At 36.9% G+C, this 144179-nt stretch overlaps 1 protein-coding gene across 1 annotated transcript; it reads left to right on the top strand.

The window, feature by feature from the left end:
- The first annotated feature begins 37322 nt into the window (after window positions 1-37322).
- On the top strand, window positions 37323-103067 carry MTX2 (metaxin 2). The gene is made up of 10 exons (XM_047084995.1): window positions 37323-37531; window positions 60203-60250; window positions 61239-61285; window positions 83699-83771; window positions 88080-88156; window positions 89406-89498; window positions 90005-90043; window positions 90429-90554; window positions 91639-91715; window positions 102623-103067. Exons 1-10 carry the CDS (start codon window positions 37492-37494, stop codon window positions 102804-102806), a joined length of 804 nt encoding a protein of 267 aa, XP_046940951.1. The 5' UTR covers window positions 37323-37491; the 3' UTR covers window positions 102807-103067.
- Window positions 103068-144179: the final 41112 nt, after the last annotated feature.

Here is a 144179-nt window from a genome sequence, read left to right as displayed (position 1 = left end):
TGATTGCAATAGCAGGCTTAAACTGCTTTCACAGGACTCCTACAAGCCAGACCCCAAAGAATCCTTATATCTCTGTGCGACCCCTTCTAGTAAAATAGCCATTCAATCTAACTGAGACTGGATAAGCTACACTTCTGTGATTTGTTTGGCGTGTGGCTTGTATGAGTTTTCTATTACTGCCTTAGCAAATTATCACAAACCAGTGGTTTAAAACAACCCAAATTTATCATCTTGCAGTTCTGGAGGCAGAAGGCGGATGCAGGTTTCACTGGCTTAAAACCGCGGAATTGGCAGAGGAACATTCCTTTCTAGAGGCCTTAGGGGAGGACATGGTTGCTGGTATTTCCAGTGTCTAGAAGCTCTTGTGCTAAAAGACGTTGCTGAATCCTGTTCCCTGAAAGTAATGGGTCATGGGCTGGATGATAAAAAGAAAAGAAGAGCTCTACTTCATGAGTCTTTTATTTTAACGACCACTGTGGTAGACAGCCTTTAAGATGACTCCAGTGATTCCAATTTCTCGAGTGTGAGCTGGACCTAATGACTTGCTTCCAGCAGACAGAATATGGCAAGGATAATGAAATTTTGGTTCTGAGGTGAGGCCACAAAAAGGCTCTGGGTTCCATTGCGCTTGCCTGCATGCATTTGCTCTGATGAAAATCAGCTGCCATGTTTGGAGCTGCTTTATGGACAGGCCACGTGGCAAGGAACTGATGTAGGCTCCCGGGTAAGAGCCAGAGAATGGAAACCCAGGCCCTCAATGCAACAACCTCAGAAGAACCTAGTCCTGTCAACAACCACTTGAGTGCCCTTGGAAGGGGATCTTTTCTGGGTCATGCCTTGAGCCAGCTGTCATCCTTGAGACTGAGGCATCTGGAAAAGCTGTGCCTGGATTTCTGATTCACAAAAACTGTGGGAAAATCAATGCTTATTGGGATAATTTGTGTCATAACAATAGATAACTATTACAACAGTGAAATGGCATTACAGAAAGTTTGGAAAAGGGAGGCGTGGAAAGTCGTCCATAATTCTACCACTCAATCACAACTGTGGCTTAATTTTTGCATGTTTTATTTCAGTCTGCATACATTTATATTGCTGGGGAGCATAATGTGAATAAAATTTTGCATAATTTAGTTAACCTCCTCATTCTCTTTAGGCATCTCCATTACTTCCTATTTAATTTGCAATTAAAAATAATGTAACAACCATCATCTTTGTGGATGTGGTTCTTTTTTTCCCCCCTCTCTTACTTAACTTTAATTTTTCCAATGTCTTTCTCTTCCTTGGTACATTCCTCAATTTGCTATAGTAACTCCTCAGATAATCCTCAGTGGTTGCTGGATGGCAAAATTTCTGAGTCACTTCATGCTAAAGCTGTCTTTGTTTTTCTGTTCATTAAATATTAATTTAGATGGCTATTGATTTCTGGTTGAAAATTGCCATGCCCAAATATATGGCAATATCAAACCTAAGAAAAATTCTACCTCCCCAGTAAGAATACAGTTTCAAAGTTTTTAGCCAGCTTGAGTAGACAATTTTATACATAGAAACAAAATAGGTAATGTATATTTATAATTAATTTTGTCACACAAGCATTTAAATCACCATATTACAAAAATCATTTTTTTTATTTTGAAATATTGCCTTCTTTTTTCTTGTTGAATTCTTTTTTTTAAAATGTTTATTTATTTTGAGAGAGAGAGAGAGACAGAGTGAGAGCGAGATAGGGGCAGAGAGAGAGAGAGAGGGAGACACAGAATTCGAAGTAGGTTCCAGGCTCTGAGCTGGTTCCAGGCACAGAGCCCGCCGCGGGGCTTGAACCCATGAATCTTGAGATCATGACCAAAGTCGGATGCTTAACTGCCTAAGCTACCCAGGTGCCCCTTTTCTTGTTGAATTCTTAAATATTTTTTATTGTGGTAGAATATACCTAACATAAAATTTGCCATTTTGCTCATTTTTAAGTGTACAATTTAGTGGCATTAAGAACATTTATGTTGTGCAACTGTCACCATTATCCACTTCCAGAATGGAATTGCCTTTATTTTGGAGTAGGAAAAATTCTTGTAAGTGGGATTACCGGGTTAGAGAGTTTGAATTATGTGCCCTTTTTGAAATTCAATTATATTGTAGCATGTAAGAACATGGGCTGTAGAGTTAGATTCAAACCGGATTTGAGTCCTTAATCTGAGTAATACCCGACAACCTTTGGGAAGTAATCTAATTTTTCTCAGTCTCATATTCCTCTTCTACAAAGTGGGGGTGATGAAGACATCTAGTAATACCTAATGATAATTGGTATGAAATTATATGTCAAAATAGATAGTATGGTGCCTGACACGTAAACACCCGTTATTTCTTTAATAATATGTAAACATACGTAAAGGTAAACTCCTATTGTTTATCGTCATCATCATCATCGTTATTATCACCATATTCACAATCCTATAGAATCAGTTGTTCTTTGAATAATGTGGCTTCTGGCATTTTACTGCTTCTGTAAGGAGATTTTCAACAATATCTGTGGACAGTATTTGTGTTTTGAACAAGTTGCGATAGTATCAGGATTGCAAAATATGCTATTGGTGTGGGGTTCACCTTAAACTTGAAGGATCTGCTTTTTACAGAGCTTAACAACAGATGCACCGAACATGGAATTAAACCACAACAGTATTCATAGGACATCACCGCAAAGCAGGGTTCAATATCAGATGAAACGCAGTGGGAAAGAATATAAAACAATGATGGAGAGAGAGACTGAGATTTTGAAGAAATGAGTAGAAAGAACCAGGGAAGTTCCTGGTTATCAAGCTATTAAGGAAAATGATTGTGGTCAACTTATAGTCAAGTGCTGCAAATATCCTCAAAGTACTTTCATGAGACAGCGAAGAGTGGACTGACTAGGAAGCCTAAATACAGAAAATTTACTTTCTCAGTGTCGCACAGCCAATTATTGGCAGCACTGGGATTGTAATTTAGGCTTTTGATTCCATGATTTGATTTGTTTGTGGTTCACTGCATTAGTCTGATTAAGGACTAATTCTAGAAGGAGGGTTTTTTTTTTTTTCTATTTGAAATGAATGAGTCTTTACCCAGACGCAGACTTATGAAGAATGGATAAAGCACAGCTGTGCTGGAGCCCCCTGAGATCCATGCCTAGCCTCCTCCCTCTTGCTGTCTGCATCTGAATTGACCTGTAGAGATTGCATCAAAGGGCTCCCCTTGCCCCTCGGCTTCCTGTTGGTATTGGTAAAGGGGATTAGAGGGAAGAGAGTATTTATGGTTTCCTCCCTGAGGGGTTTCATTAGGCTGGCTGTGTCCTCGCTCCTGTCTGGCGTCCCTCTGTGTACAACCTTCAGGTTCCAGTAATTTCTCTATACCCTTGTTATTGCAGGGTGGTAACAGCCCCTGGGGCACTACAGTACTATGCCTTATGGATTGCCTTATGAATGGAGTTATTTCAATATCTATGAATCCTCAAGAAAACTGGATCCTTCCTCTACCAGTTACAGGTGAGATGATCTTTCCATCAGTGGTCTCTTCACCAGGTCTAGTGACCAAAGAACATCTCATTACTAAGTGTCATTTGTTTGAAGGTCTCTAGACTTTAGAGAAGCGATTGTTCTTGGAACCTCTACCAAGATACTACCATTGTCCCATATGGGACAGACACCTTTGATATTGAAGTTGTGATACTCGCTGTTTTATGTCCTCTCTTGAGAATGCCTTATACAGGGGCGCCTGGGTGGCTCAGTAGGTTAAGCGGCCGACTTTGGCTCAGGTCATGATCTCGCGGTCCGTGAGTTCGAGCCCCGCGTTGGGCTCTGTGGTGACAGCTCAGAGCCTGGAGCCTGCTTCAGATTCTGTGTCTCCCTCTCTCTGACCCTCCTCCATTCATGCTCGCTCTCTGTCTCAAAAATAAATAAACGTTAAAAAAAATTAAAAAAAAAAAAAAAGAGAATGCCTTATACATTTGATAGGACAGAGTCCCAAAGCTGCCAGGCTCTGGCAAGCTGGGAGAGCATCTTTTATCCTGCACATAGTCAGAAGGTTCAACTCTAACCTTAACCTCCAAACCCATTGACTGTCCACTTAGCTACCTTTGCTTTTCTTAAATTTTTTTTTAACGTTTATTTTTGAGACAGAGAGACACAGAGCATGAACGGGGGAGGGGCAGAGAGAGAGGGAGACACAGAATCGGAAGCAGGCTCCAGGCTCTGAGCCGTCAGCCCAGAGCCCGACACGGGGCTCGAACTCACGGACCGCGAGATGTGACCTGAGTTGAAGTCGGACGCTTAACCGACTGAGCCACCCAGGCGCCCCCTACCTTTGCTTTTCTAACTGCTTTATTCTTCATGTACCCTGCACTTTGGTACATGATTATGTAGAGGCTGCCTTTTGTTGTTGCTTCAATAGTGTATGTTCATTCATTTGTTCAAGTACTTATTGGGTGGGCAGGGACTGGGCATCAATGGGCAACTGTGAATACGATGAATATAGTTTCTACTATAAGTCATGGAACTTAAAATCTAGTGGAAGATACACACAAAAAGGTAATGACCCCTGGTTGTTTCTTGTTTCACCAACTTTATCATAAGTAAAAGGCAGAATTCATATCTACTGTTTTATATCCATTGGCATTCAGTAGGTACTTTGTTTTATACATTTTCTGCTAATAGTTCAGAGTTTCTTACTCTGCCTGCCTTGGTGTCAAAGGCACCAGATATGGCCTTGAGGCAAAGAGGGAAATCAGATCAGAAACTGATGCTTGTTTCACTCTTTCTGTACACTCTGGGACAGCTGTCAAATTGGCCTAGAGAGCTCCAGATCCAATAGATTGGGCTAGTTCCCCCATCCTCGTCCTTCTAGGAGGCATAGCTGTACCCCTCACAGATGAGGCTCCCTGGCCCACTGCTAAGAACCATTTTCCAGTAAAGAAAACAAAAAAGAGGAAAGAACAGCTCTCAGGGATAAGAGACCATTCTCCAAATCACTTCATTATTTTTTAAAAAATTTGTTTTTAACATTTATTTATTTTTTTATTAAAAAAATTTTTTTTAACGTTTATTCATTTTTGAGACACAGAGACAGAGCATGAGTGGGGAAGGGGCAGAGAGAGAGGGAGACACAGAATCTGAAGCAGGCTCCAGGCTCGGAGCTGTCACCACAGAGCCCGACGCGGGGCTCGAACTCACGAACCGTGAGATCACGACCTGAGCCGAAGTCAGACGCTCAACCGACTGAGCCACCCAGGCGCCCCAAACATTTATTTATTTTTGAGAGACAGAGCACAAGTGGGGGAGGGGCGGAGACAGAGGGAGACACAGAATTCAAAGCAGGCTCCAGGCTGTCAGCACAGAACCTGATGTGGGGCTCAAGCCCACAAGCTGTGAGATCATGACCTGAGCCAAAGTCAGACACTTAACCAACTGAGCCACCCAGGCACCCCTGCAAATCACTTCATTAAAGGGAACAGGAAAGGAAAGACCCTACCTGAATCAGTGGAGTGTAGTCATAATCGATTCCTTTAGTTTTCTTGCTAAATCCTGGATATTTATTGCCACTGGCTGATATATTTGACTCTTGCTTTTTGTAGGGATTAACGTGCCCAGTTTTTCAAACCAGTATATTCTGAGATTTTTTTGGGAATGGCTTGTTTCAATTATTAATTTAATTTCCAACTTTCTTGGTATTTTTTCACTTTCAGTTAAAATTTCATTTGTTGAATGCATCAGGATTTGCATGATGTTTGACACGATTCCTTGTAAAGGAAATTGAGTAGCTTAAAATGGATAGTAGCCCTTAATAGTGATTATCATTTGGTATTAATAGCACTCCTTCCATCTAGACCCCCCAAAAGTCAAATTAAAGAGTTAAACCAATTACAGAATCATAATTACCTTCATAGATTTCTTCAAATTTTTCACTGTTATGCAGTTATCTCTTTATGTACCTTAACTTTCGTTCATCTTAACCACACTTAGGACTTTTCCTTACGATTATCACCTTAACCTGTCATCATGTCCAGCTCATATTTGTAGTAATTTCCTTATGATCCTAGGCTCTATTTTTCATTTTAAGGCCATTGGAACATCTCTCACTTGTGTCTGCAGGGAATTAGGTAAAGGGATCCCCTGCTGCTTACGCTGCCTCAGGACTAAATCTTACACTGCTCTTTCAGACCCAGTCGGGTACTCGTCCATCCTGCTGAGACTTTCTCCTCTAGTGACTCTACAGCTCGTTTGTCCATCTAGTTTATTAGCCATCTAGTCCTCACCTTGTCCTTTGGGTTGGAAGCACACCACTTGTCTTCCGGCTCACAACTGTGGCATCTTGTGACTCTCCCATGCCAGCAAAAGCTTCAGTGGCTGCCACAGGAAACACTCTCCAGACCTCCACTTAGAAAGCTTCTATCAGACTTGGTCCAGGCTTGAGGTGGAATCCACATGCCCTGTTTCTTAAAAAAAGTTTTAAAAAATGTTTATTTATTTATTTTGAGAGAGAGACAAGAGAGAGAAAGTGAGTGCAAGCAGGGGAGGGGCAGAGAGAGAGGGAGAGAGAATCCCAGGCAGGTTCTACTCTGTCAGCACAGAGCCTGACATGGGGCTCGATCCCACAAACCTGTGAGATCATGACCTGAGCTGAAATCAAGAGTCAGATGCTTAACGGACTAAGCCCATCCAGGTGCCCCTTAAAAATTTTTTTTTTTTTTTTTTGCTAATTAAATGTCAAATTGTGGAAGCAGGTGGGATGGATAGGATCAGAAAGCAGACGAGAGGTGGGCTTAGAGCTGAATGCTTTAGACAGAATTAGAATATAAAATAGGTGGAATTCTTTAGCAGAATTAGAATACATATTGGCAGAAAGCCAATAACTGGTATTTGTAGCCATTGCGTTCATATCTGCAGCTGCTATGCTGTTTAAACCCTTTTTAAAACTAGAATTAACTGGAGCTGTGAAGAGCGTAACTTTCCTTAAGGAAACTTTAGCAGAAGGAGCAGTAATTTTCAAGGTAGAAAAAAAAAAGTATAAATATTCAGACTGAGTTCATCTAAGACAGATGCAACAGACATCTCTACGAAAATGTATCAGTTAGGATTAGATCCAGCAGCAAGTAACAGAAACCCAAAATAATAGTGGCTTTAACAAGTTACAGCTTTATCTCTTCATGTGAAAGTCTAGAAATAAGCAGTTCCTGAAGTCATCAGGCATATATGTTCCTCCTGTCTTTCTGTTTTACTGTCTGTCTTTAGCATTCTATCTCCTGGTCCAAAGTGGATGCTAAGCCCCTAGCTGTCACATTTGCATTCCAGCCAACAAGAAAGAAGGATGCTATATACATATTCTTGTTTATATCACATTAGATAAAATTTCATCATATGGCCATTACTAGTTGCTAAAGAAGCTGGGAAATGTCTTTATGCCAGGTGACCACGGGCTCGGCTACAGATCAGGAATAGTATTGCCAAAAAGAAGGAAAGAATAGATGTTGGGGAATAGACAAGTATGAGGCAACTGGGGACTGTTAGGAGTAAACAGATCCACAAGAATTTCATGAAAACAAGTTCCAAAGAATTTCTGCCTTCTAGCATTAAATAACTAACTTTAAATATATGTTAAATCATGTTCAGGAACGTGTCTGTAACAGAACCACAAGCCAACTCTCAAGAGCCTGGTATTAAAAGCACATCACCAGTTATTATTCCCATTGTAGGTGTTGAGAATGAAGAAGACTGAGTGAATGCTGAAAAAAAAAAAAAAAGATCTCAGGGACCTGTGGATAAATGGACTATGGAAGTGTGACAGCACGTATCACAACTTGAGGAATGATTTTGACCATTGTCAGTGGAGTTACTCTGAATCACAGATTTGGGACTAAGTGAGTTTCATTTAGGTCAGATTCTCCAAAGCAGCATTTCTGTGCTTCGATTTTCAAATCAGAGACACTGAAACTTTAACTCATTAAGGATAGCAGCTTTTTTCAAAGGAGCATTTTCCCTCCCAAATGAGCTCATTTTACCCCTTCTTGCCATTTCTGGCAATATTAATATTTTTATCCAGTGGTACTCTAAGTTAACTTAATGTGCTTAGCTTGTTATGAGGGAGTGATTTATGTACCACCAGAGGTAAAGTTCACTAGTTTGTGTGGGAAACAAAAGACTTGCCCTATGAGCCACCAGATCACGCACCAGCACATTTTGGCCTTACTTGTTTCCTCTGGAGGGTTCGTCCATCTAAATCCCTTGAGGCCAGAGACACTTTCTATTTCAAAACTTGGTCTCCCAAGTGCCTAGCTCAGTGCCTCTCACAAGGCTAGGTCTTAATAAATATTTGTTGAAATATTCTGAAGATGATTCATCAGAGACAATGACAGAAAAGCACATAACAAAAATTAACAACACAGTTTTGGGTTAGCCTTGGGTCATTTCTAGTAGTTGTAAGAGAAAAGAAAATTCACAGCAAGACGGCACTGAAAGTCTTGAGCATTTGTAAGGAAGTGGCGGAGGAAAAACATTTATTTTGACAACTGCTCTTCGGTGTGAAAAATTCACAGCTGTAAATGGCAACAAAGGAAAGCAAACCTAATCCGTAAGAGCCTAAGCACTTTACCATACTAGATTTCAGGACACATGATTATTCCTTTTGCTACTTGTTTGCGAGTGTCGCCCATTTGCCAAAATAAAGATGTTCTTTCTCCAGCCAGACCCAAGCTGCCAGAGTGAACTAATGACTTCAGAATGGAAGACAGATGCTTCCTGCAGGAGAATTCCCCTGCAGGCAGAGAACCCTTAACCAGGGCTGGTTGCAGAACTTGTGAGCCCTGGTGCTAAATGAAAATGGGGGACCCCTTGTTCAAAAGTCAGGGGAAAAAGTGTCATTAAAGATACTAAAATATAAAGTTTTCCCCCTTCTCCCACAGTATCTCTGTTGACTTGTCATGGTGTTCTTTTATTTACTTCATGCGCTCTGAGTAAAGAAGACTTAACATTTTAAATCACTGGCTTTTTTTTTTTTTTTTTTTTACCATTCATCTTTCTATTTTGGAATTCCAGTTTTAAATTTGTTCAGATATATTTATTGAATTATTTGGGAACATTTGTTTTTTTTCTTCAATTTTTAAATTCTTATTTATTTTGAGAGAGAGAGAGAGAGAGAGAGAGAGAGAGAGAGAAGACGAGCGGGGGAGGGGCAGAGAGAGAGAGAGGGAGAGAGAGAATCCCAAGCATGCCCTGTGCTGTCAGTGCAGAGCCCAAAGTGGGGCTCGAACTCATGAACCGTGAGATCATGACCTGACCTGAAATCAAGAGTCGGATGCTTAACTGGCAAGTGCCCCCAAATTATATGAGAACTTTTAACTTGTATGCAGGATAACCAAAATTGTACAGTTTGTGTTTTGTAGCTTGTACCTGCATGTGTATATGCTTTTGTTCTTACTACCACCCTGGATATGTTGCAAAAAACTGACTCACCTGTTTTCTTCTTTCACTTTTTTTTTCAATGTTTATTTATTATTGAGAGAGAGAGACAGAGTGTGAGCCGGGGAGGGACAGAGAGAGAGCGAGACACAGAATTGAAGCAGGCTCCAGGCTCTGAGCTGTCAGCACAGAGCCCAATGCGGGGCTCAAACCCACGAACCATGAGATCATGACCTGAACACGAGTCGGACGCTTAACCGACTAAGCCACCCAGGTGCCCCTCTTTCACTTCTTGATACATGCACATTCTCCTAACACTCTGCAGAAGCCAACAGCTTCAATAAAATGCTTGCCTTGTGCTTGCTTTGAGTCCCATGCTGGATCCACTGGAGTTCTGTATTCACGCAGCACCAGGAATGCTATATGAAAGTGGGGTGGCAAGAAACATCAGATACACATACATTGTGCACATTCTGCATTATCTGCTCACGCCCTGCTTCTTTGTCCCTTTGGACTTTGCTTATGTAAGCCAAGTTCAAGGATTAATTATTATGAATTTCAACACAGTGATAGAGCATTAAACCAAGAGTGGGGCTCTTTGGACCCTGGGATCTGTGTGCCTGCACGGGTCATGTGCCCATGAATAGCACTGCATGTAACCAAAGTAAGAGTCGCCTTTTCTTTTTCAGTAGTTTGAAAAATCAGTAACCATTGGAAGAACACAAAATGAGCTCACATTAATGGGGGCCGTATTGAAAAATAAGATTGTTTTTGGCTAACTGAAGCCTAAGCTGAATCTTGGAATATTGTAAAAGAAGTAACAGGAAGGACACCTGGAAGGAAGAGCATTGGACTCTTGATTTCTGGGTCACGAGTTTGAGCCCCACGTTGGGTGTACAGATTACTAAAAAAATAAACTTTAAAAAAGCAATAAAAAGAAAAAAGAATTAACAGGAGAAAAAAGAACTTGTAGTTAATGTTCAATTGAGAATCATCTTAAGTGCAGTAATTACATAGTTGTGTGGAAAATGAGTGCATTAAAGTCTTTTAAAGAATGTTTTTTATTGCTGCAAACCTTACAACTTAAAAAAAGGCTAAACATTACAGAGAGGTAATATAAAAAAGCTGCTCTTACAATTTAATGTATCTTGAAAAAAGTGTTGCATATACCTGTAACATAACCATTTTTACTCCTAATTCAGACAGATGACATAAGATTAAATAAAGATACCAATCTTGTTCTTGTCTTTTCATGCACTAAAGTTTTATATTACTTCATTGATGAGAGTATTGTAATAGCCCCAAAGGAAAATCCATCTAAACATTTTCAATTTGAAAGGTTAAAAGAGACAATAGGGGCGCCTGGGTAATGCAGTCAGTTAAGCATCTGACTTCAGCTCCAGTCAACATCTGACATTTTTGTGAGTTCGAGCCCTGTGTTGAGGTTTGGGCTGACAGCTCAGAGCCTGGGACCTGCTTCAGATTCTGTGTCTCCCTTTCTTTCTCTGCCCCTCCCCTGCTCGCACTCTGTCTCTCTCTCTCAAAAATAAATAAACATTAAAAAAAATTTTTAAAAGAAACAATAAATAAGCCATTAATTTGTTTTCATGTTAATCCATTTTCTTTTAAGTTAAGGTAAAAAGTTCAGCTACATTTTCAAATGATCAATAAAAATATAAATAATTATATTAGAATGATATGGGAAATCATATGAGACAAGAGAGCTAAGATGAAGTTCTATGAATAGACAACTTTGTGGATATATAAGTATTGCTGCAAAATAAAGATGCATTATATGTTCACTAATAATTGTTTATAATAAAATTAGCCAAAAGCCCAATAATTTTTGTGCTTATTTTAATATTCTTTGTATTCCCATACAACCATACAACCACACGTGCAATTACGCATTGAACGTTTCTGGAACGACACTCAAAGTGTTGATTAGGTGCTTCTATCTACTAAGACTGAATGTTGAGACAAAGAATTTTACTTTTTGCCTTTCTCTGTCTTCTGTACTATTTGGAATTTTTAACTATGGACATGATTTTATTTTAATAATTTAAAAACTGGCTAGTTAAAAAAGGTAGTCATTCAGTGAGTACACACTAACACTAAAACATGTACTACAGTTTACGGGCACACATTGTACATAGGCATCTCTATCATGATTTCATTCCATTCTTAAGTTGGTTGGAGCCACTCTTCAGCCCAGGGGGATCTTTGCATTAATATAATGCCATTGAGGGTCTCCAGAGGAACAAGTGTCTGCAAAGGGAGGATTTTTTGCAATAGTAGGGCTTAATTGTCAATCATGAGAAAGAGCAGTATCTGTGAAACTTTTCCTGTGTGCAAATGATATTCTTTCATAATCTTAAAACATTTTTTAAATGGAAAGGTTTTGAACGTACACAAGGGTAGAGAGAAGCGAGCCTCCATGTATTCAGCAATAAGCTTCAGCAATGATCAATTCATGTACAATCTTGTTTTGTTTATACCCCCCCATTGAATTATTTTGGAACAAAACCAAATATCATATCTTTTCACCTGTAAATATTTCAGTATGTATTTCTATAAGGACTAAAAAAAAATAACCATAATAATATTATCACATCAAAAAAAATCCCCAAGAATTCCTTAACATTGTTAAATATTCAGTTATTACTAAAATTCCCCTGATTGTCTCATAGATGATAGAGATGACCTTTCTGAAGTTTTGGTAGTTCTTTTATCTCTTTATGTAATAGGATAAGGTTTATTATTAACATTTTCTGGTCCTTGTACTTACATACTTTTATAGACTTTCTGACGTGATTAAAGGTCTTTATCATTTTGTTCTTGAGCTTGTCTGTTCAATCCGCACCAGAATTCTTTATTTCCTTTAATTTGTCTCATTGACTGTTTTACTTCCTGCACAATTCTTCTTCTCTTCCTTTTGACAGCCCAGGCAGATTTACGGACAGTCCTGTGTTAGCCATGCCAACCTATCTATTCAGTTTATCCTTGGGAGATTCAGGAGAAACCTGTTGCAGTCAGTGTTTATGTGTTCTTATAATATTTACTTAACAAATGTGGCCTTTAGAAGACCTAGGTAGACATTGACTGAGTTGACAAATAAGAAAAATAGAGGATGGCAAACGCAGGCACAGGTAGATGGGAGAGTCACTCTGGAAAGATGCTTATATGAAATGAAGAATATTTTCCCCCAATTGTTAGAAGAAGCTGTGGCCAAATCATTCATTTCTTCAATAATTTACAGAATCTTGGATCTCTTGAAGTATATAATCTATATATAGAACATATGTATGTAAATATATATTTCCCTTGACCAAATATAATATTATATACTTTGTTGTTTCATATTCTTTAAACTATTTAAAAATAATAATTCACTTAATACCAACAACACATTGTGACACACTTTAGGAACTACTGAATTTATAGGTAAAAAAGCTAATGCTCAGGAAGATGGCTTTCCTCTAATGGGAGAGCAGAGGACCAGGGGAAAACACACAAGCTTGACTCTATGCTCAAAGTCAACTTCTTACCCCATATACAAAGGCAAAATAACGTATAGTCCAAACTTGAATATATTATATTATATAATACAGTATTTTCCTAGAGAGTAAGAATTGAAAGCCTTGGATGGATTTTGGTAAACGATACAGTAATGTGTAAATGTCAAAGAAATGAAAAAAAAGAAATCTTTAATCAGACCTCAGCCAGGCTTATGAGAGTCACGAAGGTGTAAGCTCAACAATGATTAAAAACTATAAAGCATTTGAGTGTCTTAAATGATAAAGAGCTTTACAATCTTGGAATTACAAAAAGCCTTCTTAAATACCATTATCACCAACCAGTTTAAAATATTATCAGTTTAACACTGATTATCAGTAGTAAAACACTATCAGTTCAAAAGTATTTCTTGGGGCGCCTGGGTGTCTGTTGGTTAAGCATCCGACTTCGACTCAGGTCATGATCTCACACTTCATGAGTTCGAGCCCCATGTTGGGCTCTCTGCTGTCAGTGCAGGACCTGCTTCAGATCCACTGTCTCCTCTCTCTGCCCCTCACCTGCTCATGTTCTCTCTCTCTCTCTCTCTGTCTCTCTTTGTCTCTCAAAAAACAAAACAAAACAAAACAAAACAAAACAAAACAACCATTTAGAATGAACCTGGACCATTTTCTTACACCATATAAAAAAATAAACTCAAAATGGATGAAAGACCTAAATGTAAGACAGGAAGCCATCAAAATCCCAGAGAAGAAAACAGGAAACAACCTCTTTGACCTTGGCTGCAGCAACTTCTTACTTGACACGTCTCTAGAGGGAAGGGAAACAAAAGCGAAAATGAACCTTTGGGACCTCATCAAGATAAAAAGCTTCTGAACAGTGAAGGAAATAATCAGCAAAACTAAAAGGCAACCAACGAAATGGGAGAAGATATTTGCAAATGACCCATAAGATAAAGGGGTAGGATACAAAATCTATAAAGAACTTATCAAACTCAACACCCAAAAAACAAATAATCCAGTGAAGAAATGGGCAAAATATATGAAAAGACATTTTTCCAAAGAAGACATCCAGATGGCTAACAGACACACAAAAAGATGCTCAACATCACTCATCATCGGGGAAATACAAATCAAAACCACAGTGAGATACCCCTCACACCTGTCAGAATGGCTAAAATTAACAACTCAGGCAATAACAGATGTTGGCGAGGATTCGGAGAAAGAGGAACACTTTTGCACTCCTGGTGGGCATGCAAATTGTTGCAGCCACTCTGGAAAACAGTATGGAGGTTCCTCAAAAAATTGCAATTACACTACTAGGTATTTATCCAAAGGCTAAAAAAAAAAATGCTGATTCAAAGGGGTACATGCACCCCAATCTTTTTAGTAGCCCTATCAACAAAGTTCCAACAGCCAAAGTTTGGAAAGAGCCCAGATGTCCGTCAACTGATAAATGGATAAAGAAGATGTGGTATATGTACACAATGGAGTATTACTTGGCAATCAAAAAGAATGAAATCTTGCCATTTGCAACAACGTGGCTGGAACTAGAGTGTATTATGCCAAGCGAAATAAGTTAATCAGAGAAAGACAAATATCATATGATTTCACTCATATGTGGAATTTAAGAAACAAAACAGATGAACATGGGGAAAGGAAGCAAAAATAATATAAAAACAGAGAGGGAGACAAACCATAAAAGACTCTTAAATACAGAGAACAAACTGAGGGTTGATGAGGGGCTGTGGGTGGGGGGATGGGCTAAATGGGAGATGGGCATTAAGGAGGGCACTTGTTGGGATGAGCACTGGGTGTTATATGTAAGTAATGAGTCACTAAATTGTATTCCTGAAATCATTATTACACTGTAGGTTAACTAACTTGGATTTAAATTTAAAAAAATGTAAAAAAATATATTTCTTGAATGTCTTAAAACTGTGTTCAGTACTTTCAAGGAATGCAGATGAAAATAAAATTTGCCCTTTTATTTATTTTTTTAATGTTTATTTATTTATTTTGAGAGAGAGAAGGAAAGCATGAGTAGGGAGAGGGGCAGAGAGAGGGAGAGAGAATCCCATGCAGGCTCCATGCTGTGAGTGCCGAGCCCAAGGCGGGGTTCCATCTCACAAACTGTGAGATCATGACTTGAGCCTAAATCAAGAATTGGATGCTTAATGGACTGAGCCACCAGGCGCCCCCAAATTTACCCTTTTAAAGAGATAGTTATCTTTCTTGAGTCACAAACTAAAGATATTCTGAAAGCTATTAATTTTCTTCTTAGAAAGTGCACATTTGAACATACACTCAAAATTCAACATTTAGCTTTTGGAGTTTATGGGCGTTCCAGAAGCTCCTCCATGGATCCCATAGGGGTGAGTTATGGACTACAGTTGCCTCTTATGTATTGGGAAGAAAACTTTGTAGGAGTCACATATGCCCCTAACTTGCCATCTGATCTTGATGAAGTCACTCATCATCTTTAGGACTCTGTTTCCTCATCTGTGAAGAAAAGAAGCATGGAGTAGCTAACCTTCTGGAAATAACCTTTTTCTTTTCTAGGAGCTAATTATCTGGCTGGGGAGATAAAATGAATGATCATAAAAATATTCAAGGCAATATTTTTTTCAACATTTACTATGAAAAATTTTAAACAAAGAGCAAAATGGAAGGAATTTTATGGTGCTTACCCATGTCTCCATCACTTAAATTCTAGCATTCAGTTTTATCATATATTTATCCGTTTAACCATTACTCTATCCATCCAGCAACTAATTAATTAATTTTAATTTGAGAGACAGAGAGAAAGAGAGAGAGTGGGCATGTGAGTGGGGGAGAGGGGCAGAGGGAGAGAGAATCTTTTATTTTTAATTTCTTTTGAAAGAGGGAGAGGGAGATTGCAAATAGGGGAGGGGCAGAGAGAGAGAGAGGGAGAGAGAGAAAACCCCAAGCAGACTCTGCGCTGTCATCCCAGAGCCCGAAGCAGGTCTCAAACTCTTGAACTGTGAGATTATGACCTCAGCTGAAATTAAGAGTTGGACACTAAGGGTGCCTGGGTGGCTCAGTCAGTTGGGTGTCCAACTTCGGCTCAGGTCATGAACTCACAGGTGGTGGGTTTGAGCCCCCCGTTGGGCTCTGTGCTGACAGCTCAGAGCCTGGAGCCTGCTTCAGATTCTGTGTCCCTCTCTCTCTGCCCCTACTCTGTTCAAGCTCTGTCTCTCTCTCTGTCTCTCTCTCAAAATAAATAAACATTAAAAAAATTAAAAAAAAAGAGTCAGACACTTAATTTACTGAGCCACCCAGGCGCTGAGAGAGTGAGGCAGAGAGGTTGGGGGCGGTGGGACAGAGAGAGAAAGTCTTAAGCAGGCTCCAGGCTCACCGCAAAGCCCAATGTGGGTCTTGATCCCACCACCCTGGGATTATGGCTTGAGCTGAAATCAAGAGTTGGATGCTCAACCGACTGAGCCACCCAGGTGCCTCTATCCAGCAATTTAAAAAGTGATTTCAAAGTAAATTACAGACATCTTGACTTTCTCCCTACAGTTTTCAGCATGCGTATCATTTAGTTCAATCTTTGTTTACAGTTTTCTTCCTTTGATGTAAAATTTACACACAAAGAAAGGCAAAAATCTAAAGTTCACATTCGATGAGTTTTGGCAAACTATATAGTCACTCTTTGTCATCAATTCCTTGCTTATACCTCAACTCTCGTGTCCCTTCTCTCTTTATTTTACTTCACCTGGTGAAACCAAAGCCTGCTTAAATACAATTCTCCAACCAATAAAAAGTTACCTGTGAGGTTGAATAAGACTAGACAACAACAACTATGTTAACTGTGTGTTTTAAATTCATGATTTCTAACATCAGGTGCTTAATGCTTCCCAGCAGTTATGCTATACTTGCTTCATCCAGTCTCCCCCACTAAGTGGAAACCAAGTGTTTCTCAAACTATCTGGGTGAAGGGTCAACTTCTTATATTTTTAAATCCATTTTGGAATAATACTTTTGGAAAATACAACTTAAATGAGTTACAAGAAAAATGAAATAAAACAGAGACATACAAAATGCAAGTCCCAAATTTTTATCATTAAATTTAGCAGTCATAAAATTATTTCATTAAATTGCTAAAAGCTTCTAAATGCTTACCCTTAATTCCTGTACTTAACCTTTTCATGGACAGATAACAAAGAATTTGTGAAAAAGCACTGGTCTGTAGACTAGCCTTTTTTTTTTTTTAATGTTTTATTTATTTTTGAGACAGAGAGAGACAGAGCATGAATGGGGGAGGGTCAGAGAGAGGGAGACACAGAATCTGAAACAGGCTCCAGGCTCTGGGCTGTCAGCACAGAGCCTGACGCGGGGCTCGAACTCACGGACTGCGAGATCATGACCTGAGCCGAAGTAGGCCGCTTAACTGACTGAGCCACCCAGGCGCCCCTAGACTAGCCTTTTTGAGGAACGCTGCTCTAAATGACTAGACTACTTTGCACCTTCTCCTCCCTCCTCAAACATCTCCCTCGTACTTGCCCTCCCTCGCTCTCAGCTGATGATTTTGCTTCACTGAGACACTTGTAGGAATCAGAATTCCACAAGCTCTTACCATCATGTCTACTCATCTACCCCTATCTGTACCTGTATACACCATCCTCTCTCATGTTGCTATGGATGAACTGCCATGCTTTTAGAAAAGGCCAGTCCTGGGGCGCCTGGGTGGCGCAGTCGGTTAAGCGTCCGACTTCAACCAGGTCACGATCTCGCAGTCCGTGAGTTCGAGCCCCGCGTCAGGCTCTGGGCTGATGGCTCAGAGCCTGGAGCCTGTTTCCGATTCTGTGTCTCCCTTTCTCTCTGCCCCTCCCCCGTTCATGCTCTGTCTCTCTCTGTCCCAAAAATAAATAAACGTTGGAAAAAAAAAAAAATTTAAGAAAAGGCCAGTCCTTTCACTGCACACCGGGTCATGCCGTCTCAACTCAGGGATGTCACTCTGGCAATTGTCCCCTTGTCTTTTGCATCATGATCCTCCCTTCTCCTCTCTACTATGTCATTCACATTAGTATACAATCATGCTGTTATTTCTCCCATCTTAGAAAGCCTCTCAGCCCTCTCTCCCTGTCCAGCTACACACTTAACGTCCCTGTCCCTTTCCTGCAAAACTCCTTGAATTAGTTGTTTATGGCAGCCATCTTCAATGCCTTTGCCTGATTCCCTGTTGGACCCACTTTAGGCAGATTTTCACCCTCACTACTGCATTCAAACTGCTCTTTTTCTAAGGTCACCAATAGCTTTCACACTTCCAAGTAAGTATTCATTTCTCAGTCCTCAGTTCCTTTGGCCCATTGGCAACATTTGACAGTTAATGGTCCTGTTCCTTGAAACATCTTCTGTCTTTTAGGGTACCACACTAGTTTGCTTTTCGTCTGACTTTTCTGGTTTTTCCTTTTCAGTTTCATTTGGTGACTTGCTGACCTGGAAATGTTGGAGTATCCAATCCTTGGACCTCTCTCTCCTCCTTTCTGTCTACACTCATTCCCTACATGATCTCATGCAAATTTATGACTTTATGTACCGTTTATAGACTGATGAACTTCAGGTTCCCAGAACTTCTCCCTTGAATCTCACTTAGATTGCCTATTTGCCATCTTCCATTGGTATCTAATGAGCAGCTGAGCATCTCAAACTGAACATGTGCAAGCACAGCTCCAGATACTCCTTTCTGCCTCCAAATGCTTTCTCAGTCCTCTCTACCTTAGTGAATAAGCAACTCCATCCTTCTAAAGTCCTAAAATCTTGGCATCATCACTGACATCTCTTTTTTTTTTCTCCTACTCTACATCAAATTTCTCAGCAAACCTTGTTACTTATCTCAGTTTACAGGAGACCCAAATGAGGAAGTGTTTTTGCATAAAGATCAAAGACTAATGCTTTTTTATTTTTATTTTATAGAGAGACAGAGCACAAGCAGGGGAGGGGCAGAGGGTGAGAGAGAGAGAGAGAGAGAGAGAGAGAGAGAGAGAGAGAGAGAGAATTTTAAGCAGGCTCCATGCTCAGCGCAGAGACTGATATGGGGCTTGCTTTCATGAACCATGAGATCATGACCTGAGCAGAAATCAAGAGTCCGATGCTTAAGCAACCGAGCCACCCAGGTGCCCCAAAAGTAATGCTTTTCAAAACAGAAATATTAGGAGAATGCCAATACAGTCTCCAGGCTCATTGAATACAAGGCATGAAAATGAGCAGCCTCTACTCCACAGGGCTATAGCAGGGTGGTTGGGGCACAGAAAGTTCTCAAGTTCTCCATAGGCAAGAGATGAGTCAGATTTTGTGAAGAGACTGAAGGATGACAGGAAGTTGCTAACAATGAAATGACTTTTCCAGAGGGCAAAAGGAAGGCTGGGGAGATAACAGTGGAAGGATACATCATCATCATCATCATCATCATCTAATCTCTCATTAAAAGGATAGTTAAGATACATATACACACAGGTGCATTATGTTAGACCCTAATATTTTGAATGTAATGCGTGTATGGCAGTGTTAACTTAATAATTTAACGCCAAGACAAGGTAATCAATAACGAAGTCCCAAATAGTGGCTAATTTATAAGAATTGAAGAAAAAGGACACATATTATAATAAGTCCACCTATATGAGATACCTGGAGTAGTCAAGTTATAGAAACAGAAACTAGTATGGTGGTTGGGGAGACAGACAGGAGTGGTGAATGTACTTCATGCCACTGAACTGTATTTAAAAATGGTTAAAATGGGGGCACCTGGGTGGCTCAGTCAGTTAAGCATCCAACTTCAGCTCAGGGCATGATCTCTCAGTCTGTGAGTTCGAGTCCCCTGAGTTGGGCTCTGTGCTGATAGCTGAGAGCCTGCAGCCTGCTTCAGATTTTGTCTCCCTCTCCCTCTGCCCCTCCCCCCTCAAAAATAAACATTAAAATTTTTACAAATGGTTAAAGTGGTAAATTTTGTGTTATGTATTTTTTAACACACGAAAAAAGGAATTGAAGCAGTGTACGTTTTAATACTGCTAATCCAAGTCAGTTCAGAGAAATGTCAATTGCATACCCTAATAGGAATCTGACACTGTGGAAAGTGTTCTATTCACCTCCTTTAATTCCATCCTCACTGAAAGTATTGCTGTCTCTATCATAGAAGAAGGAAAACTGGGAGCCCCAAAGCATTCTTATCCAAAGTCACAGAGCTAGTAAATAATGGACCTAGGAACTATACCCGCGCATACGTGTCTTCAAAGTCTATGTGCTTTCTATGTGCTAATTACATTACACTGACATAGGGAAGATGTAAACTCTGCTGTAAGAAGTTCCAAGGTCCACGTTTTAAGCATGTGGCACAGTGGTGGACCACTGGCAAGCACTGGCAACAGATGGTTAAAGTCAGCTCCTATTAAACAAAAGCCAGACTGTGCTCAAGTTGAGAAGCTGCTTGTGTGAATAGCAGCAAGCTCTAGGAGAGATGGTTGAGGACCTGAATGAAAGAACTCTGTTCAGTGGCAACACCGTGGAAGGGCTCCTCATCACACATCGGATTCATCAGCCATCTCCTCACACACAGAGACAATAATTGCTATCGTGGGGCATCACCCTTTGGTTAATGCACAACCAAAATACGATGTGCTCAGAGGTGAAATTAAAATTTCATATCCGTCCTTTAGAAATATAAGTGTTTCACAAAAATATAAGGCATTAAAATGATTTAGATTCCACAAAGCAGTCTGGAAACAGGAACAGTTTTATCAGATGGGTATCATAAAGCTCATTGACTGTCAAAACGACAGTGCCAAAAAGGAATTGGGGACAGACTACTCAGGGAAGCTTTGGATAATGCCAACTTGAACTTTTCTTTTTTTTTTATTCCCACCAAAGCATGTTTTGGAAAATCTATGTATGTATCCTATTGTATAGAGAACTTCAAAAGACTAAAGTGGACCACTGCAGAAACCTCAGAATACTGTCTTGAGAATACTTCAAATATTTCCAAAACACATCAGTATAAAACATCTGCACTATAAATTAAAGATGCCAATTGGGTTGCCAGTAAAGGCAAAGTTTAATATTCCCAGATGTTATTATATAGTATCTTATGATATGTTGGCTGAGTATAGTATGCACATTTGTACATCATGGTATTTTTTCAAAATGTAAATCTAGTCCCTGGAGATATAACAATAGCAAGACTGAATAAATTGTCTGAAAAGTAAAATTTATATTTATTTTTTTTTATTGTCAGTTTAAAAGATGGGGGAAGGGAAAGAGCAAGAAAACTAATTCTTCTTTTAAATGGTACTTCTTTCTTACTGAAGTAGAAAATTCTTTTTTTTTTCTGAAGTATAATTGACTTACAACATTAGTTTTGGGTGTATATGATAATGATTTGACATTTGTATAACAGTGAAATGATCATAAGTCTAGTCACTATCCATCACCATACATAATTACAAATTCTTTTTCTTGTGATGAGAACTTCCAACATTTACTCTCTCAACAACTTTCAAATATGCGATAGCTGTTATTAGCTATAGTCACAATGCTGTACATTACATCCCATGACTTATTTATTTTACAACTGGAAGTTTACACCTCTTGACCCCCTTCACCCATTTTGTCCACTCCCCAACTCAACTTCCCTCTGGCACCCACCACTGGATCTGTGAGCTTGGTTTTTTGTTGTTGTTGTTCATTTTTTTTGTTTGCTTGTTTTTTTGTTTGTTTTTGTTTTCCACACAGAAGTGAAATTGTATGGTATTTGGCTTTCTCTATCTAACTTATTTCACTTAGTATAATACCCTGAAGGTCCATCCATATTGTTGCAAATGGCAAGATTTCTTTGTTTTTTTTTTTTAAGTCTGAGTAGTATTTCATTGTATATATATACATATCTTCTTTATCATATACATATACATATGTATATATACATATACATATATATTGTATATATATATACATATCTTCTTTATCCATTGATCCATCAGTGGACACTTAGGTTGTTTCTGTATCTTGGCTATTGTAAAGAATGCTGCAATGAGTGTAAGGATGCATATATCTTTTCATATTAGTGTATTTGTTTTCTTTGGATAAATACCCAGAAGTGGAATTGCTGGATAATATGACAGTTCTGTTTTTGTTTCTTTGAGGAACCTCCATACTGTTTTCCACTGTGGCTGTGCCAATTCACATTCCCACCAATGATGTGGGTTCCCTTTTCTCCACATCTTCGTTAACGCTAGTTATTTCTTGTCTTTTTGATAATAGCCATTCTGACTGGTGTGAGGTAATATCTCATTGTGGTTTTGACTTGCATTTCCCTGATGATTGGTGATATTGAGCATCTTTTCATGTATTTGTTGGTCATCTGTATATCTTCCTTGAAAAAATGTCTATCCAGATCTTCTGCCCATTTTTTAATCAGATCTCTTTTTAAATTGTTATTGAGTTGTCTAAGTTCTCTATATATTTTGGATTTTAACCCCTTATCAGATACATGATTTGCAGATATCTTCTTCCAGTTAGTAGGATGCCTTTTAATTTGTTGATTGATTTCTTTGCTGTGCAGGTTTTTAGTTTAATGTAGTTCCATTTGTTTACTTTTGCTTTTGTTGCCCTTGCCTTTGGAACCAAATCTCAAAAATCATCTTCAAGATCAATGTCAAGGTGCTTACTGCTTAAGTTTTCTCCTAGGAGTTTTATAGTTTCAGACCTTTAACTCAAGCGTTTAATCCATTTGGAGTCAATTTTTGTGTATGATGTAAGATAGTGGTCCAGTTTTATTCATTTGCACATGTCCAGTTTTCCCAACACAATTTATTGAAGAGATAGTCTTTTCCCCATTGTATATTTTTGGCTTCTTTGTCATAAGTTAATTGACCATATATTTATGGATTTATTTCTGGGCTCTCTTTTCTATTCCACTGATTTATGTGTCTATTTTTATGCCAATACCATTCTGTTTTAATCACTACACTACAGCTTTGTAATATCGTTTGAAATCAGGGAGTGAGATGCCTCCAGCTTTGTTCTTGTTTCTCAAGATTGCTTTAGCTGTGCGGTATCTTTTACGGTTTTACACAAATTTTGGGATTCTTTGTTCTATTTCTGTGAGAAGGGTGATTGGAATTTTGATAGGGATTGTACTGACTCTGTAGATGGCTTTGGGTAACAATATTAATTCTTCCAATCCATGAGCAAGAACTATCTTCCCATTTGTTTGTGTCTTCTTCAATTTCTTTAATTGATGTCTTATAGTTTTCAGTCTACAAGTCTTTTACCTCCTTGGTTAAATTTATTTCTAGGTGTTTTATTCTTTCTTTCTTTCTTTCTTTCTTTCTTTCCTTTTTAGTATTTTATTCCTTTGTTGTAATTGTAAATGGGATTGTTTTCTTAATTTCTCTTTCTAATGGTTTGTTGTTACTGTATAGAAACATAACAGATTTTTGTGTATTGATCTCAGCAACTTTAATGAATTTGTTTATTCTAATAGTTTTTGGTAGAGTCTTTAAGGCTTTCTATGTATCAAATCATGTCTGCAGACAGTGTGAGTTTTACTTCTTCCTTTCCAATTTGGGTGTCTTTTTTTTTTTTAATTACATGGAGGACATTTTATTTTATTAATTAATTAACTTTTGAGATAGAGAGGATGAGAGTGAGTGAGGAGCAGAAAGAGAGAGAGAGAATCCCACGAGGGGCAGAGAGAGGTGGAGAGAGAGAGAGAGGGAGAGAGACGGGGAGAGAGAGGGGGAAAGAGAGAATCACATGCTAACAGCACAGAGTCTGAAGCAGAGCTCACTGGAAGCAGGGCACGAGCGCACCCGGATGAGGGGCTCAAACTCACCAACTGCGAAATCATGACATGAGCTGAAGTCAGACGTTAACTGACTGAGCCATCCAGATGCCCCAACTGATTTGGATGTCTTTTATTTCTTTTTCCTGCTTAACTGTTCTGTCTAGGACTTCCAACACTATGTTGAATAAAAGTGGCAAGACTGCACATCCTTATTTTGTTCCTTATCTTAGAGAAAAACCTTCCTGTTTTTTACCACTGAATGTGATGTTAGCTGTGGGCTTGTCATATATGCCCTTTAATATGTTGAAGTACGTTCCACCTATACCCATGTTGTTGAGAGTTCTTATTATAACAGATGTTATATTTTGTCAAATATTTTTTGGCAAGTATTTTGTCAAATATTTTGGCAAATATTTCTCCATCTAATGAAATGATCATATGATTTTTATTCCTCATGATCCTTTTAATGTATTGTTGAATTCAGTTTGCTAATGTTTTGTTGAGGATTTTTGCATATGTTCAAAAGGGATACTCCAGATTTTTAATAAGCATAGATATGAAATGAATAGTTTCTTAAATTTTCGCATGGATTATTCCCATTACAGACTTTTGAGAGGATGCAATGGAAGCTAAATATGCTTGTTTACTTAATAAACTCTGTTTTTGAGGTATTGACTATATTATAGCCTACTCCATTTTTAGAGCTTCCTATATTTCAAGACTATTGGTTGAACTCTATCTAGGATGTTCAAAACAAAATGAAGCGTGGTAATTTCACAACACCAAAGAAGCCATATTTACATTATAGAAGTTATTTTGGAGGATTTAGTGATTCATAATATCCTTGACCTATGGGAATTGGTAGCAAGGATAAAATAGTGGAAGCAGTTTCCTTCTGGAAGTTTTCTCCTACTTTACTCCATTTGGAGTTGAGTTTCAGTGGTAATAACCATAAAGAACATTTTTAAGTTTAAAGTTATTTTGGTTAACTCAAAAGACTATTTTTATCCAGTCACTGTCTAGTTCAATTATTCAATAGATTTTGAACTCAAAATATTATTGAAAGCAGAAAGGGAAAGTTGTCAAGTATGTATGTCCTTTATATAGGTAATATAGCTAAGGTACCGGTCTGCAAATAGTTTGGCATTATGCAAAAACCTTCAGGGATCAGTAAACTAGGTTTATCTAGATAAACTAGATTAAATCACTAGCCAGTTGTGCAACCTTGGAAAAATAATTTTGGCTTCCTGGAACTATGTTTCCTTATTTCCAAAATAAGAACATTGGGCTAGCCTGGGTTGTTTTTGGACCTGCTTCCCCATCAGAAGATCTCATTTTAGCAGTTGTCTGGGGAATCCTAGTTGGGAACCTCCAATTAGCCTATGTAGTCAATTTGAGGACAAATGCACAATGTCTGTTAGATGTTAAGCCGGCATCATGGAATTGCCAAAGTTTCCTTCAAATTCTAATATTCTATGATCCTATGACTTATTTGGTTACTATCCTTCAATCATCATCAACAACAAGTTATTATCATGCCTATTATTTCACCATATGGGGCTAGGCAAAGGGGGATACTGAAAAGTTTAAAAGACTCCTCTTCAATCTGGCTGGGAAATAGGCTACATAGATAAAATTAAGGAAACAGGTTGATGTGTACTGGGTGGTAAGATAACCCAGGGCCGGAGTGTTCAGGAAGACCTTTACGGACAGGACTTGAGAAAGGTTAACAAGGTAGAAGAGGGTGGACGTATGGGAAAAAGTGATAAAATCTTTCCGGGTAGGATAAATGGAGTCATCACAAACATGGGAACAGAAATATTCAATGCCTGTCTTGGAAGAATAAGCAGAATAGTTTGGCTGGAAAGAATTGCATTATTATTTAATGAGTCTTTAATCCCAAATTGTGTATAGCAGCTTAGCTGTTATTTTAGCAAATGTGGTAGCTATTATTGCTATATTTAGCCAGCCTGTGGTACATCAGACTATCCAACTGTTTACAATTACTTTTATTAACCCTAGGGAAATTATTGATGTGTCTCAGAATCTAACATTGACACAGTGGAACAATCGGCAAATATTTACTGCATCCATATAGTATAGTATGAGAGTCTTTATGAAGCATAAAGCTAGACTGGAAAGGTTCTAGCCCTAGGGGAGCAGACTAGCTGCTGTTGTAGAATGCCCTCGGGGAAAAAAAAAGCAAAATAAAATACAAGATCACACAGCCAATTTAGCACTTTAAAAAATAAACCTTCAAGCAGCCTATACTTACAAAACAATGATCTAACTCATACTTATGATAAGAATGAATCACTGATGAATCTAAACCTCAATCTCTAGTCCAGGTCACTTCTTATCCCCATAAGCTCTAAGACCGGATTTCCTTTCTTTATCACTCTGCAGATCTCTACATGGTGTCCCACAGCATGCCAAACTTTAAGTTCCAATAGAATACATAATCTTCTCTCACATTAATTAATTAATTAAAAATAAAATAAAATAAAATAAAATGTCCTCCATGTTATTAAAAACACCATCTCTCTCCAAACAAAATATAACAATAGTAGAAACCACATTCATTGCCACTTCTATCATAAAAAGCAAGCCACCGGGGCGCCTGGGTGGCTCAGTGGGTTGAGCGTCCGACTTCAGCTCAGGTCACGATCTCGCGGTCCGTGAATTCGAGCCCCGCGTCGGGCTCTGGGCTGATGGCTCAGAGCCTGGAGCCTGCTTCCGATTCTGTGTCTCCCTCTCTCTCTGCCCCTCCCCGTTCATGCTCTGTCTCTCTCTGTCTCAAAAATAAATAAACGTTAAAAAAAATTAAAAAAAAAAAAAAAGCGAGCCACCAAAAAAACTCCAAAGCAAGCAAAACCAAGGCCATCTTTTCTCTGGTAATTCCCACACTGGTGAATGGCACTACTTCCAACAGCCCAGTTGCTGGGTCAGAAACTTTGGGCCCTGGAAGAAGGGCACGTTGAGATGGGGGAAGATTGGATACATGAAGGGGTAGGGATAAGAGACTGTTATGAGGCCAAGGGATGTGTCTGTCTTGATTGCTGTATTTCTACTGTACCTGGCACTTAGCAATTGTCCAATAAAATATTTGTTAAATTGAGTAGAAACTGGCCTAATAGTGGAAATTATTGCTTTATCAAAGGGGGGAATACATTAATATTCATTCTTTTGCTTTTTCTAGATAGTGTAAAGTTTGACTCACAAATTCTTGAATTGTTGGGGCGCCTGGGTGGCGCAGTCGGTTAAGCGTCCGACTTCAGCCAGGTCACGATCTCGCGGTGCGTGAGTTCGAGCCCCGCGTCAGGCTCTGGGCTGATGGCTCAGAGCCTGGAGCCTGTTTCCGATTCTGTGTCTCCCTCTCTCTCTGCCCCTCCCCCGTTCATGCTCTGTCTCTCTCTGTCCCCAAAAAAATAAAAACAAACGTTGAAAAAAAAACAAATTCTTGAATTGTTACTATTTCCTCAGGGGCTGAATAGAATTCTGAGAGCTAGCTTCAGAATCGAACCAGTATTTACAATCTAATTTCTGAGGGAAATTGTACTTAGTATTTTAAGCAGCCAATTTACAAAGATACTTTTGGAACACACTTGTTTGAAAATTGAGGATTCTCTGTTCCATATGATAAATGCTAAGTGAATATTTCAGATGCTAGTCACTTAATTGGGTACTAGGGAGGGCAAGATTGCTTCCAGGGGGGTAGGTAAGAGAACTTTCCAGGATGGAAGATTTATACAGAACATTAAGAGTGGGGCAGGAGTCAGAAAGACAGAGAAAAGGAAGAAAGGCCTTCTAGATGAGAGAAAAATTATGAACAAAAGCAAGAATAAAAAGGGCACAGAGGTATAGCGGGTAAATGTCTGAATAGAGAAGTATCAGAGATATATAAAAAGAATGTTATGCAAAAGCAGCATTTTTAGGAAGATTAATTGGTGGTTATCTGTGGCATGATTTGGAGCTGAGACAGACTGGAAATGTGGAAATTAATTAAGAGTCTATTTCATAAATCCTGGCATGAGATAATGGCCTAACCCAGAGTGGCAGTGGATATGCAAAGAACATGCAAAAAGATAACAGGAAATGAATGCTATTTTGTTATTTCACAGAGCAGAAATTATTTTCTAGGCTTTCTGATTTATAACAAATATATAAATGACAGTGAGATATTCTCTCAAATACATCATTGTAAGGCCTTCTCTTGTTTTTCTTGAAAGTAGTTTTTGTTTATATAAGTCATTTATATCATTATATATAATGATATATAATTATACTGATAGAGTAACCAGTTGAATTTTTCATTGTAAAAAAAGGCACACTGACACTTCTATTTCCAGAAAAATTGTGGATTAAACAACGTGAAAACATCTCTCAGTATAAAACACTTGGAAATCAGGGTAAAATAAAACATCCCCATACACCAAAGTGAAGACTGAGTTGAGAACCAAAACAGGGTGGCGGAAGATGATGCTATGATTGCCCTAGAGAGTTTATTGGTCTTGTTAACCTAGAGCCTTGGGTTTATTTCCCATGCAAGAAAACAAGAGGCCTTGGGCCAGTGTTAAGTTAGACATCCCCACAATGCTAAAGCCCCAAAAGGTTGTGCCTTCAGAGGAAGGGCAAGCTAGCAAAAATCAACCAACACAAGGAAGCAAGCAGGAGCTGGATGATTTACACTTGTATTTTGGGTGGACTAAAGTCATATCCACTTTAAATTTGTAACCATATGTCCTCATACCGATTTGTCACTTGAATTTACACTATCTGTAGAGGCTCTCCCACACTGAGAAATCAACCAAAAAATAATGAGGTCTAGGCTATGCTGCTATTACTTCTGGAGTGCTTGGTAGAAGCAAAGGATAAACCTTTCTGGAGGGACATACCTTTAGTCATAGTTGCAATAATTTCCACAGAAAGCTTCACAGATTAAAATTATAGGATACACAAGGAAATAATCTACTATGAGTGAAGGTCAGCAAATATATCATATGGCATGATTAGACCCCAAGAAATTCAATTAATGGAAAAATTGGTTAGATATTCAAAATATCTGATTTTTACAACTATCTACTTCATAGAAGAAATTAAGAACATAAGAAAAGAACAAGCTGTTAAATTTTTAAAAAGTATTTTGGGCCTCATTCTGGGCAGATTTCTGGGAGAGGGGAGCTGTTTCGGCATAAGCAGGGCTAAGACTGATTGATGGTTGGGAGTTGTCAGTATTACAAATCATGATGTCCAGGGAACTGGTATGAACTTTCGTCCCAATTGATTAGTGCCTATATTAAAAATGTCAGATATTTGGGGTGAGGCCTTGTGGCAGGGATCTCCATGAAGTGGTGATAATTTAAGTCAAATGGTGACAAAAGAGTGGCTGTGAGATTTCTGTCCAGTTGGAAGCAAGACCCCAGCAGTCAGGTAGAATGTAAGGGTAATGATGGTGTGGGAGGGTGTCGAGGTTAGCTGCTGACAAGAACTAGGGTGACTGTCAAGACCCCAGCCAAAAGGGCTTGAGGTTAGGGGCACCTGGGTGGCTCAGTTGATTGAGCATCCCACTTCAGCTCAGGTCATGATCTCATGGTTTAAGCCCCTCGTAGGGCTTGCTGCTGTCAGTGAAGAGCCCGCTTTGGATCCTCTCTCCCCTTCTGCCTCTGCTTCCCCCCTGTTCATGCTCTGTCTCTCAAAAATAAATTTAAAACATTTTTTTAAAAAATGGCTTAAGTTTAGGACAGATATATCTAGGAGAAAAATGGATTACCAAATAAATTGGGAAAGAAGTCCTGTAATGCAGAAGAATTAGGCATGCACGAAGAATACAGGGAGCAGGGAAGATGTAGGTCAGAGTATGAACTATAGGTGCCCTGGATACCAGACTTAGTATACCAAGACTAATTCCAGACCCTATGTATGATAGGAATGGGGCTTCCAATATGCTACCAGGCTTGGTTCAGACTTGGTCAGAACTGGAGCAAATTTAGGATCTGAAATTGGGTGAAGTTCCATGAGGCAAGCACTGATAAAGCTGACTGTATTTATATATATGCGTATACATACATACATATATATATACACATATATATACATACATGTATATATGCATTAGTATTAGATAATCAATTCTTATCTTCTTTACTACAAAATATCATGCAAAAGTCGATACTACCCAAAGCAATCTACACGTTCAATGCAATCCCTATCAAAATAACACCAGCATTCTTCACAGAGCTAGAACAAATAATCCTAAAATTTGTATGGAACCAGAAAAGACCCCGAATCTTGAAAAAGAAAACCAAAGCAGGAGGCATCATAATCCCAGACTTCAAGCTATACTACAAAGCTGTAGTCATCAAGACGGTATGGTACTGGCACAAGAACAGACACTCAGATCAATGGAACAGAATAGAGAACCCAGAAATGGACCCACAAACGTATGGCCAAGTAATCTTTGACAAAGCAGGAAAGGATATCCAATGGAATAAAGACAGTCTCTTCAGCAAGTGGTGCTGGGAAAACTGGACAGCGACATGCAGAAGAATGAACCTGGACCACTTTCTTACACCATACACAAAAATAAACTCAAAATGGATGAAAGACCTAAATGTGAGACAGGAAGTCATCAAAATCCTTGACGAGAAAGCAGGCAAAAACCTCTTTGATCTTGTCCGCAGCAACTGCTTACTCAACACATCTCCAGAGGCAAGGGAAACAAAAGCAAAAACGAACTATTGGGACCTCATCAAAATAAAAAGCTTCTGCACAGCAAAGGAAACAATCAGCAAAACTAAAAGGCAACTGATGGAATGGGAGAAGATATTTGCAAGTGACATATCAGATAAAGGGTTAGTATCCAAAATCTATAAAGAACTTATCAAACTCAATACCCAAAAAACATATATATATGTATATATATATATACAATGGAGTAGTAATCGGCAATCAAAAAGAATGAAATCTTGCCATTTGCAACTATGTGGATGGAACTGGAGGGTATTATGCTAAGTGAAATTAGTCAGAGAAAGACAAAAATCATATAACTTCACTCATATGAGGACTTTAAGAGACAAAACAGATGAATGTAAGGGAAGGGAAACAAAAATAATATAAAAACAGGGAGGGGGACAAAACAGAAGAGACTCATAGATATGGAGAACAAACTGAGGGTTACAGGAGGGGTTGTGGAAGGGGGATGGGATAAATGGGTAAGGGGCACTAAGGAATCTACTCCTGAAATCATTGTTGCACTATATGCTAACTAATTTGGATGTAAATAAAAAACATAAAAAATAAAATTTAAAAAAACATGCAAAAGATTTTTTTTGCACACAGTATGACTTCTGTTTAAATGAATGCAACATCTCAATGAACAGATTTATGATAAATCCATCCAACTCTTTGCTATCTATCTCTCACTGTCATTATAATTACTTCCAAAGTTTTATTGAGAAGTCATTTTCTCCTGTGCTGACAAAGTATTTCTTGAGGAGTGACTTCATTGAAATTTTTCAATTAAAAAGTTCATTTGGAATGTTTGGAATATTCAGGATGTTTTCTGTTTGAGACATAGAATCCCATTCAGCCTTGTTCCCTCCCCGCCTGCCATGTTGTTACTCACCAGGCTTAGTCTGGAAGGGCCTTGGCAGGAACTTCTCCCTTCTGGAAAGAGCCTGCAGCTTCTGGACTCCCAGGGTTGGGGATTTGCCTCTGAGAACCACAGAGTTTTTCTGATCCTCCTGGGTCAGACCTCTTGGGAACTGTGCTGCCAGATTCCTTGTGAGTTTCCAGAAACTCCTGGGCCTCTTGACTCAAATGGCTCCTTGTTCTCCCCTGCCCTCAACAGAGCCGCTCTCCTCCTCAGCACTCCACTGTCTCCAGCTCTTGGCGCCTGCTTTAGAGTGGCTTTCAGTATGCTGTTCAGTAGCATGTTAGTGACAACACTAGCAGTACTCTGTGGCAATCTTCCAAAGTTAGAAAGATCTGTTTCCTGTAAAATAGAAATAAAATTCCTAGATTCTGTGTTTGACTTGGAGGGCAGAGAGGAGGCGAAGGAAACTGGTGTACAGAGTGCTCCAAAATTCCAAAGTGTGTTCCGAGATGCATCTCATCTTGAGAAATTCTTTTGGAGGGATTGGTTAAGGGAATTTTGGTTAGTTGGAAAAAAAAAAAGTGTAGAAATCTGCATACCGTTCTGTATTGTGGAAGCTCATAATTCTTAGAAGCATGTTCATAGTTCTAAGAAGTCCTATAGTAAAGAAACTTACTTAATTTGGATTAGTGTTTTTCAGACTTTTTGATCTCCATATTTTTTTATTAAAAATTTTTAACGTTTATCTATTTTTGAGAGAGAGAGAGAGAGAGAGAGAGAGAGAGAGCATGAGTGGAGGGAGGGGCAGAGAGAGAGAGAGAGGGAGACACAGAATCTGAAGCAGGCTCCTGTCTCTGAGCTGTCAGCACAGAGCCAGACGCGGGGCTGGAACTCATAAACCTGCGAGATCATGACCCGAGGTGAAATCAAGAGTGAGATGCTTACCTGACTGAGCCACCCAGGCGCCCCATAAAGTAGTTTTTAAATTCTGCTTTTTTTACTTAACATAGCATCATTCATATTCTCCACGTTGTTATGTTCACACATATTATTTGCAGCTTCAGAAAGTATATATCCTTGTTAGCCAGCTCTGGAAGGACAATATATACACAATGGGATGAGACCATTGTGTACAGTGGTTTTTCTTTTTTGTTTTGAAAACCTGCAAGTTGGGGCACCGGGGTGGCTCAGTGGGTTAAGCGTCCAACTTTGGCTCAGGTTGTGAGCCCTGCACTGGGCTCAGGGTTGGCAATGCAGAGCCTGCTTCTCTCTTTCTCCCTCTCTCTCTGCCCCTCCCCAACTTGTTCTCTCTCTCTCTCTCTCTCTCAAAAATAAAAAAATTAAAAAAAAAACCTGCAAGTTTACTGCTACAGTGATTTAAGGTTGTTCGCTCACTACATTTATGTGAAAGTAACTACTTCCATAATATATATAATAATATAATATCTACATAAATAATAAATGTAAAAATTCTGTTGAAGACATCCTCAGCTTTTCCTCTTAGTGAACACAATCATCCGAATTTCTCTCCCCTTCCCAACTCTAGGGGCTGTAGCCAAGGCATCATGACATTTTATGACCCCCTTTATGGAAATGAAAAACATTAAAGAGTTTAAGTGACTTTTGTAGTTTTAAAACAAGTGGTAGCCTCACTCTAGCACGTTTGATTCTTCTTTGTGGACTGTGGTATATGGCATTGGTTGCTGGTGTCTTTTCCATCATTTTCCTTTGTAACAGATTCTATTCCTCCTTTGCTTGGTCTATCGTGGAACCCATCTGCTTGGACAAAGTATTTCGTTCAGAGGTGACAACATCCAAGCGATTATAATTCTTCACTGGGATTATTAATTTATGGAAGTTGGGGCTGCCAACGTAAGAAGATGTGACATTGGCGCTATCTGGGCAACTGTTTTTCCTGCCAGCTGGGAGAAGGTGTGCCTTCGGCTAAAGAGAGTAACACTGAACAGATATGAGAAGTGCAAGGAGAGACACAGAGCTGATACCTTGGTCCCTAGAGCGCTTCATTCAGTTTTGTGAATTACTCTCGTGTACTTTCTACCGCTATGACTTAAACTTGCTTAGCTAGGCTTAATTGTGTCTTTATAACTTGCAACCAGGAGAGTCCTAACTAATTCAGTTCCTACAATGGTAGATAAGACATCAACCGCCAGTGAAAAGCACCACTAGATACGGTTAAAAGACTCAGATCCCAATAAAAACATAAAGCTATGAAAATGAGACAACACACATATTCTGCCAAATTAGGCAGAAATCTATCATTTTAATTTCTATTGAAAACTGGTTAATATTTGAAGTATCTAGGCCCACTGTAATCAATAATGTAGTTATTTCCCAAAGTGTAGCGTTGCAGTCAATATGCCTGTAGTTCATTTGAGGGTGTGCTAGCCTAAAATACAAGAGGGTGGGATCAGAAAGTGAGAAAATGGTAAGAACTTAGTTCTGGATCGATCATGATTTCTTAGGAATTAAACAAAATGGATGAAAGAAGAGTTGAGAGATGTAAGGACGAATGGCTGACACATTTCTGTACCCTTTAAAAAATATCTTTGCAAACCTGATATATTAGATTGCTTGTAGTTGTCTACAGTTCTGTTATTTTTATTTTTTTTAAATATTTAGTTATTTTTGAGAGAGGGAGTGCAAGTGAGCATGGGGGAAGGGCAGAGAAAGATGAAGACAGAGGATCATCCCCTGTCAGAGCAGAGACGGACATGGGGTTCAAGCTCACGAATGGCGAAATTATGACCTGAGCTGAAGTTGATGCTTAACCAACTGAGCCACCAGGTGCCCCTCTATTATTTTTAAGGAAGTAAAAACTTAACAGATGAACAAAAACGTTCTGGGGCACAGCATGGTTACCTTAGTGTTTTTAATTGCATTTACACTTTATTTGGATTGATAGAATTATCCACGATTATTTCTGTTGGTGAGGGTGGGAGGATGGTCTAATTTGAATAAAAGGCATGAATTTATTACATCATTGTCAAATAAGTAGTATAATCTTGAAGGAATTTCAGCCAAAATTTTTATCTTGCAGGAATTTGTCAAGAAAGAAGATATTTACATTTAAAATATTAACATTCTGTCAGAGAAAAATGAAATGCAGATAAAATGCCTTAGTATTTCAATGTTAATAAAGTATATATTCATCATGACAGCTGTATATTTCCTATTTAATACAGTAACGTAAAATCTAGACTAGAGACAGGAAAATATTCTCATGATGGAACAGTTTTGCAAGAAAAGTGATTTTATTAGGGCAAACAATGTTAATAGCATGCATTAATATTTTATGTTAAATAATTGTGTGATTATCCTTTTAGTAACATATGGATTCCCTAGCACTTTTGTTTTATCATCTCATCCTTAAAAATTCCAGTGGCTTGTTTTCTTGTATTTTCCTTAATTGTGATCTTAAACAGATCCTCAGTTTTAAATCTGCCAGTTGTTCTGATACAGATGCATAAATACATTTTCTCCAGTTGGTTATTTATTCAAAGACAGCTTGTTTGTGGATACTGTCAGGACATCTGCATTTTATTGGATCTAATTTTTAGTAATAAAGACCTCCCACATTATAGATTCTTTCCAGTCTAAATTAGCCTGTGTGGGAAGCAAAAGAACCATCAGTCAGGGAGAAAAAGTGAATCCATATGGCGCTGATGAGTCTGTTTCCCCGACTACAATGATGAAAGGGTTGAATATAGACAGTGCCCCCAGCAGATCCATGTTTCTTTCTCAAAAGCTTGCTAGAACAGGATTCGTGTCAGTCCCAACTCAGTATCTTTGAGCCAGTCCAGTTCATCCATGCATCAAGCCATAGACACCTAACGAAATTCTGAGGGTGCATTCTCCTTTACCTTTAATCTTGCTCTGTTTCTCTTGCATGTATGCCCAGTCTCTGGCTCTTGCCATTCTCCTTCCATTTTGGGGCTCACCTTTGCCTTTGGGACTTGTTGGATTTTTGATTCCCTGGTCCAATACTAAGGACTTTGGTTCAGGTTTCCACACAATCTCTATGTCATGGAGAAATCTTAAAGAAATCTGCATGTGTCAAAAAGTAGTCAAAAGGGGCATCTGGGTGGCTCAGTCGGTTGAGCGTCTGACTTTGGCTCAGGTCATGATCTCACGGTTTATGAGTTGGAGTCCCACATCTGGCTTGTCACCGTCAGCCTGTCAACGCAGAGCCCGCTTCAGATACTCTGTCCCCTTCTCTCTCTGCTCCCTCCTCCACTCACCCTCTCTCAAAAAATAATTAAAACATTAACAAAAAAAAGTAGCCAAAATTTTTATTCCTGCTTTTAAAAAGGGACAAACAAAATGTGGTAATAGAACTTGAATAGGTGACAGGTCTTCACTTTTACAAGTTAAAACTACTTCACTGTGCAGAGAAACAGACAGGAATTGAAAGTTTTTCTTTCAATGGACACCCAATACCTGGAACAGTTAATTTCTCCTGGTCATTATCACCCATGGGCATAGTATATTCTTTACTATCAATGTTATCTCCCGTAGCACAAACCAGAAAAACCTGTGATTTCAGCCCCTTGTCAACTCTGAGTCTCGGCCAATGAGAAGATACTGTGTCTTCAAACATGGCTGGGTTTATGTTCATTTACGTTTTTGGGTAAGTTTAAATTTAGTTTAACAAGTTTCCTAGTTTCAGAGGTGATGCAAATTGATGATTTATCCTTAAAATAGTTATTATTTAGTGCAGTGGGTAGAATTGTGTCGTCCCCCCCCCTCCCCCCCCCCCCCCCCCCCCCCCGCCCAACTACCCAAAAGAAGAAAAAAACCAGTATGTTCGTTTCTACCGCCTGGTACCTGTGAATGTGAGCTTATTTGGAAATAGAGTCTTTGCAGATGAAATCAAGTTAATATGAGGCTATGCTGGATTAGGGTAGACCCTAATCCAAGGACTGGCGGATTTATAAGAGGGAAATTTGGACATGAACATACTCTGCCATGTGATGAAGGCAGAGATTTGAGTGATGTGTCTATAAGCCAAGGAAGATCAAAGATTGCTGGCACCCCCTAGAAGCTACAATGAGGTAGGAAAGGATTTTTCCTGGAGTATTGAGAGAAAGCATGGCCCTCTGTACACCTTGACTTTGGACATCTAGCCTCTAAAATTGGGAGAGAATAAAATTGTTTTAAGCTATTTAGTTTGTGGTGATCTGTTAGGAGTTTCTCATCAGTGAAAGGGGGCTTTGGCTTACCAGATGATCTCTGAAGTCAGTTTCACTTGTAATACTTTTATGCCTCTAAATCTGTAACATATTCTGATTTTTCCTTAATTGTATAGCTTGTATAAACTGTATAGAAAGTCACTTATGGATTTAATGTCTCCTCCTCTTTCTGCCCCTCTCACCCACCTCCAAAAAGGAGAAGTGTGTGAAACTAGAGTATCTTATTCTGAAAGATGAGCTTCATTTCGGGTAATAGAGTTGATGGACAAACTGTCTCTCAGCTTAGGTGTTAGTCAAGCCTCCTCTCTAGCAAGCATGTTTGAATAAAAGAATAAACACTAATGTCTGTCCATGGACTTATCAACCTAGCAGTATAGTGGAACAGAGGAAAGTTAACGTGGCATACTCCCTGAGCAGGCAGTTTAAACTCTCTGTTTCCTTACCCTTAAAATGGCTATCACAATACCGGTTTACTGGGTTGTTGAGCTGACATGAAACAGAATGCTGTTAATACCTTTTTTAAAGTGCCTGGTATGGCGTGCTTAAAAACTTTACTTGCTTACAAAATTCTCGCTTACAGAAAGGATACTGAAAACATCCGGGATCCCCTTTTCCGGATTCCCCTTTTCCGCGGTCGACAACCAAGCACCCAGGTCCACGGAGCGCTTGGCTGCGGCGGGGAGATTTGCATTAGGAAACCGGGCGCGCGGGGGGAGGGGGGCGGAGTTGCGCCGGCGGAAGCGCTCTCGCGCCACTGTCAGCTGCGCCGGAAGTTCCTGGTCAGGCCTGGCGGTAACCTTGGGGTCCTCGCCGCCTCCGTCGCCGCCAGGGTGGGCTGCGCGAGTCTGAGCCTCAGCCGGGTCGGGACTGGTAACAGCTAGGAGACGCCGGGGTTGTAGGAGAGGACGCCGAGGGCCGTGGGGACCAGCAACTGCGGGCGCAGGACCGCCCAGCCGACATGTCTCTAGTGGCGGAAGCCTTCGTCTCGCAGATCGCAGGTAGCGCGCGTGGCCCTGGGCTGCGGGTGGAGGCGGGGGCGGCGCAGGGCAGTCGCCGGGAGCAGCGTGCGGGTTAGGGCTGCAGCTTTGCCTCAACCTTGCGGCATTAGATGCAGAACCCAGGCCTGGGGATAGAGGCGGGCACGGAGTACCAGCCTCGTTTCACAGATGAGAAAACTGAGGGGGGACACTTGGCCAAGGTCACCTAGCAGGGGCGGGAATACCACCTTTCTTCTCGTGGGCGTACTTTGGTTCCCCTCCGGTTAGGTCAAGAGGGGTTGGGGTGCGTGAAGGATGTCGTGGGTTGGCATGAGGGGGCGTGGCTACAGGGGCCGGGTCTTATAAGGCTTCATTCAGTCTGAGAGTGAGGTTGGCCTCCGTCGTTGGACCTGAAGTTTAAAGTGATTGTCACTAATGAGTTGCCCTTGTTACCTAATGTTGTTGAGGGGCTACCGAAGATCTTGCTTTCTCTCCCAGCACCACGATATTGCCATCTGCTAGGTCTGCAGGATTCGTCGAAAAGTCAATCTACATATATTTTTTAGAAACACCTTTGATTTGATGGACTGAATGTAGCTGATGTAAATAAAATAGATTTATGTTTTCTGTTTTCGAGGTTCTTACTGTAGTGGAAGAAATTAAATATTGTTGAGGAAGTGAGGAGACTAGACACAGGTATTGTAGGTATGTATTGATGGGATAATCTTTAAATGGAGTTAATCTTAACTTCCCAGAAGTATTTTCAACATGAGTAAAGAGACAGTTACCAGGATAAATAGGTACATTTAAAATGAAGTAGGGTCTTGGAAGTGGAAAGTACTGAATGTGTCCTAAAATTTGTAAAATGGTTTTCATTGCATTGCATTTGTGTGAACATACGTTTCTTTTTTTCTTTTTCACTTAAATACATTGTTTTCTGGTAGAGAGGGAAGCCCTCACTAGATTAAAAGCTTCATGAAAATAGGGATCTATTTGTTTTGTCCCCCATTGTATCCTGAACACCTGTTAGTTGGTGCTTAGTGGAATTTGTGACCCGAGTCAGTGAATAATCTTAAGATTTCAAACAATGATTATTTCTCTTTTTGCTGCTTATGTTAAAAAAAAAAAGTTAGATCACTGATTTAATTTCCATTTCTGCAATGTTAAAAAAAAATCAACCATTTCATATTGTATGCTGATACTGGTATACTGTATGCATGTATTCCAATGTGTGATTTCTTCTAAAGAAAAAAAATGATAAATGTCTTTTAGTAAACTTAATGAGTTTGGACTTTTGTGTCAGTTAGTAAAATTTAAGAATTTCTAGGAATTGTAATCTGTCTGTCATCTTAGCTGTTTGTAATGCTCTATTACCCTAGAAGGAGGCATTTGAAGATGGAAAATTCAATAAATGGTGTTGGGCCAGTTCCTAAGTCATAACACCACAAGAATAAATTCCAAATGAATTAAAGATTTAAATGTAAAATAAGAACAAGAACCAAATTGTAATAAAATAATTAGAAAATATAGGTGATAATTTTCAGTAATCTTGGATAGCAGAGGAAGCCTAAGGACACACAGGATCCAGAATCCTTGGGAGAGAAAATTGGCAGATTTGATTGCAGAAAAATTTAAAAAGCTTTATATGATAAAAGACATACGTTTCTACAGATTAATGAAAATATCAGCAGAATCCAGGGTAAAGGATAGGAACAGGCAGTTCACAAACAGGAAATGCAGATGGACAATGAACATATGAATAAATGCTCTCCGTCAATGAAAGTAGATAGTTTTCCAGCTCGTCAGATGCACAAAAATGAGTATGATAATTTCTAGTACTGACAAAGGCATGGGGAAAACATCTACCCTCAAACTATTGGTGAGTCTATAAATTATTACTACTTTTTGGGAACTTAATATAGCAGTGTTTATTAAAATACTGTCCTTTGATCCAGAAACTTTTCAGGGAATTTATTTGATAAAAATATAAGGACTATTGTTTAAAGCAATATGCATTATAGCATTAATTTTAATAGCAAAAAACCAGAAATGTACTAAATATATGCCAAATTACGGTATGCCCACATTATTACAAATACTAGAGATCAAGAGATACATCTGTTAAATACATCGGCTTGAAATTTATGATTATCTTAAATAAAAACAAGTTATAGTATAATATATATATTGTATGAACCCCATTGTTGTTAAATAAACCCTATGTAAACATGTATATGTTTATGTAAGCCCAGAAAAATAGAATATTCAACTAATTTTAACTTGTAATTTCGGAGTAATAAGTGTAGGGAGTTGGTGGAGGGGGGAGGAGCTACATTTCTCAATTGTTTGAATTGTTATAATGAGAATATTTTACTTGTGTGGTTTAAACTATAATTAAAAAAATTTAAAAGATTGTATCTGGACGAGCAGTGAAATAAGGGTGGCTAAAATAAACAATTTATATGAAACCCTATGTTTGCCTTGTAAGTGACTTTTAAGTGTGACTCCAATCCAACAACTATTCAGAGTTTTCTATTTCTGACAATAATATGGTTTTCTCGGGAGAGATCAATCTCGGGAGATTAGAGGTACATATCTATACAGTCCTATTATAAATAGAATAAATAGTTGTGAATCTGTTTTTGCAGCTGAGAGCTTTATTAACAGTGTGCTTATTCTTCTTCCTTTCAGTGATGTGAGCCAACACACTGACATTTCTTTCAGAAACATTGAAAGGCATCTTGCATCTATCTGTGATATTCTTGAGAGCCTTATTATTAAAAAAATTTTTTTTGAATGTTTATTTAGTTTTGGGGGGGGGACAGAGAGAGAGGGAGACACAGAATCTGAAGCAGGCTCCAGGGTCTGAGCTGTCAGCCCAGAGCCCGACATGGGGCTTGAACCCCACCCTGCCCTCCAAACTTCGAGATCGTGACCTGAGCAGAAGTGGGACGCATAAATGACTGAGCCACCCAGGCGCCCTACTATTATTTTCTTAAAATGCAAATGCGACTCTTGTTTTAACATCTTCATTAGTTCTGTATTGTTCGCAGGTGGAGTGAAGCGTATAAGACCTGTCATAAGTAAGCCTCATCTCTTGTCACTCTTTTTTTTTTTTTTTTTTTTAAATTTTTTTTTCAACGTTTATTTATTTTTGGGACAGAGAGAGACAGAGCATGAACGGGGGAGGGGCAGAGAGAGAGGGAGACACAGAATCGGAAACAGGCTCCAGGCTCTGAGCCATCAGCCCAGAGCCCGACGCGGGGCTCGAACTCACGGACCGCGAGATCGTGACCTGGCTGAAGTCGGACGCTTAACCGACTGCGCCACCCAGGCGCCCCTCTTGTCACTCTTAAATTCTCACCTTTCTAAACTGTTTTAGAGTTCATCTTTGGCACATGTTGTCCTCTGCTTGAAATGCCCACTTTCCTTTTGTAACTCGTTTGTCTCTTAAGACTCTGGGCACATTTTAACCTATAAATCTGTCTTATGTTTTTTCTTGTCAAATGAGAACTGTTTGGTTTTTTTTTCCTTCTTGTCTGATAATAATTATGATATCTGGCCTTGTAGACAATGAAATAATATGAAGAAGAAAGTAAAAAGCACCTAAAATCGTAACACCAGGTTAAGACTTTAAAGTTTCACCCTCATCATTAAAACTTTGGTGAGCAGAGCTATCTTCTTCTCTGCCCCTAAATTAAAAAACAAATGAAACAAATTATCGAATGTACATATTTTTTTGGAACCTGTTTTGCCATATATCATTGAGATCTGTTTCCATGTCTGCAAATTGAATTATTCATCATCGTTTTCTGTGGTTACATAGCATTTCATTGTAATGAAGAAATCATAACTTATCTAGTCTTATTTTGGTGGGTATTTAGGGTGTTGTATTAGTTCAACCAGAGAAGCAGAAGCTGTAGGATTTTGATCTCTAGCTCTACCTTTGGCTCTAGCTCTAGCTTTATATCTGTATGTCTACACACACATGCATGGACACATACATGGAATTGGCTTATGCTGTGGTGGGGGTAGGCCAACCAAGGACTGTGTTCACAAGGCAGGTAGCCAGGAATGGGAGATCCAGGAGGAAGAAAGGGTACGTGCAGCAGGTGCTGCTTGCAGTGTGTGAGCTCATAGGCCCTCTCTTTAAAGACTTCCAGCCGATTAAATTAGGCACGCTCCAAGATGATCCCTCCCTTTTTAAAAAAAAAAAATTTTTTTTAAAACATTTATTCATTTTTGAGAGATAGAGAGATACAAGCATGGGTGGGGGGTGGGGCAGAAATAGACACAGAATCCAAAGCAGGCTCCAGGCTCTGGGCTGTTAGCACTGCGGGCTGGAACCCGCAGACCGCGAGATAATGACCTGAGCTGAAGTCGGATGCTTAACCGACTGAGCCACCCAGGCATCCCGATCCCCCTTTTGATTAATGTAAAGTTAACTGATTAGGGGTTTTATTTATATCTGCAAAATCCCTCACAGCAGCACATGGCTAACAGAGAAGGAGTTTATATGCTACAAAATGGCTCTTCTCTTTTGTTTTCCCAGGGTCTGCTAGAAAATGTCCCTTGTAGCTTATCCTAATCAGTAGAAAGAGAATTCTGGCAAATGTGGTTCAGTCTAGTCAAGTTGATGTATCCTAAAGCCATCACTGGTATATATGATTTTTCTGTGATGTCAATAGTGCTTTCATAGACATATTTGTGTATCTCCTGAGTAGTTTCTTTGGATAAATTTCCTAAAGTGGAAGAGGATTTTGAATTGTTCTTATTACTTAATAATATGGAAAGGAAGGGTAAATTATAATTTTGAATTTTAATTTTTTTTAATTTTTAATCTTTGAATTATAGCTTGGATCTCTAGGTGATGATATGCTAGATTTAGAACCTTGGAAGAGGGATAAAAATAGTCCTGGATATTGAATCATTTTCAAAATCTTTTAGAACTGTGTATTTTCAATACTTACTTGCTTTTTGTTGTTGTTGTTGTTTTGTTTGTTTTATGGCAAGATTTTTCCAGTATATCATAGGGGAGGGCTGAGTATCCCCATTTGGGTTGTGTGAGCCCATTTGGAGCCAAAGAGGATGGAGTACTGTGATGGACAGACCGGACTCTTGCTTATCCCTGTACTAGGAGTGGCTCCAGGCTTTAGGGCTCCGCAGACCCATCATACACACACAAGGAGAGAGGTGCTGAGCACTAAGCAGCAAAAATCTCTGACAGTGTCAATCACTTCTTTTTTTTTTTTTTTTAAGATTTCATTTTTAAGTAATCTCTACCCCTAAAGTGGAGCTCGAATTTAAGGCCCCAAGATCAAGAGTCACACGCTCCATGGACTGAACCAACCAGATACTTCATCAGTCAGTCACTTCTTTCACCTTGTTTTTACACTTGTGGTGGACTTTGGAGTAAGTCAGACCTGGCTACTCACTAAATGTGACCTTGGGTAAATTACTTGCCTTTTTTAAGTCTCAGGTTTTTTGTTTGCAAGATGGTTTAAATTTTAATTTTAATTAAGAAAATTTTAAAGATGATGAGAAAATAATAATGCTCGACCTTGTATCTGACACACTGTAAGCATCCTTTTTTGAGCCACTGTTCTAGATGATTGATATACATAATTGCTAATATTAACAATTTGATCCTGTTTAAAAAAATTTTTTTTAAATGTTTATTTTATTTTTGAGAGAGAGAGGGATGTAGAAGATCCTAAGTAGGCTCTGCATGGACAGCAGAGAGCCTGATGCAGGGCTCAAACTCAAAAACCGGGAGATTCATGACCTGCCCCGAAATTGGACACTTAACTGACTGAGCCTCCTAGGCACTTCTGATCCTGTCTGATAGATATTATTCTTGTTTTATAGATGAGGAAATTGAAGCTCTTTTGGGTCGTAGAATATAAAGGTTAGGAACTGGGCCATTGGAGTAAGACAGAAATGAGTTCTAAGCTCAGCTGTCCCTCTTGTTCTGTGATTTTGGGCAGACTGTCCCAGGCCACAGTTTCCTTATTTGTAAAAGGGGATAATATGTTTTGTAATATATATTAAGCACTTAGTATAGGGTGGTACATAGTAATGTTCAGTACATGGTAATTGTTATTACTACTTTCATTGCCTGAGAGCCTCTAAGGATGTTCCATTGGTAATGTTATCCTATTGCCATTTTGGACAGCATGTTGTCCAAAGTATCTTTATTTTTAGTAACCCTATACCATCTTTCTGAATGACCTTATTACTTCACCAATGCCTTTCTATATTTTAAGCATATCAGTTAATTTCATCATACTGTAATTATTAATCTTTTGAAATCAGTATAATATCTGTTCTGTTCTTTATTTAGAAGCTCAGTAAACTATATAAGGGATAAAAAAAAGAAGACTTTCAATATTTCATTTATCTTTGTGGACATGTGGGTGCTTAATTATTTAAGTTTATTAATAACTTCATTCTAGCAGTAGCATTAATTTATAGTATGATCTGGGAAAGTAGTTTTATGGGTTCCATGGAATCCATTTCTAAGCATCTTCAAAGTATTATCAAAACAGGCATGTTTACATTTTTTAAAACTATTTATTTTGAAAGAGAGAACGAACATGAGTGGGGGAGGAGCAGAGAGCGAGCGAGAGAGAGGTCGGGGGACAGAGAATCCCAAGCAGGCTCCATGGTATCTGCACAGCTCGCAGTGCAGGGCTCGATCTCACCAACTGTGAGATTGTGACCTGTGCCAAAATCAAGAGTTGGATGTTTAACCTAGCGAGCCACCCAGGTGCCCTACAACATTTTGTTTTTATATCAGCAACAAAGTATTGTCTATTTCATCCCTCTTCCATGTAAGTACTAGGAAATGTGGACTTTGAAAGCAGTTCAGAAGGGTACTAGAAGCTCAAAGTGGAAAACGTAGTTTAAAAGTAAAATCGACGTGTTGCTGTTGCTCACAAGGTTTATTGAGAATGAAGAAAATGATAGTCAAAGCTCTTAATACCTGCATGCCTTATTATCTAATGATGGCAGTTGTAGCAGATAATTGAAAATATACACTGTGTTCAATTCTTTTGTTCTCGAAAATAAAGATTTTTTTTTTAGTTATTTTCACTTAGTATTCTGAGGATTCTCCAGTATTGAGGAATGCACCGAGGAATTATTGAGACGTTTTCAACTGGCCATCACATTTCAGAGAATCTTCTTTCATTCATATCAGCCACATGAATGGTCTCACACTGTAGTCCTTATCACCCTGGAGTATTTGAAGGTGATATTGAAGGGGCAGATGGAGAAGCAAAGCAAAGACAAAATAGGTTATACTTCAGATTACAGGCAAAGGACAATTTATTGACAGCCGTGTGGCCTATTTTATTTTATCATACTTATATTCATGAATAGGTTGGAAACCGAATTCTCAGAGGCAGTGTTTTGTTGTCTTTTAGAAAAGTTTGATATGATGTTAAGATAACTTGAAAGTTTCTGACCTTGAAGTAGTCCACAGTTAATTATAATGTGAGTTTTAATTTTCTTGTATGCTTTATTAACATTCCATGCTCTGAAATTACGTGATTTTTAGTTGTTTTTGGTGATGGGTACCGCATAAAGATTTCATCTTATTTCTGTGAAGACTTTTGAGTTATTAATTAATGTTAGCTCAAGCCTTCCATATATGAGTGAAAATTGAAAAAAAAATCATCAAACTTTAACATTTTTCAAACATGTTATAAATTTCTTGGTAAGCAGTTATCAGATGGACTGAAGATACCAAATGGAGACGAGATATTAAATTCAGGCTTCTCATTTTTTGTTCAAAGACAGAAGTAATAATATTCAGCAAATTCAGCTACAGACATTTATGTGTAGAAATATTTGCCTTGCCAGTAAGAGAAATGCATGTTTTAATTTTTTATGGCTTTGTAAATGATCCTTACTCTATTCTTGAACACTTTTCTTATTTTTGTACGCTCTATAAATGAATCATGGTTTTGAACTTTTCTACATCAGTAATAAAAATGAAATTTGATTGGTTAGTGATAAAGAGGGTTATTTTCATAAAAACAATCATTTTGTCATGGCAATTCCCATTAACTGTAACTGCGTTCGCAAAATGGAAACCGTAAAAAGCATTTCGTTGTGCTTACACACTTAGCTGTGTTTTTGTGCTGATTATATATTTTTATCTTTAAGAACTTTTATAAACCAAAGACGTTTCTTTATGACTTAGTCTGCATTTGGATTTTCAAAAAAGTTTGTTTGGTATATTTATCCCAGGGGATACGGTATCCTTAGATATTGAAATGGAATTGCCTCACACACGTCGTATTTCGTTACCTGTTCAAACTAGAACACTGACTAGAACTTCATACAAATAAATTTTATCATTTGTTAGGCCTGAAGAGGGCCATCATTACTCCAGCATTTATTTCTGTAAGTTAGTATTGGCAGCTGATGCTTTAATGATCTGGCCTTTTGACCTCCTTTTCTTTTGATTGTTAGCCTTTACATTATAGCAGAATGTTTTGGCTTCGTGAATGAGAAGTTTCTGATTTTCTTGTTTTATCAATTAAAAAAAGTTTTTATGTCAATAAGAATGTAAAAATAAAAGCTACTTTCTTTTTTTCATTAGGCATTGTTATCATTGTAATTTTTACTATTCATCAATTTGATGACGTACTTTGGCTAGTGGATGAGAATTGGTTATATAATGTTAGGTATTTATGTAGTAGTTTATATTTATTTTTTTTAGTTGAGATTGTGAATTATTCTTTTTTTTTTTTTAACGTTTATTTTTGGGACAGAGAGAGACAGAGCATGAACGGGGGAGGGGCAGAGAGAGAGGGAGACACAGAATCGGAAACAGGCTCCAGGCTCTGAGCCATCAGCCCAGAGCCCGACGCGGGGCTCGAACTCACGGACCGCGAGATCGTGACCTGGCTGAAGTCGGACGCTCAACCGACTGCGCCACCCAGGCGCCCCAAGATTGTGAATTATTCTTGATATATTTTCTTCTCAAACAGATTTCTCCTTCTTGTCATATATACTTGTACTGATTTTCCCACACTATCATGTGGCTATTTGGAGAAGGTAAAATCATTTTAGTCTTAAATATTTAGAAAGGGAGATAATGTCTGGGGCGCCTGGGTGGCGCAGTCGGTTAAGCGTCCGACTTCAGCCAGGTCACGATCTCGCGGTCCGTGAGTTCGAGCCCCGCGTCAGGCTCTGGGCTGATGGCTCAGAGCCTGGAGCCTGTTTCCGATTCTGTGTCTCCCTCTCTCTCTGCCCCTCCCCCGTTCATGCTCTGTCTCTCTCTGTCCCAAAAATAAATGTTGAAAAAAAAAAATTAAAAAAAAAAAAAAAAAAAGAAAGGGAGATAATGTCTTAGAAGTCATGGGGTACAGTTTAAAAACAAATATAAAGTATGTTTCATTACTTACTGTTTTGGATTATCTTTGTATCATAGGTAAATGGCTTTACTGGTCTGCATTTTATGAAAAGATTATGGTAAGCTTTGAGTTTAGCTAGCATACTTAAATCATTTTTCTCTTGGATTCTTTTTTTCCTCATTTCCTGAATAATGTAGTAACTGCCAACAGACCAGAGTTTCTGATGGAGGTATGCCATTGTAGTTACTGGGTTCCAAATTCTGGAGGTCAGGGAGCAGTAATGTGGTCAGGAAGCTGGAGAGTGAGATTTCAGGAAGGTAAAGTTTCAAAGTAATGGATTAATAAAATGGAACTGACTAGAGGAAAGGTGAAAATACCAAAATCCATGCCTGAAGCAGTAAAGTGGGGTTTATAAATGTGACATGGTCAGAAGTCTGATTTAGATGAACAGAGGGAATTCTGAGGCTTCAGATGGATTAATATTTAATTCTTTCTTTAATGATAGACCTGTGACTAATAGTAACTATTAAAACTGTAACTGTTCAGTTATTATTGTAGTATACAAACCACACCACAGCTTAGGGATGTAAAACAGCCATTTTATTATGTTCATGGATTCTGTGGGTCAATAATTCAGATAGGCCACTGGAGAGATTTCTTGTTTCTGCCTCACAGTGTGTGGATACTCAGATGGAAAGACTCAAAGGCTAGGGATGATCCGATAGCTGGAGGCTAGAACATCTAGAAACATCTTCACTTACATGTCTAAGAATTGCCCATTAGGAACTCAGCTGTGATTGTCTTCTGGAATATTTATACATGGCCTCTCCATGTGGCCTGGACTTCCTCAGAGCCTGGAGGCCATAGAGAGGTCAGACATTTAACTCAGTTCTCCAAAGGCATATGTTTAAGCCACCAAAGGAGAAGATATATCACCTTTTATGACTCTGCCTTGGAGGTCTTGAAGCATCACTTCTACCATATTCTGTCAGTCACAACAGAGTTACAAGTCTGCCCCAGATTCAAGGGGAGGAGATTTAGCTTTCACCTCTTGATAGGAGGATGGGGTAGGTGGGGTGTTGGTGAGGTTCTAGAAGAGCTTCTAGGACAGGATATATTGTTGTGGCTGTCTTTAAGAAATATAATATGCCACGGTAAACGTGGTAATAATACTGGTGCAGAGGGATCAGCTGAGTTTAATTAAATCTGGGAACTGACTAGTCCCATTCATGAACTAATAGAGGTTCTAAAATGAGGTGGGGGTGGATGGGATGTGGGTGTGGGTAGAATGGTGTGTAAAGGTGGTAGGGTGTTATTGCACATTACAATTATCTGTGGAGCTCTCTAAAGCCATGCTTGCATTGCATGGCATTTCTCAAACCTCATCCATGCACTTGCACACACATTCCCTTTTTTCTCACGAAAGGCCTGTTATGTGTGAAGGTTAAGGACAGCTCTAGGGCAAGGATATTTTCAAAACCTACATAGATGATTGGGTTGTATACCTCGGTTAGAACCATTAAACAATTTGGGAGCGAAAATGAGTTTATGAGTTTTTACTGTTGAATTTAGTACACATTTTTATTGAGATGTTAATTTTGTTTGATGATTTTATTTCCAGAGTTATAGCAACTTTTTGCTGTCAGATATTTTTCAGGCTTTAGATCGCAAAAGACCTGCTTGATTTCCTATAGAATATATTTGTTAGGTTGAGTACTTAATTTGTGCTGGGTCCTCTGCTAGGTGCTGGGTTACATAGAAGAGCAAAACAGTTCTTACCTTTGATGAACTTACATGCTTATACAGAACACATCGATTGAAACAGATAATTTCTTCCTTCCTTCCCTTTTTTTTTTTTAAATTTTAGAGAGAGCGTTAGTGGGAGAGAGGGGCAGGAGGAGAGAGGGAGAGCATCTGCACTGACAGCGCAGAGCCTGATGTGGGGTTTGATCTCACCAACTGTGAGAACATGACCTGAGCTGAGATCAAGTGTTGGATGCTTAACCGACTGAGCCACCCAGGTGCCCCAGATGACCATTTTTTAAAAGAGAATTCAAATCTTGCAGCCCAATTATAAGGTTCATATGTATTCATGATCACATGTAGTTGACCTGCTTTTTATTGGAAATTAATGACAAATGGCTGATTGTTTTTATAATGTGACAAAGTCTAAACATGACCATTTGAGAAGATGACACGTGTACTTACTAAGAAAGAATGGAAGGTTTTAAATTTAACTTGTATTCTCTTTAGCTTCAGTTATTGGCTTGTTGATGCTGTGCATTAGTCTTCTTGACCCTTGTTAACCTCCAGAAGTTTGTTAGTTTTATGAAATCGATTCTTGAATGCCATTTTGAAATTGATCTCCAGTTTCACATAGATAGATTTAGATGGTTCATGTTCAAGTCTCATAATGATGAACTTAATTTTACTTTCCTATTGATTGCATCTAATGGAAAAACTATCATTTAACCATGTTGGTTCCAAAATAAGTGATGCTTCGGTTCATTAATCTTAAAGGCTTACTCTGGAACACTGTAAAATTGCAACATGTTAACTAATGCATGTTTTAAAACATGACTTTAAGCCAAATGCGCAAATACTTAGGTAGAATAAGATGGACAGAAATCTTGAATAAAGTTAATCTACATATAGCCTCACTACCACTTTCTGAGGCAAATGAATGAAAGAGGTGAAAAGAACTTAATCTTACATCAGGTGCATTCTGTGTCTCAGGGACAGTCTTTTTTTTTTTTTTGTGGTATTTACAGACCATCTGCATCAGAGTTACTGGGATTGCTTGTGGCATGTTTGGATTCTTGGTCCTCATCTCTATATGGTATCAGAATTTCAGAGTTTAGGGTTTGGTGGAAATACATAATTTTATGAAGTTCCACAGATGATTCTTACATACTAAGGGTTGAGAACCACTGTTGTAGGATGATTATAGTTGCTTTAATTCTAATATTTAATTATCACCCAAGAATGTTTATTTGTAGGCTCTGTAAGTTGTTAGCTAATACAGCTGTGTGTTCACTGACTGGAACCAGACTACCTGGGGTCAGACCCTGGCTCTTAACACTTATTCACACTGTGACTTTGGGCAAATTACCTGTGCTTGTGTCTCAGTTTTGTAAATTAGGGATAATAATAATAGTCTACTCAATAAAGTTGTGAGATAGTTAACATGCCAAGCACTTAAGTGCACAATAGACACAGTAAGAGTCTTAAAATTTTGTTTGCCTCAACTTTATTGAAGTATAGTTTACATACCCTTTAAAGTGTACAATTCAGTGATTTTTTTAAATGTTTATTTATTTATTTTGAGAGAGAGAGTGCGAGCAGGAGAGGGGCAGAGAGGGAGAGAAAGAATCCCAACCCAAGTAGGCTCTGCACTGCCAGCACAGAGCCTGATGTGGGGCTGGACCTCACAAACTGTGAGACCATGACCTGAGCCAAAATCAAGAGTCAGACACTTAAACGAGTGAGCCACCCAGCTGCCCTTCAGTGATTTTTTTTAAAGGATATTTACAGAATTGTGATTATTACCACAATCTAATTGTGGACCATTTCCATCACTCCCAAAAGAAATCCCTTCCTCATTTACAATCACTTCCTATTCCCAGCCTGAATCAACCATTAATCCACTCCCTATCTCTGTAGATTTGCCTATTCTGAACCTTTCAGATAAATGGAGTAATAGTTTGTTTTCTTTAGTGACTGGCTTCTTTCACTGGGCATAATTCTTTTGAAGTTCATCCCTTTTGTAGCATGTATCAACATATGGTTCCTTTTCATTGCCAAACGCTATTCTTTTGTATGGGTATGCCGTATTTTGTTCATCCATTCATCAGTTGATGGTCATTTGGGTTGTTTACATTTTTTTTTTTTTAATTTTTTTTTTCAACGTTTATTTATTTTTGGGACAGAGAGAGACAGAGCATGAACGGGGGAGGGGCAGAGAGAGAGGGAGACACAGAATCGGAAACAGGCTCCAGGCTCTGAGCCATCAGCCCAGAGCCTGACGCGGGGCTCGAACTCACGGACCGCGAGATCGTGACCTGGCTGAAGTCGGACGCTTAACCGACTGCGCCACCCAGGCGCCCCGGGTTGTTTACATTTTTTGACATTGAGAATAAGGCTGGTGTGAACATTCATGTACAAGTCTTCATGTGGATATATGTTTTTTTCATTTCTTCTGGGTGCATACCTAGGAGTAGAATTGCTGAGTCATATGGTAATTCTGTGTTTAATATTTTGAGAAACTGCCAAACTTTTTATATTCCCACCAGCAGTGTGTGAGAGTTCCAAATTCTCTACATCTTTTAAACATTTTTTATTTTGTCTTCTTATTCCGCAACACCCCCCCCCCCCCGCCCCGCATCTTGTTGATTATAGCCATTCTGTGCCTGTGAAGTGGTATCTCATTATTGTGGTTTTGACTTGGATTTCTCTAATGACTAATGATATTAAGTATGTTTTCGTGTGGTTGTTGTTTATTCATATATTTCCTTTGGAGAAACGTCTCTTCAGATCCTATGCCCATCAAAAAAAATTGTGTTTTTTTTTTTTTTTTTTTATTACTGAGTTGTAAAAGTTCTTTATTCTGGATATCAGCTTTATGTGTCTTGGAATCTTAGCTGTTATCACCACCATCATCATTATCATTACCTACCTAGATAGAAGTTTTAGGTAGTGTTTGACCAGAACTGACTACGAGTTTTCTTGAATTTTCAATCTGTTTTGCTTTCTGTCCTCCGCTTTCTGAATGGCAGGTTATTAGAACCCATTTGCCTTGGATAGTAATCCTCCTGTATCATTCATCCATATGCCCTCACTTTGGGTCATTTTAATTGCCCCTGTAAAAGAGATCCCAGAATGCTCCTCAGCCCCTTACACCATGTGAGGACACAGCAAGACTGCAGCAGTTAGAGTCTCAGAAGAAGGCCTTCACCAGAGCCTGACTATGCTGGCATCCTGACTTCCAGCCTCCGGAATCGTGAGAAATTTCTGTTGTTTGCAAGTCACCAGTCTGTGGTATTTTGTTACAGTAGCCCACAGGGACTAAGACAGTAGCCTTACTACTATGTTACAGAGTGCTTACCTGCCAGTTTTTTCAGGTTTGTGGAAATGACACCATGGCACTGCACTTCTTTGTTCTCTAACATGAGCCATTTTCTGACATGAACATCGATCTCTGACTTTTGAGGTGATGGGACAATGGTTTTAAACTCCTTTTATGGGAAGGGTCACTTCCTGCTTACACATCCTGTGTAGTGTCATTAAACATCCCCTATGAAACAGTAGCTCAGCGACATTGATATTTAATACTTTCATGATCAGTATTTTCTGGGATGTAGTGTTGTCTTTGAACTGTCCTATAGTCTGCAGGTTAAATTGCTGTTAAATCTAACACATAGCTCTTAAAATTCTCGTTTTGATAAAGTCCCATGGCATACTTTAAACATCTTAAAAATGTTTTTTATTTTATTTATTTATTTTTTACGTTTTTATTTTATTTTTTTGAGAGACATAGAGAGACAGAGCACAAGTTGGGGAGGGGCAGAAAGAGGAGACACAGAATCTGAAACAGGCTCCAGGCTCTGAGCTGTCAGCACAGAGCCCGACGCATGGCTTGAACTCACAAACCGTGAGCTCATGACCTGAGCCGAAGTCGGACGCTCAACCGACTGAGCCACCCAGGCGCCCCTTAAAAATGTATTTTAAATGGAGGCTTTATATCATAACTGCCTGAAACTTGATAGATGTCTGTGGTGATATCATAGAGATCATCAGCATAATATTTATGTCAAACTAGTAAACTTACTTCCTTCTTTCTCTGTGTGTCTTGCAGTAACTTGTCCATGTTTATGAGCTGCCAAATGCTTTTTGAGTATTTTGTTATCTCAGTATTTGCATTCATACCTTTGGCAGAAGGCCATCCAAATTTAGAGATAGGGTACACATGTTTCTTACTCCTTTTGTATAACACTGTCTGAATAGTCGTAGGAAGCTGAAGAGATGACATACAGGAAGGAGCTTTTGGAATTTAGTTGCCTAAGGATATACTGGGTTTGACTTCATTAGTGCACAAATGATAGGGTTGTGTAGAGTTATTATAGCATTAATCAATTTGATGGATTGGAAATATGACAGTACTGAAGCAGCATGTAATATTAGTGCCTATTATTCTACAAATTATGTCTTCACCTACATTCATATGCCAGAAGAGTCATGTTGTGCATTAAGAATGCAGAACTTAAAAAATAACAGAGGGCACTTCTTTCCATGGCCCCTCTCTTGCCCTCTTAGATGAGATCATCAAGAGATGTTTATTAGGTCATAGCATTTCCATACCGTGGAATAGTCTGTATTGAATGGCATAGATAGAACATTGCCCCTGGAGTGACCCAAGTTGATACTTGGGAGAATAGTTTACCTGCAGGTAAAATATAGCATCTGTAAGAGACATAGGGATAGCTATATGTGAAGTTATGGACCAGTAGTCATTTCTCTAAAAGTTATAATGGACTAGTAGTAAAGAATATTGATTTTTTTGTTGTTATGTTGTGTTGGTTGATAAAGCTTAAAAATAGTAGATGCTTTAAACGTAATTAAATGAGAAGCAAATATGTATTTTGGGGGGCTGTGGGTATTGTTTTACCCTGTGTACATTTCTAACACTACATATGCTTTCGTTTATTTTATCTTACGGCTTTCAAAAGTCCCAAGAGTATGTATCCTCTTTTTTTCTTTTAAACTTTGTTCTCTTCCAACATAAATACTTAAAGAATGGAGAACATTTATTTGAAAAATTTAAAAACACTCATTTTGATAAAAAAGCTTACCATTCCACTGAAGACTGAAACTTGAAGAGGCATCTCCTTTGCTTCTGGTAAAAGAGGCACTAAATATAAAATAATCATGGCAGTTTTGCCTCTGCAGAATTTGAGAGTAGGTAAAAGGCTAAGTAGATAAAAGACTTTTAATAATGTTAATCGGATAGAAAGTTATGAGGTGCTCTCATATTTGCTTTATTTCTAGATTTTTTTCTTTATAGAATAGGAATATGTTTTTTCTTTATAAAAATGATAAAAACTTTCATGGGTCTTTTGCTAGGGAATAAGAAGTCATTCTGATTTTAGATAATTAATGTCGGCCACTAAGTACCTTAGAGTAAGTTATTGCTGTTATGAAAATGATATAGTAGTTTCTTATTGTGAAAGAATTTCTGAAAGGTAGGTAGTTTTACTTTGAAACTGTTGTAATAAAGATATTAGCTTTAATGACACTCAGACAAAAAAATTAAATTTAGCTTAATTTGTATTTCATATTTTGGCCACATTCAGTTTGGAGCAATTGAGAAGCCAAGTCTTTAATAAATTATCTTAGGACCATAGGATTTTTTTTTGCATTCTAGGAACTTACTGCCTAGAAAGATAAGGTATTGACATAATAATAGAATAGAGTTGAAAGTAATATATGATATAAAACAAGTACAAACTGTTATGGACAATATAGATAAAAGAAATTAGATTTGTTCAGTGCAAAAGCCTTTTTGAGGTAGGTGGCATTTAAACTTGGTGTTGAAAAAGGTGTAGGATTTGGGTATTTGTGGTGAAAGGAGTATTCTGTCCAGAGGGGAATAGGTTGAACAAAGTCACAAAGGTGAGAAAGCATGAAGTATATAGCATTAAGTATTCTGGTGGGGTATGAGGGTCTTGTTACCACCCCACCCCCACTCCCCCAGTTAATTTGTGTGTGTTCTTTCCAACCTTTTCTCATAGTCAAAAAAAGATGATTTCACTAGAATAGAGGACTCTTCTTTGTTAAAGTGTATGTGAGCAACTGGGTTCCCTGCTAAAATGTCAAATAAGTAGTTATTTAATTAGAGCAGTGTTTTCCAAAGTGGAGTGGGGTGTATACACCCTGTGTTATGTAAGACAATCCTTTCAAGTATAGGAAGAAAGTATTGGAGCTTGGACTTCAATTTATTTTTTAATTCTGTTTTCTTTTTTAATGTATGCTTTTTAATGTGCGTGATTTGTTAGCTTAGGAATACCAACCATATGATTTCTAAATCTGTTTGGACTTGAAATATTTGGACCTCAAATATTTCATCGATTGGGGTTAGATTTTAAAAAGTGGTAATGCCTGGGCTAGAGTTGTAGGATGTGGAAAGGGGAATACTCAGATGACTGGGCAGATAACTGAAGGCCTTTGGTTTGTCTTAGGAATGCTACAACAGGAATATCAAATGGGAACTATATATTTGATATGAAACAAAGAAACAAATTTCCAGGTTTAGGGTCAGTGCACAGGTAAGTTTATAGAAGTAGATTCTGCCAGTTATTTAGGCAGCTGCTTGATAGTTTTGTATTTGGGTTATTGATTGTAGTATTAAATTTACTTGGCAAAGTTTTTTCTTTTTGGCCACGTTTTGTAATTTCTTTATCTTGTCTGCTGCATTCTTAACCCAAACAGTACAGAATAATAACAGCACTGATAGTGGTAATAATAAAAACATTTATTCAGCCAACATTTACTGATTGCCTATTAGGTGCTCAGTTCCAGGGATGAAGTAGTGAGCAAAGACCATAAATGAACACTGGATTCATGGTGTTTATGTTCTAGTAGGGGAGATAATCAACCAGGTAGTCCTCATATCAGTGTAAAAATGTTATCTTTGATAAGTGGTACAAAGGACTGTGCGTACTATTCAAGCTTGTAAAGAGAGTATTTGCACTATCTGGGGAGGTCAGTGAAGACATCCCTGAGGATAGGACTGGCAACATAATGTGTAGGGTCCAGTGCAAAATGGTAACATGAGGCTCCTTGTTCAAAACAATACCAAGACTGTAATAGCAGCGTGTAATAGACTTAAAATCAAGCGTGGAGTCCTTCTAAGTGCAAGCCATGTGCAGTTGCTCAGGTAGCACGTCCAGGAAGCTGGCCCGAGATCTCAGCATGTGTGAGCTGAGCCATACTAGGAGTGAAAGATAGTGCCAGGGCAGAGGAAACAGCACAAATGAATCTTTGGGTCAGGAAGGAACATGGTGCAGTCAGAAGCTGTCTGAAGGCCAGTGTAGCTGGAGTGTAGAGTTGGCAGAGTGGAGTTATGATGAGGCCAGAAGGCAGAAGGCCAGAGAGGTAGAGACGATGATATGTAAGGCCAAGTTGAGGATTCTGATCTTTATTCCAAGAGCCACATCAACCATTGATGTGTGTTAAGTATAAAGTTTACTTTTGAGGCACAAATAATACCAGTATCTTGCACCTTGATAGCATTGGACAGCATTCTCTCTCAGTCCCCATTTCCTACCAAACTCTTTTTCAGAAGCTTTGAGTTTTACCTTCTGTATTTATTCCAAGGCTAGCCTTTCCCAAAAGTAAGTTTAAAAAGGCAATGAATTCACACCAGGGAGTACTTTTGGTGGTAGAAATTGAACATAGCTTAGGTGAGTCGTGACATTTTACTCACTATTGAATTAGTCTATGGTCTAAAACATTTTAGGTCGATGGAAGTAAAACCAGTAAGAGATGAAAATGTTTTATTAAGATGTTTCTTTTTTTTTTTTTTAATTTTTTTTTTCAACGTTTATTTATTTTTGGGACAGAGAGAGACAGAGCATGAACGGGGGAGGGGCAGAGAGAGAGGGAGACACAGAATCGGAAACAGGCTCCAGGCTCTGAGCCATCAGCCCAGAGCCCGACGCGGGGCTCGAACTCACGGACCGCGAGATCGTGACCTGGCTGAAGTCGGACGCTTAACCGACTGCGCCACCCAGGCGCCCCAAGATGTTTCTTTTTAAATGCTACAGATTTTTAAGGTCTATTGTCAGCACCATAATTTTAAATTCTTAATTTCCCTCTCATTTACATGTGGTTAGGAGCAAGGGGTAGATATTGACTTGTCTAGCCTTGGGAAAGATGTGTAGGGAAAGCCGTTGCATTTTTGGGCTTTGTCTTTCAATAATAGGCATTCTCAGTAAAGAAAACCTCAATTAATATTGCCCAAACCAAGGAACAGCCATTCATATTTGTTATGTGTCATAATAATGTTCGTGATTCATGGATTTACTTATGAAGGCAGTTAATAGAGTTCATTTCCTAGAAAGATACCTGCATGGTTGGTTTGTAGATCCATTGCCATGCCACACAACTTAGAATTTTCACTTTTGGCACTCTATTGAATAACACTCTAGGTATTTCTTCTCCCATGTCATGTTTAAAATGTAATTATTTGAGCTGGTTCCGGTGGGAGATGCACTTAAATCAGTGATGTTTGTATACTTTGAGTTGCTCAAGGGTGAGATAGGCAGTTGATCATTTCTTGCATACTCTACCATTTCTTGCCTCCTCGTCCACGGATATATTAGAATGCCAGGCTGCTAAACACACACACACACACACACACAGACACAGACACACATACACACACACACACACACACACACACACAGAGGCAATCTACTCGCCTTCTCTTTTTAAATGAAAGTTTCTCTTTGTGAAGATAACATCAGATGTTTTGGCAGAGTTACTTTTTAGAGTTTATTTTCAACAGTAGTTTCTGAGTTGGAATGTATTTTGTATCATGGATCAAGGAAAAACATCCAGTTTTCACCCCTTCACCCCAGTTTGCATCTTTAGTTCCTTATTTATAACAGAGATTTTAGTATTTGTAGGCAACTTCTTTATTTTTATTTGTAGTCAGGTGTTATGTCTCAAGATTACTTTCACAAATGTCTGTTGTATTAGAACTGGAGAATTCATGGTGGTGATAATAAATTAACTGTTACCTGGAACTACTGAACACGTAAATTGCTGTTCATATGAGAACTCTGCAGTTTTGCAGTGTAGTTAAGTAGCTTCTGAATAGTCACAGAATACTTAAATTATTTTGAGTGTATGCTTAGTGCTAAGTGTATGTTATTCCATTGTTTTGAAAAGTAATCTTTGTTTAGTACATGTAAAACCCAGTTAACCATAAGTTAAAATAAACCAGACTATTTAATTAGAACACTCCATGACTTTAGCCTAGTTGATAATGTTAAGTTCAGTAAAGCTTTGGTTAGCCTGAGTGTTTAGGGAATAGAATGGTAGGTTTAATCAAATGTCTTCTTTCTTTCTTTCTTTCTTTCTTTCTTTCTTTCTTTCTTTCTTTCTTTCTTTCCACAGTTACTGTATGCAAAACATGGTACAGAGTAACATATAAATGGGACATATCTGTGCCCTCAAGAAACTTGGTTTCGGCATCTTTGAAATTTTTGTAGATTTTATTTTCTGCTTTATTGCTTTAATAAGATTAAGATGCATATAATTGAATCATTTTTTAAATAATTGAATCTTCAATGATGTAGGATCTTATAACGAATGAACCTCATTGTATTGTTTCTCATATAGATGTAAACGGTGTAGGTGTGCTGACCATACAATTTATCCTAAAAGGTTATTTTTTAGTAATTCGCTGATGTCAGCTTGTTTTTGTTTCCCTGACTTTTATTTTAAAAACACTGTTACACAGGTTAATTGGGCTCTTATTGAAATTTTACTTTGTTAAAAGTTTTACAGTAACATACAATAAATATTTAATTTTTACTGCTTTTTGGTATGTGAGTTGAAATTCAGTAGCTTTTACATATATATATAATATTATGAGCAACAGCATACAAAACTATGTATGGTCCATTATTTGCTTGATGATTTCATGGCATTATTCCTAAATATGAGTTTGATTTTGTATAGCCCAAACCAAACCAAAAGTAGCATTTATAATTTATAATGATACTATGTTTTTCTTTTCATTCTGAAGTATGAGTAAAAACAAATTAAAGCGTTCCTCCCTCCACCCCCACTCCCTGGACTGTTTAGTGCATCTTAAGGAGAGGTTAAGAATTATAGTCAAGCCTGGACTCAGGCCTAACATTAGTTTTACTAGTAGCTTTATTTCACAGTGTAGGTACTGCTTCATCATGTTACACCACTTTATTTTTATGGAGTGGTGGTGGTGGGTTCAAGGCAATGGAATGTTCTAGAATACAGTAGGATTCTTCTGTAGGTTTAAATACCACCAGCTTATAAGGAAAGATGCATAGCCTGAAAGAGATATATTTGATTCTTTCATACAGTGATGTCTGTTTAAAACTTTACTTTCTTAAAAGTTTACAGTAAAATATTATAAATATTGTTTCACTTTTTTTTCGATAGTGAATCAAATTCAGTATCTTATAAGTAACATTTTGGGATGTCTGTTTTTTGGAGGCTAAAGTAATAGCATATAGGCTGTTTTAGTTTTTAAATTTTAACTTTTGGTGGCTAAAATGAACAAATCAGGAGACTATAGATGCTGGAGAGGATGTGGAGAAACGGGAACCCTCTTGCACTGTTGGTGGGAATGCAAACTGGTGCAGCCGCTCTGGAAAACAGTGTCGAGGTTCCTCAAAAAATTAAAAATAGATCTACCCTATGACCCAGCAATAGCGCTGCTAGGAATTTACCCAAGGGATACAGGAGTGCTGATGCATAGGGGCACTTGTACCCTGATGTTTATAGCAGCACTTTCAACAATAGCCAAATTATGGAAAGAGCCTAAATGTCCAACAACTGATGAATGGATAACGAAGTTGTGGTTTATATATACAATGGAATACTACTTGGCAATGAGAAAGAATGAAATATGGCCATTTTAGCAACATGGATGGAACTGGAGAGTGTTATGCTAAGTGAAATAAGTCATACAGAGAAAGACAGATACCATATGGTTTCACTCTTATGTGGATCCTGAGAAACTTAACAGGAGGCCATGGGGGAGGGGAAGGGGGAAAAAAAAAGAGGGAGGGAGGCAAACCATAAGAGACTCTTGAAAACTGAGCTAAATTGAGGGTTGATGGGGGGTGGGAGGGAGGGGAAAGTGGGTGACGGGCATTGAGGAGGGCACCTGTTGGGATGAACACTGGGTGTTGTATGGAAACCAATTTGACAATACATTTCATATTAAAATACATAAATAAATTTTCACTTTTGATTGGGCAAGCTGTCTTCCACTTCTGCATTAAAACAACAACAACAACAACAACAAAAACAACAACAACAGTACAACCCGCCACCAAATAAGAAACCAAACAATCCATGTAAAAGAAATTATTTAACCTACTTACACAGGATACCATACGATCTAAGGTGGTGTGGTTATTGCCATATATAGAAGGTAACCTTGGCGATCGACTTTCAGTTAAATGCTCTAGGCAAATGTTTGTGCTTATCAATTTGGTTATTGGTATGTGTTTGCCTTATGTACCTGAGTATCACTGCCTTGTTTCCACAGCTGCAGAGCCTTGGCCCGAAAATGCTACCTTATATCAGCAACTGAAAGGTAGGTGCTTGTTCACGATTAAAAATGGTTATGTATAAAAAATACTTATTACCAAAAAAACCCGTCGATAATGTCATTTACTTCTGAGAGAACATAAAACATAAGGGATTCTCTCATCTAATTTGTATTGGAGAGTTTGCCTAAACTTGTATCTGCCAGTGTAAACCAACTATTCATGGCCTATAAGGTTCTTAGTTTATTATTGACTCATTATATTGGCTGCTGTAGGCAGTGTAAAATGATGTGGTTGCAGGAGCAGTTGGCAGATTTACTGCACCAATAGCTGACACAGCAGATTTTTGAAGTCCTGTGGTAAAGTGGGCTCTCAGTAAAAAGGAACTGTTAAAATGTATAGGCTAGGATGGTTCAGGCTCCCTTTAGCAGCTCTTCATATATCATCAGATCACATTATGGACCCCATTTGGGGCTCGGCAGCCTGCTGCAGTTGTCAGAAGACTGCAAAGTAATGAAGACTAATAGGCAGCAGCCCTAGTCTTCTAAGCATGGAATTTTTATTGCTGCAAACTTGTCATCTTTCTTTTGTGTGACAGACCTAGACACTCTGTGCAATATTAACTGCAAGCTGGTTTTATATGGTTTTGAATGCTTTTACTTTTAACTAGAGGGGTCTGAGAACATACTGTTTTACTTAATGAAAAGAAGAATAATATTTCTTGAAAACTTGAAAAATGAATTTGTTTTTAAGTGAGTGATTTTAATTAAATATTGTTGATAAAATACGATAAATGATCAAATAGTTTTGGAGGAAATAGTCTTGTTTTATCATTGTGTACATATTGTGATAATTTAATCAAAATTATGATTGCACAATAGCATTGATAGAGAACTTTGTAATTACTTTGATGAAAGTCTGTACCTTTTATTTTTCAAAATAGGAATAGTGTTTTAAAGTAAAAACATTTATAAGTGTATTATACTTGTTTAGCAATCTCACTTTTGACTCAGACCTTTCATTGTATTTCCACAGGGGAGCAAATTTTGCTTTCTGACAATGCAGCTTCTCTTGCTGTGCAGGTAAATATGTAAATAGTGTAATATTTTTTCACTTTGAGTTGCAAGTGTTTTTTCCTCTCCAGGAAGTCTCTGATGTTGTATGTGTACAATTTTTCTGTGTGATTTACCATTATCAATATAACATCTCATCTGTGAACTGCAATTTTATTATGTAATATTTTCAGTTGTTACCAGTATATAAAAGAAAAGTCTTCATTCTTTTTATAAAAATCACTTCTATGCTAGATGTATTCTCTTCGTAGTTTAGCTTTTGACTAGATATGATGGTGTTAATTATTTGTGGTGACAAGTTCATTTATGGATACAATTTAATAACTTATTTGTAAAGATTTATTTACCACATATTTTTAAGCATCGTTCTTTCATTGTGCTCATTCTAGCCTAAATCCTTTTGGCAATCTTAAAGTAGACATACTCTTCTCTGGCTATTCCTTTTGTATTTATGATTGTACTGGTATCTGTTACCCCCAAACCACTTATTGAATGCAGTAGCTCTTTACATTGTAGATCACAGTTGTGGAATCCAAAAAAGGCTAGTGGTCCTGTAAACTTTACACTGTACTATAGGAAGAAGGGAATATGTGGGGATTATTTGCTTTAAAAACTAATATAACAATGTATATTAATTAACTGGAATTAAAATAAAAACTTAAGAAAAAAAAATTCTTACAGATATTGCTAAAGGGCCCAGTATAACCCTCAGTGATTCTGTTTCCGTCTCCCTTCTCTTTCATTGTACTGAATTTGCTTATCATATGATTAGACTATTGATAACTTATGCATACATAATAAGGGAACAAACCTAACTAGTATTACAGATCATTTTTTTACTTCATGTAAATTTAAACAAACTCTATATGTTGTTTGATTCTTTTTTTGGTACTTGACATTGTTTTTTATATTTGTTCATATTGATAGATGTACCTCTAATTTATTCATTTTTATTGATGTATGTTATCCCACTGTATGAATATCCCACAATTCACTAAAAAAAAAGAAAAGAGAGAAATGTTTATGTAGATTTATAGAATTAAAATTATTCAGACGTTTTACAGTTAGCTATTATTTATTTAGTTAGCTTACATAGTTTGAATCACAAAGAGGATTTTATTGTGGAACACCTACAAGATAAAAGAGAAACCTTAAGATGTGTGACATTTTTGGAGATGGGACTGTGAGCTTCTGGAGGACAGAAGGAAGGGGAAGAGAAGGGCCTGTGAGTTTTTGCTGTGTTCTAGGCATGATCTTAGGCTCTTGGTCGTCTCACATTTTCTTATTCAACTTGGTATTCTCTGGGTTTACTGACTGACTGGTAGCATGCCATTCAGTACATTTTTGTGTTCTTTAAGATGGGGAAAGAAGGAAAACATGGAAAGAAATATATTTGGACAATAATTTATTCATATGAGGATCTATGAGTATCTTTAAGTTTCTTTCTTTTAGATTTACTTTAAATCTTTTTACCAAAAAAGTAAATTACATTTATTTTATTTATTTACCTTTATTTTATCTTTAGATACTAGTTTTATAACTAGTGTATTTTTTTCTTATGTTCACTTTAGAGAAGCAGAAATTCTCGGTGATTGTATGCAATAAATACGGACTTTATGCTGCTGTTAATCTTGTTTTTTCTTTTTTTGGTGAGGGAGAACTTAAGTTTAGCTTTCAGATACTTAATAAGTAACATAGTGCCTAGCATACAGGATATACTCAGTAAGTGTTTGTTGAATGAAAGGTTTGTAAGTGTGGTGCCTGATAACTGATAGCACAAGCAAATTATTAGCTGTGTATAAAATAGTATTTTCAATGTTTCTCTTTGAAAAAATAGCTTCAAGACACAGTGAATCTTTTAGTTGAAGCACTAATTCTTAACCCTTTTTTTTCATTGCCATTTTTGGGATAACTCTTTCAGGACCTGATGAAAACTGTAAAACATTTCTCAGAAAACATGCCAGAGCGCATACACAAATAGAAACATACCTAGACTATTCTGCACGTGGTTGCAGGGTTTACTGATCTTGCTGAGGCTATCTGGAGATCCCCTGTGAAGAGCCCCTAAAATTATTGAAGTAATTTTTACCAAATAAGAAGGTATTTTGAGTAGGAATAGACCAGGGGTTCTCAACTGAAAGAAATTTCTACTCCACAAAACACATTTGTCAGTGTTTAGACATTTCTGGTTGTCCTAACTGTTGGGGACGGTGCGATTAGCATCTGTTAGGTAAATGCCAGGGATGCTGTTAAACATCTTACAATGCTCAGGACAGTCCCTTCATGACAAAGAAATACCCAGCCCCAAATGAAAATAGTGTCAATGTTGAGAAACCCTGGAATTAACTTGTTTTCAGTGCAAACCGAGATACCAGTATATTACCATTAAAAAAAATGTTTTAAATAATCTGGGGAAGGGACGAAAAAAAGAAATCTTAGTGTGTACTTTATTTAGTAACTCTGTTTTTATGGTTCCTATTAATTTACTTTAACCATGGCTTTTTAAATCATAGTTGCAATTAAATATAAAGCCAGAAAAAAAGAACCTTTTAAAAATGCAGAATTTTGCTTAAGCATTTCAATTTTTTTGTTATCCTACATATGTCACTTAGATGATAAATTAACCAGCATATATTAAAAATTCTTGGTTTTCTCCAATATTCTTTGACTTGACAGCTGATAGTAGCCATGACTATAAATGTGACTTTTCCAGATATCTGATGTAAACTTTATGGAGTAATTTTCTTCTATATAGTGGACCAGTATCCGTTTAGAGGAATCAGTTAAATGTGTAAAATTGATGAAAACAATGTGACAGGTATCCATAAACTGGATATTTCTAGAAGATACCAGATATAAAGCATCAGATATTTTAATAGTCTGCCAGTTAAGCCGTCAGGAAATTTAAATTTTACCTACCACATAGACTTGGCATTTATTATATTCCTGGAACTAAGTGGTCAGATCTTTGTTGATTAAAGGAACCCTTATGATTTCAGTTTAAAAGAAAATAAATTTTTTTCCCATGGCTGATATTTCCTCTTAGATTTGCTTTTTTCCCCCCTCATTCACAAATTTTGGTGTTACCTGAAGTGTTTGCCTAGTCATATAACAATCTTGTATGTTGAGTATAGTGACATATTAGTGTAGCATGTTCCTCTGGTTCTCATGAGCAGTGTGTGTGTGTGTGTGTGTGTGTGTGTGTGTGTGTGTAGCAGTATATACGTATGTATATATATACATCAATCTATGTGTGTGTGTTTGGGAAAAGAACTTTGATAATAATTCTGTTACTATTGTCTCACTTCCTAAACCTAAACCACTGTCTGACAGATGTATAATGTATGTAAAGTCGGCCACATACGTGGTTTAAAATTTTGTAATAGTCCCATTAAAAAAGATAAAAAGAAACAGATGTAATTAACTTTAATAATGTTTTATTTAACCCAGTGTATCAAAATATTATCATTTTCACGTGTAATCAGTACAAAATTTGTTAATGGGAGGTTTTTCTTGTTTTTTGAATTTTTTTTAATGTTTGTTTATTTTTGAGAGAGAGAGAGAGAGAGAATGTGAGTGGGGAAGGGGCAGAGAGAGGGAATCTGAATCTGAAGCAGGCTCCAGGCTCTGAGCTGTCAGGACAGAGCCCAATGCAGGGCTCGAAATCATGAACCAGGAGATCATGACCTGGGCCAAAGTCGGACGCTTAACTTACTGAGCCACCCAAGCTCCCCTGATGTTTTACTTTTGTTTATATTCAGTTCAAGATTTGACGTCTGTTTTACACCTACAGCACATCCTAATTTGTGCTAGCCACATTTCAAGTGCTCAGTAGACACATGTAGCTGATGGCTCTTGTATGGAACAGCACATGTCTAGAAATACAGTAAGCAAATACATATGAACTCCCCTGCAAGTTTTCTATAAAAAACGTCTTATTTTCTTCAAGAAGTTTAGGTCTTTACTGATGTGGAATATGCTTTGTACAAGTGAAATGAGCAGTTGGTCTCTTCCAAATACAGCATGCCTTAAACATTACTTTTTGTTTCAAGTTTCCTCATCTGTAAAAGGGAGTTACAATAGAAGCTATTCTATTGGAGGTCATGAGGACTGAATGTGTTAATATATAGAAAAAACACTTAGAAAAGTACTTGGCGTAATGTAAATACGCAGCTAATGTTGGTTATTATTTCTTTCTCTCCTGTTCATTGACAGGAGTGTATATAATCCATGTCAGCAGGAGGAATGCAAGTTTGCAGGCTTTATGATGTCCAACCACACCCGAGTAATTAAAATCAATGTTAGGCTTAAGAATTTTTTTTTTTAATTTTTTTTTTTTCAACGTTTATTTATTTTTGGGACAGAGAGAGACAGAGCATGATCGGGGGAGGGGCAGAGAGAGAGGGAGACACAGAATCGGAAACAGGCTCCAGGCTCTGAGCCATCAGCCCAGAGCCTGACGCGGGGCTCGAACTCACGGACCGCGAGATCGTGACCTGGCTGAAGTCGGACGCTTAACCGACTGCGCCACCCAGGCGCCCCTAGAATTTTTTTTGACACATATGAGTTTGTGTCCAAATTATCAATACTGAATATTTTAATTCAAACAATGTATTTTTAAAACAATACCGAATAAGATTTGTTTTAAAAGTATTGAATACTTTTATTGATGAAGGCATTCTACTGAGAGCTTTTATGTGAAGTGTCTCATTCTGTCCTTCCCATAACCCTAGTGGAAGGTACTCTTAGGAACCTCATTTTTAAAGATGTGGAAACTGAAACGAAGGAAAGCTTTTTTGCCCAAGGTCACAGAGCCCACAAATTGTGGAGGTAACCCACAGCAACAGCATTGGCTGAGTACCTGCCACGTGCTCGTCACTATGCTGAGCACTTAATTCTTACTAACTCATTCAGTCCTTACAACAACTAAATGAGGTAGTGCTATTGTAATCCGCATCCTGCAGGCAATGTTAGTGAGAACAACCATAATAACCGAAGCTAAAGTTTCCACAGCACTTACTCCATGTGCCAGGTCTTGTTAAATGTACCTCAGGTATCAGAGATAATTTTCACAGCAACTCTAGGAGGTAGGTAGTATTATTATTGCCATTGTACAAATTAAGAAGTTAAAGCCCGTGGCTCAAACTTACATAGGTGGTACTTAGCAGGGCGGGAGTGCCAACCCAGGGAGTCTGGAGTCAAGAATCCATGCTCATAACACTTTGTAGCATAGCAGTCCAGTCCAGTGATGCAGGTCTTTGAATTTTTATCCAAAAATAAGTGGACATTTAATTCAAGAATCACTTCTGACATTTCTTAGCAAGCTGTATCTTGCAATTTATAGATTACATTAAGATGTGAAAAATAAATGTCTCTCAGCTTTTGGATCCCTGAAATGTGATAAACGCAGTCTTACCTATATTATGAGTTATTGTGAAGCTCACTCAAGTCAGATAATAAACGAGAAGTTCTTTTGAAAACAGTGAAAGCAATAGAAATAGCAGTAGAAATACAAGATGATGTTGAATGTTGAATTAGAGCCTATTTTGACTACAAAGATTTATAAATACGTATTTTGTGAATGCATATAATAAAATGTTACTTTCTAGTAAGTTTTAGAAGGGATTTTGTTTATTATATATGAATCCAATTTAAAAAGAAACCTGTTTTCCTTTTTTGTATGGCTTACTCTATTGTAAAAGTTTGAATTTATTTTTGGAGTGTCTCAAACTGATGATCATTATTAGAACGCTGCATAAAAGAGAATGCTGCTTTTTTACTTCACTTAGTTTGTATACTCACTTCCTGTAAGAATGACATTTAAGCCCGGTTAAGGGAAATATCACTATTCTACTTAATTTTCTAGTTTTTCCCTACTTTTTTGTGGATAAATACTCTGTCCCTAAAGATGAAAGGTAAGACAACAGAAAAAAAAAACAAAAAACAACAACAACAAAAAAAACGCCACCTGTTTTCTTTCTGTTGAATATGTTGTATCATTTTAAAAAGTCGACATTTTTATAGGCCCTGTTAATTCTGGGCCACGAACACTAACATGTCAGATCTGCTGATAAATTGTTAGCTGACCCTTGCCTTTTCCTTTTAGCAAATGATGCCTTTTAGGTGGGCATATTAATTAGCAGTTAAATGATAATATCCTCATGTAGTGATTGGGAAGAGCAGGAGAAAGGAGTAGCTCTCTTTCCTTTGGACCGCGAGTCCATTGATCTACTGGAGAAATAACAGTGATTATGAAAATAGAGCCACTGTAAACATGTCATGGCATTCAGGTGGCTACCGTGGACAGCGTACCTTGACAGCTGTAGAGGAAATGATTTTGAATTTTCAGTTTGGTTGGATAGATTTTTTTCCCTTAAACAAGTTGGCCATGGTTGTATGCAATTTTTAGGTGTCAGTTCAAACCTGACAAAGATGACACCAGTGGATATATTTTAATAGAGAATTAAGAGGACACTTTTATGAAAAACATTCTTTAAATAGATGCATTTTAAAGTTTTTTGACATTTGTTTATCTCTCCCACTTGAATCATCTGCTGCAAAATGAGGCTTCTGTATTTTCTTTCAAAATTAGAAGGGGGGGGAGGAAAGCTTAGAGATAGAGGGAATTTAGGGAACGTTTGTTACATAAGGGGACTTGTGAAACCCTTTTCAGTATTCTAAAATGAGAAAAATGGAGGCTACAGGATGCTTCCTTGATATCACTGAATTTAAATTCTTCAGATTGAATGTCATATCACCTTTATAGACCAGGAGTATTAAAGTATTTTGGTGATTTATGCTTTTAAGGATTTAAGTATATAAAATGCGATCTTCAGAAAAGATAATTTAAATTGAGGTGATTAAAATTGACCTGAAATTACAAACAGAATTTAGCAAATTAAAAACATTTTCAGTATTAATTTCTCAGCATATGAATGGTATGGTATACATAAAACATTTAAATTAGTCTTACAGGATTTGGGAGAGTGAAGTATATTCAGAATACAGTTAGGTGGCTTTTAGAGTTGTCAGTTTTAGTAATTAGTGAAATAAAATGGTTTTGTAGGGTAATGGTTTGCTAACGTAAGTATCTCTTTAACTTAGCAAAAATGCGCTTTCCTGCAGTCAGGAGAGATTGCAAGTTAGAATGTCAACCATATACTTTTCTGTTTAAAAAGTAAATAGCAAGCGGATTTTAAAATTTGTTGCTATTAAGCAGAACAATGAAGACCTAGCAGTAAGATGAAAAAATGGCAGTCTATTTTTAAATAGAAAAAGGCTAGAATTCTTCATTATTAGATACACAGTATCAGCATAATCGATCTAGCAGCATTATATTTGAGCTGAAAATACACTTAAATTTGAGGCCATAGACTAGCCTGTGTGAACGAAACATCCTTCATATAGTTCTAAGATGAAATTACCCTTGAATGAATAGCATCTTCATTTATCTTCAAACCTCTTCTGTGCTCTTAGTGTATCTACTCTTTCAACATTCTACAACAAGAATTACATTATACCATTATACCAGAGTACTTCTGCAGTGTGAAATAGATTGGTTTGGAAAATGAACCTGGCTTTGCTATAAATTACATTCTCAGGTACAAAGAAATTTGTTATTTTGTTTAAAATAGTCACAAATATAATTAAGGTCTTAATTTATGTTAAACTACAAATATGGCTATTACTTTAACTGGATTAGGAACTTAATCTGTCACTTCAAGAATGATACCTAACACTTTTCATTTGTAACCTTAGATACATTATTTCAATTACAGGGTCTGCAGCTGTTTGATATAAAAAATGAATTATTTTGTAGGTAGATTTGTTCATGGTTTTTAATTTTAAAACATGCCTCTTCAGTAAGGGGGAAAATAATTCTTTGGTTGTTGTCACAGATTTTCTTTTGTGTCCTGGTAAAACAAGATATGAATTAAAAATCAGAACCATTTTCATTTTGTGCCCTGAAAATGGTATTGCATGCTTTCGAATAGTCCGTAGGGAATTCTTACGTGAAATATTTCAAATTTAATTATGAAATGAACAGAAGCTTTGTCCTAAGAAAGAAAACCGGAGGTCTGCTGTCTAAGGATAGCTTTACATGGTTAGACTGAAAATTGCTTTTCCCTATCTAGAATTTGGTAACTTTGTTAATGTGATCTATATACATTTAGAAGCTATGTTTATAATCCCTTAAGTTCCACAATATTAATCAGTATAAAGCACCTGATCTCTTAAAAGCTTAAGAACAATTCCTTAAAATTTTATATTATTTAAAAAAATTTTTTTAACATTCATTTTTGAGAGACAGAGACAGAGTGCGAGCAGGGGAAGGGCAGAGAAAGTGGGAGACACAGAATCTGAAGCAGGCTCCAGGCTCTGAGCTGTCAGCACAGAGCCCGATGTGGTGCTTCAACCCATGAACCGTGAGAACATGACCTGAATCGAAGTCGGATGCTTAACCAACTGAGCCACCCAGACACCCTTATTTTTATATTTTTATGAGCAAGCAATGTTGATTTTATTGCTTAAACACAAAGAGTATTCTTGTGTATTTAACTTGTAAGACAAGTAAATGTTCATTTTGTTTTTGGAATAGTGAAGTGGAAAGAAAATAGTTGGTGCTGTTTATTGGTAAATGATCCAATATGGAGTTACTGTTAGTTTATCAAAATGAATACATTTTAGATCCCTGACATCTACTATTTAGCTTATCCTAAGAATTTAAAATTTGGTAGGCTTTTGTTATTTTTCTCAATTGGGAATCTTTATCTGTAAAATATAAAATTTTAAAATACTCGTTATAGGAGCTCAAAAAAAAAAAAAGTAGTTTCCTGTCTTTATTCCCAAGTTGTTCATTGAGTGCCAAATATGCAACTGGTGTTGCTTTAGGTTCTTGGGTTGTAAGAATTATTCTTTCTGTGCCTTTTGACTAGTTTATCACTCCTTCTGCTTAATATTAACCTTACAACTTTTATTTATATTTAATTCTAACGGGGAGAGCTTGTATTTTTTCCTATTCTGGTTATCTTTATTTGTTGCTTTCCTTCTGAACTTGATTTTTTTCCTACAGCTGTCAGGTGTTGATGTATCTAAAGTTGAGTCAGATATTCCAAAAGTAGTTTTCAGGTGAGAGTTGTATTAAGGAGAAGATCTGTTCTCTGTTGTGATCTGTCTTCATACGTGCTTTCATTAGCTTTTCATGGTTTTGGTACCAGATTTGCTCTATTTTTTTTTTCAACGTTTTTTATTTATTTTTGGGACAGAGAGAGACAGAGCATGAACGGGGGAGGGGCAGAGAGAGAGGGAGACACAGAATCGGAAACAGGCTCCAGGCTCTGAGCCATCAGCCCAGAGCCTGACGCGGGGCTCGAACTCACGGACCGCGAGATCGTGACCTGGCTGAAGTCGGACGCTTAACCGACTGCGCCACCCAGGCGCCCCAGATTTGCTCTATTTATTTTATTTTATTTTTTTTTTAAATTTTTTTTTCAACGTTTATTTATTTTTGGGACAGAGAGAGACAGAGCATGAACGGGGGAGGGGCAGAGAGAGAGGGAGACACAGAATCGGAAACAGGCTCCAGGCTCCGAGCCATCAGCCCAGAGCCTGACGCGGGGCTCGAACTCACGGACCGTGAGATCGTGACCTGGCTGAAGTCGGACGCTTAACCGACTGCGCCACCCAGGCGCCCCTGATTTGCTCTATTTAAAAGCTTTTTCTGCTCATTGAATTGTGGTTTCTGATAATGTTTTTTAAGTTAAATTCCTGTAACTTTTTCTAAAACAATATCTGCTTACTGATATTTGTCATTTTATTGATTTTAAAAAATAACTCTGAATTTAACAGGAGTTACATCTAACTTTTTAATGCAGTAATCTTTGGTTCCATAAAATAACAAAATGCTAGTCTTTGTTGTAGTTTACTAGTTTTCTACAAACTTAGGTATGTTTGTATTTATTGTGCATATCTATGGCTTATTCCTCGAGCAAGTGTTACATGAGAACCTATAGTATGCTGAGGATAAAGCAGTGAACAAGGTAGACATGGTCAGTGTGTGCTAATAGAGCTTACAGTCTGGAGGGGAGTCCTGTTATCAATAATTTTATCAGTTTTGTCAATGTGTGGACTTTGAAAGATTATTCATAAAGTAAGCGTTTATGTCAATATCAAAACATCTTTATTCAGTTGTTTTTGCCTTGTTTAAAAGATTTTATATAAGGTATGTACTGTAAACCAGAAATCATATATTTACTCTTTATCTTATTTTTTAAAAAAGTACTTTTTGGGGTGCCTGGGTGGCTCATTCTGTTGAATATCCAACTTCGGCTCAGGTCATGATCCCACGGCTTGTGAGTTTGAGCCCCATTTTGGGCTCTGTGCTAACAGCTCAGAGCCTGGAGCCTGCTTCACATTCCTGTCTCTGTCTCTCTCTCTGCCCCTCCCCTGCTCGTATACGGTCTCTCTCAAATATAAATAAGCATAAAAAAAATAAAAAAAAAAAAAGAAGAAGAAAGCTTATCAGGTAAAGGACCTTTCTCTAACAGTCAGATCCTGCCCAGAGATGGCTCGCTGGGAGGCATCTGCTTTGTTAAGTCTTACTGTTCTGTCTATACTGATTCTTAAAATTGATGCAGAGGATTTTCATTTTTCAAAAGGCATTCTAGTCTTCTCAAACAGTATGCTTCTTAAGTCTGTACTCTGTTAGGATCCATTAGGTTATGCTAGGCACTTAACCAGTGACAATTAAGGAGTGGGAATGTGCTAATGGTCACCCAGTCATTGGTATGGTGTATGAGTCAGCAACAGAAAGTCACCTTCCTCTAAATGATGGTAGGACAGAATGTCAATGAGGCAGCATCCTCCCTGTGCAAATGTAGTAGACAGGGCAGGCCTGTTGTTGGCTGGCTGTGTTTCCCTTCTCATAGTTTTATGAACTGAATATTTTTATTTGCCCTTTTGCTTTGTTTGTTTTTTGTTGTTGTTAACCTAATGCAATTAAAAGATGTTTGATATTTCAGGTTTCTTAATATTGCAGATTCTGTTTTCCTTCTCCTGTCAGATAGCATCATATTTATTTCTGTAAAAGAAATTGATGATTTTTTTCAGCTTTAAATTTAATTTCATTAAGTTTGCCCTTCCAGATCCTTTCTGAGATATTTTTAGTATATTTCTTTGGGAACAAAGAGTTCAACTAGGTATGCGTAATTTTTGAAATGTTTTGTTTTGTTGGATTTTCTCATATTATTCTGCTTACCTTATATTAATTATACGACCTGTGTACTTAATTTAAATCTCCCGAAGGCTCGTAATTCTCCATAAGGTACAGCACCATATAATGCTGTGTTATACCTTTTGTCCCTGTGACTTTTTCATCCCATAACTGCAAGCCTGTATCTCCCACTCTCCTTCACCCATCCCCCTCCTCTCCTCCCCTCTGCCAACTGTCAATTTGTTCTCTGTATTTGTGGGAATCTTTGGTTTTTTGTTTGTTCATTTGCTTTGTGTTTTAGAGTCCACATATAAGTGATCTCATTCCTTTTTATGGCTGAGTAATATTCCATGGTGTGTGTGTGTGTGTGTGTGTGTGTGTGTGTGTGTGTACAAACACTACATCTTCTTCATCCATCGACGGATACTTGGGTTGCTTTCATATCTTGGCTACTATAAATAATGCTGCAGTGAACATAGGTATACCTATATCTTCTGAGTTCGTGTTTTTGCCTTCTTTGGGTAAATATTCAGTAATGGAATGACTGGATCGGAATCTCTATGCTGTTTTTCATAGTGGTTGCACCAATTTTCATTCCTACCGATAGTGCATGAAGGTTCCTTTTTCTCCACGTCCCTACCAGTGCTTTTTATTTCTTGTCTTTTTGATACTAGCCATTCTGACAGGTGTAAAGGTGATAAATCTCACTGTGGTTTTGATATACATTTCTCTGATGTTGAGCATCTTTTCATGTGTCTGTTGGTCATCTGTATGTCTTCTTTGGAAGGATTTCTATTCAGGTCCTCTGCTCACTTTTTAATCTGATTATTTGGTGTTTTTGGTGTTGACTTATGTCCGTTCTTTTTATACTTTGGGTATTGACTTTTCACTTTTTAAACTTGGTGGGCTATAGATGCAGGGAACAGAAGAGATCAAAGATAAAAACTGTCCTTGGTTGTGTTTTTATTCTGCATAAATAACTATAGCTCTACCCGTTTCTTAACACCTCAATATTACCATCCTTGCAGGAAAGTGTTGACAAAGATTATACTGATTTGTAGGTACTTCTGTCACCTCTGTCCACAAAAGAAAAGGGTGTGGGTGGCCTTTAAGGTTGGGCTTCTCAACATTTCAGTAGAATCTGCTTATCTGGTTTCAAAGCGTATAACTGCCTTCGTGACCAGGTCTTTGAAAAGGGAATAGAGTTGTTTCCTAGTCATTGCCTGTCAGAAAAGTTTGACAAGGAAGTGATGTTAGAGCAGTCCATCTAAAGACTCCTAAGTCTCCCTTCTCCCACCAAAACCTTCTCATCCTGCACTTTTTCCTATTTTGGTAAATGGCATTTCCATTGTTGTAGTTGTTTATGTCAGAAAGTTTGGGCCATCTTTGGAGTCCTCTTTTTCCTATATCCACATCCAGTTGTCAGCAAACCCTTTTGGCCCTAGTTTTAAAATGTAGCCAGAATCCGACTTCTTGTCCCCCCTAGCACTCCTGTCTTAATCCAGGCCACCACCATTTCTTGCCTACATTATTGCAGAATCCTTCTTCTTTTTTTTTCTAATGTTTTATTTATTTATTTATTTATTTTGAGAGAGAGACAGAGTATGAGCTGGGCAGGGGCAGAGAGAGAGGGAGACAGAATCCACAAAGCAGACTCCAGGTTCTGAGCTGTCAGCAGAGAGCCCCACACGGGGCTTGAACCCGTGAACCATGAGATCATGACCTGAGCCGAAGTCAGACGCCCAACCGACTGAGCCACCCAGACGCCCCCAGAATCCTTCTAACTAGTGCTTCTGCTTCTATGCTTCTACTGTCTACAATCTAATCTCTGTATAACTGCTTATAATCCTTTAAAACGTTAGTCAGATTCCAGCAGTTTTCAGCTGAGCACCTTCTTGTAATTGTTCTTCTCATGCAAAGTAAAAGTCAGAATCCTTACAAGTATCTGTAAGTCCTACATGATCTCCTGGTTGTCTCTGATGTTCCCTGTTACCACTCACTTCCTTAATCTGCATTGTCGGACTGGTCTTGTCCCTCAGACACACCAGTAGAAGCATAAGACTGTTTTAGTGCCTTTGAACATGGCTGGCTCCCTAACTTTCTTCAGGTTTATGCCCAAATGTTACTTTATTGGTGAGCCCTCATCTGACCACTCTACTTATAATAGCAATACCTTCATACTGCTTTGTATTTCTAAATAGCAGGAATCACCATACATATTTTCAGGTTTATTTGCATATCATCTCTCTCCATTAGATTGTAAACTCAGTGAAGGCCGAGACTTTAAGGTCCCTGTTCTGTTCTCGTGCCTAGAACAGTTGTGATATATAGTAGCTGCTCAGTAAATATGTATTGAGTATGGGGATGAATGCATAAATGTTTTCCACTCATTCTTCTAGATATTTAGAATTGTGTCTTCCTATCAAGTTAGTTTACAGGAAGCTATGCATTGGACCAAATAAATTAGCCTTTTGTAGGCCTTATTGAGCTGTGTTTTAATGTTTTACCCCGGCCCTTTAGAAGAAAAATAACACAAAAAGCTATTTTGCATTTGGTGTATGTTGTCTCATGTCATTCAGTAGCCATACAGAAGATTCCAGATGAGAAATGTCTTTTGGAGTGTAGTATAAGAAGTTGGGTTGAGGGGCAACTCTATTCTTTTTTTTCCCTCAAATTTTTATTTAAATTCTAGTCAGGTAACATATAGTGTAATATTAGTTTCAGGAGTAGAATTTAATGATTCATCACTTACTTATAACATTCAGTGCTCATCATAACAAGTGTCCTTCTTGTTATGATAGCCCACCCCCCACCCACCTCCCTCCATCAACCCTAGTTTGTTCTCCGTTAAGAGTATCTTATGGTTTGCTTTCCTTTCGTTTTGTTTTTCCCTTTCTGTATGTTCATTTGCTTTGTTTCTTAAATTCCACATATGAGTGAAATCATATAGTATTTGCCTTTCTCTGACTTACTTTGCATAGCATAATGCAGTCTAGCTCCATCCACATTGTTGCAAATGGCAAGATCTCATTCTTTTTGATGGCTGAGTAATGTTCCTTTTTGAGGAACCCCCACACTGTTTTCCAGAATGGCTGCACCAGTTTGCATTCCCACCAACAGTGTGAGAGGGTTCCATTTTCCCTGCATCCTTCCAAACATCTGTTGTCTCCTGTGTTAATTTTAGCCATTCTGACAGGTGTGAAGTGGTATCTCATCATGGTTTTGATTGGTATTTCCCTGATGATGAGTGATGTTGAGCATCTTCTCATGTGTTTGTCAGCCGTCTGGATGTCTTCTTTAGAAAAATATCTATTCATTTTTTCACTGGTTTATTTGTTTTTTTGGGTGTTGAGTTTGAGAAGTTCTTTTTAAAAAATTTTTAATGTTTATTTTTGAGAGAGAGAGTGCGAGTGAGAGTGTGCAGGAGTGGGGGGAGGAGCAGAGAGAGAGGGACACAGAATCTGAAGCAGGCTCCATGCTCTGAGCTGTCAGCACAGAACCTGACATGGGGCTTGAGCCCACTATGAGATCAAACCCCAGCCAAAGTCGGATGCTTAACTGACTGAGCCACTCCGTTGCCCTGAGTTTTATAGGTTTTTTATAGGTTTTGGGGCACCATTCTTTTTTGAAGACTACAAATATTCCATTAATGGATTCACTGCAGTTTACTGAATCAGTCTCTTATTGGTGGGTATTAGGCTATTATTATAAGTATAAATATTATAAATATAGTATAATTATACTATAAGTAGGGATTAGGCATGAATATCCTAACATATATCTTACATGATTTTAGGCATATATGTCCATATGATAGATTTCTAACAATACAATTGTGGGGTCAGAGGATATGTACATTTAGGATTTTCATAGATGTTGCTAAGCTACCCTTCAAGAAAACTGCATTGATTCATATTCCAGCTAGTGGTTAAATATAAATTTTATGTTATGACTAAGCAGACTTTTAAAAAATGTTTTTATTCAGGAGTTTCTGTTGCTACATCAAAAAAATTCACATAGGAGAAAAACTAGAAGATTTACTGAGTTTTAGACTTCTTTAGTCTTCATTTTGTGATTTGATGTATTGTTGAGATTTTCATGTTTGTTCATTTATTTATTGAGCTGATAATCATTATCTGGAATATAACTGGGAATTACAAGAGTAAACGCTAGTTTTAGAAGACAGAGGAATCTGAAATGAGAAGTGAGAAGAATCAGAAGCTTGTCACCATGTTACTGAAAGATTACTGTAATGGGATCCCTGTCTGTATTCCTGATACTCTGTTATGTACAACATTTGAAAAGGTTTTCCCAACATTTAAACTGTTAGTCTTGGGGCGCCTGGGTGGCTTGGTCGGTTTAGCATCTGACTTCGGCTCAGGTCATGATCTCACGGTCCGGGAGTTCGAGCCCCGCGTTGGTCTCTGTGCTGACGGCTCAGAGCCTGGAGCCTGTTTCGGATTCTGTGTCACCCTCTCTCTCTGCCCCTCCCCTGTTCATGCTCTGTCTCTCTCTGTCTCAAAAATAAATAAACGTTAAAAAAATTTTTCTTTTAAACTGTTAGTCTTATAATCTAATCAAAGCAATGGCATTATTATTAACAATAACAACTTTTGAATCTAGGATTTAAGGTATTTGTAATGGTCTACTTGACTGATAACAGATTTTTTTTTTTGTTCTCTATACTTTTGGCTTCACTTTCACTTATATGCAAATAAATTTTATTCTTCAAGACCAGTTTTTGCAAAAAGATCTGAGCCATGGTTCCCAGAAGATATGATTCAGAGGTAATAATTGAAGACATAGAATTTAGAATCTTTATGGAGTATTGTAGGTATCATCTTCTGGGACTGTTTCTGGAATTTCTCTGATTTAAAAGTTCTCAGTAAAAGCTCTTTGTAAAGAATTCAGAGTCAAGAAAAATATATAATCCTTGTATATTTTTTCCTTTCTCATAATAGCAATTGGTGACATTGTATACCCTTTTTAGCTTAGAGTTAGGAATTGTATTTTATTTATTTATTTTTAATGTTTAGTTTTGGGGGGGGTGGGGCAGAGAGAGGGGGGCAGAGGATCCAAAGCAGGCTCTGTGCTGATAGCAAACAGTCCGATGCAGAGCTCTAACTCACGAACCATGAGACCAAGAGCTGAGCTGAAGTCAGATGCGTAACACTGAACTGATTGAGCCACTCATCACCCCTGGAGTTAGGAATTTTAGATTCAGGTTTGCTACTAATATTAATAGACATTTGAGTTGCTCCCCGTATTTGATTATTAGGATCAAGCTGCTTAAAAGCATTTTTGTATATGTGTATGTTAGTGGCTATAAGCCTTGTTTCTTTTTGATATATTTCTGGGAATGGAATTGTTGGCTGATAGGGTAGTCATGTGCTTAGTAGAAATGACCAAACATTTTCAAGGTGGTTGGATTAATTTACACTCCCACCAGTAAGTAATATATGAGAGGCTTGTCACAAATAAAAACAGTCCACTGTCCTATCCTTTTCCTATCCCAAATCTGGATATCCAGAGATAACTACTTTCATTTCTTTTAGCTGTATTATTTTTCCAGGTATTTACCTCTGTATTTTTAAGTAAGATGCTTATGTTACTACATCATTTAAAAATTTTGCAATTCCCCTCTTACAACTCCCCTCCCTCTCCTCCATCTTCCCAATAGTGTTTTCACTTTTTGGATTAAATTAATATTCAGTGTTTACATTATAATTAGAATATAAGTGTTGATCTCAATTGAGTGGCTCAGTGTACTATGAACATATTCTTTCTCTATGATTTTCCTCCCCTTGGGTTAATAATTGTTTTATTTAATTCATTTGAGTAGTTTTCTCTCTTAAACTCTGACTGATCTATACTACTCCCCCTCACAGTGGCCAAATACATCAGATCCTTTTTGTCTTTTCTCTCAGAAATACTACCTTGGAAACTCCTGTTCCTTCTGCTTTAATTGGAACAGTTCCTTCCTCTGTTGGCTGCAGGGCTGTTTTCTTATGACTGCTATTCATCATCATCCAGGGAATTCTTTTTGCTTTTATGTTGGATCCCCATATTCTCTGGATCCTGTATTCTTTTTTTTTTTCTTGGTTTATTATTTTTATTGTACAGCACATTCTTCATTGGCTTCCTGAGAAAGGATACATGGGCAATAAAAATGTAAAGACATTGCTTATGTGGTACTGTTTTTATTCTGTCTTCACATTTCATTAATACCTTGGCCGCATGTAGAATTTTAGGCTGACAAGATTTTTTGAAGCCCTTGTATTACCATCGAGCTTTCAGAGTTGCTCTTTGAGACACTGAATGTCATTGTCATTTATCTGCTCATTCCTTTGTATGGTTCACTTTTCGTTTTCCTTTTTTCCCCTTTCCTTTCCTTTCTTTCTCTCCCTTCTTCTCTCCCTCCTTTCCTCCTTCCTTTCTATATGCTTGTTCAGATCCCTTAACCTCTTTATATGTTTGTGTGTTCCCATATTAAAAGAGGCATATTTGTTGTACCTACCGCTCGGACAAAGCTCTTATGCAAGTACCTGGTGCCTAGTAAGTGCTAAATAAATATTAACCATTATAATTTTTCTTTGAAGTTGTCTTCTCTGTATTTTTTGTTTCCTGTCAGTTCCTTTTTTGTGGCTTGTTTTGGCTCTGTATTTTATGTTCGAGGCTTTCCTCAAGCATCTATTGATCTGTCCTAACAATTTATATTTAAGAGTGAGACACTAAAAAGCTGATGGGGAGATGAGGGACTTTTTGACGTGTGGACTTCACTGTAGACTGATTGCACAGTGAGCTGCCATTTTTGTTGGCGGCTGTCCCAACCTCTCCCACCCCTACTATCATATCAGCATTTGTAGGGCTTTTCTATAGTTATCTCTCTTATCTTGGAGGTACTCAAATTCGTTACCAGCATGAGAGCTGAGAGGGGAGAGGGGGTGCTGTGGGTCTCTTTGGTCTGTGCGTACACTCTGCCTTCATGTTCCTCTTTTCAGTGTAACAGCCCCAACCCACCCAGTTCCGCCCTGCTGTGCTGCTTGAGCCTTGAGTCAGGAGTCTCTCTGGTTGGGTTTCTTCAGAGAATGGACCTCTGTCTCCTACCAGGTTGGGGGTGGACTAGTTGTGTGATACTTATACACACTTTCAGCCACTCTTATTTTTAGTCCTTTACCTCACCTCCACCCTCTGTGGTACGTGGTGCCTCCAGTTTTGGAATCTTCCTAGTTTCTGTGATGTGGACACATTGATTTTTTTCCTCTGCATGCTCTTGGGTTTCAGCTTCCTCTGCCCTAAGTCTGCTTTCCATCTGACAAAAATGGGCAGATATTTCTGGTCTGCTTTGGTCTCCTCTCCCCTTCTTTGTGTCTTTCTGGGTTTATCAGTTTTCTATTTCTTCACTGTTATTTTGGTAGATTTTTAGAGGATTACAGAGATAAATGTGTAACTTCAGTTCTTTATGTTTAGTTATCCATGATCTGGTATTACTTTTTATATTTTTTAGGAAATAAAAAAAATGTATCAACATTGCTTCAATGAATTTTTTTTGATGTTATGAATTTAATTTATTTAATATGTTGAAACTACATCAAGCTTATTAAATTTCAGAGTTTAGAAGTCAGGTACTGGGTTCTGTGTGTGTATATGTGTGTGTGTGTTAAAAAATCCCTTACCATTCGGGGCGCCTGGGTGGCTCAGTTGGTTAGGCGACTGACTTTGGCTCAGGTCATGATCTCACAGTTTGTGAGTTCGAGCCCTGCGTTGGGCTCTGTGCTGACAGCTCAGAGCCTGGAGCCTACTTCAGATTCTGCTCTTCCCCCTCTCTGTATCCCTCCCCTGCTCATGCTCTGTGTCTCTCTCTCAATAATAATAAACATTAAAAAAAAAATTAAAAATTCCTTACCATTCAAAGAAAATATATTTATTGGCTGTAGGTTTAATTTATTCATTCTTAAATTCTTAGTTTTCACATGTTAATAAATTTATCTCATCATTTTATCAGTTGGAGTTGCTCAGAATAAACCCTATTTAGTTTAGTTTTTTTTTTAATTGAAAATATTATGGTGCTTAATGTGTCACTGTCATCAAAAGTTGATTGATCAAGTGCAGAGTTTATGAGCACTCTCATATTGTGCAGATTGTTTTTATAATATTTAGCCTGATCACTTTCAGATGATGTCAGCCTGTCTTGCTAAGATGTCTTCTGTGCACTGATTACCATTGCTGTAGATCTGTATTGTCTAATAGAACTTCCTGTGATGATGTAAATGTTCATACCAATAAATATGGGTAGCCATTAGCCACATGTGGCTATAGGGTACTTGAAATGTGGCTAGTGTGACTGGGGAACTGAATTAAAAATTTTATTGAATTTTAATTAATTTAAATTTAAGTTAAATAGCCACCGGTGACTGGTGGCTACCATATTGGACAGCACAGTTATTGAACATTATTCTGATAGTATGTGCTAAGTTTTTGGTGCAGATTATTTTATATTATTAATCACTTGAATTAGTTTGGAATAAAATGTCCAGCGGAGGAATAGGAGTTAGCTGAGTTACCCTAATTTCCTTATTATAATTAAAACTACATTTTTCTTTGGATTCACATGGGAATAAAAATATGCAGACTGCAATTTCAGAATTGAAAATAAAATGTGTTTTAGGTTGGTGCATCATTCCAACCTAAGAAGGAGATTGAAAGTGAAAGCGAAAATTGAAAATTCTATTTTGGGACCTCTCAGAAATTTTCTTCCATCCTACAAGATAAAGGAGGAACACTGTTTGGATCAAAGCTTGGTTTGGATTTAAAGTTTTTATATTCTCAAAGACAGTTATGGTAATGTTCTGGTTTGCATTTTTAATATTTGGATAAAACGTTCTGTTTGTGACATCAGACTTCCTTATAAACTGCAGGTTAATTTATAAAATTTCTTCTGAATGAAGGATGAAGGTTAATTGTAGTAAATGTTGTAAAATTAATCTTTGGCTAACTAGAATTATGTCACCAATTGAGGTCTGTGGTGAATTGAGCATTGCTAAATTGCTAACCTTTTTTTATAAAGTAAAAAAGTAGGGGTGCCTGGGTAGCTCAGTCGGTTGAGCGTCCGATCTCGGCTCAGGTCATGATCTCGCAGTCCGTGAGTTCGAGCCCTGCGTCGGGCTCTGTGCTGACAGCTCGGAGCCCGGAGCCTATTTCAGAATCTGTGTCTCCCTCTCTCTCTGACCCTCCCCTGTTCATGCTCTGTCTCTCTCTGTCTCAAAAATAAATAAATGTTAAAAAAAAAGTAAAAAAGTTAAAAATTCACAGGACTGGAAACATGGCTTTGATTGCAGAACATTACCATTTTGCTTAATTTTTTTTGGTGAAATATAGCTTTTTGGAATAAAGATTAGTACAGTTACCACTATACATTTAGTTTAGCAAAATATACCATATTTACTATTTTTAGAGTATTGTAATTGTTAACAGGGGAATATTATCCAAACATTTGAGAAGATAATGTTAAGATAATATTTCAGATTCTTTTTGTTCTTCTCTGAAGGCCTCAATCCCCTTATGCCTTCATTCTCAGCAGATGATTTCGTCTCCCATTTCACAGGATGTGAGCATTCTCATTTTCTTGTCCTTCTTGCTCAGCATCTTGAAGTTACCACTGACACTGACCACCCCTTGCATTGGAGTAGCAAGCTGTCCTGTTTTCTGACAAATAACCAGATCCCTCTACCTGTGCTCTTACATCCCTTTTTACCTTCTCATGGATCTTGTATGCCTGTTGTTCTCCCTGTTTCTTATCATTTCAGTGTGTTTTTGCTGTCTTTTTTTTTCAAGCTCAACCTTTCTCCCTCATCGAGTACCACTACATATTAATAGAAGGAGGACCCTTCTAATTCCCTTCTTCCTTTTCTTCTCATCCATTCTTGTTGAAAGAGCTGTTGATACTTACTGTCTCTAATTCTTCCGTTCTGAACAGTTTGTGTTTTAATAAGCCTTCCACATAATTTTGATCCTAGTCTATACCTGTGGGTCAGTCAAGTAGTTCACTATTATAAATTGGAAGCACAGGTTATGGTATTTAGATGACAGTGTGCACTTACACAGAATCAGCTTTTGGTTGGTTGAGGTGGGGTTTAAAGCTAGACACAGTAATTGTTGGTGCATCAGTTAGAATTAGGTTTGGCTAGGAGTTATAGAGGACCCAAATAGTAGAGACTTGAAAAGATAGAAGTTTATTTCTTTTTCTTATAAACACAGGTAATCTAGGTTCGGTGATTACCAAGGAACTAGGCATCTTTCCCCTTGTTGCTCTGCCATCTTCTCTCAGCTTCTGCTTCATGGTTGGGTTTGACTGCTGTGGCTGTAGACATCCTTTTCATATTCCAGTGAGCAGGAGGGAAAAACAGAGGAGCGGTCATATCCATTATTTTTGGAGAAACTTCCCAGCCGTTGCCCAGAACTTTAAGTCCCATTAGTCAGAATTTAGACATTGGTCACATCCAGCTGTAAGGAAGACTGGGAAATAAACTTATTTCATGCAGCCTCGTGTGAAGATACAATTCGTGATTTTTAAAAAGTGATTGCATAACATTACATGATTTGGATTCACCGTAAATAATTTACCTGTTCTTTATTGTTAGACATTTAAGTTGCTTGTGAAATTTTTGTTACTTATAAACACAGTGAAAACCAACAACTTATGTCTTTAAAAAGTGAATTGGTAAGCATAAAGCTACACATTAGAATACTGAGTATATAAGAGAGAACTTGGAAGTAGCAAAAATAACATTTTGAGAATTTTCCTCTAAGACAAAGATGAAGATCCTGTAAAGAATAGTGGAATTAAGCAATACCTTGTAAAATTTGGACTTTATAGTCATCTATTAAAGAAGGTTAAACCAATACATAGTATTGCTGACTTATATAAACTAATGGAATAAAATAAGTGTGGATAATTTACATTTTTTAAAGTGTGTATAAATGCTCTAAGTGTCATACATACATTTACTGGTGTCTAAGTCCTTGATTTTTTTAGCACTGAAATGACATTTGATTTTGTTCGGACAAGTATTTTACTTTAAATTGATTCATTCTTTTCCAATAAAGTGTTACTCTATGAGCTTTTGCTCAAGTTTAGAAAATAAGTAAAAAGTTTTGTTCAAATATATATCTACTTTCACTAGGCTAATTATACTTGTATTGACTTGCAGGCCTTTTTGCAAATGTGTAACCTGCCTGTCAAAGTGGTTTGTAGGGCAAATGCAGAATATATGTCTCCATCTGGTAAGTTTTTTTTTTTTTTTTTTTAATTCTCTGTTAATATTCTGTATTGGTGAAATTGTAGTGATAGTTCAGTTTGTACCTAGATTTTTTTGTTTTGTTTACCCTTTGAAGACTTTTCCCATGGTTTTATGAAGTAACAATTGTAAACTTGATAATCTTTGGGCGGACATGGCTGTTCATTTCAACTCTGCGGTCATAGATGGTTAGTGGAAAGTCACAGTAAATATTAAGAAATATTAAGAAAATACATAATCTCAGATATCCCCAATCTTATTTACATAGTGCTGTTTCCACTTCAGAAAACAAATTTTAATATTAATGAATCCATTCATTATTAAACACACTTCTCTAAACTATGTCCTCTTATTATTCAGAGGGAAGAAGAGAGTGTGGAATAATTAATTTGTCAAAGATCTTAAGGTCATCTCTGAAAGCTTTTGGTTTCTAATTATTTCTTTTTTATTTTTATTTCAACAGGTTTTAAAATACTTTTTATTAAGATTTTAGTCTTTCCGCTATTTTTTATAATCAGTGTTGCCTTTTCTGTGTGTCATGTATTAGTAGATTAGGGTACAATTTTAAATAAATATGGTTCAGATAAATTTTTTTTAATTGTAATTTTCAGTTTTTTAATTTTTTAATTTTTTTTAACATTTATTTATTCTTGAGAAAGAGAGAGAGAGAGAGAGACAGAGCGTGAGAAGGGGAGGGGGGCAGAGAGAGAGGTAGACACAGAATCTGAAGCAGGCTCCAGGCTTTGAGCTCTGAGCTATCAGCACAGAGCCGGATATGGGGCTTGAACCTATGAACTGCAAGATCATGACCTGAACCGAAGTTGGTCGTCCAACCAACCGAGCCACCCAGGTGCCCCTGGTTCAGATAATTTTTAATATAAAAAATATAGTGCCACAAAGCTGATAAATATTAACTAAAATTGGTATGGATTATAATTATGGTTTTGCTGCTACAGTAATAACACAGAATCGCTCATATTAATCGTACATTAATAATCTACATTTATAGATTTATGAATATACATTTTAAAACATCTCCATAAAAGAATTTCTAGATTTGTAAACATAGACATGTTTTAGATTCTTGAAGCACATTAATTAACTCATTTTCTATTATTTTTGTATAGAAATTTTATAAACTTTCTGAATTCTGGTGAAATGAATTATATTGGGTTCTGTTCATTTTTTCCTTTATGTAGTCATACAAAAAGAGTGTAGCTATTCATACAAAAATGTTAATAATCTAATATAAAGTTACTATCCTTGGCAAATGAGGAAAAGCCATGTGGTTCATCCACCTGTTTCCTAAAATGACTGTACTAAGTATCACCTAGGTGATATTTTGAAAGACAAATACTATAGAGGCTACAAATCATACATATATACATATGTACATTCATAGGGAGGAGTCTCCCATAAGTAGATGAAAATGGCACTTTCTCTTAAGGCATTTATTTAAATTGTATCATATGACTAGTATTACTCTCTTTCATCATATGATTTGGGGTGATCAAGGGATGTTTTATTTGTTGGAATGATCTTGTTCTAGTAGATTTTTAAAGCAGAGAGCATCATGGAGTAATCAGAAGACTGCTTGGCTAAGAGCTACGAAATTTTTACTCTAATCCTTCTGTGACCTTGTCACTTATTAACAGTTTCCTTGGGAAATTTCCCTTCTCTTTTATGAGTGTCAGTGACTTCATCTGTAATATGTGGTGATTGCATTAGATGGTATCCGGGGTTCTTTTTGTTTCTAATATTTTCTGAATCTACAAACTTGCTTGCTTTCTTCTTGCTTCCTTTAAAGACAAAAATTCTTTTTTAAAAGCACTTTTTAAAAAAAATCTTTATTTTAAGTAGGCTCCATGCCCAATTGTAGGGCTTGAACTCATGACTCTGAGATCAAGAGTTGCATGCTCTACCAACTGAGCCAGCCAGGAGCCCTTAAAAACAAAAGTTGAAAAAATGATTATTTTGCATAAAATAAGAAATAGGGCCCTCAGATTTTTTTTTTTTTAATGGTCTTTGATTGGTGCCAGCGAATAAATGTCTCACTGTGCTTTTGCCTGGTACTTGCAATAATAAGGATGTAACAATGGCTCCACTTTTTTTTAAGTTTGTTTATTTATTTTGAGAGAGAGAGAGAGAGTGCGTATGAATATGGGAGGGGCAGAGAGAGAGAGAGAGAGAGAGAGAGGGAGAGGAGGAGGAGGAGGAGGAGGAGAGAGAATCCTAAGCAGACTGTGCTGTTACCACAGAGCCCAAGGCAGGGCTCAAACTCATGAACCTTGAGATCATGACCTGAGCTGAAATCAGGAGTCAGATGCTTAACTGTCTGAGCCACCCAGGCACCCCAACATTGGCTCCACTTTAAGTCAGGCTAGTGACAAAAAACATTATTTACTTCTAATTTGTTGCCTTGATTTTTATATATATCTTTATATTTAGAGATGTATGAGTACTCTGCTTTCCTGCTTCATAATCTACAATACTGAAAAAATATTTTTTTTAATTTATTTTTGAGAGAGAGAGCATGCACGGGCAAGGGACAGAGAGAGGGGGACAGAGGATCTGACGTGGGCTCCGTGCTGAGAGCAGAGATCAGAGAGCCCCATGGGGGGCTAGAACTTGCGAACCAGAGATCATGCCCTGAGCCGAAGTCAGATGCTTAACTGAGCCACCCCAGTGCCCAATACTCAAAGTATTTTTAAGAAAAGAAATAAAATACAAACCAAACTGGTTATTGAAAATGAGAAGTACACTTTGCTTTCAAAATGCTATGCCCTAAAAATAGCTTTAGTCTAGGCATTTATCCACACATAGTTTTCATTCTTAGATCATTTTATCTCAGACGACCTGTGCTATTTCTAGCATTATAGTACTTAACAAAGATTTTATCTCAAGCTAAAAAACACTATGACCCAATACTTTTTTACTTACTGACCCAATAAATTTACCAGTACTTATTTTTTACTTAGTTTTTATTTATTTACTAATTTTACTTATTTACCCAGTACTTATTTACCCAAATAAATTCTTCTCACCTTTGCAAGATTAGAAGAAAGGTATGTGGAATGCAGTGTTTTTATACTGGTATCATGGAAATGTATTCTAAATACATCAATAGAGTTGTTTCCCCGAAGGCCTGCCTTTCCCTTATAATGCACGTTATTTTATGGATGTAGGTGAAGCTTTTGTTGGTGCTGTGCACCTCATCCTTTACCCTAGGTCTGCATGAGGCCGAGAGGAGTCAATCTGTTGAAAAGGACCATGAAGAAGCCTGCTGTTAGTGTGAACTCTGAATTAGGTCTGACAGCAGATTTCATCCTCTAGCTTTTGGGGTGAACTTCATTGCTGTTTGGAGACTATTATCCTCTCTGATAATTTTGTCAACTATTAGTTTTTATAAAAATGAAATATTAGTTTTTTAATGTGACATTTATAGAGAGAAGCCAGTTTTTATAAGCATACTTTTATTTTTTTCCCCCAAATATGTCTGGGAACATACTTTGTATTAGAATTCATAAACTAGCATACCTTCAAAGATTGTTAATTCTCTTAATTCCTGATTTTTTTTGAGTCAAAGACATTTATTAATGTACCGTTATGTGCTTAAGATATTGAACTTACATGTCTGAGGTTTAAAAGTAGATGTAAAAAGAAGTCATCTTCTTAAATGTAGTTTAAAAATAGATTGATTCATTGAACTCTGAAGAGAAAGACCCACTGCATTTCTTACAAATCTATCAGTGGTTGTGAACCAATGTCCTGCCTATTCGTGTAAATTGAATAATTAGTGTTTACTGCTATAGAGTGACTTGTCAGTGTTAGTTCTGCAAAGGGAATATTATTGTGGCCGGTTACTATATGCAGGTGAGAATTCTAGAAATGAATCTCCTTTTTTTCTTTTAAAATTAGTAATTGTTTATAGAATTTGGGGTGCCTGGGTGGCTCAGTCATTTAAGTGTCCAACTCTTGATTTTGGCTTAGGTTATGATCTCAGAGTTTGAGAGTTTTAGCCCCACATTGGACTTCATGCTGATAGCTCAGGGCCTGCTTGGGATCTTCTCTCCCTCTCTTTCTAATCCTCCCCTGCTCATGCTCTCTCTTCTCTCTCTCTGTCTCTGTCTCTCTCTTAACGTAAATAAACTTAAAAAAATAGTTTATAGAATTTAACATACACATTTATAATTTTCAAAAGTTACAGGATTACAAGAGCAGTATATTAATAAAACATTCCATTTTTATGTTAATTTACTGAAAGTATTTTCATACATTTCTTTTTCCTCAACAGGTAAAGTACCTTTTATTCATGTAGGAAATCAAGTAGTATCAGAACTTGGTCCAATAGTCCAATTCGTTAAAGCAAAGGTAATAAAAAAGATATTAAATATATTTGATCACAGTTACTCTTAAGTCATTCATCATTCTTTAGCATGTCTTAACATTTACATTGATTTTAACCTAGTTTCATAAAATGCCAATATAAACTAGTGGAGAAATATTTCTAAAGTGGAAGTTTTTTTCCCCCGTAATGTAAATCAATGGCAAAAGATGTAATTTGATCTTTACAAAATGGTAGATAAGTTTCTAACTTACACTTATGAGAATTTTGGTCATAAATGAAAACTTAGGTTGTTATAAAATGTTGAGTTAACCTTTGAGAAGGAAATATAGGATATATTTGGAAGTTGAATTTGAATTATTCAGCTTACGTTTTAATACTTATAAAGGACAACCCCCCACTAACATTTTGGGGAACATCTTTCCAGACTTTTTCTTGGCATATATAGAAAAATATAGATCTTACTATTATGTGCTATTTTGCAACCTGCCTTTTAAAATCATCAATATGTTTGGAAATTCTTCCATGTTAATGACTACAGAAATACATCATCCTTTTAAATTCTTGTATAGTATTCCTTTATATGGATGTATTATAACTTATTCACTTAAGTCTTTATTGATGGACACATTAAGTTGTAGTCAGGTTTTGGCTCTTACTGAGTGTTCAGGTAAATATTTTCTATACACACCTTTGTAAACTCGTCAGATTATCTTTTTAGGATAAATTCCGAAGAGTGATACTGTGATGTTAAAGGGGGTGTGCATTTTTAAAATCTCACCACAGATGGTTGTATTGAACTAAAGGATATACCATTTTATGCATTTTTTCATTATTATAGTATATTAGAATTTAAAAATTAATGTCTGTTTCCCTATACGTTTACTAACATTTTTTTCAACTTTGACCACTTTATAAGTAACACATGTCAATCTTCCAGCAGTTATTTTATTACTAATAAGGTTAGTCTCTTAGAAAAAAAGGTTTACTGATCATTCTTGTTTTCTTCTTTTGTGAAATAATTGAAAATTTAATTTTGTCCATTGAAAGATACACTTTTATGATAGCATAGAAATACTACTTACTAATATTTTGTAGTGATAGCAGATAATTAATGATTTTTCATATAAAATTTTAGGAGATATTCTAGAAGTTTATTGGACATTTGTCATAAAACCATTGATGTAAAAAGTTATATTATTTGGTAGTAAGATAACTGAAAGTTTTTCTCTATTTAATACGATGCTCTTTTAAATTTTTTTAAATTCCCTTTAGGGCCATTCTCTTAGTGATGGACTGGATGAAGTCCAAAAAGCAGAAATGAAAGCCTACATGGAATTAGTCAACAATATGCTGTTGACTGCAGAGGTATAATAGAAGATAATAGGCCTTGAAAATAAGCTTTTCCTCTTACAAAAGATAATCTTTCTTATGGGTTATTTTAAAATTATTGAGAAATAGGAATATAGTCTGTCAATTCTCGGACTAGGATGGTTCCTGGAATTATTTGGTTATTATGTTTGAACAAGTTGCCTGGCATTTCAGATCTAGTTTTTCTGTTTGTAAAAAGGAGTGATTCTTGCCCATTCGTTATTTGACTTTGGGCTTGGGACGTTTACTTCATTCATATCTGTAAAATACTTTGATGATATTTAGAGATACACTACTATATGAATAAGAAATACTTTTATTCAGTACTACCATCAATTAAATTTAATAATTCTGTATAGCAACATTAGCCAAAGGAGGGAAACTGTGTTACGTGTGACATTTATAGGGTTGGCTCATAAAAATCACCATGGCAGAAAATAATTTTCTTTATCCATTTTCTCTTTGGTGTTCTAAAGTTCTAGTGACTGTTCTTTTGTTCCTAGTTGTATCTTCAGTGGTGTGATGAAGCTACAGTAGGGGAGGTGAGTGGTTCTGCAGCATTTATCTTAATTAAAATTTAATGAGAAAACACTTTTGCTCAGAATCTTAAGTCCCTGCTCATAAATGAAACATTGTGGTTTATACCATTAGTGATATAGTTTTTCACTTACTTTAATTTTGCTTGCACATACATTTTAGGGAAGCTATGTGTCATCGTTTGATATAACTGGTTGCAAAGTACATAAAAGTTTATATATTTTTAAAGGGAATGGCTTAAAATTTTAATTTTTTAGCTTGCTAGCTGTGTGTTTTTTTCAGATTGCTGTGTTTGTGTTCTGAAAATATGTTTTCCTGAGTATTCTGTTTGTAAAAACAGGCATTGTTTTTAGAAAGAATCGTGTTGATAACAAAATCCTTTTGTTCTAGATCACTCATGCTAGATATGGATCTCCTTACCCTTGGCCCCTGAATCATATTTTGGCCTACCAGAAACAGTGGGAAGTCAAACGTAAGATGAAAGCTATTGGATGGGGTAACAAGACTCTGGACCAGGTGAGTTCAGACTGAAGTTGACAAAAGCCTCAACTTTAATGCATTAAGAAATTCATTTTTTATATTTAGGTTTTTTTAATTAAAAAAATTAAGAAAATTTTTGCTCTTATTTTTTTCTGACTTGAAGTGGTTTTTATTTGTTTTATAAACAAATTACGTAACACAGAAAAATTCAAAAAGGAAATAGAGATTGCTTGAAATCCTACCACGTAGAAATTGCCACTGCTATTTGGAGAACATTCTTCTGGATATCTCTTAATAACACTTGCCTTAAATGGGATCATGTTATACCTGTCACTCTATAATCTGATTTTTTTTTTCCCATTCACCAGTACATCGTGGGCATCTTTTATGTCAGTAAATGTAGATCTGCAACATCAGAATTTAAAAACAAACAAACAAACAAAAAAAACCCTGTTAAATACAGTGCTTAATATATCTGTTTTTTTTTTTTTTTTAATCTTAAATTTACTGAAGTAGCAAAATTAAAAAAATACGTATCTGGTCAAGGTCATGAGATTGAACTAATTCAGTCATTAAACTGATGTCTCTTTTCCAAGGCTACGCGTAGTCCTAGCAGCCAGTTTACCGATGTGTGCCATTGGCCACCAGGGGGATTGGGTAAATGAATAGGGATTGAGTAAATGACATAAATCCATCTCCACTAGCAGGAAGACCACTCATATGCTTTTACTCATGGTAGGTCAGTAGTGTCATCTTTATGAAACAAGCTTTTTAATATATGTAAGATCATTTGAATATATGGATTCAGGAAAACATTTTTGTAGGGTGTGGAGTTTTGAGAAAAACTTTCTTGATAGTAATCCTTATAAGTAATGTAAGTGTACTTGTGTTTAAAGGAAAGCTGTTCTCACATTGTCTTCCTGTTTGTTATATAGAAAGTATCGCTTATGAAAAAAAATATGGCTTATGTTCTGTATGTGTTCTGTAGTCCAATTTAAATATATTATAAAAAGTTACCTATATTTATATTTTTGTTATAAACTGTGGTGCAGACTGTTAGACACATTTTATTGTTTTGCTAATTTAAATATTTTTCTTTGTGGTCCGTTGCCTTTGTTAGGTCTTAGAAGATGTAGACCAGTGCTGTCAAGCACTTTCTCAAAGACTGGGAACACAACCATATTTCTTCAATAAGCAGTAAGAAAGTTTATCTTTTTTGAGTTTCTTTTCTATATTGTTAGGTTACAAACTTATTCTATCGTAGAGGGATTGTTTTATCAGTATTTGTGGAAAGATTTTGGTATATTTAAATTCATTTTTGCCCTCATTAGACATTTACTTAGCACTTCTTGGCTATCAGACACAGCTCTAGGCTCTGGGAGACTCAAATTTCTAAAATGTAGCCCTTGCCGTTAAAAATTTGTCTTCAGGGCAGACATGTAAACCAGTCATTATTGTCTGATAGGATAGAGGTGCTACTATGGGTAGTTCCAGATGCTGTGTTTGGAACTACATAATCTTAATAAAATTCTGCATTTGCAAAGTACTGTTAAAACATGAAGTGTAGCTATACTTTTTTATATAGGGTGATACCCTGGGGAGTAGAAGAGTGAATAAAAATAAACCATTAAAAACATTGTTGGATGGACAAACACTATTATGAACTTATCTTTTAAAAGTTAATGAAAATTGGGGTGCCTGGGTGGCTCAGTTGGTTAAGTGTCCGACTTCGGCTCAGGTGATGATCTTGAAGTTTGTAGGTTCGAGCCCCACATCGGGCTCTCTTTTGTCAGCATGGAACCCACTTCAGATCCTCTGTCCCCCTTTCTGTGCGTGTTCCCCACAGGTTTTCTCTATCTCAAAATAAAGAAATAAACTTAAATAAAAATTAAAAAAAATAGGTCTGTAAGTTGTGCTTTAATTTTAAAAGTTAATGAAAATATTTGTAAAGCACAGAAATGAGTATGAAGGATGTAGGTCAAATATGTATGTATGTATATGTAAATTGAATAATTCATGTTTAAGACAGAATTATTTTGTAATCTGGAAAAGAGTATCAAGGCAAAGAATGAATTTTCCTTTTTTAAAAGAAATGTTAGAATTTGGGGCCCCTGGGTGGCTCAGTTGGTTAAGTGTCCGACTTCCGCTCGGGTCATGATCTCCTGGTTTGTGAATTCGAGCCCCCTGTTGGGCTCTGTGCTGACAGCTCAGAGCCTGGAGCCTGCTTTGGATTCTGTGTCTCCCTCTGTCTGGCCCTCCCCCGCTCATGCTTGCTCGCTCGGGCTCGCTCTCTCAAAAATAAACATTAAAAAAATTTTTTAAAAAATGTTACAATTTTAATATGTCAGAATCAACCTGTGATACAATTTAAGATGGGCCTAAATTAGCATTTTAATCACAGTGTTTTATGTAGAAATTCTAGACTTTTCTTGGCTCTGTAATACAAATTTTTGCTTTTTAGATTGGTAATTTTAAAAAGGTTTATTTGCTATTGTTTATTATATCTTTCTAGGCAGTCATCTTCTGTAGCCACGTCAAACATCTTTTGGTATAGATATTAATATTTGTAACAAACACAACTGTGGTGATAGCTTAGAAATATTTGTTATATTAAGGAAGGGATGCTTGGGTGGCTCAGTTGGTGAAGTGTCTGACTCTTGATTTAGTCTCAGGTCATGATCTCACAATTTCATGGGTTTGAGCCCCATGTCGGGCTCTGTGCGCTGACTGCGCAGAGCCTGCTTGAGATTTTGTCTCTCTCTCCCCCTCTCTGCCCTCCCCCACTCACGCTCTGTCTCTCAAAATAAATAAATAAACGTTAAAAAATTTCAAAAAAAAAAAAAAAAGAAAAAGTATTTGTTATATTAAAGTATACTACCTATAATTGAAATTTGGAGTCTGTTGATCTCTGAAGCACAGAGGTCAAAGAATTCATACCGTGAAATCCTGGTAGGTAAAGCTTCTACAGCCATGTTAGTAATGTTTGCAATGTAGATTCTGTATGTGCCTCAAAGATCAACAGATCTCTGTGTGTCTCTAACACTAAAGAAATGTATCCACATGTTAGTATCAAGTAGTTCCTTGTCTTGCTGATATAGGAATTCTTAGGGGTTGAAACACTCAGAAGAGGTGTGTTTTATTGTTTGAAGTGCATTGTTATGTGTTAGGAGTTAGTTTTGTTATACATGCTATCTTCATGAGAGGCCAAGAGAATATATCTTATTTTTCTCATTTGACTCAGTGTCAGGGATTTCATAACCAGGTATCATTTAGCATGTAATTTAGTGGCAATAGAAAGAAATTTTTTTTTCATATAATGGTACGATTATATTTAAACTTGTAATGAAAAATTCAAAGTTTAGAACAGGCAGAAAACCAAGGGTTGCTATGGAGGAACTGTTTAATATTAAGATGTAGGTTTCTGAAATAGTTTTACCTTGTATGAGACTTACATAAACATTTTCCCCTAATGATTGAAAAATGAATAGATTTTATTTTTAACTTTAGTTTTACCCCATTGTCTAATGCTGAACTGGAATTAGGAAAACGTAACTTGTATTTTCACTTTGATATGACAGAATTTTTCTCTTTTATGTGTCAGGAATCATTACTTTGTGAGATACCTTACCTTAGTGAATAGAGCACTAGCTTAAGATACTTAAGATACTACTAGATAAGGTAGTATTGGATTCCAGGCCAGTGGCCTGAATTCTCTTCTTGGCTTTAATATATACCAGGCTTCAGCAAGTTACTTTATTTCCCCGTGTATCATCCCCTTACCCTCTAAAATTAGAATAAAATTTTCTCCTAGCTTACCTTCTGGGGATGTTGAGAGGACTCATGAAAGAAACTCAGTAGTTGTACTTGATGAGAGAAGGGGAAAGGGAGATGAGGGAAATCCTGCAGCAGGAATAGGAATTGGGAAAAGAGGACAAAGAAGACAAATGGTGGAAAGAAAAAAGGAAGGTGAAATTGAAAGAAATTAGAAATAATGCAAGATAGTTATTAACATCAGGTGGCCTCTTTATTCTTAATAGTATATAGTGTTGGTAGCATTTAAATCTTTAAATCATATTTCTGAAATGCAGTTAAACAAAATCTGTATTTTCTTGTTATATATAAGCTATCTTGCTGATGTGATCTCTTTTAAGACACCTACTGAAAGACTACTGGGTCATTTATTCTTTTTCATGTGAGCATGGACTTGGAATGAAAAAGTAAAACTTTTCTTAAAGGGTTATTTTTATGTTACCTTTTTCCCCCTAAGTATAGTCAGGATGAATGAATTACATTGTTGTAAAGCATTTATGAGCTCCTTGCAGGTCTGTGTATTTTCTAAACAAAACCTATTTGGTAGCAGAGGCTCAGTAAGTGTTTTTTAAAACTGCTTAAATTGAGGGGCGCCTGTGTGGCTCTGTCAGTTAAGCGTCCGACTTCGGCTCAGGTCATGATCTCGCAGTTTGTGAGTTCGAGCCCCGCATCGGGTTCTGTGCTAACAGCTCGGAGCCTGGAGCCTGCTTTGGATTCTGTGTCTTTCTCTCTCTGCCCCTTCCCCACTTGTGCTCTGTCTGTCTCTCAAAAATAAATAAAATGTAAAAAAAACAAAAACAAAAACTAGCTTAACTTGAGAAATTGGAAGAAGAGTTATATTTGAAAAAGAAAGAGTATTGTTATTAACTATTAAATGGTAAAACTTGAAAATAAACCTTCGTATACTGATGGGAAAGGATATTGAAGAAATGCTGCAAAAATTACACATGGGAATCTTAAGATGAAAGATTTCAGAGGGGAATTGGATTTTATTGAGGTTTATTCAATAAGGAAATTACCAATTGAGAAATTTAATCAGTAATGAAAGAACTCCCAACAAGCAAAAGTCCAGGACCAGATGGTTTCACAGGTGAATTCTACCAGACATTAAAGAAGAGTTGATACCTTTTCTTCTCAAGCTATTCAAAAAAATAGAAGAGGAAAAAAACTTATAAATTCATTCTATAAGGCCAGCGTTATAGATTTTCTGATCTGTATCTTTGCCTGATACCAAAACCAGGCAAAGATACTATCAAAATGAAAGAAAGAAAGAAAGAAAGAAAGAAAGAAAGAAAGAAAGAAAGAAAGAAAGAAAGAAAAGGAAAAAAAGAAAACCAGGCTAGTATCTCTGATGAGCATAGATGCAAAAAAATCCTCAACAAAATATTAGCAAACTGAATTCAATAGTACATTAAAAGGATCATTCACCAAGATCAAGTGGGATTTATTCCATGGTTGCAGGGGTGGTTCAGTATTCTCAAATCAATCAGTGTGCTAAATCACATTAATAAGAGAAAGGATAAAAACCTTATGATCGTCATCTCAGTTGATCCAGAAAAAGCATTTGACGAAGTATGACATCTCTTCATGATAAAAACTCTCAACAAAGTGGGAATAGAGGAAACATATCTCAACATAATAAAGGGCATATATTAAAACCCAGATAACATCAGTTGTGAAAAAATAAAAGCTTTTCCTTTATGATCAGGAGCAAGACAAGGATATCCACTCTTACCACTTTTATTCAATATAGTACTGGAAATCCTAGTCACAGCAATCAGATAAGAAAAATAAATAAAAGACATCCAGATTGTTAAGAAAGAAGTAAAACTGTCACTATTTGCATTTGACATGATAATATATATAAGAAATCCTAAAGACTCTACCAAAAAGCTATGAGAACTGACAAATGAATTCAGTAAAGTTGCAGGATACAAAATTAATCTGTAGAAGTCTGTTGTGTTTCTATTTACTAGTTACAAAGTAACAGAAAGAGAAATTAAGAAAATAATCTCATTTACAGTTGCACCAAAAAGAATAAAAATACCTAGGAATAAATTTAACCAGGGAGGTGGAAGACCTATACCCTGAAAGCTATAAGACATTGATGAAAGGAATTTAACATGATATAAACAAGTGGAAAGATATAGTCTGCTCATGGTTTTGAAGAATTAATATTGTTAAAATGCCCATATTACCCAAAGCAATCTACAGATTGAATGCAATCCCTATCAAAACACAAATAACACTTTTCATACAACTATAACAAATAATCCTAAAATACGTATGGAACCACAATAAACCTCAAACATCCAAAGCAATCTTGAGAAAGAAGAACAAAGCTGTGGAAGCGTCATAATCCCAGATTTCAAGATATACTACTAAGCTATAGTAATCGAAACAGTATGGTACTGCCACCAAATCAGACACATAGATCAATAGAACAGGATAGAGAGCCCAGAAATAAACCCATGCATGTATGGTCAATTAATCTATGACAAAGGAGGTAAAAATATCCAATATGACAAAGGAAGAAAAGATAGTCTTTTTAATAAATGGTGTTGTGCCAAATGGACAGCCACATGCAAAAGAATGAAACTAGACCACTTTCTCACACCAGACATAAAAATAAACTCAAAATGTATTAAAGACCTAAATGTGAGGCCTGAAACCATAAAACTAAAAGAAAATTAGGCAGTAATCCTTTAGACATCACCATTAGCAGCATATTTATGGATATGTCTCCTCAGGCAAGGGAAACAGAAGCAAAAAATAAACTTGGTACTACCCCAAAATAAAAAGTTTTTGCACAGTGAAACCATCAACAAAACCAAAATGAATGGGAGAAGATATTTGCAAATGATATATTCGATAAGGGGTTAATATCAAAAATACGTAAAGAACTTCTACAACTCAACATCAAAAAACCAATCTGATTAAAATAGGCAGAGGACCTGAATAGATATTTTTCCAAAAGACATACAGATGACCAACAGACCCGTGAAAAGATGCTCAACATTACTTAATCATAAGGGAAATGCAAATCCAAACCACAATGAGATATCACCTCACCAGTCAGAATGGCTATTATCAAAAAGACAAGAAATAAAAAAGTGTTGGTGAGGATGGAGAAAAGGGAACCCTTGTGTACTGTTGGTGAGAAAGTAAATTGGTGTAGCCACTGTGAGAAACAGTATGGAATTTCCTCAAAATATTGAAAATAGAAATATACAGTAATATTACTACTGGGTATTTACACACATACACAAAAAATAAAACACTAATTTGGAAAGGTACATATTTATTATTGTTGATAATAATTGTTGATAATAAATATTGTTGATACATATTATTATTTATTGCAGCATTATTTACAAAACCCAAATTATGGAAGCAGCCCAAGTATCTATCAATAGGTGAATGAATAAAGAAAGTGTGTATATATGTATGTATATATACATAATATATAATTAAAATATACTATATATAATATGTATGCATATAACATGGAATATTAATCTTAAGGAATGAGGTCTTGCCATTTGCAGCAACATGGATGGACCTAGAGGGTATTAGGCTAAGTCAAAGACAAATACCATATGATTTTACTTACATTTGGAATCTGGGGGGAAAAAAAAAAAAACAGAACAAATAAACAAAAAAACCAGACTCTTAAACCCAGAAACAAATTGGCAGTTACTAGAAGGGAGGTGGATGGGAAAGATACACAAAATAGATAAAGGGAATTAAGAAGTACAAACTTCTAGTTATAGAATAAATAAGTCATGGAGATGCAAAGTACAGCATAGGGAATATAGTCAGTAATATTGTAATAATGTTGTATGGTGACTGTAGTTGTGGTGAGTATTGTATAATGTATACAATTGTTGAATCAATATGTTGTACATCTGAAGCTAATCTAACATTGTGTGTCAATTATACTTTAGTGATAGTAATTTTAAAAATCACCACCTGAGAAAATTAAGGAGGAATTGCTTAAAATTTCAAAGGTTAGATATAAAAAAGGCTGGCAAGGGACTTGATTTACAAACTTGAATGACAGTCTTAAAGATCAGTGATTAGTATATAAAGAAAGAATATGTAGATTATTGCTAGAGTATGAAGACATGGCAAGTTAGTAGTGTAAGGGAGAGAAAAACTACTTGAAAACTGAGACAAAATTAATGTGTTTGAACTGACTATAAAAGGTATCCGAAAGAAAGAAATATGCAGTCATAATAAAGCAAAAAAGTTGAGTGCAGAGAAATTTAAATGGGAAAGATTAAGAAAACATTCACATTTTACAGTATTTTTATTTTGATATTCAAATGAAAGAATATTAGATAACCGATGGATATTAGCTGAACCTTTTGGGATAATCATTTCATAATATATGTAAGTCAAACCACCATGCTGTACATCTTAAACTTATACAATGATACATGTCAATTATTTCTCAATAAAAATAGGAAAAAAAAAGAATAGTAATAACCAACAGAAATGTGGGAAGAATGATAATGCAAGATAAGGAATTTAAAAATGTATTTATGACCTTTGAATGTTTTTCTAATAAAAAGTCTATAAAGCTAGATGTAATAATATATATAAAAGATGTTAAAAATCTTAGGAGGAGAGTTGCTATCAGTATTCAAATTACAATCCACTACTTAACAGAAGGGTAGAAATGTTGTTTTTCTTTATATATGGTTTAGGAAAAATTATTAAAACTGGATGTTCATCAGGATCTTGGCTCTTAATTCAGTAGAAATACTGGGCAAAGTGTGTGTTTTGTGCTTGCATATGAATTGCAAATATTTTCTGAGTTTATTGCCTTTTTTTTTTTTTTTTTAAATCAGGGTTAGTGGTACCTGGGTGGCTCAATCCGTAAAGCCTCTGACTCTTGATTTTGTCTCAGGTCATGCATGATCTCTTGGTTCATGGGATCGAGCCCTGCATTGGGCTCTAGGTTGATAGCATAGAACCTGCTTGAGATTCTGTCTCTCCCTCTCTCTCTGCCCCTCCCTGCTTGTGCATGCACATGCACTCTCTCTCTCTCTCTCTCTCAAAATAAATACACTTAAAAAAATTAATAATTAGGTTTAGGGGTGCCTGGATGGCTCAGTCAGTTAAGTGTCCTACTTTGGCTCAGGTCACAATCTTATGGTTTGTGAGTTCAAGCCCTACATCGGGCTCTCTGCTTGTCAGCACAGAATCTGCTTCAGATCCTCTGTCCACGCCACCCTGCCCTCCCCTGCTCACACATGCACGCTCTCTCTCTCTCTCTCAAAAATAAACTTAAAAAAATTTTTTTAAAAATTAGGTTTGTTATGGTATTTATATATAGTAAAATTGACAGTTTTATGTTTACAGCTCTGATGTTTAGTAATGGTATACAGTTGTGTAACTACTATCACAGGTGTACTTTTTAAAAAGAAAGAATTGTAGGAATTGGTAATTTATATGTCATATATATATAATTAAGTAATGGCTGAAATTTGTAAAGATTACAAAAAATACACATTAGAAGTTATGTGTGTTTCAGTTGATATAGTATATTGTATTCTACTTCCTGTTAGATGTTCTAAAGTAACTTGCCAAAGAGTTCCTATCTTTATGTAACATAAGATCAATTTCTGTATGCTCATTACCTGTATAATTCAGCAACTTTTGAATTACGTGGATGTTTATTTGCAGCAAATAACATTTTGACCACTTCAGGGGTACTTTTAGACCACTCTAGTTTGAATATACACTTATGCTTGAACTCCCTCAGAGCCTTCATTTATTGATAAAGGATGCCCATCTATACCACTGGAATTTGCATCAGGAAATAAATTCACCTTTTTTTCATTATCTAATTCAAGAAGCAAAGAGTAGTTAATCCTAAACAGGAATTAGGAAAGATTGGTGAGATAAGATACATCTTTTAAGAAATATGTTTAGGGATATGGAAGAGTTAGTGTTTATATTAATTCTCCCAAAGTGCCTCAGCTCTACATTTGTCCACCTTCTATATCTCTGGTTCTTTTCAGGCATCCCTTTGTTATTGATTCTTCATTTATATGATAGGATCATGGTGCTATTAAGTCCAAGGACACGTTGGCTACCCTCACCTGACTAATAATTCTTCATGAATCTGTCAAAAAAGGAAAGGCTTTGAAAGAATGTGAATAACCACTATTGAAAAATTAAATATCCTGCATACCTTAGGCAGGATGCATTTCTCTTTGTTTGCATCCAGCATATACAGATTCAGTTCCTGAGATCCTTTTCCAAGAACTGGGGATATAAAAGATATATGCAGTGTTATCTTTAAAGAGCTTGGAATATAATGAGGGGAAACACGTGAACACAGTTATAGTGTGGTAATATAAGTGCATCACCTTTTTATTCATTCAAAACATAGTAAGAACCTACTTTGTACCAGGCATTGTTCTAAGTATTGGGGACACAGCAGGAAACAAGTAGAGAAGATCTCCCTGGTAGAGGGAGACAGACACCTAACAACAAATGTTAGATAGTATTAAGTGCCACATGGAGAATTAAAATGGATCACGTGGTAATAAGTGACTGCATGTCCACTTTAGTTTGGGTGTTCAGGGGAGGCTTTAAGATGTGACATTTAAACCTTATTCTGAAAAATAAGAAGCTGGCAATGTGAAGTCAAGGGAAGAGTGTTAGAGGCAGCAGGAATAATTGTGTCAAGGCCGTAAGATGGGCTTGAGTTTGTTACATTTGGATGGAAGAAGCAAGGCTGTTATTAGTATTGTTGACAGTGGTGGGAGATGAAGCTGAAGAGGTAAGCAGTGGCCAGGTCATCTAGGCTTTGCATGCTTCATGTAATGAGTTTGGCATATTACTGTAAGTGGGATGGATATTCGTTGGAATATTTTATGCTTGGAGTGGTACGGTGTGGTTACTTTAAACCAAAAATCACTCTGGCTACTCTGTGGACAATGAATAGAGCCAACGTTAGGCAGTGGTCTAGCTGAGAGATGATGGTGGCTCAGAGTAGATGAGAACAGAGGGAGAGAATTAGTAGTAATCAGGACGTATTTGGCGGTTGTGTCTCACAACACTTGCTAATGGATATGAGGGCAAGAGAAAGAGAGGACTCAATAGTAACCCTGAGATTTTTGGTGCAGATGGCTGAGAGGCTAGTGGTGCCTTTTAGTTTGGGAAATGAGATGAGCATGTTTGAGATGCTTATTCACCATTCAGGCGGAGATGTTATGTAGTATGTATATGTGTATGATTCAGGAATTTAGAAGAGGGACTGGGATTGGAGACAAAGAGTGGGGACTTAGTGGCATAAAGAGGTATTTAAAGCCGTGCAGCAGCATGAGGTCATTCATCATTAGTGATCAAGGCCACATAGCTAGAAAGGAAGTGGCAGAATTAGGATTCATACTTAGATTTGATGGACCCCCAAAATCTATTCTAAACCAGATCACTGCAACATACTTTCACATTTAGGTAGGCTAACACATATTTTCTCAAAAGCTTTATCACTATGGGACTGACACCAATAATTAGCTCCTAATTATGATGATATTTTCCCTTTAGTAAGATTGTGCTGGCAATTATTTTAATATAATGTAGTTTGGTGATGCCTCATTTATAGACCGTTAGTAGTGAGGTAGATAAATTTCAATTTTTTGTTACTAATATTTAATTAAAGGGGAAAAAACCCTGGAAATTTTTTTATTGAAGCTATGTTTATTTCTCTTTCAGAAAGCTAAGTTACTTGAAAAGTGGTAAAGTTAAAATTAAATCCTGTTTTTGATACATGATTGGGTAATCAGGTGTTATTTGTTCCCGCACCACAGTGAAATCCTGTGCTTCGATACCATTTTGTTTATACATCTATTACAGCACTTACTAAATTGTGCTGTGGTAATTTATGTTTTGTGTCCCATGTCTTAGAATATCTTTGGTGTTCTCGTAGCTCTCGCACCTAGCACACAGTTCCTGGCGCATTGGAGACCTGTTTAATGGATAAATTAATGAGTAAAACGAATATAAACAATTGTGCCAAGGTTATTTTAATGTCTTACTACTTTAAAAAGCAAGTCACACAACTAGCAAATCATAACTTAAAAAGTTTTTTTTTCATGTCTTACAAAAGAAACTCCCAAGTAAAAACAAAATAAATTCTATCAAGTTGAGGTAGGATTTATTTCTCATGTGACTTTCTTTTAAATAGATGAATAGAATGTTTTAAAAAGTAGTGTATATTCCACCATACAAGTTAAATGCTGTTCATGTTACTCTCATTTCTATTTTTGTTTTAGGCCTACTGAACTAGATGCACTGGTATTTGGCCATTTGTATACCATTCTTACCACACAGTTGACCAATGATGAACTTTCCGAGAAGGTAAAAAACTATAGCAACCTCCTTGCTTTCTGTAGAAGAATTGAACAGCACTATTTTGAAGACCGTGGTAAAGGCAGCTCATCTATCAGATCATCTTAGAGATAGGTCTTAATTTAGTGATTTAAAAAAAATTAACTTGAAATATGTGAAAGACCTAGTAAATGATATCAGAATTTTAAAACCAAAAATACTGCTTTTTGAAACCTCAGAGTAAATTATATAATGTATCCTATACATGTACTTTATACTCTTAATTAAAGCAATTCTGAATGATTTCATTTGCTATGTTGTACTCTATATCTTGAAATTTTTGTTTTCCTTGAAACGTATGCCTATAAAAATAAAGCTCAAAGAACTATATGGCTGGTGTATTTATTTCCTTTTGATCTTTCTGAAAGCCACTCTTGAGTTTTTTTACATGGAATAAACGGTCTTTTCTAAGGCGAGTAATTTATGCTCCATACTTTTAAGATTACTTTAATAGGTACATGGTGAACCTAGGCATGGGAAAAATGTTCTTAAGAAACATGCACTCAGAAAATGTAAATAATTGCAAGGCAATTAAATCCTGGAACAGATTACCGTTTAAGAGCATTCTTCATATCTAAACCTAGTTGAAGTTTTATTTATTTTTATTTATTTATTTTTTAATGTTTATTTTTAAGAGAGGAAGAGAGACAAAGCATGAGTAGGGAAGGGGCAGAGAGAGAGGGAGACACAGAATCTGAAGCAGGCTCCAGACTCTGAGCCGTCAATACAGAACCCAATGTAGGGCTCAAACTCTCGAACTATGAGATCATGACCAGAACCAAAGGTGGACGCTTAACCGACACAGCCACCCAGGCACCCCTTGAATTTTTAAACATCTCATCAGAGCAGCTATAATTTATATTTGATAAATGGATAGTTTCAAGGACCTTATTTTTTTGAGACAAGATTATTTTAATGATGTTTCATTCCTCTTGTGGGGAAGAGAGTATAATTTTCACCGAGGTATCAACAGGAATTTATATGTAAGTACTAAGGATTATATGTTTTGTCCCTTTCAAATTTTCTCGTATTTTATATAAAACCAGGGATGCTATAAAGAGATGTGAAAATCATGTTAATTCTTGAAAATATCTAGAATAATTGTACATTTGTATTTTCTGTCTGTGTAATACCAGGCATTTTTACTTCATTTAATCCTTACAAAAACAATATGAGGGATATTATCCTCAATTTACAGAGGAGGGAATGGAGACCAAGAAAGCAATAATGCCTTGCCCAAGGTTATAGAGTTTTAAGCAAGTGGCAGAGTTGGAATTCAAACACAGGCAGTCTGGCATCGGTTTGGCCTTTAGCGAACGCTACACTTCTTTTTGTTGTCAAGATCATAGATTTATACCATATAAGGGATATATTGGGTTCTCCTTGGTCTAAATCCCACATAAACTTTGGGTACTCTCTTTGGACTATACTGCTACTTATAGCCTTCCTGAACTAGTTTTGTAATGTATATTCTTAAAATAAAAAATCCCAAGTTACCTGTGTTTTTGCAGAATTTTTATGACCTTTTTTTTTTGGTGTATATTTTTGTATACTTGTTTTGTACTTAGTGATTTTTTTTAATTAAAAAAATTTTTTTAATGGTTATTTTTGAGAGAGAGAGAGAGAAAGAGACAGAGTGCGAGTGGGGGAGGGGCAGAGAGAGAAGGAAACACAGAATCCGAAGCAGGCTCCAGGCTCTGAGTTGGATATGGGGTTTGAACTCACAGATCGAGACATCATGACCTGAGTAGGTTGGATACTTAACTGAGCCACCCAGGCACCCCAATGCTTTTTTCTTTTAATATTACCATAACATTCATTTAATTGAACCAGAACCATTTGTACTTCAGTATATAAATCTAGACTCTTTTCTTTAAGTTGTTTAATCTTTATCTTTTTTTTTTTTTAATAATTTATTGTCACATTAGCTAACAGTGTATATACAGTATAGTCTTGGCTTTGGGAATAGAGTCCCATGATTCATCACTTACATACAACACCCAGTGCTCATCCCACCAGGTGCCCTCCTCAATGCCAATCTCCCATTTTTCTCGCTTTCCCAACCTTCCCCCCCCCCCCAGTTCTCTGTTTTTGAGTCATTTATGGTTTGCCTCCCTGTTTGTAACTTATTTTTCCTTCTCTTCCCCTATGGTCTTCTGTTAAGTTTCTCAAGATCCACATATGAGTGAAAACATACAGTATCTTGGTCTGACTGGCTTATTTCACTTAGCATAATACCTTCCAGTTCTGTCCCCGTTGCTGCAAATGACAAGATTTCAATCTTTTTCATTGCCGAGTAGTATTCTAGTAGTGTGTGTGTGTGTGTGTGTGTGTGTGTGTGTGTGTGTGTGTGTATCTGTCTATATATACATAATCTTCTTTATCCATTCATCAGTTGATGGACATTTGGGCTCTTTCCATAATTTGGCTGTTGATAGTGCTGCTATAAACATTGGGGTACGTGTGCCCCTATGAATCAGCACTCTTGTATCCTTTGGATAAATTCCTAGTAGTGGTATTGCTGGGTTGTAGGGTAATTCTATTTTTAATTTTTTGAGGAAACTCCACACTGTTTTCCAGACTGGCTGTACCAGTTTGCATTCCCAACAACAGTGCAAGAGGGTTTGTTTGTTGTTTTGTTTTGTTTTTCACAGTTACCCAGCAGTTTTTATTAGGACATGGGCCTGGCTCCCATAGGAGGGGGAAAGGGGAGGCCAGGGTCCCCCAGACATGACAGTCTGAGGGAAGGAGGTGCTGGCTGACGTGAGCGGAGTCCCCGTCAGGGAGGACACAGCTGGCGGTCCCTCTCAGGAGTGGCTGGTCCTTTGGGCCTTCTTGATTTCCTCGGACAGTGCCTCCTCCAGGGCCTGATAGGCCTTGTCCAGGTTGTCATTGATGATGATCAGGTCATCAATGGGTTCTTGCCATATCCTTGCCAACATCTGTTTCCTGAGGTGTTAGTTTTAGCCACTCTGGTGTGAGGTGGTATCTCAATGTGGTTTTGGTTTGTATTTCCCTGATGATGAATGATGTTGAACATCTTTTCATATTTCTGTTAGCCATCTGGATCTCTTCTTTGGAAAAGTGTCTATTCATGTCTTCTGCCCATTTCTTTACTGGATTATTTGTTTTTTGGGTGTTGAGTTTGGTAAGTTCTTTATAGATTTTGGACACTAACCCTTTATCTGATATGTCATTTGCAAATATCTTCTCACATTCTGTTGGTTGCCTTTTAGTTTTGCTGATTGTTTCCTTCGCTGTGCAGAAGCTTTTTATCTTTATGAGGTCTCAATAGTTCATTTTTGCTTTTATTTCCCTTGCCTTCAGAGACATATCAAATAGGAAGTTGCTGTGACCGAGGTCAAAGAGGTTGCCTGTTTTCTCCTCTAGTGTTTTGATGGTTTCCTGTTCACACATTTAGGCCTTTCATCCATTTCAATTTATTTTTGTGTATAGTGTAAGAAAATGGTCCAGTTTCATTCTTCTGCCTGTTGCTGTCCAGTTCTCTCTGCACCATTTGCTAAAGAGACTGTCTTTTTTCCGTTGGATACTCTTTCCTGCTTTGCTGCAGATTAGCCGGCCATACATTTGTGGGTCCATTTCTGGGTTCTCTATTCTATTCCATTGATCCATGTGTCTGTTTTTATGCCAATACCATACTGTCTTGATGACTACAGCTTTGTAGTACAGGGTGAGGTCTGGGATTGTGATGCCTCCAGCTTTGGTTTTCTTTTTCAACATTACTTTGGCTATTCGGAGTCTTTTGTGGTTCCATATAAATTTTAGGACTGTTCTAGTTCTGAGAAGAATGCTGGTGCTATGTTGATTGGGATTGCATTGAATGTGTAAATTGCTTTGGGTAGTATTGACATGTTAACAGTATTTGTTCTTCCAATCTATGAGCATGGGATGTTTTTGCATTTCTTTGTGTCTTCTTCAATTTCTTTCATAAGCTTTCTGTAGTTTTCAGTGTACAGATTTTGTACCTCTTTGGTTAGGTTTATTCCTAGGTATTTTATGGTTCTTGATGCAATTGTAAATGGGATCAATTCCTGGACATCTCTTTCTGTTGCTTCATTATTGGTGTATAGAAATGCAACCGATTTTTGTACATTGATTTTATATCCTGCGACTTTGCTGAATTCATGTATCAGTTCTAGCAGTTTTTGGTGGAGTCTTTCGGGTTTTCCATGTAGAGTATCAAGGCATCTGCGAAAAGTGAAAGTTTGACTTCTTGCCAGTTTGGTTGCCTTTTATTTTGTTATCTGATTGCTGAGGCTAGGACTTCCAACCCTAGGTTAAACAACAGTTGTGAGAATGGACATCTCTGTCATGTTACTGATCTCAGGGGGAAAGCTCTCAGTTTTTCCCCTTTGAGGGTGATATTAGCTGTGGGCCTTTCATATATATGGCTTTTATGATATTAAGGTATGTTCCTTCTATCCCGACTTTCTTGAGGGTTTTTATTAAGAAGGGATGCTGTATTTTGTCAGTTGCTTTTTCTGCATCTATTGACAGAATCATATGGTTTTTACTCTTTTCTTAATGTGATGTATCACATTGATTGACTTGTGAATATTGAACCAGCCCTGCAGCCCAGGAATGAATCCCACTTGATCACGGTGAATAATTCTTACAATATACTGTTGAATTCACTTTGCTAGTATCTTGTTGAGAATTTTTGCATCCATGTTCATCAGGGATATTGGCCTGTAATTCACCTTTTTAGTGGGGTCTTTGTCTGGTTTGGAAATCAAGGTAATGCTAGCTTCATAGAATGAGCCCAGAAACTTCCCTTCCATTATTTTTTTGGAATCTTTACTACTGCCTGTATTCTTATTTTAAAATGAGGAACATTGGGAGACAATGGTTATTTATTCCAAGTTGAGTTATTTACTCTTTCTTAAGAGTTACTGTATCTATGGATCACTCTGGGGGGCCTTGTTTTTCTCTAGTGTTGACTGAATTACCATCAAAATAATGCATTAGAAAGTAGAAACCTTGACCATCCCATTATGGTGATTTAGTTACCTGCTTTTATCTTTTAAATTTGGGTCCACAAAGCCAGTTTATAGTAGTTAAAAATGATCATTGAAAAGCTGGTTTGCTGTCCAAAAAAGTTAAGTGTTGTTTTACTGACAAAATACCTAATGTATATACTGAACTTTAAAATAAGTAGCATGATCCTCTATTTAAATTAAAATTTAAATTATGAGTAGTGAGAAAGTTTAAATCAAGATAGATACAGTTTGGGGCGCCTGGGTGGCGCAGTCGGTTAAGCGTCCGACTTCAGCCAGGTCACGTTCTCATGGTCCGTGAGTTCGAGCCCCGCGTCAGGGTCTGGAGCCTGTTTCCGATTCTGTGTCTCCCTCTCTCTCTGCCCCTCCCCTGTTCATGCTCTGTCTCTCTCTGTCCCCCAAAAAATAAATAAACGTTGAAAAAAAAATTAAAAAAAAAAGATAGATACAGTTTACAGTGTCATTTGATGACTTCTGAATGATGTACATTAAGGATTTAATATATCTTGTATTAAACCCTTTAGAAGTCCCAACTTGTTATTTTTAACTGACTTGACTACTGGACAAGTAGCCATTGTATTAACTAATTCATTAGGAGCCCAAGTCTAGGAAAGGTGAATTATAAAATGTCAGTCTGTTCATTTAATACATCTTGATGGGGCGCCTGGGTGGCGCAGTCGGTTAAGCGGCCGACTTCAGCCAGGTCACGATCTCGCGGTCCGTGAGTTCGAGCCCCGCGTCAGGCTCTGGGCTGATGGCTCGGAGCCTGGAGCCTGTTTCCGATTCTGTGTCTCCCTCTCTCTCTGCCCCTCCCCCGTTCATGCTCTGTCTCTCTCTGTCCCCAAAATAAATAAAAACGTTGAAAAAAAAAAATAAAAAAAAAAATACATCTTGATACTTTTTTGAAGAACAGATCATGAGTAGTTGTTTTTATTGCTGTTGTGTATGATTGTCCCTTGATGAGGATGGGTAAAATGTAGCTGTACATTGAGATATTTCAAGATACTGTATTCTAAAGTAACACTTAATGTAGTAACTTTTTTGAACTTATTTGAACTTGTTTTAATTATAACCAGTTGCCTTTTATGAGCTAATGTATGTATTTTGAGTCTTAAAAGGAAACATTAAAAAGATTGATTATATCTAGACTGATATAAATATTTTCCTAGTCTGTTTTTAAGAATTGGGGTTGAATTTATATATTCAGGGTTTTTGTTTTTGTTTTTGTTTTTTTACATTTTTATCAAATTACAGTAATTGAATTTGTGGTAAAACTATAGTAGATTCTCTGGATTTTTGAGTTTGACAATCCTGTGAGTTCTGTGAATAGAAATGATTTTATTTAATTCTTTCTAATCCATATGCCTTTTGCTTGTTTTGTTTTGTTTTGTTTTGCCTATAGCACTGACTGGGATTTCGAAATCATTACAGTGTTGAACAGGAGTAATGAGAATGGACATCTTTGCTTTATTCATGATCTTAGGGGGAAAGTATTTAGTCCACCATTAAGTATGATTGTAGGTTTTTGTAGATGCCCTTTAACAGATTGAGAAAGTTCCTTTCTGTTTCTGGTTTGTAGAGAGTTTGTGTGTGTGTTTAAGTTATGAATGAATGATGTATTTTATCAAAGACTTTTTCTGTACCCATTGAGATGATCATATCTTTTTTTTCCCCTTAGTCTGTGGAAATGAAGGGTTACATTAATTGATTTTCAAATGTTGAATCAGCTTTAATTTCCTAGGATAAATCCCATATGATCATAATGTGGTTGGATGTGATTTCCTAGGTTTTGTTAAGGATTATTGTGTCCATATTCTTGAGAGATGTTGGTCTCCAGTTATCTTGTAATACCTTTGGTTTTGGTATCAGGTTAATGCTGGCCTCATTAAATGAATCAGGAAGTATTCCTTCCTCTTAGAAGAGTTTACATTTGGTATTATCTCTTCCTTGAATGTTTGGTAGAATTTATCAATGCAGCTGGCTAGGCCTGGAGGTTTCTTTGTTGGAAGATTTGAAACTTAAAATTTTAATTTATTTAATAGATTTAGGACTATTCAAATTACTGGTTTTCTCTTGAGAGAGTTTTGGTGTGTGCCTTTCCAAAGAATTTGTGTATTTTTCTCCATATTTTTGAATTTATAGGCATTGAGTTCTTGGTATTCCATGATTATGTCTGTAGCATCTGTAGTAATATCCCTTCTTTCCTTCTTTATGTTTGTATTTTTTGTTTTCTCTTTTTCTTAGTCTGGTTAGAGATTTATCAATTGTATTGATTATTTTTTCTGAAATCCAGCTTTTGATTACATTGATTTTCTGTGTAGTTTTGTCATTCTCAGTTTCCTCTTTGTTCTCATTATTTCCTTTCTTTTACTTCCTCTACATTTTTTTTTTTAAGGTTTATTTAGGTAATCTCTATATGCAAGGTGGGACTTGAACTCATGACCTCACGATCAAGATAGGGTCATGTTGGGTATGCTCTACCGACTAAGCCAGCCAGGTGCCCCTACTTGCTCTACACTTTATAGTTTTAATGTGGAAGCTTACTTAGACTGATTTGAAAGTTTCTTTTCTAATATAAGCTTTTAATATTAAGCATTTTCCTCCAAGCAATGCCTCAGAAATCTGAGATATTATGCTTTCATTTTCATTCAGTTTGAAATATTTTCCAGTTCCCTTATGCTTTCTTCTTTGACCCATGGATTATTTATAAGTGTATTCTTTTATTTGAAAATATTTGAGGATTTTTCAGATATCATTCTATTATTGATTTGTAGTTTAATTCTGTTATATTTCTAGAATATACTTTATATTTCATTTCTTTTAAATTTGTTAAAGTTTGTGTTATGGTCCAGGATATAGTTTATCTTGGTAAATGTTTCATGTGCAGTTGAAAGGAATATTTTGCTATTGTTGGACAACTGTTCTATATATGTTGTGAGTCTAGTTGGTTGACAATATTATTCAGGTCTTTTATATCCTTATATTGATTTTCTGCCTACTTGTTCTACATTACTGAGAAGAGTGTAGAATTTTGTGTTATTTTTTTCTCCTTTCATTTCTATCAAATTTTTTTCATACATTTTGAAGATCTTCTGTTAGTTATATATAGATATTTAAGGTTAGTATTTCTTCTTGGAAAACTAATCCCTTTATTGATGTGTACTGTCTTTCCTTATCTCTAGTAATGTTTTTTGCTTTAAAGTTTTTTGTCTGATATTTAGTTATTTTGGTTACTTTAGTTATTTGATATAGCTCCTCTATATTTCATTTTACTAATATTTACAAGATCTCTTTGTTTTTATCGTTTTACTTTTAGCCTACTTATATCCTTTTATTTAAAATGTTTTTCTTTTTAAATAAAGAAGCCTGGGTGGGTCAGTCAGTTTAGCGTCCCGACTTCAGCTCAGGTCATGATCTCATGGTTTGTGAGTTCGAGCCCCACATCAGGCCCTCTGCTCTCAGCGTGGAGCCTGCTTTGGATCCTCTGTCTCTCTCTGTCTCTCTCTGTCTCTCTGTCTCTCTCTCTCTCTCTCTCTCTGCCCCTCCCCTGCATGCGTTCTCTCTCTCAAAAAATAAAGATTAAAAAAGATTAAAATGTTTTTCTTTTAAACGGCTTAGAATTGAATTTTGCATTACCTGACAATTTCTGTCTTGTAATTGGTGTGTTTAGGGTGTTTACATTTAAAGTAATTATTGATACAGGTGGATTAAAACATATCATCTTACGAGTTATTTTCTGTTGGTTCTACTTGTTCCATGTTTCTTTTAACTCTTCTTTCAGATTGGGTTTTTTGTGTTTGTTTTTAATGAGGCCATTTTATCTCTACTGTTGGCTTATTACCACTATTATTATTTATACCTTAATTTTTTTATAGTGGTCACTCAGGGTTTACAATATGTATTTAAAAAAATGTTTTTTTAATTTTATGTAAATCCAAGTTAGTTAACATATAGTGTAATAATGGTTTCAGGAGTAGAATTTAGTGATTCATCACTTACATATAACATACAGTGTGCAATATATATCTTTAAGCAGAGCCCATGTTCAAATAATATGTACTGCTTTACTCCCAGTCTATGCTTGTCTTTTTATTTACTCAGTGGTGTGTCTTTAGAAGAGCAGAAATTTTTAATTGTGATGAAGTCTAGTCTATCCCATTTTTTGTCTATGGATTATGCTTTTGTTGGCATATCTAAGAAATCTTTACATAATGCAAAGTCCTAAAGATTTTCTTCTGTGTTTTCTTTTAGAAGTTTTATTGTTTTAGCTCTTACATCATCTAAGTCTGTGATCTATATTAAGTTAATTTTAATGGGGTGAAGTAAGAGTCTAAGTTTTTGTGTATTTGTTTGTTTTTGTATATGGATAATACAATTGCTTTTGTTTGACACCTTTTGTTCCATGTGAGAAATATGGGAGAAGGATCCAGGTGAGAATTTTGTGCCTTTCCTGCAACTACTGCTGTTCTCACCAAGGGACCACAAGGGACACTTTCTTAGATTCTCACTGTGTCTCCAAATTTTTTTTTTTTTTTTTTGTAAACTTCCTATGAGGTCCTTGGACAAGAGCCTGGCAGTGAATGTGAATTCCTCTTTTGCTGTGGCCCCAGGATTTTAAGTCTTTTGTCAGGCCACACTCAGCCTGTAGCAGTTTATTAGAAATTTTAGCTGAGTTCTTACCGTTGTCCAGTAGTATCTGTTTATTTTTTACATTTCAGTAGTGTCTGTTTAAAGTAAACAAATGCTTGTGTGTCTTCTCTCCTTAGACCTGGTTAGTTGGCCGTGCAGTCTCAGCTTTCCGCCGGTCGAGAACTGGGGTGAATTTGTAGACGGCCAGTTCATCATTATTCTGAGGGTGGGAGCAATGCGTTTTTCAGCTTTCTACATTCTAAAACTGAAAATCTGGAAATCTAGGCTGCTTGTTAATCTTGAGATAAGAAATACTTATTTAGAATTAAAAGTGGTAGGGGTGCCTGGGTGGCTCAGTCGGTTAAGCGGCTGACTTCAGCTCAGGTCATGATATCACGATCCGTGAGTTCGAGCCCCACGTCGGGCTCTGTGCTGACAGCTCAGAGCCTGGAGCCTGTTTCAGATTCTATGTCTCCCTCTCTCTGACCCTCCCCCGTTCATGCTCTGTCTCTCTCTGTCTCAAAAATAAATAAACATTAAAAAAAAATTAAAAAAAAATTAAAAGTGCTACATTCTTAAAGAGGTTTTATTATATAAAATTTTAAACATACATAAAGAGAAAATAATAAAAACTCCCATGTACCAATGAACCACTCCTTTGCTTCAGATACTACCAACTGAGGGCAGTCTATAATCCCATTATTTTTATAAGCTTTATTTACTTAATATATGTTGTACATAAGTTCATAGAAGTTTGCTTTTGAAGATATACAAACACGTTCTTTTATCTCAGTGTCTTAATATATTGTTGTTATGTGGATTGTATTCACACCGAAGTTAAAAAATAGGACATTTACTAATATCTTAAAGACCTGTATATGACACTATTTTCACCTAATCCCAGCTCTTTACCCTACCACTGGAGTTTGCCACTATCCTGAATTTTGTGTTAATCATTCCCATGATTTAATTTTTTTGCTTTTGATCTTTCTATAAATGGAATTATACTATGTGCATTCTTCTGTGTTTTGCTTCTCTCCCACAATATTACATTTTTGAATATCATCCATTTTCTTGTACTTATCAGTGGTTAGTTATATAGTATTCTTTTATCCCGAAATGTAACACTTGATTTCTCTGTGCCCTTGTCAGTGGACATTTTGGTTATGTCCAGAGTCTTGATGTTTTAAAAAATGTTGCTTATGAACAATCCTTTACATATCTGGTATAAATGTGCAACAGTTTTTCCAGGGTATATGCTTTTCCAGAGTATAATTGCTGTGTTGTCAAGTATGTGTATATTTAACTTAACTAGGTAATTCCAAATTGTTTTCATAAATGTTTGTGCCAGTTTGCACTTTATACCTATCTCTTTGCCAAGGAATTATTAGACAGTTTTTTCCTAATGTGGTTATAATTTGTATTTTCAAGATTCCCAATAAGCTAAGTATATATTTATATGTTTATTGCCAATGCTTTTTTTTCCTTTTTTTTTTTTTTGTGATATGACTACTCATGTAGGCTTTGCCTGTTTTTCTGTTAGATTGTTTGCCGTTAGTAATTTATAGGAGTCCTGCTTGCAGTACAGATATTAATGCCTACTTGGTTCTGATTGCTACAAATATTTGTACTCCTAGTTTGTGATTTGTCTTTTCACTCCCTTTATGGCATATTCTAATGTTCAGAAGTTCTTAAGTTTTATATAGTTGAAAGGTTGGTCAGTCTTTTCCTTTATGAGTTGAGCTTTTTGTGCCTTGTTTATAAAAAAAGGACACCCTTTCCCATCCTTGTGTATAATTCAGGGATCAGTTTTAGTGTCCCATCATTCATGAATATGAAGTCCTTATTGTTTTCCTTGGGAGGTGACCCCTAAGCCTTTGTGGCTGGTTTATTTTCTGCATTTTAACCTATCAGGTAGACACAGTCTTGAGAACCAATATGGTTATAGTGGATCACCATGTCATAGAGCCCATAACTGGAAACTAAATGTGCATTGTGTGATGTTGAGTAGAATATTTCTGTGTATTTTAGTGTTCCCTTTGTAAGCTTTGCTTACTTTACCAACTTAGGGGAGACCTTAAAAAATCATATATCAAAAGTAATACAGGCAAAGGACACTTTGTGTAATTCCTAAGCACAGTTGAAATTTGTGGAGGAAGACAATGAAACTGACATCAGATATGTTGACAAAGATACAATTTTCAACTGCATCGCATACTTATAAAAGTTAAGAAAAAAAAAGTCAAGTTCTTCACATACTGATTGGCCTGAAGGATTGTCCTACAAAGGACTAAACTCTGCTCACCCGGGTCTTGGGTATTTTGATGACAACATATGATGATCCTGTTAATGAACAAATCTTTTAAAACATTAAGAAGCAAAACTAAACAAAAGCCCACTGGAATTTACTCTGGATAGTTTAAACAAGAAGGAATTCATTATAAGATGTTAATGACTTACAGAATTTTTGAGAGTGCTGAAGAAACATCTAGGTTGTACTTTCAGGGATGATTCCATAGGACTTGGTCACCAGTGAAGCTTCTGCCCCTTACAGTTGGGAAACCGCGGGCTCCACAGCCATTCCATCACTGCTGTGATCAACAAGCTGCCACGATCGGGATGCTGTTGGCATGCTGCGGCGTGGATCAGGAGTCCAGCAATGCCTGCTGTAATACGCATTGGCAACGTGGATGTCCACACCCTGCCTCTTAACTTCACAAAGCTAGTGACTAGATTACCAGCGCCTCTGCTGATGCCGCTACAGAAAAAACCTTTATGGAATGAATTGTACCTTGCACGTCACTTTCGCTTTTCAAATTTTTCACAAATGCATCTGGTTGAGCCTAAGTGACACCCAGGGCCCTTCTTGTAAAGCCCGTCTGGAAAATGTAAGTTTTAAATTTCTGGCTTCTGCAGGAGAGCATAGCACCCTAAAAGGATGGTGTCACGGGTGTTGAACATCAATCCACTGTATTCATCAACTGTGAGGTTATAAAGCCACTCCTCAATATTTTCTTATACAAGTTTTGCCTTTCCTATTGAAGTTCTTAATGTACCAGGAATATCTTTTTTTTTTTTTTAATGGTATGAGGTAGCTATTTAATTTCATTCTTTTCTCAAAATGGATAATTAATTTTCCCAGGACTGCATATTCACCTTCTTGACTGGCCTGAGTTTTTCTGGCTGGTCCAAAATCCCAATTCTATTACCTATCCCATTACACATAGGATTGTTTCTTGGCTATACTATAACATTGGTCTATTAAGTTGACTATCCTACTTTGCGTCAAAATCAAATGCTCAGGGCGCCTGGGTGGCTCAGTTGGTTAAGTGTCCGACTTCGGCTCAGGTCATGATCTAACGGTTCCTGGGTTTGTGCCCTGTGTCAGGCTCTGTGCTGCTGGCAGCTCGGAGCCTGGAGCCTGCTTCAGATTCTGTGTCTCCCTCTCTCTCTGCTCCTCCCCCATTTGTGCTCTGTCTCTCTTGCAAAAATAAATAAATATTAAACATTTTTAAATAAAAAAAAATAAAAATAAATGCTCATAATAACTGTAGTTATATAAAGTTTTGGCATCTGATAAAGCAAATATCCCATCTTATTCTTTGTCTTCAGGAATTGATGCTGGATCTTTGTACTTTCTTGCAAATTTTAGAATCAACTTTTAAAATTTCACCAAAAACAAAAACTAGGATTTTGATTGGATTTATACTGAATCTCTGGATTATTTTGGGAAGAATCACTACCTTTACAAAATTGAGTATATTCTTAAATGTGTCTTGCTTCCATATATTTCTTTAATGTCTTTTGATAAAGTTTTTCTCCACAGAGAAATCTTGTTTGTTGATTTTGTTGCTGTTTGCTCACTTTTTCTATTTTTAGTTACTATAAATGATATTTAATTAAAATTTTAAATTGTTGATATAAAGAAATGTTCTTGACTTTTATGTGAAATCTACCCTGTAATTCTGTTGAACCTTGTTATTCGAATGATCTTTCTAAGGATCTTTTTTGGTTTTCTATGGATAAAATAATATAATTCCTAGAAAAAGGCAGTTTTAGTTCTTTTACACTTTTGTTTCTTTTTCTTGTCATATTATGGTAACCAGCACCTCTATCTTAATGTTAAATAAGAATAAAAGATCTTTTTACTTGCAGATTAATTAGATGGGAATTGACATTTTAAAAAAATACTGAGTTTCCTGTCTCAAAACTTGGTAAATCTCTCCATTCATTTAGATTTTCTTTTGTTTACCTCATGAAAGTTTTATGTTTTGCTGCATATAGACTTTTTTTTTCTCCTTATTAATAGTTTTTATCTTTCTACTTCTTTGCATATCTGATAACTTTTCATTTGATGCCAGATATTGTGAACTTTATCTTTTGGGGACCTGGAAAATTTTGCATTCCTGTGACAATTCTCAAGCTTTGTTCTGGGATTCAGTTAAATTACTTGGAAATGGTTTGATCCTTTTAGGTCTTGTCTGTAATAATTGTCAGACATGAGAGCAGCAATATTTAGTCTAGGGCTAATTATTTTCTCTTCTGAGACAAGACCCTTCTAAATACACTAACATTTTGTGAATTGTGAAAATTTAAAATCTCACTGGTGGGAATAGGCACTATATTCTTACCCTTATATGTCTCTAATCATACTGCCCTCTCTAATCCTTTTAGGTGTTCTTCTGGCCTTGGCCCCAGATTATTTCCCCATACATGTGTACTGATCAGTATCCTGCTAAATATTCAAAGGGGATCTTCTGTGGATTTCTGGAGTTCTCTTTTCCTTCTACTATTCTACCCTGCAAACTCTAGCTGCCTTTGTCTCCCTGGACTCTCCCCTCTACCTCTCCAATTTAGGGAGTCTGCCAGGCCCCGCTCAAGTTCCTCTTCCCTGTGCCCTGTCCTGGAAACTCAAGACAGTAATGCGGGCAAGCATAGAAATCACTTTGTTTCTCATCTCTCAGGGACTGATGTCCTCTGTTGCCTGATATCCAGTGTCTTGAAACCATTGTTTCATGTTTTTGTCTGAATTTTAGGTTTTGTCTGGTTTTAGGTATTTCAGGCTGGAGGGTAAATCTGGTCCCTATTACTCTTGTCTTGGCAGAAGCTGCTATCCAAATAAGAGTAGTTTTAATTTCCAAGATTTTTATTTATCTTTGTTTCACACTTAACAGTATTCTCTGGAGTCTCTAAGAATTTATTGTTGGTTGTTATTTTAAATTTATCTTTGGTTGCATAAGTCACTCTTTTTGGATGAAGGCTTCTCTTTTGAATTTGGGGTCTTTTTCTCATGGGGTTGGTTTTCTTTGTATGTTTGACAATTCTTGGTTGTCTGCTAATCTTTGCATTTGAGAATCGCTGATCATTTCTTTGCAGATGCTACTAATATAACCTTACTTGGTTCTCATTTTTGACGATAGGCTTCTAAATAGAATTTGGTGGTGATTTGTCTTGTGAGTGTGTTGTTTCTCATTCTTGGGATAAGTTGTTCCTGTGTGCTTCACTGTCTCTCTGATCCCAGGTCTGTGCTCACTACATCATCTGAGAGTAAATACTGCTATTGAACACTTGCTTTGTATTCTTAGCAAAATCTGGAGAAGAGCTTCATTAGCCTGGCTTCTTAAAATCCATTTTTCTAATTAATCACTTGAATACTGAGGATCCCTTCCTGTACTTTGTATAACATGCCACTGACCTATGTAATTTCCTTAGATTTCACTTTGTTGGTGATAACCTTCTGCTATCGTTTGGAACTTTGGTTTCTTTCAAACTTAATTCTTTGTAGATCTAATGCCATCTGCTTTATTTTTTTCCAATCAGGAGTTCTTCAGAATTTCTGACCCTCTGGGAGCACTTTTTCTTGCTTTTCACTGTTGTTATGAATATATATTTAAAACATGTATATATATTTTGATTGTTTATGGGCTATAGAATAAAGGAGATGTGGACACATGTTCAGTGGTTCCATAATGTTTTATTATATGAAGATGTGCCATTACTAACAGATTTTAATGGTTTACAGTATGTAGAAGTTACATTATAATGAACATTGTTGAACATATATCTTCACATGTTTATGTAAATATTTCTGAAGGATAAATTTCAAATGGCAGAAATTTTCTGTCAGAGAGTATGTGCTTCTGGTTTTTAATACATTTAAAACATTAAAAAATACATTTAAAACATTTTAATACATTTTAATACATTTTAATATATTATCAAATTGTCTTTTTAAAAAGTGTATTTACATTTGTCCAGACTCACAGAATGTACAATGTACAAGTTACATTATAATAAACATTGTTGAACATATATCTTCACATGTTTATGTAAATATTTCTGAAGGATAAATTTCAAATGGCAGAAATTTTCTGTCAGAGAGTATGTGCTTCTGGTTTTTAATACATTTAAAACATTAAAAAATACATTTAAAACATTTTAATACATTTTAATACATTTTAATATATTATCAAATTGTCTTTTTAAAAAGTGTATTTACATTTGTCCAGACTCACAGAATGTACAATAGCAAGAGTGAACTGTAATGTTCTGGGAATTGTGGACTTTGAGTGATTATGATGGGTCTGTAAATGTGAGTTCATCAGTGGTAACAAAGTACACCTTGGGTGGGGGATGTTGACAATAATAATGCATGTGAGGGCGGGAGTATAAGGGAAGCCTCTGTTCTTTCTCTTCAACTTTGCTGTGAACCTAAAACTACTCTAAAAATAAAGTCTGAATTTTTAAGACATATTTATTTAATAAAGACATACAGTGCTTATAGTGTATGAGGCCTTGTTCTAAGCTCTTTACAGATATTAAATAATTTATTCTTCACAGTAAACCTATGATTGAATATCATCACCTTTTTTCAAGATGAGAAAACTAAGGAGGTATAGAGAGATTAAGAAATTTGTTCAAGGTCACATAGCTAAGTTATATCAATTTAGATTCCCATAAAACTGTTTCACCGTGAAACATGTATATCTGCCAATCTAAGTAAAAAATATCTCATTACTCTTGCATTTTGTATCTCCACTTTTATAAGTGAGGTTAAACATTTTCATATCTTTATTGGTTATTTGTAACCTCTGGTTTTGTCTTTTGCCATTTGGATTGTTTCTTATTGATTTACATGGCATGATCTTTGTGTCATAGATAAATTAATGCATTGTTCTCATAGGTGTTGTGGGTATTTGTCCTCAGCTTGGCATTTGCTTTTGACTTTATTTTTTCCAGAAGTAAATTTTAACATTTTAAATGTATTGTTTTAAATGTAAATAAATACATTAATGTAAACGTAAATGTAAGTAAATACATAAATGTAAATGTAAATGAATACATTAAATGTAAGTGTAAATAAATACATTAAAATTTAAGCGTATTTGTTTTCATTGTGGCTTTCTGATCCGTGTGCTTCTTTTGGTCTGTTCAGAAATTTCAAGGCAAGAAATGAGAGAGTTAAGGACTTGGCTTTATTTTTTGTATATTTATTTACTTGTTTATACAAATTTCTAGGCTGTTGTCCCAATACCATTTTACGAATTCACTGATTACGGTTGCCATATTTAGGGGCTCCTGGGTGGCTCAGTCAGTTAAGCATCCAACTTTGGCTCAGGTCATGATCTCGCAGTTCACGAGTTCGAACCCCGTATCAGGCTCTGTGCTGACAGCTCAGAGCCTGGAGCCTACTTCGGATTCTGTGTCTCCCTGTCTCTCTGCCCCTCCCCTGCTCATACTCTGTCTCTGTCTGTCTCTCAAAAATAAATAAACATTAAAAAAAATTTTATTAAAAAAAAAAGAATTGCCATATTTATTGTATTAAATCGTAATTTGAAATTTTGTCCAGAAATGTTACAGTGACTTTAGTTATTTACAGTAGGCTATAGCATTTCTTGTTACATGGATTATCAGTTTTCAAATAATTAAAATGCAATAGAATGTAGTTAACAATGAAATTGCATCTGGCATGATTTGAATTTCTCAGAATGAATCAGAAAGTATTCTAGGATATTGTAATGCTTTAGGGTTATTTTTATTAAAATCAGTTATAATTAGAATGAAGAACCTTAGTGCCAATTAACTGATATATGTAGTTGCTAGAATGCTAGATACATGTTTAAATCATAATTGTTAACCTTTCTAAAGTTCTAAAACCTTGATTTACCACATCATTATTTATCTTTTTTCCTTCCAGTTTTATTGAGCAATAATTGACATATAGGAGTTGAAGGCATACAGCATGATGGTTTGATTTATGTATTTGTGAAATGATTACCACAATAAGTTCAGCTACTATCCATCTTTTTGTATGTATTGAAGAAGAGAAAGGAAAATGGAAAAAAGTGTTCTTGTGATGAGAACTCTTAGGATCTACTCTCCTCACAACTTTCCTGTATATCACACAGCAGTCTTGGCTATAGTCATGATGTTGTTCATGGGATGTATTATATCCCCAATAGTTACTTATTTTATAACGGGAGATTTGTACCTTTTGACCACTTTTTTCATATTGCCCTTCCTCTTACCTTCTGCCTCAGGTAACCACAAGCCCTACCTTTTTTTCCTATGAGTTTGGTTTTTTTGTTTTTGTTTTAATTCCACATGTAAGTGAGGTGACACAGTGTTTGTCTTTCTCTGTCTGACTTACTTCACTTACCATAACGCCCTCAAGGTCCAATCATGTGGTCACATATGGTAGTCTTTCCTCAATTTTTAGGGCTGAACAATATTTCTCCTGGCTTAAAAAGTTTCTGTTGAGAAACCCGCCAATAGTCTTATGGGAGTTCTCTTGTAGGTAACTTCTCTCTTTTGCTGCCATTAAAATTCTTTCTTTGTGAGTCTTGACAGTTTAATGTGTCTCTGTGTGGCCCTATTCAGGCTCAACTTCTTTGGGGTCCTTTGAGCCTCATGGATCTAGATTTCTCTCCCCAGGTTTGGGAAGTTTTCAGCCTTTTCTCTTTAAATATAGTTTCTGTCCCTTTCTCTTCTCTTTTTTTGGAATTTCCATAATGCAAATATTGTTTCTTTTCTTTGAGTCCCATAATTCCCATAGACTTTCATTCTTTTATCATTCTTTTTGGTCTGTGCTCCTCTGGGTACTTTCCAATGTCCTGTCCTCCGGGGACAGAGATTCTTTCTTCTGCATGGTCAACTACCTGTAACTCTATTCAATTCTTCAGATATTGTATGTTTCAACTCTAGGATGTCTGTTTTTGTTTTTTGTTTTTTTCCTTTTTTTTTAATGGTTGCCAAATCTTTGTTGCACTTCCTGTTTTCTTCCTGTATTGTATTCCTAATCCCACTTAGTTGTCTGTTTTCTTGTAGTTCACTAAACTTCTTTAAGAGGATGTCTGAATTCTTTGACACTTCACAGATCTCTATTTCTTTAGAGTTGTTATTGGAGCTTTAGTAATTTTCTTTGATGGCATCATATTTACCTGACTTTTCATATCCTTGATTCCTTACATTGGAATCTGCACATTTGGGTAATCAGGCTTCTCTTTCAGACTTTAAAAGTTTGCGTTGGTAGCCAGCTCATTTTGGGTTTCTAGATGTGTCTTCTGGTAGTGTCCTTGGGCAGGTGAGGCCTGCTATTATTTATTTTGGGTGAGGCAACTGTTTGAGCTCTGAGGACTGGGATGGTGGGGTGTGTGCCCCTGGCTGAGAACACTTGGATAGTCTGCCGGCTTGGTTCTTTACCCAAGTGAGGCTGTAGGATGGGCTCCGTGGGTTATCTAGGCTTACTAGATATTTGGGACTGGGTACCATAGTAATAGATGGGGTTGTGAATTAGCCTTCCTGCCCTGGCAGGGCAACAGGACAGGACCCAGGGCGTATACAACTTGTTGTTTGGGGATCCAGTTAAGTCCAGAGGGTGCACTTCATTTTCTGGTCAGGTGAGGCCACCAGTTTTGCTCTAAAGACAGGAGAAGCCCCGGGCAGCATTCCCTGTTCAGGTGTCCCTGTACCTAGGGCTGTTGAATGGGCTTCACAGCTTCCTGGGTGCTCTGGTTAGGTTTCCTGATCAGAGAGGCTGAAGGCTGTATTCAGCAATGAGCAGGGCTATGAATTAGATTCCCTGCCCAGGCACAGTAGGAGAAATAGCTCTAAAGCTGGTGAAGCTCTTTGTTTGTTCTCTTTACTCCAGCCGACCCACACCTCAAGTTCCCTGACCGAACAGGACTATCGGCTTTGTTCTGCAAACTCTGCCTGCCTCTCAGCTCGGGCGGGCGCTGCTGGGCCAGCACAGCTTTCAGAAGTTGTCACCAGCCCTTCTGGTCAGATGGGACTGGCAGACACTCCCAAGTGGGGCTGTGATTCAGCACCTTGCCTGGGCATGAGCGCCTGGGCTCTAGGGCCAGCACAACTCCTTGTTTGAGGATCTGGATCAGGCAGATCTGCACCTTATTGAGTTTCCCTGGTCAGCGTGCTGCCCTGACTTGGTTCTGCAGGTAAGGAAAGCCACTGGCTGGGATTACTACTTGGGCACCGCAGACGTGCACTCGGTCCGCCACCATCTGTGCGCTGCTTGTGGCAAGCCCCTCTTCTCTGTCATAGTCACGTTCCCAGTGCCAGTGGGCCCCACAGATTCCCCTGCAATCTTGTGATGCAAGATCAGAGTAGAGGTTCCTACAAAGCGACCCACAATGCAGGAGAGGAGGCTGGTTCTCTTTTCCCAGTGGAGGAACCAGAGGCTCAGGGGAGACCTCTCTGAGTGGTGCCATGCTGGCCTGGGGAGGGGCAAAGTGGTCAGCATGTAACAGCTTTTCTTACCCTTGTAATGTGGTCTTTCTTGGTCTCTGAAGTACTGGGGCGCTTCAGTCTCACCCCATGTTCTAGGATTCTCTCAATGGTGTCTTCTCTTCCTCCCTCCCTTCCTCTCTCTTCCTTCTCTCTTCCTCCTCCCTCCCTTCTTTCCTCCATCTCTCCTTTCCTTCCTTCCTTCCTTCCTTCCTTCTTAGAGAGAGAATACATGTGCATGCTTGTGAAAGCAGGGGAGGAGAAGAGAGAGAATGAGAGAGAGAGAAAGAGAATCCCAAGCAGGCTCCATGCCCAGCACAGAGCACTGATGAGGTTGTGTTGGAGGAAATAATATTATTTTAATTTGAGAAATGATGTTTTTCCCTCCTGACTCATACTTTTTTCCATTAGTGTGAGATGCTCAAGGACTATACCTTAAAACACAACAACTGAACACTTTGTTATTTACTAAGTATTTTGAAAACTTTACCAAACATCAAATTACTGAAATACGAACTTAGGTGATTATACTGACTGTTAGATCAATGTCCTAAGTTTGGTTTATTAGGTATTATTCAGTATTGTTGTGGTTTTTACACACAATATGTGTTTAATATGTGCACTTTCAATGATTATTGAGTTAAAATTGTGTTCTTGAGAGGAGAGCATACTCTCTGCTCCCATATAACATGTATATTTTGTTAATGTTGAACATGTAATTATTTCATTTTGGTTTAATAATATATTCTAAAGAAATACCATTCATAGGCACAAAGTTGTTTCTGGGGGATTAGTTCCTTATTGTTTTTCACTGCCTAGGTTTTCAAATTAAACTTAACAAAATTCTTTTAAAAATAATAATATGTAAAAGAACTATAAAATAAAACTCTTAATTTTATGCTGTTTTTTCTTTAAATCAGAGATGTTGCCTTACTGAGCTTAATTCAATATACTTTCATGAGTGTAATGTTTCACGCCTATAAAACCAGAGAGAATTAAGAATAAAACATTAAGGATATTGGTATTTTTAGGTTTTTGTTCTATGTATTTGGTTTGAATTCCTGGTCCTATTTATTTTTTTCTGTTGGAATAAGCGAGGTATCATCAAAGGAATATTGCTTAGAACTAGTACAACAAACACAAACTGAAAACCAAGAAGCAAACACCATGAGGAAAAACAAATAGCAAGTCTCATTAACAACCATACATGGAGTCTCACAGTAAAAAGACAAAGCTAATAATGAAATTAAGTCAATTAATGATTTTTTAAATGTCCAGGCTTCTAATGAGGAAAGATCACTCCCTAACTGTCTAGTTGTTTATCATGATAAATAGTTGATGTTTTGAATAGACTGGAAGATTACTTAATCTATGATATATTACTGGATATAAGGCCATAATTATGTAAATAATAATTTAACACATTCATATAATGTAGATTCACAGTAGCATTTATTGCCAGTCACTTGACTATATGATGTTAAAATTTTTTTCCAACCAAAAGCAGTAACATTTTAGGCATCCATTATCTATCTGTTCCCTCGGAGAATCTAGAGGTGCTAAATTTCTCATTGGACAGTACAGGAAGCAATTTGTCAAGTTCTTGAAGACCCACGTTGTCTTTCTCTTGGTATCATATTCTTATTTCATCGCTAGACTAATACTCTTGAGACTTAAGTTCCAATCAGATTTAATATTTACATTCCCCGAAGTGCTTATTTTCATTTATTTAGTAAAAATCTTTAGTCTTCAGGGTCGGTGAAAGGTAAGTTGTCTGAATAAAGATCTGCCTAATTTACTGCCCCTTATCTCCAAGAGTGTACCTACTTGTTGAACATATGGTAGATACTCAACAAATAGTTAATGTATGAATTTAGGTCAGGGATAACCCCTGATGTTTGGAAATGAAACAACACACTTCAAAATAACCCAGAATCAAAACCAAAATCACAGGGGTGCCTGGGTGGCTCGGTTGGTTAAGCCTTCAACCTCGGTTCAGGTCATGATCTCATGCTTCCTGGGTTTGAGCCCTCCTGGGTTGGGCTCTGTGCTGACAGCTGGGAGCCTGGAGCCTACTTCAGATGCTGTGTCTCCCTCTCTCTCATGCTCTCTCTCTCTCTCTCTCTCAAAATAAATAAATAAGCTTAAAAAAAAATACATGTTCATATTAGAAAAGGAGAAAGTTTATGATCAACGATCTTAGCTTCCACCTTTAGAATGTAGAAAAAGAGCAATTAACCCTTAGTAAGTACTATGAAGAAAATGATAAATAATGGAAATCAGTAAAATATGAAATGGACATACAATAGAGAAAATCAGTGAAAATGACATAGAAAACAGAAATGAATAGAGAATAATCAATAAAACTCTAAATAATTCCAAAAGAGAAATGGATAGCCTTTTAGACAGATGGTTCTGGAGCAACTCAATATCCTATTAAAACAACAACAACAACAACTTCCTCAACCATACACAAAAATTAACCCAAAATGTATTATAGGTCTAAACGTAAAAGTTAAAACTCTAAAACTTCTAAAAGAAAATACTAGGAGGGGTGCCCCAGTGGCTCAATTTGTTAAGCATCTGACTTTGGCTCAGGTCATGATCTCACAGTTCATGGGTTCGAGCCCTGCATTGGCTCTGTGCTGACAGTTCAGAGTCTGGAACCTGCTTCGTATTCTGTGTATTCTGTGTCTCCCTCTCTCTATCCCGCTCAAACTCTGTCTCTCTGTCTCTCAAAAATAAATAAACATAAAAAAAAATTTTTTTAAGAAAATACTGGGAAAAATCTTCGTGAGTTTGGGGTAAGCAAAGATTTTGTAGATAGGACACAAACACTTATAAAAAATGAAAATATTAAAAAGTTGGACTTCATCAAAATTAAAAGCCTCTGCGCTTCTGGAGACACTAAAAAATGCAAAGGGTTGCCACAGAATGGGAGAAAATATTTGCAATAATGTATCTGATAAAAGTCTTTTATCTAGAACACATAAAGAACTCTTAGAACTCAGTAAAAAGACAACCCAGGTTGAAACTTGAGCAAAAAACCTACACAGAAATTATACCATATATATATGTATATGGTATATATGGTGTGTGTATATATATATATATACTATACTGGCTATATATATATATATACTATGTATAAATATATAGCCAATAAATGTGTGAAAACAAACTTAATGTCAGTTATCACATAAATGTAAATTAACCACAATGAGATACCGTTACACACTTATTAAAATAGCTAAAATTGAAAAGTTTGACATTAACAAGTGTTGACAAAGATGGGTAGTAACAGTTGGAATTCTAATACACTGCCAGTGAAAATATAAATTGGTGTGAGCCCTTTGGAAAACTAGTAGTTTCTTTTTTTTTTTAATTAAAAAATTTTTTTTAATGTTTGTTTATTTTTGAGAGACAGAGTGTGAGCAGGGGAGGGACAGAGAGAGAGAAACACAGAATCCGAAGCAGGCTCCAGGCTCTGAGCTGTTAGCACAGAGCCCAATGTGGATCTTGAACCCACGAACCGTGAGATCATGACCTGAGCCGAAGTTGGTGCTAAACCGACTGAGCCACTCAGGCGTTCTAACTAGCAGTTTCTTAAACATGCATTTACTATATGACTGAGCAAGTCCATTTCTAAGTATTTGCGCTAGAGGAATGAAACTATATCCAAATAAGGATTTGTACCTGAATGTTCATTGCAATTTAATTGGTAATATACGCCTAAATTTTGAAAAAGATCCAAAAGTCCATCTATAGATGTATAGATAAGTTATGGTATGTTCAAACAGTGGACTACTATCCAGCAATAAAAAGGGACAAACTATTGTTACTTGCAACAACCTAGATGAATCTCAAAACTTCATTGAGGGTAAGAGGCCAGAAATGAAAGTATATACTCTATGTACATATATATGAAATTCTAGAGTAGGCAAATTTAATTTATAGTAATGAGAGATCAATGGTTGCATGGGGTAAAGTGCTTTGAAAATTTTTATTTTATATATTTTGTTAATTGAATACAGAGGGGCACGAGGGAACTTTTTGAGGTAATGGAAATGTTCTATGTTTTGATTATGGTGGTGTTTATAAGATGTATAACAAATTCTGGAAAAACTTATCAAACTATATTTTATTCTGTGAAAATTATACCATATTTCAATAAAGATGGTTTAAAGAGATGAATTGGGTGACACTTTCTCTCTCTTGTCTGAAACTTATATAAGGTAGGGATTCCCATTCTTCAAAGTTACTGGATTTGGGGAAGGAGTAGAGAGTAGAGTTTTGACTACCAATTCAATTTATATTTTTGGTCATTAATTTGTTTAGGTTTTCAATTTCCTCTTTAAATTTTAAGAGAAAATCAGTGACAGATCAGTATTCTAGATTCCAATTTAAGATACTTTACTTTTTATTAAGAATTATGAGATATTATTGAGGGAAGAGGGTTCTCCTTTCATCCTGTGTCTCCACATACTTCAGATTCTAGTTAGGACTATTCTTACGAGTTACCCTGAGTTCTAGACTTGGTTACCCTCCCCTCTTCTTCTGTGTTTCCATATCACTTACAACATTGTATACTTTTTAAGTGGTTTTTATAACCATGCCAGGCTTTAGCCTGCTTCTTATGATGAGGGCAGAAGTAAAATATTTCTTAACTGAAGAAATCGATGCTTATATAACTTGTGAATCTTGAAAATCTTTGGATATATTTAGCCACATATCCCAAACGCAGATTTTTCTTTTTTAAGGTTTTTTTTTTTCTTGTTTGTTATTTAATACTTCTCCATTTAGCCAGGAATCACAATTTCAATTCAGAAGCCAGGCTTGTAATGAATAAAATGAGATAGACTGGATATTAAGACAATGGGGAATAGTGGGGGCTGTGCCAAACTGGAGAATGCATCCCTCTACCCAAAGCATTAAAATAACATAAGAAAAGTTAAAACAACTCGCCTGCCAAACAAATATGTCTGTAGGCCATATTAAACTGGTTGACCGCTATTATGAATCCATTGACTTGTGACTTATATAGCGCCACTTAAAAAAGTTTCTCAATTAGGAAGCAAGGAATATTGTGGGAAGCTTTTCAAACAATATATATTCCCCTTACCATTTGCCTAATTGAGAACCACTGGTACACTACCTTACTATGTAGTCTTAAATGACAATAATCAAGTTGATGGCACCATGTGGCTTTAGTTACTGGCCATTGCTAACAGTTTTCTTTTTGCCAGCAGAGAATGTTAATTTTGCTATGGGTTTGAGCAAAACTACATTTGTGCACAATTGCATTATTAGAGAAATGACAAGAGATAACCATATGTAGCTCTCAAATGACCCATATTACAATGTCGAGTACTTGGGCAAAAATTCTATTTTCTCATTTATTATTCATTCATCCATTCATTCCTCCATTCAATAAATATTTAAATGCATGCAAAAATGAGTTAGTGGTTTCTTTTCTCTGAAGATACTTAAAACTTAGTGTTGGGAGGGAGAAAATGGAGCACTGGTATTCAAATGGCGAATGTCGCTGAGTTGGGCTTAATGAAGCCTCTTAGGATCAGCTGGCCTGCTAGCAAACGCTTCATTTCCTGTGGATTTCTTTCCTCACAGGCTGAGCAGAGCTCCAACAGTCCTCACAACAATTATCGCCCACTTGTTCTGTAGGTCTCAAGTTTTTTTGCATTAGTCAGGTTGAAGGATTCATGGTATTAATCACGACTGAAGTTGTTATTTATCACCTGCTGGGTGAGAAATAATAATTTTGGCACTAGTGGGGCAGCAGGCCAGAGGTACCAAATTAAGTAAAACATCTAAACACTAGCAAGGATCATTTCTCTGATTAATGAATTGTTACAAAGAAAAAGTGCTACTCATTATCTGGTCTTACCAATACAAAGTGGGGCATGTAAGGAAAAAAAAGTACCAGCTTGCTCAGACCAATTTTTCTGTTTATTTCTTCTTTCTTTTTTGCTCTCTCTCTTTTTTCCCTGTGACTATGAACAGATTTGTATAGCCAGTCACGCTATTTTTGGATTTTTCTACCAAATAACACAAAGGGAGAAATACCTTATATTTTAATAGTATATCAGAAAATATTTCTGGCCACTGAAACAAAACAATGTTTTTTGTGACCTTTAAGAAATGAAAATGATTTCAAAAGGTACATCACCTTTAAAATGTTGCATTACCTCCTCATACATGTATTAATCAAGGATTTTACTCTAAAGAGTTGGTGCATTTTACCTTTTCTGTTCTGAACTGAATATCGTTGCTAAAGGGTTTATTTTAGAAAGGGTAAATTTCCATTTCTGTTGGGTTTTTTTGTTTGTTTTGTTTTTGAAAATTCCCCCCCAAAAAGCTCATTTTTACTCTGTACCCTAGATTAACCCTCACCTTTCATAATGCTATCTAAGAACCTTCACTTTTAGTCATGATAGGAGTAATGGGCACTGGATTTATTTTCCTGCCTTAAACAGCTTAAAAAAAAAAACAGACAAAATATAGGAAACAATGGTTTTCAGACACAAAACAGTAGTAAGTTCAGGACTGTGATCTTTGCGTGAGGGAAACAAAGTGAGCCCTCCCATTGCTCCAGCTTCTGCTTAGTGAGCATTTCTATCTAGGCTGCTTACTGAGGGGGAACCCAAACAGAGCCCACTAGATTCCCTGGGTTGAGAAGACAAGAGTTCAGAGTTCAAGAAGGCCAAGGTGGCCAGAATACACAAAGCAGAGTACCAGAGAGAGAACAACTGCAAAGAGAGCTCTATATGTCTGTAGAGAGTTTTGCTTCTGGTCTTGACTGTTGATCATCACATGCATACGAAAAAACTACCAAGACTCAGGAAAGAACTACTGGAAAAGAGCAAGAAGAATGATCCTTAAGACTCATGGTGGGTTGGAAATAGTTTGTGTTCCAACCAGACAAGAATGGAAAAATCACCTGATACATGTGACATCAAATTGAATGTCTTTCTTTAGAAAGGTTTTGGCTCAGAAGAGGATTAGGGCCAAAGTAGACCTAGACTGAAGGCTGTGTGGACCTTCCTCAGACAGCTTCAAAGCAAGCCTCAGAAGAATTTAATTAATTCCAAGTAAATTACTTTTATTTCAGAGCAAAACCTTAAACCATTTAAGGATAAAAATCTGTAGCACCTAATAATGGAAAATTCACAATGTCTGACATCCAAGAAAAAATTACCAGGCATGCAAAGTAACATGAGAAGAAAAATCAATCAGTAGAAATAGACCCAGAAATGACACAGTTGACAGAATTAGCACATAATAGTGTTACAACAGCTAGTATACATACTCCATATGTTCAGGAAGGTAGATGAGAGAACCCTATATAAAATAAATGTTATTCTACATTTATAGTTGATATTAAGATGTTGAAAGGTTTGCTAAGGACCCAATAAGTGCAGATAAGCCAGGATTCGTATGATTGGCTTCACAGAAGATACACTTCAATAATATAGAAAACGTTGAAAAAATTTGTTATTTGTATTTTCAAACAATAGGAAAAGAAAGTTATCCTTAATGGCAAATTGAAATGCTTAACTTTATCATATTTATGCTTGTGTTGAAATTAACTTAAGATGATTAATAATACATAAAGGAATAAAGTGTAGGCAAATGTCCACTTCATTCGGTATATTGTCAAAGCTTTACAATTTATACAATTAATAGTATTGATAAGTGACATTTCTGCTATAGAAGTTATTTCAAGTGACTCCTAATAGGAGTCAGTGAACACCATCTCTGTGTAAACTAATCAGAAAATAATGTGTCACATGAAAACTTGATTTCTAGAAGAGACTAAGAAAAAAAGTTACTTTATTTTAAACTCCTCATTTGGTGATTATTAATAATGTATATAGTATTTAAAGTAACTATAATTAAAAAATATATCAAGTCAAATGGAAAGTATCTAAGAGAGGGGAGTCAAGATGCCTGTATATGGCACCCTATTATAAGGCCAGAATGGAAATTCCAAATATAAAACCATCTAACAAAACTCAATCAAAATGAATTTAATTCAGTTAAACAAATATTTACTGAACATCTTTTATGTTGCATTTGTTAGCTTCTGAAGGAGATACAAAGACAGACACAGCCCATGCTCTCCAGCAAATTATAATCTATAGGGATAGATAAGGCAAAGATATGTGCAAAGGTAAATGAGATGGCAAAAAAGCAAGAATGTAAGAAGAGACAGAAGGTCATATATAAAGGAGTATTCCAAAAATGACAGTTTGAGCATGTGAAAAATTATTGACATTTAATGGAATGGTTGTAGAAAGCTTCAAGGAGAAGGCAAACTGAATTGTATTTTATTGACTGATTGATTGATTGATTGATGCTTATTTATTTTTGGGAGAGAGAGCACGGGCAGGGAAGGGGCAGGGAGAGAGGGACAGAAGACCTGGGGCTCAACTCATGAACGGCAAGATCATGATTCGAGCTGAAGTCGAAGTGGGATGCTCAGCTGACTAAGCCACCCAGGCACCCCTTGAATTGCATTTTAAAAGGTAGGAAGGTAGACTTTGAATCGGGGAGAAGACTTTTATTAAAGGGTCACAGTGTGAGTAAAAAGTGCCCAGCCAATTCATGGATGGTAGGTAAATCAGTGTGGTTGGATCAAAGGTTTCTGCAGGATAACCATGAAACGTGAAGTTACAAGTATGAATTTGGACTAGGTGACAAATGGCCCTGAGCATGCTTAAGCAGTTTTGACATTTAGGCAACGTGCCGTCGTTGGACAGTGTGGTGTAATGGAAACTGCTCTGGGCTTAGAGTCAAAAACCTTGCCTCGGACTCCTGGCTCCAATTGGTAACCATGTAAATGGTCTCAGGCAAGTTATACCCTCTGCAAGTTTTATCTTCCTCATCTACAAAACGGAAATGGAAATGTTAATGCCTGTTCTGTCCACCTCACAGGCTTGATGTGAAGACCAAGAAAATTAATTCACATGAAAGTGTTTTGTGGATGAAACTTAAATTTCATTCATTTAAGTTGAGGTAATGAGTCCTTGGATTAGGAAGGTTGCCAAGAAAAGGGAAATAAAGGGGCAGATCTGAGAAAAGTTTGGAAGGAAAAGGTTACAGGGCTGATAGCTAATGAGATGGGGTGTAGGAAAAAGTGGTAGCAAAGATTTTGAGGCTCAATGGCAGAAGTATAGTTGATAGAAAAGTACACGCATGGGGCGCCTGGGTGGCTCAGTCGTTTGAGCGTCCGACTTCGGCTCAGGTCATGATCTTGCGGTCCGTGAGTTCGAGCCCCACGTCGGGCTCTGTGTCGACAGCTCAGAGCCTGGAGCCTGTTTCAGATTCTGTATCTCCCTCTCTCTCTGACCCTCCCCTGTTCATGCTCTGTCTCTCTCTGTCTCAAAAATAAATAAACGTTAAAAAAAAATAAAAAAAAAAAAAGAAAAGTACACGCATGACACACTGACAGTCTGGAAGCCAGTTTGGGATGTGTGGAGCTGGACATCCAAATGGAAATGTCCAGTGGGCAATTTAAAAAGACGTTGATTTCTACAATTCTAATTGAACAAATCACCCGAAGAATCTTCCATACATAAAAGAGACTTTACTATCCATGCCCTTGGTATTTTGTAGGATATAGGAGAACAAAAAGCGGGGGGGGGGGGATGGAGGAGGGGTAAACTGGGTGTAATTTAGCTCTGCCAACTTTGACAATGCTCATTTTAAAACATGTAAATTAAACTTGTCAGAATAAGTTCCTAGGGGGCTGCTGGCCACATCTTAAAAACTCCCAAATGTAAATTCACAAAATCCATCTTGCTTGTTTTTCTATAATTTTATTATTAACATATGTATGTTTCCATTTTCTTCCCTCTTGTCATTAATTGAAAGAATTACAGGTAATCAAAAGTGGCAAATATTGATGGAAATTCTGTTAACTGGCTGTTATTTCCAATTGAGAGTATTCATTTTTCTGGAAATCATATCCTACTGAGTCACTACAAAGATGGCCTCGATGGCTTCTACTTCACTTACTCCCATAAGCATAACTGGTCCTAAGTGGGATTTTTTCATTTTGGTAAGTACACAGATATTTGATTTGTAAATTAAATTTGAGGAATGATTTCTTTTTATTTAAAAAAAATGGTACTTTTTAAAGGTACTTTTGCTCAAGTTTTCAAAGTCCATGTTTGACAGTTTTTTTGTTTATGTCCAAATATGGTAAATGATAGAGGACAAGAACTAAGTATCACATGTCTTTGTTTAGTGCCCCCACCCCGCCAATGAAAGAGGGGGGTCAGGGAGATATTTTATGTCCATGTGAATTTTATAGGAAAATAAATCCATATGTTTCTGATGAATTTACACTTAACTCATCAAAATGTGTGGTTTTGTAAAAAAACTATTTGATGTCTAAACAGATCCCTTTGGGACAATCTTTAAACTTCTTAGTTCTTCTCTGTTGCTCCCTCTCCCTCCCTGATAAAAACAGAGGATCATAGTAAGAAAAAAAAAAATACTGTATTCTGCCTTGAATCAAATGTCTGGATTCTGGAGAGCATTTGCAAGCAAAAAAAAAAAAAAAAAAAAGGTTTAGAAATTATGTGTTAGGACCTCACTTTTACCCTGTGCATGTGTGCACATGTGTGGACGTACATATACATAAAAGAAAATCTTACTGAAGTGTTCCTCAAATTTTAGATCTGCAGAATCATGTCATTGCACCGATGACAATTCCCCCCCACTGCTTCTGGTCCACAGTAATGGCAAATCCCTAAAACTAATGACACCTTCAGCTTGTAGGTGTAACCCTTTCTGTTTATGGCTAATGACAACAAGTACACCTCACACTACATCCTCTTCCAGAGGGGCAAAACACAGGCCGTTTCGAAGGCCTTTGGCACCGCCGGGGACCCGGGGACAGCGGGAGCGCCCTCTGCTTTCCCCTTTATCAAAATATATTCATTCCAGTTTTCAAACCGCTGTTTTGGCGTCCTAAATCTCTCCCCGCACTAATTTCTGCAGGTCAGACTTTGACCCTGATTGCAACAAAATCCGGAGGCAGATATTCACACCGGAGCGCCCCGCCTCCCCGCGTGTCAGAAGCCATATCGCCGCAAATGCCTCACACACCTCGGAGCGCAGCTTGTGGAACTGATGAGGTGAGAGCGCGGCACAGCGGCGCAGGCCTGGTAATCACAGGGCTGGGGAAACACATACATCATCTGCCACACAGGTTGGCATTTCAAGTAAAAAACCTTCACACTGTGTAAGATGTTGGACAAATGATGGCCATATGCATGTTTGTCTGGGTGCAGATGGCCCTGCGTTCTCAGAGAGGAGAAAGCTGAGCTCGGCTCTTTTTGCAGACAGTTTAATATTGGTGACACAGTTTATGTCCTCTGCAAAAACAATAATGGGGGAGAAGGTGACATAAATTATTTGCAAATCGTTTGACATATGCAGGGCATTGTCCTTGCAATAATCACCATCAGTCTGTCAGTTTAAGATATGAACCGTGCCACTGCCATTTTATATCACTGTGTTAAGCTTTCACATGTTGTAATTTTACAGATTTGTTCTTTGGAGAGCCACTGCAACACAAATCAAATTGGATTATGTTTAGTCATGTACTGTATCTTGCACATTGCTTAGATAAAAATAAAAACGCGCGGTCCGTGGGATGGGGATCTGGAGGCAGTCTTCCAGTCCCTATCTCTGTGAGGGGGTCGTTAAATAAACCTCTCCATCTGCAACCATTAGTCACCTTTCGTTCATCTTTCAAGTTGGCGGGGTTATTTTTGAGACTATGGACTTCCGTTTCCTCACTATAAAGATATCTAGAGTGTGTAGAAGATGAAAATGGCCCATCAGAAGGATTTTTGTTACGTTTTCCAGTAAATTGAAGAAGTTAATATGCAAGTGTCCAAGATATCTCATGGTCACCTTTCATTTTTTTACGTGGTATTATTGGATTTCTTGCTCAGCCCAAGAAAATGACTAACAATGGTGATTAAATAGATGCGTTGTCTGGGTTGCTATAGAAAGAACGTCACGCCACATGACACATTTTGTTTACCGAGTTCCCGATGCCAATTGATGTTGAAAACCTCGTGTGACAATTTAACCACACATAGCAAATGTTGTAAGCACTCCTAAGTCCTTGTTCTCTTGTATCTGTTTGGACTAATTGATGAATGAAACTTAGAGACAGTTCCTCTATTTCCCAGAGTTTCCAAGAAAACTATCAATTCCAAAACAGACATCGAGTACAAAGATTTCTAAAGAGAAATATGATTTGTTTTCATTTGGAAAAGTTACCTCCATTTACTTACATCAGCACAGCTGCACCTCCCTTCGCTCTCTCATTACGCAGCCCTTGAAACAAAGATTTATTGCATTTCCCTCTTTGAGATAACATTTTTTCTCACCGAAGGTAGCCATTATCACTATACCATTTTATATTTATCCTGGTAAGCACAGTGAGGCGAGCATTTGTAAATAAATTACTTTAATCTATCTTAAATGATGCCCTTAAATAGTGCATCAGGGAATTTGACATTAGGTCCAGACGATTTCACAGAGTCTTTATGGTAGCATTAAATTGGAATATTCTTTACTTAGCATTCAGGAAACGTTTAAAGACATAAAAATGTAAACTCGATGAAGATGCTGATAAAAGAAAATATGGTACTTGTAGGACCAAAGTGTAAAGATGGCAATTTTGGCTGTGTTCCAACAAACTTAACCAATCGTTTATTTTGGAAGTCGTTGCCTGTATGCTGATGTGACCTCCATCTAACCTCCTGTTGTCCCTGATGTCCCATGAGCACCTCAAATTCTCCAGTCCTTTCTAAACTGCTCTTCCTCCGGTGTTCCCACCATCTCAGTTAATCCCACCATCTATTCAGTTGCTCCTTAGTCCATGTTCTCTTACAATGTTCATGCTCATTTCTGCCATAAACGTTGTGTATATCTTATAGTTAATTATTTTAATTATTAATCTCTCCAATTAGACTGCCAGGTCTTTGAAGCCGTGTCAGGCACATAGCTGCTCGAGAAATATTTATTGAATCGACTCAAATCTTCTTTGGCTCCTCTTTCTTCCTCTTCTCAGTATCGGTTATTTCTGTGAACTGTCTCTAGAATTTATGGCACCATCTTCATTTCATTGCTTTGTTCCTGGTTTCAGATCCTCATTGTTCTGCTATTAGTTTTTGCTACCTATTCCCTCCAGGCTGAGGTTCCCCATTTCTGCCCCTGCTCTAGGTGGGGCACATGTTTCCTAGTGCTCTGGCTGCTCCAAGGATTCATGGCCTTATTATAGGATTTGTGTTTCAGCAATCAGGACTTTTCCAATATTATCTGACTGTTACATTTTTGCATAGTTGACTTTTATAATGTAATTCCATACATTCACCAAGTCGGATCTCTCTTCTTTGTGGCATGTATTTTTAGTTCACATGCCCTGATTAGATTTCTCTTTTCCTTTCAACTGTTTACTGGTGCTTAAAAAAATAAAAAAAAAAAAAACTTTTTTATTTTGACAAATTTTAAACATACAAAAGTCTAGAGAGTATAACATAATGAACTCCTTGTGCCCATTGTCCAGCTTCAAGAGTAATGAACTCATGGGCCATCTTCTTTTGTCTATACATCCATTCCCATTGTCTCTGTACGTCATTGTGCTGAGCCGGATCCTAGATGATCTGTATCACCTTTAAACATACGGTATCTTTTAAATGATGAGGACTCCCTTGAAAACTTATTAAACACCATTATAACACTTAGCAAAATTGACAGTGACACCTTACTATCATCTAACATGTAGTCAATGTTCATGTTCCTTGGTTGGCTTATAAAATGTATTTTATTTTATTTATTTTTTTTTTTTAAATTTTTTTTTCAACGTTTTATTTATTTTTGGGACAGAGAGAGACAGAGCATGAACGGGGGAGGGGCAGAGAGAGAGGGAGACACAGAATCGGAAACAGGCTCCAGGCTCTGAGCCATCAGCCCAGAGCCCGGCGCGGGGCTCGAACTCACGGACCGCGAGATCGTGACCTGGCTGAAGTCAGACGCTTAACCGACTGCGCCACCCAGGCGCCCCAAAGTTTCTATTTTTTTTTCAACGTTTATTTATTTTTGGGACAGAGAGAGACAGAGCATGAACGGGGGAGGGGCAGAGAGAGAGGGAGACACAGAATCGGAAACAGGCTCCAGGCTCTGAGCCATCAGCCCAGAGCCCAGCGCGGGGCTCGAACTCACGGACCGCGAGATCGTGACCTGGCTGAAGTCGGACGCCCAACCGACTGCGCCACCCAGGCGCCCCTAAAATGTATTTTAAAAATTATGTTTGTTCAAATAAAGATCGAAATAAGGTGCACACATTGCTATCAGGTTGATGAGTCACTTTATCTTGTATAATCTGTAGAGAACGTCTCCATCTCTTTATTTTTTCTTGGCATTTAGTTGTTGAAAAAACTAGGTATTTGTCCTACAGCCTTTCCTGCAGTCTGGATTTGCTGATGGCATCTTCTTTCCCTTTACTTACCAGTTTTCAAATGAATGGATTGGTTCCCTAACATTCTTCAATGACCAATGAGTGTATTTTTGTTAGTACCATTATGAACAAATGGACTTTTAAAGATTTGCTTTTCCAATATGCGTATTTATCAGCTTTATTGATGCTCAGATGGTCTCGTCTTTGGTCAGTGGGAGGGTCTCAAATTTGACTCTGAATCCTTTTGACTGGGGTAGTATTTGGTGGCATCCAATGTTTGTTTGGCTTTTATTGTGATCAATTTATACATTTCCTTTCCCGGGCCTAGGATTAGCTATCTCTCTTAAGAACTCTGGCTTTTTTCTTCCTTTCTTTCTTTCTTTCTTTCTTTCTTTCTTTCTTTCTTTCTTTCTTGTGGGAAATGGTATTTTGAGAACACAGTTGAAAAACTCATGGCTACTGGGTTGATCATTTGTTTAGGAATTTTCAGTGAATGGAAGTAGGAAACAAAATATAAGCATATTCATACATATAAATAAAACACAAGGCATATTCAGAGAAGTCTGGCCTGTATCTCTGTCCTGAATATATCATAGTCTCCAGGTATTTAGGTATTTTCCTATTCTGTTTTCCATTGCAGAACAAACCGTGCTTTAATGGAAAGTTGTGTATATATTTTTTCCATATTTTTGTTAATATATCTTTGGAATTGATTCCTAGAAGTCAGGTATATGGTCATTTGGTCATTACTGGCAAATTCCCTATGAATGATCTAATTTTGCATTGCTGCTAGTCGTGTATGTGTTTCTATTCCCTTTATATCAACAAAGTATGTTTTCTAACTCTTTGATTTTTACTAATCTGAGAGGTAAGAAATAATATCTCAATCTAGTTTTGTTTTTTTTTTAATTTTTTTTAACGTTTATTTATTTTTGAGACAGAGAGGGACAGAGCATGAACAGGGGAGGAGCAGAGAGAGAGGGAGACACAGAATCTGAAACAGGCTCCAGGCTCTGAGCTGTCAGCCCAGAGCCCGACGCGGGGCTCGAACTCACGGACCGTGAGATCATGACCTGAGCTGAAGTCGTACGCTTAACCGACCAAGCCACCCAGGCGCCCCTCAATCTAGTTTTTTAAAAATGTTTTTAAATATTTATTTATTTTTGAGAGAAAGAGAGAGAGAGAGAGAGAGAGAGAGAGAGTCAGAGAGCAAGGGAGACACAGAATCCAAAGTAGGGTCCGGGCTCTGAGTTGTCAGCGCAAAGCCTGACACGGGGCTCAAACTCACCAACAGTGAGACCATGACCTGAACTGAAGTTGGTCGCTTAACTGACTGAGCAACCCAGGTGCCCTTCAATCTAGTTTTTAAGATCAACTTTACTGAGGTATAGTTTACACATAGTAAATGTCAATTTTATGTGTACAGTATTTAGGTTTAGAAAAATGTACATTTCTGTGTGACTACCACCAACATGAACATCTAGAATGTTTCTGTCATCCACCCAAGTCCTTCATGACACTTTGTAGTCAATCCTCACTCCCTACACCACTCCTGGTCCCAGACAACCACTAATTTGCTTTGTACTTCTATAGATTAATTTTTCCTATTCTAGAATGTCATATAAATGGGATTACATGCATGTACTTTTGTGTCTGACTTCTTTAATATGAATTGAGGTTCTTTTTTTTAAATGTTTATTTATTTATTTTGAGAGAGAGAGAGAATGTGAGTGGGGGAGAGGCCGAGAGGAAGAGGGGGAGAGAGAGAATCCCAAGCAGTCTTCATGTTGTCAGCACAGAGCTCGACACGAGGCTCAAATCCATGAACCATGAGATCATGACCTGAGCCAAAATCAAGAGTTGGGCGCTTACCTGCCTGAGCCACCCTAGGCGCCCCAATATGAATTGAGATTTCATGTGAGATTCATTCATGTTGTTGCATGGAGCAGTTCATTTTTTAAATGCATTTTGTAAAAATATATGGTTAGAGTATAGTTTGTTTATCCATTCACCTCTTGATAGACATTTGTGTTAAGTGTTTGCTGTTTTGAGAAACGCTTTTGTGAATATTCATGATCATGTATAAGTTTTTGTGAGGACACGTGTTTTCATTTGGGTAAACCCCTAGGAGTGGGATCGCTCAGTAGTATGGTAAGTATATATTTAACTTTATAAGTAACTACAAAATGTTTTCCAAAGTGGTTGTACTATATGGCATTCCTACCAGCAGTATTTGAGAATTCTGGTTGTGCCACATCTTTGCTGTCACTTGGTATTGGCACTTAGTTACATTTTAGCCATTTTACTACATGAGTAGTAGTATCTCATTGTGATTTTATTTTGCATTGTCCTGATGACAGTGATGTTGGCATCTTTTGTAGGCTTACTGGCCAGTCATATGCCTTTGGTCTGTTTAAATCTTTTGCCCAACGTAAATTGAGTTCTAGGAGTTTATTTAAAAAAAAAATATCCTGGCTATAAATCCTTTGTCAATATTATTAATGTATTTTCCCGGGCTGTGGCTTGCTTTTTCAATTTTATAAAGAGTATTTTTGGAAGAGCAAAAGTTGTAAGTTTTGATGAAGTACAGTTTATTATTATTTTCTTCCTAGGCTTGTGCTTTCTGTGTCCCATTTAAAAAAAAACCCAAAAAACAAAAAAACTTTCCCTACCCCAAGGCCCAAAAGATTTTCTAAAGTCTTAGCTTTTACATTTATTTCTGTGTGTGGTGTGAGGGGTAGAGTCCATTTTTTTCCCCATATGGATATCCAGTTGTAGCAGCATCTGTTGAGAAGACTATTTTTTTCCACACTTAATTACTTTGGTACTTTTATTATAAATCCGTTGACCACATATGTATCTGTTTCTCAATGCTTTATTCTGTTCCGTTAACCTACATGTCTATTCTTATGCCAATACCACACTGTTGTGATTACTGTAGCTTTGGAGTAAGTCTTGAAATCAGGCAGAGTACATCCTCCTATGTTATTTTTCTTCAGCAAAAAAGTTTAAGTGATTGTAGCTCCTTTGAATTTCTATGTAAATTTTAGAATCCATTTGTCAATGTTGACACATACACACAAACTTGCTGTGATTTTTACTGGGATTTCTTTAAATTAAGGGAGAATTTACATCTAAACAATATTGTTTCCTCCGTCTAATTATCATAGTATTTATTTAGGTCTTCTTTAATTTTTCTCAGCAATACTTTACAGTTTTTAGCGTATAGTTCTTACTCATGTTTTGTTAACTTTATCCCTAAGTATTCCACATTTTGGATAATGTTACCGTTATTGCTTTTAAATTTCATTTTTGAATTCGTTGTTGTTAATATATAGACATTCAATTTTGTGTATTTCTCTTGTACCGTACAACTTTGCTAAGTTTACTTACAAATACTAGTAGCTTTTTGTCGATTAGTTAGGAGTTTTTACTTACACGGTCATGTTACATCTGCAAATAGAGACAGTTGACTTCTTCCTTTTCTATCTGTATGCCCCTTATTACTTTTTTCTTGCCGTATTGTACTGGTTTCGACTTCTAGTACTCTGTTGAATAGAAATGGTGAGATCAAACATCATTATCTTATTCTCAATATTAGGATCTCAGATGTTCACCATTACCTGAAATTATTTGCAGTTTTTTTTTCCCGTACCTTCTTTTTATCAGGCTGAGAAAGTTCCCTTCTATTAACTTGTTTGTTGTGTCAGATGAACTTTAATCAACTTACTTAACCCCAGAAGTGAGAGGAAGATATGTGGAAGGTAATTATTGTCCCAGAAGGTACAGATCTATAGATTAAGTTCCACTTCAGGAGCATGTTTTTTGAAGGTCAGATTTTCAGAAGCGGGTGTTGCATGGATGGGTAATTGAGATAAAGGTCATTTGGGAAGTTGGAACCTGACTGAGATATTAACCTTGATGTTTCAGCAAGCTAGTACAAAAAACCAAAGAACAGAAATCCAAAAATAACAAAGAAATAATGATGTATCTTATTCTTTTGGTACTAATTTGATTTTATGTGCCCCATTGCAGTTTTTAGTGACAGCTAATTTGGCCAAACTTTGGCATTTTTCATCCTGTAAAGGAACAGAATTGTCTACTGCCCTTTCAGATAGGAAAAGACACGGCCAATCCAGTCTTAGTCACATATATGCACCAAATTGACTAGCTACTAGCAGAGATGGTCTGCTGTAAGCCATCTGCCCTTGGGGTAGTGGGGGCATCATGATACTTGGCAAAAGCACAGCCTTTGGAATCAATCAGACCTGGGTTCAGATCTTACCACCTCTGCTTCCTAGTCATGTGACCTTGGGAAGTCAGTTTCCCTAATTGTAAAACGAGCACATAATACTTCTGTTATAGGTGCTGAGCTGGTTAAATGTGAAATGCATAGTAGTCTCCTTTCTCTCCTGTCTTTTATTAAGGTATCACTAATGCAGGTAAGTAGGAAGGGCTATGATTTATTTTCATATCCTGGTCTTTCTCTGTAGTCTGCTGATTGACATATCCAGGAATCAAAGTTGTAATCTTGGCTTTCTGATCACAGCGTTGGTACAGAAACTTGAAATTTATATTTCATTTCATTTGGAGTTAGAATGTTAGAACAAATAAAGAATGTGTTTCTCTTTGCTGGAATAGTGTTTGAAACAAAAGCTGGCAAAGTAGAGAATAGTAGGTAAGCCTTCTGGGCAGTCTCCTTGAAGATGTGAATAGATCCAGGAATATCTGCTGTTCTTTTTCCACAGACACAAATGGAATCTTTCCTGGATGCAGAAAAAAACAGTACACAATTTTGGAGAGAATCTAAAGCCAAACTAGGGCTTGACGTCAGTTTTCTTAGACTCCAACTATACAGAGTTTTCAAAAAACTCATTTCAAATCTTACTCAACGAAACCTATGCTAAAGGGCATTCGACACTTTTAAATATTGTAGGTACCATCTGAACTATTTTCCAAACAAATCTTTCTGGAATCATTGACTCATTCATTTAACACAACTTCCTGAGCACCTATGGTGAGTCAGTCACTGCTAGGTGATGTTCTTATGCTAAAGTGATTTCTAGATAAATAGAGGGAAACTAATGTGTGTAATAAAGAAGTTCAATTTCAGTTTTATTTTGAAATCAGTGTCTGATTTCCTGATGCGTAATGGGAAGTAACGGGATTCTATCTATACTAAAAAACAACAGAATACCAAAGAAGATAGGAGACAGCTGAATAATTTTCTTATTCTCTAAGACGTCCTTTGTATTTGGAAATGAATTATGTATGGTAATCTTTGATCTTTGAGTCACCTTGGTATTTTTATTACAATTAATTTCCTAATTTAAACAAATGTTTAATCAGAGGTGTTCTATGCCTTTTATAGGTACATGTTTATTAAAAGAGATATACATGTTCTACATTGTCCAAACTATTTATAATTTTATAATTTTTAATGCTGACTTTAACAAATCATCTGTTTCTATCAATGCAATCAGTGCTTTTCTGATTGTAAGGAGAAAACCCTCAAACACACACATATACACAGACACACCAAACCCCAAACAATAAATAAACCCACCCCAGGTTTGCCCATCTCAAAGCATAAGTGCCACATTGACAATCCCTTCTTTCTCTAATTTAAATATAACTGAGGTGTGTACTTAGCCCCTTGTCACTGTGGTCTTGTTGGCAATGCATGTAGACTCCTGTAGAGATGGCGATCTTCCTGTGTCACACAGCTCCTACAAAATGCAAAGTGTTATGGCTTTGTGTTGTATTAAGGGAATTTAACAAGAATAAAAGCATTATGATAGTATGCAATGTCCTTCTATGTTAGGCAAGAACAAGATTATCAGTGAGGATTTCCTTTGTATCAAATCTACTGCTTTCTGCCAAGTACTCATGGTGTTCAGGTAATATGGAACGAGGTAAATTAGTGCAAATTTTAGTTTCTTACCTGCAGACTCAAGTGTGGTGTCCTTTTGTGACAGTGAGCTCGTAGAGTATCAGTAAAATATAGGGTGTCCAGTTAAATTTGGAAATTTGGAGATTTACAAATTGGAAATTTAAAACTGGAAATTCATGCCTCATTGGAATGAATATATTTTTAGTATAAGTATGGCCCAGGTAGTACATGGGACCTACTTATACTAAAACAAATTATTTATCATTTTTCTGAAATCCAAATTTAATAGGTGTCCAGGATTTTGATTTGCTAAATCTGGCAATCCTAGTTGTTGGGCTTTTTGGAAAGAGACGATTCTTAAAAGATGCATATTTATATATCTCTGAAGTTTAGCACAGAAGTATGTCTAAAATAAGCCCAAAATATTTGTTCATTTTGTTTTTACCGACAACCGTCTGTAAACCCTGTCCAGAGGTCCTGGCACAACTCACCTGTTCCACAGTTAGAACTTTTAGAATGATTAAATAATAACGTAAAATATTCTGGGAATGAAAACGCCCCTGGGATGCTTGCCTTTCTCTCACCCCCAGTCCATAGGGAGTTACTCTCAGCTGGATTATACAGCCACTTTCTGTTGTCTAGCTCAACACGAG

This window comes from Lynx rufus, unplaced genomic scaffold (genome assembly GCF_022079265.1).
Source record: "Lynx rufus isolate CCGP_SWC_20201006 ecotype Redwood Valley unplaced genomic scaffold, mLynRuf1.p SCAF_2, whole genome shotgun sequence".
NCBI classification, from domain to species: Eukaryota; Metazoa; Chordata; class Mammalia; order Carnivora; family Felidae; genus Lynx; species Lynx rufus.
This window is presented reverse-complemented; position numbering and strand designations above follow the sequence as displayed.

Excerpts from the sequence above, each read along its gene's own strand:
- MTX2 (XM_047084995.1), top strand. The coding sequence starts at position 37,492 with ATGTCTCTAGTGGCGGAAGCCTTCGTCTCGCAGATCGCAG. Across the intron at positions 61,286-83,698 it reads CAGCTTCTCTTGCTGTGCAG|GCCTTTTTGCAAATGTGTAA; the intron begins GTAAATATGTAA and ends ATTGACTTGCAG. Across the intron at positions 89,499-90,004 it reads ATATGCTGTTGACTGCAGAG|TTGTATCTTCAGTGGTGTGA; the intron begins GTATAATAGAAG and ends TTTTGTTCCTAG.